General features: G+C 47.2%; 4 protein-coding genes across 12 annotated transcripts; 2 read left to right on the top strand and 2 right to left on the bottom strand.

Annotated features, from left to right (window-relative positions):
- The first annotated feature begins 36,027 nt into the window (after window positions 1-36,027).
- TSEN2 (tRNA splicing endonuclease subunit 2) lies at window positions 36,028-46,210 on the top strand. 4 transcript variants are annotated; one of them, XM_036404712.1, is made up of 12 exons: window positions 36,028-36,069; window positions 37,332-37,521; window positions 38,252-38,333; window positions 39,026-39,062; window positions 41,164-41,662; window positions 41,759-41,836; window positions 42,302-42,352; window positions 42,987-43,125; window positions 44,122-44,158; window positions 44,895-45,006; window positions 45,415-45,504; window positions 45,912-46,210. In XM_036404712.1, the coding sequence occupies exons 2-12, from the start codon at window positions 37,348-37,350 to the stop codon at window positions 45,969-45,971; spliced, it is 1,359 nt and encodes a 452-aa protein (XP_036260605.1). In that variant the 5' UTR covers window positions 36,028-36,069; window positions 37,332-37,347; the 3' UTR covers window positions 45,972-46,210. The 4 variants fall into 4 exon arrangements, with proteins under 4 accessions (XP_036260605.1, XP_036260607.1, XP_036260606.1 ...); XM_036404714.1 differs by having other exon boundaries at window positions 36,052-36,069; window positions 37,325-37,521; XM_036404713.2 differs by lacking the exon at window positions 36,028-36,069 and adding an exon at window positions 36,147-36,511.
- Window positions 46,211-46,531: 321 nt separating this feature from the next.
- MKRN2OS (MKRN2 opposite strand) lies at window positions 46,532-51,087 on the bottom strand. The gene is made up of 4 exons (XM_036404715.1): window positions 50,891-51,087; window positions 50,031-50,080; window positions 49,300-49,462; window positions 46,532-47,244 (listed from the first exon to the last, which is right to left on the bottom strand). The coding sequence occupies exons 1-4, from the start codon at window positions 51,085-51,087 to the stop codon at window positions 46,992-46,994; spliced, it is 663 nt and encodes a 220-aa protein (XP_036260608.1). The 3' UTR covers window positions 46,532-46,991.
- A 120-nt stretch (window positions 51,088-51,207) lies between these two features.
- MKRN2 (makorin ring finger protein 2) lies at window positions 51,208-63,672 on the top strand. Its single transcript, XM_036404729.2, has 8 exons — window positions 51,208-51,251; window positions 51,899-52,027; window positions 53,020-53,165; window positions 54,850-55,154; window positions 57,061-57,275; window positions 58,752-58,862; window positions 59,276-59,420; window positions 60,587-63,672. Exons 1-8 carry the CDS (start codon window positions 51,226-51,228, stop codon window positions 60,731-60,733), a joined length of 1,224 nt encoding a protein of 407 aa, XP_036260622.1. The 5' UTR covers window positions 51,208-51,225; the 3' UTR covers window positions 60,734-63,672.
- A 2-nt stretch (window positions 63,673-63,674) lies between these two features.
- Window positions 63,675-103,605, bottom strand: RAF1 (Raf-1 proto-oncogene, serine/threonine kinase). 6 transcript variants are annotated; one of them, XR_004982268.2, is made up of 20 exons: window positions 103,520-103,605; window positions 92,614-92,669; window positions 84,038-84,253; window positions 83,274-83,386; window positions 82,176-82,278; window positions 80,475-80,632; window positions 79,469-79,567; window positions 77,882-78,035; window positions 76,416-76,475; window positions 74,664-74,691; window positions 74,446-74,573; window positions 73,368-73,485; window positions 71,817-71,901; window positions 70,842-71,018; window positions 69,851-69,897; window positions 68,391-68,509; window positions 66,719-66,850; window positions 66,040-66,174; window positions 64,955-65,151; window positions 63,675-64,921 (listed from the first exon to the last, which is right to left on the bottom strand). XR_004982268.2 is itself a non-coding variant. In XM_036404722.2 (19 exons), exons 3-19 carry the CDS (start codon window positions 84,242-84,244, stop codon window positions 65,011-65,013), a joined length of 2,004 nt encoding a protein of 667 aa, XP_036260615.1. In that variant the 5' UTR covers window positions 84,245-84,253; window positions 92,614-92,669; window positions 103,520-103,605; the 3' UTR covers window positions 63,675-65,010. The 6 variants fall into 6 exon arrangements, 5 of the variants coding, with proteins under 5 accessions (XP_036260615.1, XP_036260617.1, XP_036260618.1 ...); XM_036404722.2 differs by having other exon boundaries at window positions 63,675-65,151; XM_036404724.2 differs by lacking the exon at window positions 76,416-76,475 and having other exon boundaries at window positions 63,675-65,151.
- Window positions 103,606-108,136: the final 4,531 nt, after the last annotated feature.

The following is a 108,136-nucleotide window of genomic DNA, read 5'->3' as shown; positions in this document are numbered from 1 at the left end:
TCCCAAAACAGGAAAGCTTTGTTCAATGCACAGGCTCTTTCTCTGCATCTCTTTATTGCTTAATGTGGTGAATATTGAAGTATTGCAAGTCTGCAGCTTGGCTGGATCCTGTAGCAGGAATTCTCTGGGCAAGTCTTGCTCTGGGCAAGCATTAGTCAAGGCAGCAACTCTCAGATTTTTGGGGTTAAATGCTTCAGGACTCCTTTGAAATGTGAAATTAATTTGCTTTGAGAGCTCTTTGCGAGTGGCTGAGATCAGCTCCCAGCTCTCAAGCAGGACAAGTTTCCAGTTGGGATTTTGCAGACTGAACGTGGCTCTCAGCCCTGCTTCAGAAAAGGGTAAAGCCAAAAAAAGAGCTTTAGCTGCCAGTGCAAATAGCCCTTCTATTGGGACACAAACTGGTTAAGGGCTTTCTTTTTAATTATTAAACTCCCTCGTTGTGCTGGAAATGGGGAGCACTTTCAGCAGAGCGTTGGCCAAGAGGAATATCCATTGCTCATCCTGTTGTGTGCTGTTACCCAAGGAAGCTTTTTCAGCTCAGTGGAGCCAGAAGGGAGAGCTGGAGTCTCCAGAGGCAGGGAGGGAAGGAGGAGCACGCAGCACCATTGGTTCTCACACTGGGAAGAGCTGGCAGTGCAGGAGAGGATCCTGTCCTGCTGCTGCAGTGGTGATTAAAGCATTCTGTTGTGTCAGCATATCCTCAGCCTGTTAGTGCTAACTCTCAGCTGGCCATATCCTGCCAGATTTGCAAGCAAAGCCTGCCAAGCCATCTCAACAAAAATGTAGCTTTAAATATTATAAATGATGCTGCATTTTGCTGTGGAAATGTTTCCTGAAAAGGCTGTTCCAAAACATCCTTTATTGTTGGGGGAGGGGAGTAAAAGGGGCCTGGGAGAGGGAGGAGGGAGGAAAAAGAGCTACTTTTAATAGACTTTTTTTTTTTCCTTTTGAGGCCACAGATTCATTTCACATCATTCTGTAAGACCAAATGGATTTTTTTTTTCCCAGTGACTATAAAACATTACAGTAATAATTTTGTATGTAAGTTTTGGCAACTAAGCTGGAGTGGGAGGAAGGACAGAGGGCATCTGATTTTCTAAAGGATTGCAGTGAGGGATTTTGCAATTGATCCATTAGCAAAACCTTCTTGGTGAACATCTGCTTGCTGGCAAGGGAGATCTGTCTTCTGCTGCAAGAAATGAAAAATCTCAGCAGAGGGGAGGAGGTGGCTCCTGTAACAAGGGCAAGCTTTGGGCTCTAGACCTTAAAAAATGGATTTGGGTCTCCATTGGTAAGAGGATAATATCAGGGACTGATCTTATCAATGATATCAATGAGATCCCCTTGAATCAGCTGCTCCTGGTGGATTTTGGCTGCTGGGTTGCCCTCCATGGCACAGAACCCAAACCTGAGCACGGAGCCACCAGCAGAACCCCGAAGGTTTGTGCAGGGACACAAATCCAAAGCTGTTCATGGTCACAGCTCCAGCTGGCTCCTTGTGCTCAGCGAGGTCTTTTTGGGAACAATGCAGACTCCCAGAATCCCCTCCCAGCTCAGCCTCAAAGCAGAGTAAACGACAGGAGAGGAATGATCAGAGTCCTGCAGTCAGAAGCAAATTAAGATGTACAATCCAAAGGAATGGCTTTGTTGCTGTGTGTTGGAATCCAGATTATGTTAAACTTGCTGTCTCTTTGCTGAACTTTAATCAAAAGGTCCAGGAGCTCTTTAGCTGAATATTTCCCCAGCTGGATATTTCTTCTTTTATGCTCCTTTTCTCTTCAGTTTTCACATTTTATTGTGGATTAATGTGATTCATTCTAGACTGGTAGGAAAGGCCCAGGGATGTGCAGGTTCCTCTGCATCTGGACTCTGCCTGAACAGCCTGAGTAAAATATTTGATATTTTCAGTCTATGGATGTTTACAGTAAAATACAAACAGGGGTAATGAAGCCAGATTCAAAGATGGGACTTCCACAGTGCTTTGACTTTGCAAGATCAATTTATGGAATAAAATTCCGTGAGTTCTCCTATTAAGCTTGGACTTGCAGTTCTGTGGGAAAAGACAATGAAAAATGACTACCAGAGACAGGTTTGTTCTAAATATTAAAAATAAAAATGATTAAATTCTTAGAAAATTAATGGCCATATTTTACTTTGCAGTTGCTATTGACAAAAAATAAAAATAAATGAAGGTGGTGGAAATTTACCTGGGAGTTCTTCACCTTCTTTTCTGGGAGGACTCTGCACTAAGGACTCTGCATTCCCATGCAATTCCAAGGTGCAGAGTCTGCTGCAAGTGTCCTTCTAGTGCTCAAATGGCCCTGGAGACAGTGGCATCACACCCAGGTGAGGTGACAGGGATGAAGTTGTGCTAAGAAATGGATTTTGCAAACATGACAGGGTTGCAAAGGTGTTTTGTAGGAGTTACCTGGGGAGCTGGGTGCTGAGGAGGGCACTGGCAGCACACAGCAGTGAAAGTTCTGTGTCACAAAGAGGGGAATTTCTGATGGCAGCTATTGCTGGTTCCCAAAGGCATCACTCTTCATTTGCTCCTTGGATTGTGAGGTGCTCATGAGAGGTACCACAAGAAATTGTCAGTAGTGGAAATGATGCAACTTAACCCAGATATTGTCACAGGAAGGGTTGGGTTGGGTGGGAAGGGACCTTTGGGAACATCTAACTGCCATGGGCAGGGATGCATTGTGAGGGAGGAACCAGTGAGCTGTAAAGCACCCAGTTATGAATTTTATCTATAATGTCTCCTCCCTGTTTGCTCTGCACTTCCTTTGGTACACAATGAAGCTGTGCTGAACCTGCACCAAGGCTGGCACGCACTTCACCCAGAGTTTCACTGGAAACTGCCCAGTGCAGGGGCAGAGCCTCAAACCTGGCATCCATCAAGAATATTGATGACAAAAAATAAATATATTTAGGGGAGCTGCTCTCATTTGGAGAAAAATCCCATTTGTGCTCCAAGTGGCACCACTCAGGGGTTTGTGGTCTGTCCACTCTCAATCCAGGAGAGGAGGTTCCCAGGAGAAGTCCTTGAGCCAGGATTTGTAGGATTGGCCCCCATGGATTGATGTACAAGGAGGGGTTTGGGTGCTAAAGGCAGCAGGATTTGATCCTGAATGGAACACTGGGGATACCTGCCCCAAAACCACAGAGGGATGTCTGAAGAACAGTAAAGGCAAAGTGATTTGAAGAATAAATCAGGCATTAAAACAGTGAAAAGGGATTGCCATGAGCACAGTGTGATCCTGCACTGATCCTGGGCTGGGCTCGAGCCTCACTCAGTTCCAGTGGCTGAGAAATTTCTTTCTGTAGAGGCAGAACCCTCAGAGCTCCCCTTGCAGGAGCACTGTCCCCAGCTGTGGGCACTGTTCAACAAGAGGGGAGAGGAGCTGCTGTGGCCCCAGGGAGTGTCTGCCTGCTTGGGGGCACAGATCACTGCCCAAGGAGCAGGGCCAGGCCCAGCCTGGGCTCCTCTGCACCCCAGACTGTCCCCAGCTCCCGTCCCTGCGTCCTGCTGTCCCTTGCTGGCTGTCACTGCCTGTGCTGCTCACAGCTCTGGTGTGCAGCCAGGGGGCTGAGGGCACAAATGAGAGCAGATTTCCTTCCCAGCCCGTGGTGCCAGGCCAGGAGCTGCTCCTGCCCTCCCCAGGCACCCTGGGCAGCTCCAGCAGGGCAGAACCTTCTCCAGAGCTCTGGGTGGGTGGGAGGGAAGGAGCTGAGAGCCCCCAGGCTCCTTCCCTGCTGAGAGTGGAACAGGAGAGCCCTCCTGCACAGGAGATCCCAACACAGCACAGGGAGGCTTCAGTCTGCACTGGGGCACAAAGGAGGCTCCAAACTCCCAAGGCTGCTCCTGGTGGAGCTCAGGCAGGCTCTGATTTTGAGCCCCAGCACTGGAGCTATTTCCTCTTCTATCCAAGAACCTCAAGAACACCCCCAACACAATCACAAACACAAAACCTCCTTCCTAATCAGCCTAATCCCAATAGCAATCTCCATCCACTCTGGAACAGAAAGCCTCACCTCCTTCTGAGAATGAAAATTCATTATAAACTTCCAAATCCCCATCAGCCTAAAAACAGGCTCCTACTCCCTCACCTCCTTCCCCATTGCACTGCTCATATCATGATCTATCCTACAATTTCCAGCATGAGATATGGCCTCAGACCCCTGCACTACAGCACTGTTCACCCTGTTGTGCTCATTGCAGGCAATTCCTGCCCCTGTCTCTCCTGAGGGAGCTCTGGCACAGAGGAGCAGCACCAGGAGGTGCCAGGGCAGGGATGGAGCCTGGCCCCGTCCCTGTCCCTTCACTCCCTGCCTCTCTGGCTGTGCCATTCCCCAGCTCTGGCCCCAGAAGGGCTCCCAAAGAGCAGCAGGGCTGGGCTGTGCAGCCTGAAATGCACATTTCAGCCCCTGCCACGGTGGGGATGCTGTTGTAACCCTTGTGCAATGGTCACAGCAGCAGTGCAGGGACAGCAGTGTCCAGGAGACACAACAAACATTCTCCTGCACATCCAGATCTGCCTTCCAGGAGCAGGGCATGGAGCTCTTACCCAATCTGTCATGCTGTTTGTTGCTTGGTTTTGGGTTTTTTTTTTTTAATTTTTTTTTAAAGACATTCCAAAGTGCCCTCCAGAATTTTGGATAAACTTCTTGTGCACTTTTTTTTTTATTCCCTTTTCATTAAAAAATGACAACAACCAAACAAACGAGTCCCATGCTGCAGATCAGACAATGTTTCTTAACAGGGTTTGAAAGCTGTTTGTTACACAAACACAATTCCTGCTGCCAGCAGCAAGCTGACACATCCTTGGCATGCCTGGGGAGCCTTAAATCAGTGGGTACATCCTGCCTGACAGCAGAGGAGAAATATCTCCTTGGATGGGTGCAGGGAAGAGCTTTTTGTGGAAAATCTCCCTTAGAAAGGTGCAGGGGAAGAGGGTTTTTTTTTAAAATCTCCATTGGACAGGTGCAGGATAAGAGCTTTTTGTTGAAAAAGATTTTTTTTTGTGGAAAATCTCCACTGGAAAGGTGCAGGGGAAGAGCTTTTTGTGGAAAAGGATTTTTTTCTTGAAAATCTCCTTTGGATAAGTGCAGGGAAGAGCTTTTTATGAAAAATTTCCCTTGGATAGGTGCAGGGGAAGATCTTTATTGAAAATCTCCCTTGGATAGGTGCAGGGGAAAAGTTTATGCAGAAATTTTCCCTTGGACAGGTGCAGGGCAAGAGTTTTTTGTTGAATTCTCCCTTGGATAGGTGCAGGGAAGAGCTTTTTGTGGAAAATCTCCCTTAAAAAGGTGGGGGGGAAGAAGTTTTGTTTTTTTAAATCTCCATTGGACAGGTACAGGGGAAGAGCTTTTTGTGGAAAAAGGGTTTTTGTTGGAAATCTCCATTGGACAGGTGCAAGGGAAGAGCTTTTTCTTGAAAAAGATTTTTTTGTTGAAAATCTCCTTGGATAGGTGCAGGGAAGAGCTTTTTGTGGAAAATCTCCCTTAGAAAGGTGCAGGGGAAGAGGTTTTGTTTTTTTAAATCTCCATTGGACAGGTACAGGGGAAGAGCTTTTTGTGGAAAAAAGATGGTTTTTTTGTGAAAAATCTGCCCTGGAAAGGTGCAGGGGAAGAGCCTTTTAGCTTTTTGTTGAAAAGCCATCTGTCCCACCCTGCTCAGGCACACAGAGCCCCTCAGGGGCTCATTTTGCACTTTTTGCAGGGCACCAGGATGGTGGGACACGATTCCATCTCCTGATTTCCTTAGAAGTTGCCCCAGCTGGGTTTTAATGCTGCTGCCGCCGTTTGAAATGAGGAATTGCTCAATGGGTTGAGGAGCCAGCAGGTTTCATTGGGAGCTTTAATCTGGCTCTCAGTTGAGGTTTGCAAGGAGAACAGCTCAGGCTGCCAGCAGCACCTCCCCAAAGGGAGCTCCCTGTCCTGCCTGGCCATCCCTGGGCTGGCAGCGCCAGGAATTTCTCACATTTCTCCAAGTGCTTCACAACAATCAGGGCCAATTTTCTTTATTTCACTGGTGGAGGAGGCAGAGCAGGTAAGGAATCACCTCAGGTCATCCAAAGATTGCAAACCAAACCCCATCCTCAGTTCCCTTACAGGATCTTCTCCAGGACACCAGAAAATTCCCCTTTTTTCCAAGGAAAAATCCATTATAAAGCACCACTAGAAATAATTTTATTTACAAACAAGACAGCAAAACTGGGATTTTTCCTTTAAAATTCTATTTCCCCAGCTGTGTGTTCACTTGGAGGTGAGCAACTCTTTGGGGTTCGAGGTTTTGGGGTTTTTTCCTCTTTTTTTTCCCCTCCTGTGGTTTTGAGTGACACTTTCTCAGGTCCTGAGTGTTATCCAGGGTGCCTAAATCAGGTACCCTAAGTCACCTCAGGTCCATGGAGCTGTTAATAATTAAAATTAATCTCTCTGTAAATTAAATTTAAGTAAATTTAAATAAATATTTCTGGTGATATGCCCTGTAAGCAATGCCATGCCCCTGTTTCTGGGCTGGGGAGCATCACTGCACTTTTGTGGGGCAGCTTTTTCCACCCTGGCTCTCAAATCGAACATTTCCCTTCTGCTTGTGCAAGCCCAGGGTGGGAAATGTCCAGTGGTGTTCCAATATTAAAGCAGAAAATGACAGCTTGGAGGAGGCCTTAAAGGAGAGGAGAGAAGATTCTGTGCTTTGAAACAAAGAAAAAGATAAAAACCCCAGCACTGCCAAGGGAAGACCAGGAAATAACAGAAGAATAAAGATTAATTGTTCAATGGTTTCTTTGCTTAAGCCTCCACAGCAGGAGGTTAACTCCCACCAGATGCTGAGAATAATTCAAATTAGCAATGAGTGCAGGGAGAGGAAGGGAAGAGGTTAAATGTGTTCAGCTGGCTTGGATTCACTCAAGTGAGGGAGCTGCAGGGAAATTCACCCCGCAGTCCTTGAGGAAATGCTGAACCAATCTGAGCCATTCCATGGTTATCTCAGGATCACGGAGAAGGGAGCCCTCAGAGGACCCAGGAAGGAAAATTTCTTCCATTTTTGTCTTTCTTAAGAAAGGACCAAGAGAGTTACAGGTTATTCCAGCTTCAAAGAGCTGATTAATCACTGATTTAACTGTGCATCTTAGGGGGTCCAGCCAATAGCAACAGAACAAGTATTTCTTGTCAGGACTGAAACTGTGCCATGTAAATTTAATTTAATTTCCTTTTTTGACAGAATAATTGACCTTGTGAGTGTAGGGGAAGCTGTGCAATGTAACATTCCTATGAACAAGCTGGGGAAGCACTGAAAGCTGAAACTCTTGCAGGTGTGAAAATGGATTTAAAATTATTTTGGAATAGATTTTTTTGAATAGTTTGCTGCCAAACTGGGAGATCATCCCAGCTGGGGTGCATGAGGGGTTTTCTGGGTGCCATTTGCTTCATGATAACAAAATACACAGTGCACCTAGAAATTCCAAATCCCATCAGAGACCTGAGCATTCTGGTTTTCAATCCCTGAGTGCTGGGATCAGTAAATGCCTGGCACCACCTGCAAGGCCCAGCAGGCAGAATGTGAATGTGAAAATGTCAATTGTGACCTGTGCAAGGCAGCCCTGCCCCAGCCATGGGTTAAAGGCAGAGACAGGAGGGGTGCAGGGAGCACATCCAGGGCTGCTGGGGCTAAAGGGGGGCGGCCTGGTGGCCAAAAGCTCTGCTTGGTGGCCAAAATATCTGCTGGGTGGCCAAAACATCTGATTGGTGGCCAAAACATCTTCTTGGTGGTCAAAAGCTCTGCTTGGTGGCCAAAACATCTGATTGGTGGCCAAAACATCTTCTTGGTGGTCAAAAGCTCTGCTTGGTGGCCAAAATATCTGATTGGTGGCCAAAACATCTGATTGGTGGCCAAGTCTCTGCTTGGTGGTCAAAAGCTCTGCTTGGTGGCCAAAAGCTCTATTTGGTGGCCAAAACATTGGTTTGGTGGCCAAAATATCTTATTGGTGGCAAAAAAAATCTGCTTGGTGGCCAAAATGTTGGCTTGGTGGCCAAAATATTGGCTTGGTGGCCAAAACACCTGCTTGGTGGTCAAAATATCTGAATGGTGGCCAAAAGCTCTGCTAGGTGGCCAAAACCTGAGCTTGGTGGCCAAAACATCTTCTTGGTGGCCATAATATCTGCTTGGTGGCTAAAGCCTGTGCTTGGTGGCCAAAAGCCCTGCTTGGTGGCCAAAAGCCCTGCTTGGTGGCCAAAACATCTTCTTGGTGGCCAAAGCCTGTGCTTGGTGGCCATAATAACTGCTGGGTGGCCAAAAGCTCTGCTTGGTGGCCAGAGCCCTGTGTGGCTGGCAGCAGCCCTGCCCATGGCTGGTTCGTGCTGGTTCAGGGCACTGCCAGCCCCAGGGCTGAGAAGGAGAATTGGGAATCCCCAAAGCCCAGCCCTGGTGCCTCACCCAGGATGGGAATTCCTGAGGGGAGCCTCCCACCCTCCCAACCCTGCCAGGAACCAGCCCCTGCCCCATCCAGCCTGGCTTTTCCTGCTGCCATTCCCAATCCCTGGCTGCCAGGGCTGCCCAAAATCCAGGCTGTTCCTTTTGGAGCCCTTTTGGAGGCCAGGGATGGCCCAAATCTGGCTGTGCCTCTCCAGGGCTGAGCCACTGTTCCCACGAATTGCTGCACAGGGAGGACTTGATGTTCCCCAGCTCAAGAAAAAGCCTCAGGAAATTGCAAAAAGTCCTAAAAAGCCACAGTTTGTTTTCATAACATTCTTTTCCTTTTAGAGAAGTCTTCTTTTATTTTTTTTTTTCCCTTAATATTGTCTCTGATATTTCAGGAGTTAATGGGCATCAGTGATCTAAACACTGCAAAAAAAAAAGGTGGGACAAGTCACTGGAAAGGGGTCCTGGCTTAATTAGCAGGGCTTCATTTATGAAGGAAAAAAGGATGTTTAAGTTACACCAAAGAGACTCAGATTTTTTTTTCTGCCATCATCCTGTTCTGAATGAATGTCTAGGCTCCCTCCAGATCCTCTCCTCTCTTTCACTATTTACAAAGCAAACATGTGCATTTGTGTCATGCCCTGAGCTCCTAATCCTTACTTTAAGTCTGTCCAAAAGCCAAGCTTCCAATCAGACTCACTCTGGGGTGGGGGAGCTCAGCCTGGCATTGATCTCCTGCAGGGATTGATGGCTCAGGCTGGGCTTTGCCTCATTCTCTGGAGGTGCTGCTCCTTCTGCAGGCTCTGGATGGAAATTTTACATGACTGAAAAAAGATGAGACAAATCCCAGCCTCCACAGCCTTGTGCCACCCCAAATCTGCTTTCCAGTCATGTGCAGAAGCTTCTTTCTCTCATTTAATGGATCTCATTTTAAAGAAACCTGCTACTATAACTAAATGATATAATTTATGCATGGAACCTAGCAAAGCTCATGTCATTATTTCATTCTTCTCTCTTTTCCTTCTCACCTTTTGTAAAATAACCTTGTGTTAGGCAAACAAAAAAAAAAAGACCCAAACCTGAGGCATGAGAAATTCTGGGTCTGGCTGAAAAAAATCTCAAATTTGGCTCTAATTTCCAAAACCTCCACTTGATGTGGCTGTATTTGCTTCTCCCCTGCTGGAATGGGGTTGCCAAGGCTGCTCCTGCGCCTTCAGGGTGCCCGAGAGCTGCAAAGACTTGGTGGCACTGCAGGCATCTGTCACTGGCTTTTCCTGTGAGCTGGACCAAGCCTTGCTGGAAAAGCTGAGATTTGCTCAGCCCCAGGCAGCAGGAGATCCTCGGGGGGGATCTTTGCCATCCCTGGCTCTGGACTCACGGGAAGATGGCAAAAGAGCTTCCAGAATTTTCAGGAAACAAAAGAAATCCTAAGATCAGGATTTAGAGCTCTGGGTGTGGATCCCTCACAGAACAGAGGATCACGGGGAGTTTGTGGCACAGGTGGGATCTGTGGCAATATTTATCATAATAATCAATAAAAACTGTTCAAATCTGCCCTCCCAAAAGCCTGAGCACGTTCCTGGCCCTGTCCCAGAGCCCTGGGTGCTGGAACTGCCTGTTCCAGGTGACAGTTCCCCTCTTGTCCCCAGCTCTTGCATTTGTTATCAGAGCACAAGCAACAATACATTAAATTCTTTCTTAATGTTTGTTTCTCTTAGGCAACAGGCAGCTGCCATGGGGATACCATGCAATCGGGGCTGGAAGGAGCAGCAGAGTTTGCAAATCAGGGGTGGCTGAGCTGGAAATCTTCCCTGGGGGCAGCCAGGAGCAGAAGGGGAAGGGTCTGCAAGGCAGAATTGGCAGCCACGTGTGGGGGAATATTCAGTGTGGGGAGCTGCTCCTTTAGCAGGACATGCACAAAGCCATTCACAGGTGGAACTGGGCAGCACATGCCACACCTTCAGCTGCTGCTGCTCCCCAGGAGTGAGCTGGAGTTTTATTGCTTTCAAAGAGAGAAATCTTTGTTTATATATGTGTATATTTATTATATGATAGGTTTCTTTATTATAGATTTATTATATATTCATATCTATTTTATATGTAAATATTTATATATTTTATATATATTTATGTAATATAATTATATTTCTTTTCTATTTATATATTTATATTTAAAATATTTTAATATATATTAATATATTATTATTTTCTATTTCTATATTTCTATATTATATTTATATTTATGTAATATATCTATATTTATTTATAATATATATTTTGTATATGTTTCTATATTTTATTTAATGTATATGTCTATAATTATTTATATTATTATATAAGAATAATATAGTAATTGTAATATTATTATACAATTATTGTATATTATATATTTATATAATATACTTTTATATTTATATTTATATGTGGGGTTTTATATGTTTATATATTATTTTTATTATTTATTATACTTAAAATTATTATGTTATAATAATATAATAATTCTGTAATTATTATTATATAATTATTATAATGATTATATTTAATAATAATTGAATTAAATATTTAATTATATTATATTGTATTTAATAATTAATAAATAATTATATTTAATCGTTGCTATTATTATACTTATAATGTATTCTAATTATTATATTTCTAATGTTATAATTCTGTAATTATGTCTAGTATTTATTTAATATATATTTCCATATTTTATTTAGTAGAATGTTGATATATTTATATGTGTTTTTATACGTATTTATGTCCATACTGGTCTCACTAGCAAAGGCCCAAGCACTGAAACAAACAGTTCCAGCATAAATCTCCTCCCTTGAAAGCAGGAGCTGCAAACCAGGGGGTTTAATCCAGATGTGCCCTTAATTTACCTTCAGTGTCTTGGGTTTTTTCCATCTCCCAGGTACCAACATGTCCAGCCCCAGAGCTGCAGAGCAATCCCCACCTGTGAGAGAGCAGACAGGTGAATTTCTGTGCAGCTGGGTGGGCAGGTGCAGCTCCCAGCGCTGCTCATGAGGAGCAGGAGAAGGTGCAGCCGCAGAGGCTCCACCTGGCCCTGCCAGGGTGGCATCACAGCTTTGTGCCTCTGCCCCCAGGGAAGGAGGAAACTGCACAAAATGCTCTTCTCCTTCAGATTCTCTGCCCCAGCTTCTGCTTTTCCCTCTCAGCCCACCAGGAACAGCTCAAGACTCTCAGCTGCTTGGGACAGGAGAATGGATCACATCTCTGGTCCCTTTCCAGCACTTTGCTCCTCATTCTCTGCTCTAAGTGTGGGATGGGGGTCCTTCACCATCCTGCTTTTCTCAAATCCCTCCTGACACCCCAAGTGTTCTCTGACACTTCTGGATTCTGCACTGGACCTGGAATAACAGTGGGCACCTTCTTAAATTCACCTTGCTTCAAATCCTGGATTTTACTGACTTTTCCACATCATTTCTCTCTTCAAGTAACAGAAAATAAAAACCCACACAGGACTGGGTCAGCAGAGGCTGAGGGCTGCAGCCCAATAATCACCACAGGTTTCCTTTGATTTAGTAATTGATTTCAACAAAAGAAAATAGAAGCATAAGAAATAAATCATTCTCCTGACTCAGTGCTCCTGGAAATCTGTTCCTGAAGTGAACCAAGGAAATCAGTGTTTATCTCCTTTTCAGCACAGCTCTTTTCCCTGGAACCAGCTGCCTGAAAAATGTGTGCAATAACCTACAGCTAAAGGGAGCCTCCAAGCCTCCCAGCAAATCAAATGTCATTTCATTATTGCTCCCACACTGCCTGGGCTCTGTTCTGGAATGCTCTGAGCCTCACACACCACTGGCCACAGTGTAAGAGAGGCAAGCAGGTGGAAAAGTAAAATATGATTTTAGTTTCCTGCCATCCACTGGCCTCTTACAACAACCAGAGAAGCAGAGAGGGATTATAAATAAGATCTTACTTTTTGTTTGTCCCTTGATTGATGAGGTGTTTAAGTAACCCTTACTGAATGTATTTAAAGCATATTTCTCCCTGCCATGGCATGCTCTGGGGTTTCTTCTCTGGGAGTTTGTGTTTACAGAGCTCTGCAAAGCCTCAAGAGCTGGAGCCGAGTGAGCAGAATCCCTTGGCTGGATGGTGCAGGACAGGGCACAGAGACAAAATAGTGGAGAGACAATCTGTGAGAGACAATCTGTGAGCAGGGTGCCCCTGTCACACTGATAGCAGCTCTCCCTGCCTGCTGATAAGGAGGGCAGAGCTCTCAGCCAGGGAATTTTGTGCCCTGCAGGCTGTGCTGGCCCTGCTGTGCCTGGGGAGCCCAGGGTGGGAATGTGTGACCACAGCAGAGAAATCCCAGCCCAGAGGGGGAGACTGATTAACTGGGGTAAGAGCCTAAATGAGGGATGTGGGACTCCAGGGGCTCTCCAAAATGCAGTTTATTGTACCCAAAATGCAGTTTATTGTATCCAAAATGCAGTTTATTGTGTACAAAATGCAGTTTATGGTATCCAAAATGCAGTTTATTGTACCCAAAATGCAGTTTATTGTACCCAAAATGCAGTTTATTGTATCCAAAATGCAGTTTATTCCATCCAAGAGGTTCCAGCAGCCCAGGCTGGTGGGTGACAGAGCTGTGCCCACAGCTGTCAGCTCCAGCTGCAGGCAGGCCTGGAGACCCTTTGGGTTTGGTTACAGTGCATTATAGACTTTTCTTTGCTGAGCATCTTCATACAGCAGAACCAATCTATACCTTAACTATTATCTATAGCCCATCATAACTACTGTAATTACCATATTCATGTTACTATTCTGCAATCACTCAAAGTTAGTACATTACAGTTTAAGCTGGAAGTTGTTTTTCAGTTTTCTTGCAGTGGAAAATTCTGAGACCTTTTTTCTACTTGCAGCATTTGCTGCCTTGTTTGCCTGTGCTCTCTTTCTGCTTGGTACAAACATCTTCTTGTTTGGGGTGGGTTTATCCTTTGCTCTAAGCCATAAAAACCCCTTCTAACTCACACACCCTTTGCCTCCTTGGTTATCCAGCGAGAGTGGCTCAGCAATTCTTTTCTTCTAGATCAAAACTTGCTTCCATCTCTATTCCTTCATCAGACTCCACATTTAAAAATCTTTCTGCCAAGCACACACATCTGTGAGACTTTCTGGCCAAACTTTCATCCTTCCCAACAAACTGGGGAGCAGAATCTCTGCTGGAGCAGGGTGAGAGGCTCAGGCTCCATGAGCAGCTCTGTGCTTGCTCAGCTCCTGCTCCTGTTCTGAGAAAGGCAGTGCAGAAAATGGGCACCATCAAAAAACAAAAGAAAATCAACAAAAAACTCCAGCAAAACCCCAAAACTCAAAAGCGCCCTTCAGTCTGGTGTTTGTTTGCAGTGTGTTGTCCCACTCCTGTGTGACATGGCACACAGCCCTGGTCCCTCAGGGTTCCTGTGGAGAGCAGGGTGAGCACCCAGCCTGCACCTTGTGTCCCCACAAGAGCTTTCCATCCCTGCCTGGCTGACAATCAGCCCCAAGGAGATGATCTCCCTACCAAACCCAGCTTGGGCGCTCCCAAACTTTAATTCCAGACAGCAAACATGTAAACTTTCCTCCTTGTTCTGGCCCTGTTTGGCAGGAGAGTCTCTGTCCCACATGCACAGAAAATCCAAATTCCTTTTTCACTCTGCTCAGAAGTGCAAGGTGCAGGCAGCTTCTCACAGGCAGGACATTCCCTCTTCCCAGGCTGAGAAAAAAACATACATTGTGTTGCTTCACTAAGCCAAAAACTCACGAGGGAGAATTGCTCTTAGGGTCGGAAAAAATGGAGTGAAACAGAAGCACTTTTAATAAAAATAAATGCTGTTTTGATTCCCCACTAGAAAATTTCCCTCTCCTTGAAGGACAGAGTATTCTGTGACAAATGTTCTCATTCCTCTTTTATTTTTAATCCAAATTCCCAGCTGTGATTGGCCTGGGGTCACATGCCATTTGTTCTGCCTGAACATCCTCAGATGGTGGCAGGAGTGTTGTGAGTCATGTTCTGGAGAGGCTCTGCCCAAACCAGAGCAGAATCCAGGGAGCTCCTGAGGGTGCACAGAGGGGATTTGGGCACATTGTGCCCCCCAGACAGCAGCCAGGGCAGGGGGATGGAGCCCTGGCCCTGCCTTCTTGCAGACACATTTTATGGAAAATCCTTTCCTTAGGATTTTTCCTCCTGAGAAGCTGAGAGGCCTCAGGAACAAAATGCAACCAATGGTTATCTGCTGCTGTGGAATGCAACAGGTGCATCTGGGATTGGGCTCATGTTGTTGTTTCTAATTCATGGCCAATCACAGTCAGCTGGCTCAGACTCTCTGTCCAAGACACAAGCCTTTGTTATCATTCTTTCTTTTGCTATTCTTAGCCAGCCTTCTGATGAAATCCTTTCTTCTATTCTTTTAGTATAGTTTTAATGTAATATATATCATAAAATAATAAATCAGCCTTCTGAACCATGGAGTCAGATCCTCATCTCTTCCTCATCCTGGGACCCCTGTGAGCACGGTCACACTGCCTGGCTGCTCACAGGGCAGAAAATCTGTCCTGGCACAGAGGGGACAGCAGAGGGGACGTGCCAGCTCTCAGGGACCCCTCCTGCCCAGGTGCTGCTCTGTAAACACAGAGTCCCCCTGGGGTGAATTACTGCCACCCTCTGAAACCTCAGCAGGACTGGGACAAACAGCTGGGGAAATGCTGAGCAGAGAGGAGCTGGGATCCCTGCCCCCAGCAGCTCCTGCTGCTCCTCTCCTGCTCCTGACTGTGCATTTCCAGCAGCTGCTGACATCTAAACATCCTCAGTGGCCTAAGCTGCTCTGATCCCTGCATTTCTCCTCTGCTTCCTCAGCCTGTGAATTTTTGGGGGCTGATCACTCCGTGTCACTTTGTTTTATGGACAGGAAAAGCCTCTCCAGACACTGAGCACCACTGAATTTATGGCTGGATGCCACTGCTCTGCTCGTGCAGATGAGAACTGCAGCATTTGCTCCATGAAATATTTGCTATTTTTTTTTCCTAATTCAACGAAAGGACAACTCATTTTAAACTTCTGGTGCCATCCCCATGGCCTCTGAGGCATTTTCTGCAATCAGGGCTCTGATGCAGGAGAGCACAGGGTGCCTCATAATAAAGGATTTCTTTGGACCATGGTGTGGCCAGCAGGGTTTCCAAAGGGTCCCAGGAGTTATGGGGAATCTTCTCAGCCTGGTCTAGGATGTGGTTCCACATGGGCCACCCCAGCAGGACACAGAGCTCTCCTGGGGGTTTTGGGGACATCCTTACAGGGCATTCTAGATATCCAGTCCTTCAGATTTAATAGCCTGGCTCTACCTCACAACCACCCAGGAGCTGGGGAGACTTGGTAGGAAGAATTTTTATTGTATTTTCCCAAGGAGCAGCTCTAAGAAATGCCATCAGTGGGGTCAGCAGATTATTTCAGCTGCTTCTGCCACATTCCTCCAAGGATTTGAGGAGAATGGCTGAGGAGTTTTGAGGAGATTCCATAAATCCTACTCAGGTTATATCTAACCCATTTGTATCCTCCTCTTTTTATACAGGTGAGATGGATTCAATCCCTGGAGAATGAAGCCTGCAGGACAGTGGGATCCAGCAGCAAGGCTGGATCAGAGAAGACAGAGAAGTCCCTCTCTGCAGAAACCAGCCTGGAAAGTCACTTTTGGGGCCCAGGTTAATCCAGAATTTGTAACCATTCCCTCCTGGCCCTGCTGAGCCTACTGACAACACTGCTCACTAAATTTCTGGTCCTTTGCTGTAAGAACAGGGCTACAACCAGGCTGTTTTCTGTAAATTTGGCTATGCCCATATTTCATCCCCTGGGCAATAATCAGTAGTTTTGCTGCTGTGGAAGATCTCTTGGTTCATATCCAATACGTGGGGTTTTTTTCAAGGAACATATGTAAGTATTTTTTTCACGTATTTTTTCCCCTTTTTTGTAGCATTTGTATGAAGCAGAACTAACAGCTGCCTCCTGAAGCAAGGCCAGCATCAGCCTATTTTCCAGGTCTGGAATCATTGTAGTTGAACTCAGTGCAGTTTCTGAAATCCTTTTGCAATGAGCACAGCCCCTGCTGCATTTCCCAGCTCAGGCTCCCGTGGCAGCCACAGACCCTTGCACTGAACTGGGACCCTGAAGTTTTGTGTACCAGAAGCTGCAGATAACAGCAGAGCTGAGCTGCTGCTGATTGGAGAGAATTACAGATTGGACTGCTGATTCCAGAGCCGTTTTTAAGCTGTCACAGAAGGAGGAATGGAATAATTGGAATCATTTCTTGTCTCAGCAAATGGCAGCTGTTTGTATGCAATGGTGTTAAGGAGAGCTTTGCATCCAAAGTGGTGACTGGAACAGAGCCAGAACTCAGAGGCAATCAGTGGGGATGGCAGGATGCTGGCTGAGGGCACAAGTGACAAATTTCTCCTCTTCCCATTTCACCCAGCAGTTTAAATACAGAGAATTGAAGCTGCCTTGCTCTTCCAAGGCCCAGAAATTGCTGTGCCCTGACTCAGCAGAGGAGGGAAATTGCCTTTTGCAACTGCCCCACGCCAAGCCCTGAGCCTGGAGAGCAAAACTAATCTTGTACAGGCAGTTCTGGAAGTGAAACCTGTTGACCAAGAGGGTGCAGGGCCTTGTCACAACAGGGGTGACTCAGCAGGGGACAGAGTGGCAGAAAGGAAGTGATGGAGCAGCAGTGACAGCACTGTCAGGTGACACTTGTGCTGGTCACACGACATTGATGGCACAAGGGGCTCCTGGGGGGCTGATTTTAGTGGCCTGGTTTATTCTGGAATTGGATACAGAGCCCTTGTTAATGAAGAATCATTATGGGAGAAGCTGAAGGGTTCACACAGAAAAATGTTAAATGATCCAATATTGCTTTAAAAGATGTTTAAATTCTAAAAGAGGCTGTGCATGAAATAATAACCAGGTTATACTTTATCTGCTTGTGCCAAAGTGGAAAATAAGTTGTGCCAGGATGGTTCATGCCTTGCTTTTGGTGCTTCTTTGGGACAAGGGAATAAACCCTTCCTGTGGGGAGGAGAGAGGTGGGCAGGGCATCCTCTGCCTCTGCTCCCTCCATTGTCAGACCTGGGAGCCTCAGTGTAGCAAGCTGAGATGTGATGGTGCTCACAGGGGTCCCAGGATGAGGGAAGAGATGAGGATCTGACTCCATCTTTCAGAAGGCTGATTTATTATTTTATGATATATATTACATTAAAACTATACTAAAAGAATAGAAGAAAGGATTTCATCAGAAGGCTGGCTAAGAATATGAAAAGAAAGATAATAAAGGCTTGTGGCTCAGAGAGTCCGAGCCAGCTGGGCTGTGATTGGCCATTAATTAGAAACAACCACATGAGACCAATCCCAGATGCACCTGTGAGAGGGTCTGCTCCTCCTTACCACCCTCCTGTGATGCCAAGGAGAAGATCTGCTCCTCCTTACCACCCTCCTGTGATGCCAAGGAGAGGATCTGCTCCTCCTTACCACCCTCCTGTGATGCCAAGGAGAGGATCTGCTCCCCTCCATCCTCCTGTGAGGCCAAGGAGAGGATCTGCTCCCCTCCATCCTCCTCTCCACCCTCCCATGAGGCCATGGAGAGGATCTGCTCCTCTCCATCCTCCTCTCCACCCTCCTGTGAGGCCAAGGAGAGGATCTGCTCCTCTCCACCCTCCTGTGAGGCCATGGAGAGGATCTGCTCTTCTCCACCCTCCTGTGAGGCCAAGGAAAGGATCTGCTCCTCTCCACCCTCCTCTCCACCCTCCTGTGATGCCATGGAGAGGATCTGCTCCTCTCCACCCTCCTCTCCATCCTCCTGTGAGGCCATGGAGGGCCTGCTCTCAGGCCTTACTCCTGGGGAAGGAGAAAGAAAGCTACAACAGCAATGAAAAATAACCAAAACAAAACCAAGCAAGAAAAAAAAAGAGTCATTGGGACCATAGGACATAAATAGAGACAGAAATAAATTCCATTATAACTTCTGGCCTTTGAATCATGGTAACCATAATACAGGCAATGCAGCAGGAAGTTCTTGTGGATATCAATGAGTTCTTCTCAACTGAACAGCACAAAATCCCAGTCCTTTTACTTTCTGTCAAATATTCAGCCTGTTGTTTAACTATTTTTGATGTTATTATTTATTTTTGTTGTTATCATTTGTTTTTTCCCCTGCTCCTTACAAAAAAATCTGATAACTGTTTTCAAAACCTACTTCAAACCTACTTAAAGTCCTTGGCTGCCCCTGGATCCCTGGCAGTGCCCAAGGCCAGGTTGGACACTGGGGCTGGGAGCACCTGGGACAGTGGGAGGTGTCCCTGCCATGGCAGGGGTGGCACTGGATGGGCTTTGAGGTCCCTTTCAACCCAAACCTGTGGGAATTCTGTGATTCCCATCGCTCTGCAGCCCTGGGAAGGCCACCAAGGGCAGTGTACCACCAGCAGGTCCTCCCAGCTTGGATTTGCACCAAAGCCCTGCTGTTGACAGAAGCAATGAGGTTTTTGTCTGCTCCTGAGGTGAAACTTTCACTGCCTGTTTCAAGCAGCCCTATTGCAAGGCCCTGTTGCATCAATGTGAGGTTTCAAAATAGAGTAAAAACCAACTTGGCTTTGGATTATTTATTTATTTATTTGGGACTAATGTCTAAAAGAGCAGCAGCATTCCTGACAGCCAGAGGACTCCAGGCATCTGTCCTTAGCTTCCCAGTGACCCTGGGGAGGCAACCCATAATCCACATATTTGAATTGCCACAGGGCTTTGTGGGCTGTGCAGGGGTGGGAATGTGGGCAGGAATATTTCTGGCTCTGTAATTAATCCTATTTGCTGTACAAGTGTGATTTATGGGGCAGCCTGGGCGCTGGGGGAAGGAAGGAGCTGCTCCATGGACATGGACAGGGCTGGGATTTGGAAGAAGGAGAATCCAGAGCAGTTTCTCTGTTTAATAAAGCAGAAGTGTTGGAAGGGCTCTCATTAAGTACAGTCCTGCCAAGAATTATCCCTTGGTTTTCTGCAGCACCAGGATTATTCCAAAAGTGTCCCCAGAGGTTTTTTTTTTTGGCTATGGAGTTCAGGATTCACCAAGAATTTCAATTCAAGACTGAAGCAGGAGCCTCAGTGTCGCAGACATCTTTTATGGAAAATCCTTTCCTTAGGATTTTTCCTCCTGAGAAGCTCAGAGGCCACAGGAACAAAATGTAACCAATGGTTATCTGCTGCTGTGGAATGCAACAGGTAGATCTGGGATTGGGCTCATGGGGTTGTTTCTAATTCATGGCCAATCACAGTCAGCTGGCTCGGACTCTCTGAGCCACAAACCTTTGTTATCATTCTTTCTTTTGCTATTCTTAGCCAGCCTTCTGATGAAATCCTTTCTCTATTCTTTTAGTGTAGTTTTAATGTAATATATATCATAAAATAATAAATCAGCCTTCTGAACCATGGAGTCAGATCCTCATCTCTTCCTCATCCTCAGACCCCTGTGAACACCACCACACCTCTCCAGCTCTCCTGGAGCCCCTTCAGGCTCTGACCTCTCCCTGGAGCCTTCTCCTCCCCAGGTGAACATTCCCAGCTCTCCCAGGCTGTGGATGAAGCTCAGTGACCAAATGTTCCCTGCTGAGAGGTCAGGGGACATTCCCATGGGGAACGACACGAGGGGCTGGGTTTGCAAACACACCTGGAAATAATGGAACACAGTGAAGACAAAAAACCTGGGTCAAAAAATCAGGGAACTCTGCAAGACCATAAATCAGAGGGTATTTTTTCCATGAAGTTCTGTTTCTTGGGATCTTAAAAGCAAATGTACCCTGGATTTTAGGGGACATTAAAGTTCCTGAGGTGCCTCTTTCTTACACAGGAGTTTCTCACAACTGGAGAAGGCCCTAAAGAGAGTCAGGGGTTTGTCCATTGCATGGAATTCCTGACATTTCTCTCCCTATTTTCTCTCCAGTCATTTCTCTTCCCTCAGATTATTCCCTCCTCCCTGGCAGCCATGTGAGGAGCACATCAATGTTTCAGAGCCAGGAAGGGTAAAGGGCCCAAGGGTGGGATTGTGCTGGCACTGCCTGTGTCACACTGCTGCAGGGAACAAGGGGACAAACTCTAGAAAGCTTCAGAAACACTGATTTTTTTTCCTTCTGGCAAGGAGCACTTCTAGGATTTATCATTCTATTTATGTTCAGGTCGAAGAAATACAGAGTGGCAGATTTTGGAGCCTTGAAAGAAGCTTAAAAACATTTCATAAAGGCAGAGCAGGAGATGATCCAGATCAGGTTTGCTTTTAAAATCCTCTGTGATTTTTTCAATTTTAGCAGAAGGGAGGAATTCACTTCAGCACCATCAGAAAATTTATTTTGAGGACATATTGATATTAATTATCAGTAGAGACCTAAAGAGACCCAGCAATTTTACTGTAGAAAACTGCCCTGTGTGGGCTAAAAATCCTTTTTATCCCTTTCACCTCTTTTCTGCTTGTAAACATTGCAGCACTAGTTCCATAAAATGAACATTCTGGACCCTTGTCTGGAAAAACATCTCCTAGAATTAATGCCATTAACGTTGTTCCTGTGTTTTAAAGCATTCATTTGCTGTGACTCTTTGGATTTTTGAGAGCAGCTGATGCACCAGCACTCCCCTGAGGACTGGCTTTACTCCAGTTTCCAGAGCTGACTGGAAATCCTGCCAGCAGGTAGGAAATCCCAGGTCCTGGCAATGCCAGCAGGGGATTTTGCTGTCCCTGTGTGTCCATGGCTCTGCCCAGGTCAGCCCTGGCTGTGTCTGAGGGAGCTCCTGCTCTGGCACCTCCTCTTTGTTTTGGCTGTGCAAGGATAAGATCCAGCACACTCCTGGTTTTCTTGGCATAACTGGGCACCCACTGCCTGCTGTCTTCACTGATAATTAGAATTTAACTGGGAAAAAATGGTGTTTCACAGAGCATCCTGCACAGCCACCCCTGAACTCCAATTTAGCAGCCTGGACTTGGCTATCCTGTGGTGCAAACAGATGCTGTTGTTGTATTTTAAGTAGGAAAGTCCATATATTGCAGTTATTTCTGTGCATTGGCAAGATTGCACATTGCAGCAACATGGCAGAGACTAAACAGTGGGGTTTGCCTTGAGCTCCTGATATGGGGAAGAGCCAGGGGTGAGATTAGGCTGAACGGTCCAAATTCCAGTGAGGGGCTGCAGATCTTCCCTGGCCCCAAATCTCCTGGCTGGAAAAGGAGAGGCAGAGCTGAGCTGAGTGCCAGGCACCTTCCAGGGCTGGATGGTGCTCCTGTACCCCTGAGAGAGCAGCTGGCCCTGCAGGGAGGCCCCAGCTCCCAAATCCAGCTGGGTTTGTGGGCACAGCTGGAAGGGAAGAGCTTCTCCTGCTGCATCCATCCAGAGCTGGCAGCCAGGGGAGGGATTGTCCTCTCTGAAATGCTCTGTAACCTGACTGTTGTTGGGTGAGAACGAGCTCAAACCCAGGCACTTCAGGTCTAATTGTCAAATTTCACTCATTGCTCCCACAGCCAAGGTTCCCATTCCAGCAGACAGAAATTTCTGCAGAAATACAACATTTGACATTCATTTTTCACACCTTCCTTTGAAGCAGGAGGAAAGCTCACACTGCAGGTTAGGTGAAGGTCAGGGAAGGTGCAGAAGCATCACCTGTGCCTGCACCTAAAAAGGCACAAAACACTCAAAAACCACCTTTAAACTGCACATCTCAGACACTCAAACCAGTGCTACAAGGTTACAACTACCTGGGCTCTGGTACAGTTTAATAATTCCTAAAATTAGGAATTAGCAGGTTAGAACTACCTGGGCTCTGGTACAGTTTAGTAATTCCTAAAATTCCTAACTTTTTTTTTTACTTTTCTTTTTTTTTTTTTGGGACATTTAGATACTTCAATTTGTCATCCATAAAAATCTGGATTTCCAAGGGAAGACTTTGGTTAAGAATACTTTAGAGAGCCTTTTCAAATTCCTGCTGCTCACCTAGGAGAGAAGAGCATTCCTTATGGAGCAGGGAGGTTTATGGGGATTTTAAATGTGTATGATAGATTTTAAATGTGCCTTATAGATTTTAAATGTGCATGACAGATTTTAAATGTGCGTTATTAGATACTTAACACGTTGAAGGAGTAAATTTGCATTTAGTTAGATGCTACTGTTGCTGTGAGTACATAATCACTTGGAAACTAATTTTTGGCAATGAGTTGCTTTTAAAGGAGTCTTAAAAGGAATTATAAGAAATAATAGGTCTCAAATAACACTACTGTTCTCTGTTAATACCAAACTCAGTGGAATGGGAGTGAGTTCATTCCTTTTTGCAAATAGAGGAGTGAGTAACTGAGGTGTTCCTCATCCAGTGCCTGTCAGAACAGGCAACAGGACCCACAATTCAGATTTTTCATCTGCCTAGACCCTGGTGCCTCTAAAAGCCTGCTGGAAAGGTGTCAGAAATGTGGCATTTTTGTGAAAGTCTGTGAGGAAAGTGTACAGACCTTGCACAAGAGACAGTTGCTGGTTTATTTATCCCAAGTACTGGAGTGCAGCCACGAGCCATGTTTCAATCAGACCCTGCTCTCCTGGGGGCTCAGGCACCCATTGCAGGAATTGATGCAATCCTGCTCCACTCTTGCAATGAGCTGTGGTCAGAGTTTGCAAGAGTTTCCCTAAATTCCCATTTCTGCCATCAGACTGTCACTGGGTAACCCTGCTGGTGACACAGATGGGATCCAGCACTCACTCAAATCCCAGATTTATATCCAAGGATATTTCCTTTGCATGGTTCCTGTACACATTGACACTGTGATGGAGGACAATAATCACATATTTATTTTATTGTTTATAAGAAAATACACTGATCCAGCATTCACATCCCAATTTTTTTGCCTGGATCCACAGATATTTCCTTTGTATGGTTCCTATAGTGACTGACACATCACTGTGATGGAGGACAATAATCACATATTTATGTTTATAAGAAATTACACTGATCCAGCATTCACATCCCAATTTTTTTGCCTGGATCCACAGATATTTCCTTGTATGGTTCCTGTAGTGACTGACACATCACTGTGATGGAGGACACTAATCACATATTTATGTGTATAATAAATTACACTGACCCAGCACTCACATCCCAGATTTTTACCTGGATCCACAGATATTTCCTTTGTATGGTTCCTATAGTGACTGATACATCACTGTGATGGGTGCTGGAGAACAATAATCACATATTTATGTGTAGAAGAAATTACACTGATCCAGCATTCACATCCCAATTTTTTTGCCTGAATCCAAGGATATTTCCTTTGTATGGTTCCTATAGTGACTGACACATCACTGTGATGGTGTTGGAGGACAATAATCACATATTTATGTGTATAAGAAATTACACTGACTGCAGACATTGCAGAAACTTTCTGGTTGCCAAAGGCTGGCAAGTTTAGCTTGGGTTCTAGAGCACAGGATCAAAGTTTTCCATGCTCCTTGCATGTGCCCAAAATTAAAAGGTTCCAGAGGTCAGACTGGTCCTCAGATTCCTCCATGCAGTGCCCTATGCCAGCAAAGCCTGGTGACCCACCTGCCACAGGGACTTTGTGCAGGTGTGGGTGGCTGAAACTCAGCCAGCAGCTCTGTCTGCAGGCTCAGGGGGTGAGCTGAAAGCAGCAGTTGTGTTAACTCTACACTGTGAGGAAAAAAATGGACAAAAATCCCCTTTTGAGCAGAGATGAGCAGAGGCCAGAGCTCTCCTGAGGCAGCAGCACTGAGAGCTGTCTCATTTCTGAGGGCAGCTGAACCAAGCAGCTCCAGGGTGGATCTCAGGGGGCTGGGGAGAGTTCCAGCCCTGCTGAGAGCCAGGTGACAGCAGAGAGGATGTTCTGTCCCCAGTGGTGTGACAAACACTCCAGGCTGACCACCCCAGCACCACTGGAGTGTTGATTCAAGAGGACAGGAGGGGAAAGCAGAGGCTGCAGCTGGGCAAACAGCACTGCTGGGCACAAAAACCCTCCCCAGGAGAGAAAGCCATGCAGGGAAAAGCTGCGTCCCATGGATCTCTCCTTTTAAAATAAGGGGAAATCAGCCTGCTCAGAAATACTGCACCAAGAGCCTAAAAAAATCTGTGTTTCCCACCTGGTTCCCAGGCTGCCATTGGTGGAGGTAAACTCTTGGTGACAGAGTTGTGAGCTGTTTCCTGTGTCCCAAACCCTCTGATATTGCAGCTCTGAAAGGGCAGAGTGGGGGCTGTGCCCACCCCCCAACCCCCCACTTCCACAGGGAATGAATGAATGAATGAATGAATGAATGAATAAATAAATAAATAAATAAATAAATAAATAAATAAATTTGTGCCCACCCCCCAACCCCCAACTTCCACAGGGAATGAATGAATGAATGAATGAATGAATGAATGAATGACTAAATAAATAAATACCTTTGTGCCCACCCCCCAACCCCCAACTTCCACAGAGAATGAATAAATAAATAAATAAATAAATAAATAAATAAATAAATAAATAACAGCCTGTGCCAGGCACTTCTGCTGTCAGACCCCACTTCCACAGAGAATAATTAATTAATTAATTAATTAAATAAATAAATGACAGCCTGTGCCAGGCACTTTTGCTGTCAGACCTCTACCAGGCAGGAAAATGAAATTCCTGCTCACTCTGAGTCTCACAGCAGGAAATTAAAGCCCTGGAGGCATTAAAATCCTGCTGCAGAAGTGGGAGATGCTTTCAGCAAGATGAGAGCAGCTCTGAGGAGCTTCAGATGGGACTGCAGAGCCTTTGGTGACAGAAAGGAGCTGAGCCACGGGAGATGGATGAGCTGAGAGCCAGAGTTCAAGTGTGGGGAAGTTTATTTGGCCTGCACATGTCCTGACTTCCAGCCTGCTGTCTATACCCTTCTTGGGACTAAAAATAAACCTCCAGACACAGTGAAAAAGGCATTTGCTGGCACCTGGGCCTGACTTAAGAGTTAAAAAAGAGGAAACATTAGTTGCATTTCTAGAAAAAGCACTTAATCAGCAAACCAGAGTTCCTTTAAAACCTCACTATGGTTAATTCTCCTTCCTTTTACGAAGCAGTCTTCCCCTTCAAGCTTCAATAATCATTTCTTTTCCCAACAAAAGACAGAAATAGTTTCAGAACAACTTTTGCTCATGTTTACTGTGGCATATCGTGCTTATAAAATCTTTTTAATCTGTAACCATTTAACTTTCCTTGGCAAGATAAATCCAGAGCCATAGAGATATTTTGTAAATACCACTCCAGCTCAGCATCTGAGTCAGAGCAGATGATAAAAGAAAGTGGCATTTCAGACAAACTGGGGCTTGCAGGGCAGCAGGACACGTTGAGAAAGAATTTGGGGATGAGGCAGAGTTGAGAGTTCAGGATGTTGTGCCCTTGCTGCCATGGGGGCACCTCTGAGCTCAGCAGCCCTCCCTGGGGAAGTGAGTCAGCAGCAGCCTCAGGGATTTCAACACCTTTGGTATAAATTCCATGGATCTGTAATAGGAACTTTACAAAACTCCTGCTGATTCGGGGCCTGGGAGGCTTTCCAGTGAGTAACTGTGAAAATGCCAAGCCCTGCCCCAAAATCTGCATGGCAGCAGCACTGGGGGCTCCTGCAGCACCAGGGGTTTGCTCTGCTGGGTTTGAAACAGCAAAGGGGAGGCAAGAACAAAGTCTGGCTCTCTGAGCCTGATCCTCACCTCTGAAATTTTGCTGTGCCAGGAAATTGCTGTGTGGCTCAGGGAAGGTGCAGCAGCATCACCTGGGCCTGCACCTAAAAGGCACAAAACACTCAAAAATCACCTTTAAACTGCACATCTCAGACCCTCCAACCAGTCCTGTAAGGGCTGGCAGAATTTTCAGATCTTGATTATTGCCTCTCTTGCTTTATCTAATGTTTTTTCAAATTATTACATGTTTTGTATTGACTTGTAGGAGCAAACAGGAAAAGCTTTCCAGATTTTTAGTGGGTTTTTTTAATCTTTTAAAATCATCCCCAGCTCACAATCAGGGATGTGAGATGCTCCCAAAACCCACAAAAAGCCCCACAGCACTGCCCATTCTTTCCAGCCTGCCTGTCCTTTACACAGCTTGATAGATGGAAATGAGATTTTCCTGCTATTTGCACTTCTTTTATGAGTTATTTACTTTTTTTTTTTTTTTTTGAACCTGGAGCCTGGGTTTGAGACACTCCTGTGCCCACAGTTGTGCTCCTGAGGAATCCAGTCAGTGACTGTTTGTGGTTTAGTCATTGTTTAAACAGCCCCACAGCACACAGAGCTGTGTGAAGAGAGCTGGCCTGCTCTATTCAGTTTATAGGTCTGTCCTACAGAAATAAAATTGCCCTTTTTTGACATGATTAGGCCCAAATTTGCCACAGTTACTGCATTTGCCACAATAAAACAGGCAGGGCCAAAATAAGTTCAAACACTTCTGTGAGAAGCTTTGAAAGCTCTCTGTCATTATTTCTTCCAGAGTCCAGTCTCAGAATCGGGGAATTAAAAATCAGCCCTTCAGTTCCAGGTTTGTGACAATATTCAGAATATTGTCAGAATATTCTGAGCTGGAAAGGGCCCACAGGAATCACCAAATGTGGATCCAGCAGCAGATGGGTGATAAACCCTCAACCCAACATTCCCACACCAAGAGCAGCAGAGCCCAGCAGGTGATGAGGAAATGGGAAAAGGGATTTAAGGGAAAAAGGGATTTAAGGGAAAAAGGGATTTACCCTGCCCTGGAATTCAGAAGGTGCAGAGCACAGGAAGGGCAGAGCCAAAGAGTGCAAATGAGACAGCCAAGGCATCAGGAGCTGCTCCCTGGGTTTATGGCAGCAATTGTTTGACTTTGTGTGCTCATAAAGGCATTTCAAATAAACAGAACATTTCCTACTATAGGCCATGGCACTGTTTTCTTCCTGGTAAAAGTTTCAAGAATACCAGAGGAATATTAAGATGCTGACACATGAAACTCAACAAAAGAAGCAACAAGCCTTTTCCTGTTATTAAACAAACGGAAAGTAAATATTCCAGATTGGGATAGATTCCATAAGAGGATGTTCTGAGTGGGTTTTTTTTGTATTTAAAAACATATATATGTTGGCAACAAGTTGGTTTATTTATTGCATTTCTTAGAATGTGATGATTTGGGGGTTTTCCTTGATTTGTTTGTTGTTTTGTCCTTCTGTCAGCCGTGACAGATGAACCTGGAGAGCGTTTGGGACAAGCTCTGAGACACGTTTCAGGTAAAATCTGAGCTCCACAGGATTGTTCTGGGCAGAGAAATCTTAAAGCACATTCCTGCATCAGGCACAGTCCAAATCACATGGAGTGACACCACATTTTGGTTTCATTCTCTAATAAAAGAACCTATTCTGCTTCCTTAGCATTGTAAATGAGGTAAAAGTTTTGGAGTCAAACTCAGTTTCAGATGTTGAACTCACAGCTGTGGGAATTAGAAATCACCAGAGCCTTGTCTGCATGTGGTCCTGGAAGCTGCCTCAAAATGCTCTGGCACATAGCATTCCCTAAAATTCTAAAATATTAAATATTATATCCCTTACATTTAACAAACTGAAAATGCCTGGGAAACCAGAAGAAAAACCGCAAAGGAAAAAGAAAAAGAAAAAGAAAAAGAAAAAGAAAAAGAAAAAGAAGAAAAAAAGAAGAAAAAGAAGAAGAAAAAGAGAAAAAGAAAAATATAAAAGAAAAATGAAAAAAGAAAAAGAAAAAGAAAAAGAAAAAGAAAAAGAAAAAGAAAAAGAAAAAGAAAAAGAAAAAGAAAAAGAAAAAGAAGAAAAAAAGAAGAAAAAGAAGAAGAAGAAAAAGAGAAAAAGAAAAATATAAAAGAAAAATGAAAAAAGAAGAAGAAAAAGAAAAAGAAAAAGAAAAAGAAAAAGAAAAAGAAAAAGAAAAAGAAAAAGAAAAAGAAAAAGAAAAAGAAAAAGAAAAAGAAAAAGAAAAAAAAAGAAAAAGAAAAAGAAAAAGAAAAATATGAAAAAGGAAAAGAAAATGAAAAAGAAAAAGAAGAAAAAAAGAAGAAAAAGAAGAAGAAGAAAAAGAGAAAAAGAAAAATATAAAAGAAAAATGAAAAAAGAAAAAGAAAAAGAAAAAGAAAAAGAAAAAGAAAAAGAAAAAGAAAAAGAAAAAGAAAAAGAAAAAGAAAAAGAAAAAGAAAAAAAAAGAAAAAGAAAAAGAAAAAGAAAAAGAAAAAGAAAAAGAAAAAAAAAGAAAAAGAAAAAGAAAAAGAAAAATATGAAAAAGGAAAAGAAAATGAAAAAGAAAAAGAAAAAGAAAAAGAAAAAGAAAAAGAAAAAGAAAAAAGAAAAAGAAAAAGAAAAAGAAAAAGAAAAAGAAAAAGAAAAAAAAGATAAAAAGAGGAAAAAAATTTAAAAAAAGAAAAATGAAAATATGAAAGAAAGAAAAAAAGAAGAAGAAAATCTGCTGGGTTATTCCTAGAAGGGAATCCAGTAATGTTAAATAAATCCCTCTTTTCAGCTCCTTGGAATTTCCTGGTATCTGAATGAAATCCCTGCTCTCTGGCCTCTTATTAATGAATGGGGTTGCAAATGACAAAAACAAGCAGTGAAAAACACCTTCAATAAATGAGCACTAAAGGCTGCTGCCTACAGTTTGTTTGAAATTGGGAGCATGAAAAAGTCCCTGTGCTCACAAAACTCTGCCTTCCAGCATCCATTAGACAGCCAGGAAAAGTAGGTAAATATTAGGCATCAATATTTGAAGAGAAATGTAATGAGCAAAGCAGTTATTTGACAATTAAGCAGGTGTTTCTAAAATTCTGAGTCACTGCTTTAGGGCTCTCTGCTCAGCTAAATGCAAAAAAGGCTGTGCAGAGAAAAACTGGAAGTCGAATAAGAAGAGACTTTACAAACCCACTAGAAATCTGGAAAGCTTTTTCTGTTTGTTCCTACAAGTTAATACAAAGCACGTAATAATTTGGAAAACATGAGAAAAAGCAAGGGAGGCAATAATCAAGATCTGAAAAGTCTGCCAGCCCTTACAGGTCTGGTTTGAGGGGCTGAGATGTGCAAGTTAAAGGTGCTTTTTGAGGGTTTTGTGCCTTTTTAGGTGCAGGCCCAGGTGCACCCTTGACTGATATAAAATCTATCTCCCATTTCCATCTGGCAGTGGAGCAGAACAATCGCTGTGCATTCTGCAGGGGCTGAGTGAGCCCGTAATGAAAATTGCTGAAACATGGACACCTAGTGGAGACACCCAGCCCTTACTGTGCCCTTCCCAACTGGATACACAACAACAAAATGAACTTTTGCTGCTCATCTTGCTGGAACCTGGAGGGTTTTGTGCCCAGCATGGTGCTGAGCCACACGAGGTGAAGGTGAGGGAGTCAGGATTTGGGCAAAGAGAGGCTGTGCCTCATTGAGCAGCTCACCCAGGGACTGATGGAGCAGAAAAACTAATGAGGCACGCAGAAACAAATGGTTCTGCAGCAAAAGGTAAATAAATCTGGCACTGGAGCTCCAGGGCTGGGTGAAAACCAGCGGGTTTAAGTGCCCTTAATTCCCCTGGAGTGGCCAGCTCAGAGCTTTGGCTTTTGTTTCCAGGGGGAGAAGGGAAGCAGGGGCTTTGGGGAGGCTGGGGCTGAGAAAATGAATGTTCACGTCATTTCAGTTAATTAATGTTGACATCATTTTCAATTAATGTTGACATCATTTTCAATTAATGTTCACACATTTTATAACACACCTGGAACAAAAATTGAGGGCAGGGATTGACTGAGATGCCCTCAGAGAGATGGGATGGGATGGGATGGGATGGGATAATGGGATGGGATAATGGGATGGGATAATGGGATGGGATGGGATAATGGGATGGGATGGGATGGGATAATGGGATGGGATGGGATGGGATGGGATGGATGGATGGATGGATGGATGGATGGATGGATGGATGGGATGGGATAATGGGATGGGATGGGATGGGATGGGATGGGATAATGGGATGGGATAGGATGGGATGGATGGATGGATGGATGGATGGATGGATGGATGGATGGATGGATGGATGGATGGATGGGATGGGATAATGGGATGGGATGGGATAATGGGATGGGATGGGATGGGATGGGATGGGATCCATAGGATCCATGGGATGGGATTGGATAATGGCATGGGATAATGGGGTGGGATGGATCCTGCAAGAATTCCACATCCAAGTGTGTTTAATCTCCAAGAACACACACAATCAGTGTCCATGTCTGAAGCAAACACACCCATGCCATTCTCATCTCTAAAATCCTCTTTTCTCATGCTGCTCCCTTCACTGCCATCCTCCTCGGGATTGCTGCTATTATGGGATTCCTCACTGGGCTGATGCTTGGCCAATATTTGGCTTCTCTTTTTTTGTCTCCTGTGAAAACCATCTGAAACTAAGCAGAAACTAACCTTGATTTATTTCTTTAATAAACAAAATTAAGATGCTGCATGTTAATAAAAATGAAAAGTATTCCCTAGTTGTTGGGGGTTTTTTTAAGTTTCCAAAAACAGTCCCATATCTCTGTCAAAGTTAATGTAACCAGAATTTCCATGGGAATTTCTGTCAGTCTGGGGAAACTGGAGCTGGCTAATGTAAATAACTACAGCCCATCCTCCCTCTGCTGTCTGCATCACCTTGTGAGAAAGAAAATCCAGAAAGGAGAGTGTCATCATGGGGGCTTTGTGGATTACAACACGGATGGGATAACAAAATTTTACAGGAACATTCTGTCAAAGCCAGAATTATTACAATGACAAATCACGACTTGAATTTCATGGACTCCATGCAAAACCCTTTTATTTCTTGGCACGGGTTCCAAAATTACCTAAAGACACTGTAAGAACAGATCATTCTTTTATGATTTTATGAGTGGCTTTCTACATGGGCAAATAGTTTTACAGGCTGACATTTCTGTTTCTTTTAATAAGCCTAAGCATGTAAAATATGTATTTAAGGAGTACCTGGCCTGTATGTTTTGGCTGAGGTAGGACTGAGAATTAACTCCCAACTGCCTCTAAAACCCCCAAACACTCAAAAAACCACCCTGGATAACAAAACCGCCCTGTACCTTCCTGCACATGGCAACTCCATTTTACTGGGGTAGAAACTTCACAGCACAGCAACTCGTCAATATTAGCTGTTAAATATTAGTTCATATAATATAAAATGAGCTCCTATTTTATAAGGGGAATATTTCTTCCAAATGATTCCAGATGGGCTTCTCAATGAAACAGTGCCTGTGGAAGGACACAAACCACAGGCAGGCTGAGAGCACAGCACTGCAAATGTTGTGCAGATTTTAGAGGAAATCACCACGTGTGTGGTCACAGGAGGAGTTCAGTGAGCCTAGCAGGGACATCTTGTCCTGCCACTGGAACTGGTTTGCAGCTCTGTGCCTCCACCAGGACCTGAGAAATCCTGGGACAGCACAGAGCAGGAGCATCCTCCCCCTGGAAAGGCTCTGTGCGTTCAGAGAGGCTCCTGTGGATCTGACATGGATGCCATAACACATCCATATTTATATCCATATTTCTGGGATTTATATCTGAATTTCTGGGGCTGGCAGGGCAGACAATGGGGCATTGAGAGTCAGGCAGCAAAGGCAACTGTGCCAGGGTTGAAGGGTTACAGCCACGGTGATTTAGGGGAGAGTCCTATCAGCCTTGGCAAGAAGCTGACATTGCCTTGGACCTTAATTTAATAATGCAATAAATCAGCCCAGTATCAAGAAATGCTGTGTGCAGTTCTGGGCCCTCAGTTTGGGAAGGATGTTGAGATGCTGGAGAACATCCAGAGGAGGCAACGAGGCTGGAGAGGGGCTGGGAACACAAACCCTGTGAGGAACGTTTGGAGGAGCTGGGGGTGCCTAGCCTGGAGAAAAGGAGGCTCAGGGGTGCCCTTCTTGCTCTCCACACCTTCCTGAAGGGAGGCTGCAGACAGGTGGGGTTGGTCTCTGACAGAACCAGAGGACACAGTCTCCAGCTATGTCAGGGATGGTACAGGTTGGATATTAGGAAAAAAGATTTCACCAAAAGAATAATAAAGTACTGGAATGCTCTTCCCATGGAGGTGGCAGAATCACCATCTCTGGATGTGTTTAAAAAAGACTGGACATGGCCCTTGGTGCCACAGTATAGCTGAGGTGTCAGGGCACAGGCTGGACTCGATGATCTTGAAGGTCTCTTCCAACCTCGTTATTCTGGGATTCTGGGATTCTGTGCAATAGTGAGCAAGTGGATGCTGTGATTTCGAGCCTGAACCAGCCGTGCAGCAGGGAATTCCCTGTTCCCGGTGCCATTCCCAGCCAGGGAGGGCAGAGCGGGGATAGCTGGGCAGGAGCTGCGCCCGGCGGGGCACAGGGAGCTCGGCTCTGCCGCCCTCAGGCACGGCCGCAGCGCTCCGGGGAGCGAAAATCCCCCCTGGAAACTGCCCGCAAAGCGATCTGCAGGGCTTTGAGCGCAGCCCCGTGTCTGCAGGAGGGATTGGCTTTATTTGTACTGCTCCTGAGTGTGTGTTCAGCCTGTGAAAAGCCCCGGTGATGGACACGGTGCAATCCTCGGTGCTGTCCTCACTCACAGGTACAACATTGTTTTGTTCCTCCCATATCTCAGTGGTCCTGCAGGACAATGCAGGTCTGTTCACATATTTACTAGGAACTAATATTTGAATCCCATTTTACGCATTCATTTTTTTTATCTTGACATAGTTTTTTTATTAAATAATGAAACCATATATCCCTACATTATCCAAATCATTTATCATCAATTGTGACGGCATTCACAGGAGTTCTTGGATGAGGGAAGAGATGAGGATCTGACTCCGTGTTTCAGAAGGCTTGATTTATTATTTTATGATATATATTGTATTAAAACTATACTAAAAGAATAGAAGAAAGGATTTCATCAGAAGGCTGGCTAAGAACAGAATAGCAAAGAAAGATAACAAAGGTTTGTGGCTCGGCTCTCTGTCCGAGCCAGCTGACTGTGATTGGCCATTAATTCCAAACATCTAAGATGGGCTAATTAAAGATCCACCTGTTGCATTCCACAGCAGCAGATAACCATTGGTTACAGTTCTGTTCCTGAGGCCTCTCAGCTTCTCAGGAGGAAAAATCCTAAGGAAAGGATTTTTCATAAAAGATGTCTGCAACAATCAATACACTTTCAATTAACCTTCCTCTATATTTCCTAGTGTCAAAAACCATAACCAACTGTCATCATCACTCCATAACCACCCCAAAACAAACATAGAATTAACACCCCCCAAAAAAATCAAACAAAAATACAAACAATGATCATAAATCATCAACCAATCACCCACCAAATTTTCCATTCTTGTGGCTTATAAAAAGCATGACACTGAAGGTGTCAAGATGGCTGCCACACACACCCAAGGACAAAAGACTAAGTCCTAACCTTACTGTTAGTTTTTGATGGGTATATCCATGCAAGTATCTGTGCTCCTGTGTAGATGCCCTGGACACCTTAATTTCTGTGCCCTGTACAATTTCTAGACTGGGTGATTTCAGCCTTGTGCTGCTGTGTTGAGACACGGATTCTCACACTGTGCCTCTCCCCGTGGCTCCTGACAGCAGGGTGACATTCCTGACTCCCTGGTGACCCCGAGGGCCCCAGCTCAGAGCCTGTCACCAGGGAGCTGCCTGCTCTGAGCTGCCTCAGCAGCAGCAGGGACATGCAGACACTGCCGAGAGTGTCTGCACAATTACTGATAGAAGAAATTGATAGATAAAAGAAACGAGGTGTGACTCATCCAAAGCTTGTCCTTCAGACAGCAAGTTCTGGCTGCAGCTCGATCTGGGCTTATCAGGGACGGGAGCAGATTATGGGTTGAAGAAACAGGAGTGTGAGTGAGTTAATTGAGGGCTGGCTGTGGGTTCTCTCCAAGGCTGCAGGCTGATAATGAAATGTGAGTGGCCTGTAGCTCGTCGTGTTTTGTCTGCTTCTCCCTGCAGGGAATGTCTCATAGTAAATGTGTCTGCACAAAGAGAAAATCCAGATACAGCTAGCAGAGATAAACTTGCTTTCATTCAAGTGAGACTTGGTTTGAGAGTGGCATCTTTGATGCTGGGCCACTTTCATTTTGTTGCCTGGAATATTTTAATTTGGGTATTTCTATGGCAGAGCTCTGAGAATGAACCTGAAGTTATCAGAGCATCTCTGTACTTTGGTGACAGGATCACATCAGGCCCCTCTGAGGTTTGGCTTCAACACTTTTTATGCAAACCAACATCAAAAAGTCCTGAGCTGGTGTATCAAGCACACCTCTGCAGGCAATAACTGTAAGAACACAAGCTGAGTGTTCTCATGTTTTGTGCAATAATTCCTGTCTGGCCTTGTAATCACTATTGCCTGCCCTTTGGCTCACCATAAAAAAACAGGAATGAGATAAAATACCTCCTAAGAAGGACATATTATTACAGCTTTTCATCAGGGAATTCCCTGATCTCTGCTGAGAATCAGAATTCTCTGCTGAGTCTGCATCCCTGCAGCCAAATTGTCTCTCTCCTCTTTGTGTGACAGTGGCACCTCCCAGGTGCCTCAAACAGGAGCAGGTGAAGGTGTGACCATGGGTTGGACAAGCAGGGCTCAAGCTGTAGAAAAAGAGACACCAGGTCCTAATAGTGAAAATGCTTTGTATTTTATTCAGGTGCTTTTATTTTATAGCTGCACAAACCTGTCGTGCCCAGCTGGCTCTGAGCTGCGGGATCAGCCTCACCTGGCGGGACAGCGGTGCCTTGTCCCGGGTGCCACCGAGCCACGGGCTTTGTCCCGGAGCCAAATGAGCAGAACATTGTCCCTGCGCTGTCCCCAAATGAGCAGAACATTGTCCCTGTCTCTAATTAACCATCTCCGCGTGTGGCTCTGCCGCTGCTCATGGAGGAGCTCATCGCTCACTCCAAGAGCTTCTCTCACTTCGGTCGCGCTAAAGCCGCCAGTGCCGTGTGATTTGTCCCCGGGAGGGACACCAGCACATCCCGGCGGGGACAGCCCCGTATCCCGGTGGAGACAGCCCCGCAGCCCGGCGGGGACATCACCGCAGCCCGGCAGCAGAGCCGGGAGCACATTCCCGGTCCTTCCCTGCCGGGAGCATCCCTCGCTCGGGGCCGGCAGCCGGGGCCGGGACACCGCGGCCTCACCTCTGCCGGGGCGGGACACCCAAGCGGGACCGGGCCCGCACGGCGGGGATGGAACGGGACCGAAACCTCCCCTGGACCGGGGATGGAGCGGGACCGGGGTGAAGCAGGACCGGAACCCCCGGCACGGACCGGATCTCCCTCTGGGCTTGGGACGAAGCGGGACCGAACCCGCTGGCGGGAACGGAGCGGGACCGATGCACGGGGATGGAGCGGGACGGGGACGGAGCGGGACGGGGGATAGACCGTGACTGGGGACGGAGCGGGACCGGTACCAGGAGCGGAGCGGGGCGGAGCGGGGCGGAGCGGGGCGGGACGCTCAGGGCGGGGCCGGGGCGGGACCCAGGGCGGGGCCGGGGTGGCCTCGGGGCGGGCTCGGGGCGGGGCCGTTCCCGCGCGGGCTCAGTGCGCAGGCGCGGTGGCGGCGCGGCGGTGACGGTGACAGTGACGGTGCGTGGTGCGCGCGGGCGGCGGGAGCGGCCCGGCTGGTCTGCCCGAACCCCCCGGGACCGGGCACTGCCCCTCAAACCCACCGAGATACCCCGGGACCGGACACTGCCCCTCAAACCCACCGGGACCGGACACTGCCCCCGAGCCTACCGGGACACCCCGGGACTGGACACTGCCCCTCAAACCCACCGGGATACCCTGGGATCGGACACTGCCCCCGAGCCTACCGGGACACCCCGGGACTGGACACTGCCCCTCAAACCCACCGGGATACGCCGGGACCAGGCACTGCCCCGGAGCCCCCCGGGACACCCCGGGCCGAGTGCGGGTCTTTCAGCAGGGCCCGGCTATCCCGGGGAGCTCCCGGAGCAGCCCTGAGGTGATCCCGGGGCAGCCGTGAGGGATCCAGGACAGCTCTGAGGGGATCCGGTGCAGCCGTGAGGTGATCCTGGGGCAGCCCTGAGGCGATCCCGGGGCAGCCCTCAGGGATCCGGGACAGCCCTCAGGGATCCGGGACAGTCCTGAGGTGCTCGCGGGGCAGCCCTGAGGTGCTCCCGGGGCAGCCCTGAGGGGATGCGGGGCAGTCCTGAGGGGATCCTGGACAGTCCTGAGGTGCTCCCGGGGCAGCCCTGAGGTGCTCCCGGGGCAGCCGTGAATGGATCCCGGGGCAGCCCTGAAGGATCCCTGAGGGGATCGCTGCTCGCCGTCCATCGGCCCAGCGGATCCCGGTCCCTCGGCCCAGCGGATCCCGGTGTCAGGCGGAGAATCCTGCCGGGCCGCGGCTCTCCTGCAGTGCCAGAGCCCCAGGGTGTCGGAGCTGGAGGGAGCCCCGGGATGCCCGAGGGAGCCCCGGGATGCCCCTGTGTGAGCCCCGGTCCCGCACACACGGCCCCGCAGTACCGCCCTGCTCTGCGAGCGCTGCCCCAGCGCTGCTGGAGCTCACGCTCTTCACATCGCTTCATATTTAAGCACTTGTATGGTTTCTGCTTTTGTGCTCGTTGCTCTGCTTTGTTCCTGGATGTGTTTTACTCCTTTATTGCTGGAGTTTCCTTCATGAGCTCTGGCTGCTGTGCTGGGGATGCCCCAGAGGCAGATCCGAGATCTCCAGCACATCCCTGCCTGTTTGAGTTGCAGAATTAAACCTGTGTTACCCTGCAGGATCCACGGAGAATGTGCTGCTGTAGGAGGGGTCTTGCTGAAATACAGAAAAAATGGGTGAACCTTAATTCCTGGGTGTTAAATCTTTTCTTTCCAGTTCTTAGGAGGATAAATTAAGACATGGCAGAAGCAGTTTTTCACCCCCCAAAAAGGAAAAGAAGAGTTTTCGAGACCTACAAGGCTCCCTTTCCTGTGGATGTGGGAGGGAAGGATTTCAGACTCTGCCAGGCTGAGATCATCAACAACAATGTGATTGTGAGGAACCCCGAGGATATTGAACAGCTCTACAACAAGGTGCTGCACCCTGTTTGCACAATGTTTGTAGTGTTGTAAATGCAGGTAAAACAATACTGGTTCAAATCTGCTGCCTTTATCTTTCCTGCCCCTTCAGCCTCCTGTGATTCTCCATATTTCCCTTCTCTCCTGAAATCAGTACAAAAAAAAAATATATTCTGTATGAAATGTGAAAAATCTTTCTTATCCAAGCAAATAAATGTTGGAATGAAGTGACATTGTGAGCTAAGAAACAGCTGCAAAGCCTTCATGTTTATGTCTCCTTTCAGCATTTTGTGCAACTTTTCAAAGCATTTTCTTGTTTTTAAAGCTCAAGTGGTTGAAATTGTAATGTTTTACAAGTGCTTGTATAATTCTTTGAACTTCAGAGTGATTTATTCCTCTGTAAAACAAGCTGTGTTCATTTTTTTTTGTCTGAGTACCATTCTAATGCAGTGGTATCTCCTTGGTTTCAGGTGTTGTTTTCAAACATTTGCTGGGAGCTTTTGGCTGACAAATATTTAGCGTTCAGGGAAAAGACCCAACACTCTCCAGGCTAAATGGGATTTAAACACTTGGTTAAATCAGGTGTTGAATACTGAACCAGCAGCTACACAAGCTTTAGGCAGGGCTGAAATGCTGCAGGAGTTGAGCTGTTTGTTCCAGCTGGTGTCACCATTGCACATTTTATAAGGGGGTAGAAGTTAATTTGTGTGCCATGAGATGATTTGGGGGTTTCTGTCCTTTGCAGGGCTATTTTGGCAAAGGGATCCTCTCCAGGAGCCGCCCAGTGTTCAGCATTTCAGATCCTCAGCTGCTGGCCAAGTGGAGAGGTAAATGGGGGCTCCTGGGAGCTCAGCACTGCTCTGGGAGTTCTTCTCACCTTTCCTCACCCCCTGAAGGTATATTTCTAAAAATTACATGCAGAATAATCTGCTGGATTGGATCAGGTGAAGGATATCTGTCTCTCCCCTTCTCTCGTGCCTAGGAACAATCCAAGAGTTGAAATCCATGTGGATTATTCCTTAGTGCATTCACCCAAACCTTCACTGAGTTGTTGCTTGGGAAGACTGAAGTAAAGGGATCATCCTGGGGCTTTGTTCCCCCTTACTTTCCTTGGGTTTAATCTGCAGATTCTGGTGTCCCTGCAATGATGAGGGAAGGATTGGTGAAGGTTTCAGTCTGCCTGGAGCCAGTCACACCCATTCTGCTCTTGGCCATTTATGTAAAACCTCATTTTGTACTCACCTCTGCCATGACAGTGAAGTCCCAGTGGCCATCACTGGAGTTTATCCTGTCCCTCCATAATTGTCCGGAGAAAAAAGTGTATTTAATTCTCCTCTGTGCAGCCTGTTACATTTGTACCTTTCCTGGTTCTGCTGTGTCCCTGCTTGAAAAGTGGCACCAAAATGGCTTTGAGGACTGAAAATGGGGACAATTCCCAGGCTGCAGATCACCCAGTGACCAAAATCACACAAAACCATCCTTATATTGCTAAAACAATGGATCCTTTTTCTTTACACAGGTGTCAACACCAGCATGCCCATAATTACAGCTCAAAAGTAAGTGAATAATTTGCTTTTTTCTTGGTGTTTTTAGGAAACAGATTGTCCTGGTTTCTATTTCTCACACTGGGTTTCAGGTTGCTGGCTGTATAAATACTGAGGGTGACTTGCTTCCATTTATTTTCTCATTACTTCATTTCTAAATCACTTTAGGAGCAGAAATAGGGTAGGGGATGATCCTCAGGGTGGTTTTTCATGCAGGTGTTGATTGCTGAATAGAAGCCAAGGCTGAGTGCATGCATAGAATGGGTAATTAATTCATAACAATTACAAGCATAATAAACATTCTTCAAGTGAGGAGCAGGAAAAGAAGTTTCTGGGGCAGGCTATTTAAAATATCTCTTCCATTTCCATAGTGGGTTTTTATGGTGTAGCTGAAGCGGCTCTTGAACTTTTACAATACTTTGATATTTTACCTTTTTTTTAAGTCTCAGTTAACATTGGTGGTTTGTACATTTGGCAAAAGTGTTGGGCTACTTTTTGTTTTTCTGTTTAAATAGTGTATAAACTATTAAGCACGTGCAGGTGAGTTACTCAATTCTATGATAACTTTAAAAATTCACTTGAATTTGAAAACACTGCTCCTGCAGCCCTCAATTTTAGGTAAGGAAAACAGTAACCATATTATTACTAATGCTGCTACAGTTACTGCTGCTTGCAGATGCTGAGCATCAATGAAAGTGTGATTTTATTTAAAATGCTCTGCCTCTGTAGAAACCTGCAAGTGCAAATTAAATGGTAATTAAATAATAGGACAGAGAGGAGTGTCCTTTATATAACAAAGAGCAGAGCCCTGAATTATCCAGCTTTATCAGGAGCCTGCAGGGGCACTTGTGTTTGTGTTGACACCTGGAATTTGCATTTAATGTCCTTGTTACCTGGGCTGAAGTTGCTGCCTGAGGATTTTGTTCAGGGAAATAAAAAATGCTGTGCAAGATTTTCACCTTCCCAGAGTGAAGAGTCATCTTTCAACTGACTTCATGTTATTTTAATAACATTAAATGTTATTAATAATGAATTAATGTTATATTCCAAGAGAAAAGGCTCTAAAAACTCTGTCATGATTGAAGACTATTAGAAATAGTAGCTGAAAGTTGTAAATATCTCAGTGATGGGATTATTGTCATTTCTCAAGGATATAACTTAGGGGGTTGGTTCCAAAGGGTGATTCCCACTGGAGGATTTTCCACTGCTGTTCCTGCTGTGCCATTGCTGTTTCCAGGGCAGTTACAGCAGAGTTTTGCAGCTCCTGCTCTCAGTCCTTGGCTGTATAAAAGCTGAAGCTCTTGTTCCATGTTTCAATCCCACAATTCCAATTCCAAATTTGTAGGGAACTCAGGCTTAAGATTTCATGGGAGAAGGGACCTTGTGCCTGGTGAAGCTGCCCAGCCCTTGGCAGGGCTCAGCAATGCTGTTTGCTGCCAGGGAACTGGAAAGGCCAAGCAAAGGCACAGCAGGCAGCAGAATCCTGGTGTCCATGAGGCTCCCTAAAACCTGGAGCCCCCAGCACTGATCCCATTTGTGCCCACAGCTGCTGGGGCTGTTTGTGCTGCACCCTCTGGGGTTTGCAGTTGAATTAAAGGATCAATCCCTGCAGTTCCTCCTTTCTGTGTTCAAACTTAGGTTCCAAAGGGTGATTCCCACTGGAGAATTTTCCACTGCTGTTCCTGCTGTGCCATTGCTGTTTCCAGGGCAGTTACAGCAGAGTTTTGCAGCTCCTGCTCTCAGTCCTTGGCTGTGTAAAAGCTGAAGTGGGAGGGCTCTTGTTCCATGTTTCTATCCCACAATTCCAATTCCAAATTTGTAGGGAACTCAGGCTTGAGGCTTTCATGGGAGAAGGGACCTTGTGCCTGGTGAAGCTGCCCAGCCCTTGGCAGGGCTCAGCAATGCTGTTTGCTGCCAGGGAACTGGAAAGGCCAAGCAAAGGCACAGCAGGCAGCAGAATCCTGGTGTTCATGAGGCTCCCTAAAACCTGGAGCCCCCAGCACTGATCCCATTTGTGCCCACAGCTGCTGGGGCTGTTTGTGCTGCACCCTCTGGGGTTTGCAGTTGAATTAAAGGATCAATCCCTGCAGTTCCTCCTTTCTGTGTTCCCCAGGTACCAGCGCCGTGTGCAGTGGGCTCAGAGCGTGCTGCAGGAGCAGGGCCTGGACAGCTGCTCCATCAGCAGAATCCTGGAGAGTTACACCCAGCCCCTGGGGCTGCCCTTCTGCACAGGGGATGGGGATGGACAGACTGAGCACAGCTGCCCCACAGGGAGCCCAGGAAATGCAGAAGTGTGCAGGAAATCTGCTGGCAGGGAGGGAGCCCAAAGCCCTGAGGGTCAGAAGCAGCACTCCAAGGAGGGAGGAGATGCAGCCCTGGATCCTGGGAGTGCCTCCAGGGACCAGGAACAGGGGGATCCCAGGGAAATGGCTGAAGGGTCCTGCCACAGGCACCCTCCTGTGCTCTGGGGCCTCGAGGGGAAGCAGAGCCCTGAGCAGAGGGCTTGGGAGGGGATGGACTCCAGGGAATGTGCTCCAGAATATGTGCTGGTGCAAGAGGAGGAAGAAGGAAGCTCCTGTCCTGAGGATGACTCCACTCATGCACATGAGAATGTAAGAAAAATGATCTAATCTTTTAGACAAAACTACTTTCAGAATTCATTATTTTTTCCAGTTCAACATTTTAATAATAGTCAATTTTTCTTGTAGCTTGTCAAGAAGGAAGTATTAGTATGCAGAAAAAACCCATTTAGGATTTTTGAGTACTTACAACTCAGCTTGGAAGAGGTATGTGTCAAGCACAGTGCAAGTTAGTTTGCTTTTCATCTGGAAAAGTAAACCTTAATCTATGTTACACTGTCATTGAAAATATGGTTCTAAAATACTGGGTCCTGTGTCTCTAAGGACCTGGATTGTCTTAGTCATCAACTTAGCTTTAATATGCTGTGATAATTGCCTGAGATGGTTAAAAACAGAGTCCAATCCTGTTTGCTTTAAGTGAGTAATCCCACTGACACAGAGACCTGTGACAGCACTTAAATACAGAAACACCAGGAATACAACATTGATATGAATCCTGTTTCAACTCTGGTGCTTCTCATTGTATTTACATGTCAGTTTTAACAGTATGCCTCCAGCAGGGATGACATTGTAGGAAATTAATGAATGGAGTCTTTGTTCTTGCCAGGCTTTGTGTATAAACTACAGGAGGAATGTAGCTGTCAGTTAAAGTGCCTCTGTTTGTTTTTTCAGGCTTTTTTCCTGGTGTATGCTCTGGGATGTTTAAGCATTTATTATGGTGAGGTAAGAGATTGGATTAATTTTGGCTTACTGGGGATGCTTTTTCTCTGGATATGGTTTGGTCTGAATGTTCACCTGTATGGCAGAGATTTGTGCTGTTAATTCTGGAGGAGGAAATATCAAACACAGGAACTGGGAAGGTTTTCTTACAAATACTGGTATTTCTGTTTAGGAAATGCAGCTCTGAAAGCTTTAAGTTTACCAAGACCAATATAATTAAGCACTGTCTGTCTGCAGAGAAAGGATTTTTGTTTTAACTTAGGCAGGAATTATAGGAGAAATAATATGGTAAATAATCACACCTGAGATGGCAAAACTCCTTGGAGTTTTAAGCATTAATTCATGTAATGCCATAATAATTCAAACCTGTGCTTTTAGTTGAAGATTTATCAGCCTTTCCTTTATTATGGGTCTGGTTGTGAACTGCCTAAAAGAGCCACTAAGTGGAGCAGCAGGTTCCTGCCTTGAATCCAGGGTTCTGCTTTGCTGGCTGCAGTTCCTGCTCTGTGCAGCAGCCTGTGCTATTTATTTGGGATTTGCTGCTGTGGTGTTTGGGATTTGCTGCTGTGGTGTTTGGGATTTTTCATGCTGTGCAGCAGAGCATGGCTGGTTTATCTCAGTGCTGTGTGCTTTGCAGGAGCCCCTGAGCATCGTGAAGCTGTGGCAAGTGTTCAGTGAGGTGAAGCCTGATTTCAAAACCACCTACATGGCCTACCACTACTTCAGGGGCAAGGGCTGGGTGCCCAAGGTGGGGCTGAAGTATGGCACGGATCTCTGTGAGTACCCCCCCAAAAATGGGGTCATTTCCTGCCCAGCCCTCCTCCAGGCAAGGCAGAACTCCAGAGGGGAACTCAGTGAGGAGCTGCTGGACTGGAGCAGCCTTTGCTGCTTGCAGTTGGCAGAGGATGTTTGGGGTTAGCAGTGAAGTTGGGATGGGAGAGGAAAGGAACATCCCATATCCAGGAGGTGAAGAGACAGCTTGGAAGGTCTGGTTTGCTTCATGAGGTTCATAATTCCTACAGGATTGCACTGAAATTCCCTTCCCAACTTTCTCTGTCCTCTCCTAAACTCATCTCCTGCAGTGTTAACAGTCTCTAGAATAACAGGTTTGATTTCAGATCCCAATCCTCAATAAAGTTCATGCACCTCATCCATCCCAGTTAAGAGAAGGTGGACTTCTGCTGAGCTCACTGCCAGCACTGTTTCTTTGTGTGGGTTTTGGGGGAGCTACAGAATGGACTTGGCTCTTTTGTTTTCTTGGTTGGAGGTTTAATATTACAGAATTAATGAGTGGTGTCCTTGCTAAGGAGCTCAAGAGCTCAGTTTGGCTCATGTCAACACAAGCAGTGCAGTTATTACAGAATGTGCACTGAGTCAGGTGCTTTTGGATGTGTGCAGCCCAGCAGGTGTTTTAATGCTGCTGAAGTGGTGGCACATTTTGGGGGGTGTGCTGAGCAAGTCCTTTAGGTCAGGGTGTAGCTCTGGCTGAATTCATCATCCCTGCCAAAAAATCCCATCCTAAACTCTTTCCTACAATTGCTAATTCCTAAAGTTCTTCTGCCTTGCCTTTGACCTGCCCTGCCCTGAGTCACTCTGCTGCTCTTCCCTCTCTCCACTTGCTGGGACAGCCTAATTCTGAGCAGAATTCAGAAGAGTTGAGGTTTTTTTTTCTTGTGTAATTAAAATTTACAGAACATTTGACAATATTGACGAGCCCTGCTATTAAACCCTTTTAACTCTGATCTGACTGAGGTGTTTCTCTTTTGTTTCAGTGCTGTATAGGAAAGGGCCCCCGTTCTACCATGCCAGGTTTGACACTCCTGTTTCTGCTCATTTCTTTCAGTTCAATTGCACTCACACCAGTTTAGCATCTTCACTGGTTCAGCACATACTCATCACTCAAAATACATTGTGTTCACACTGGGAATGTGAAAATCCCTTCAGCAGAGGAGCTGAATGACACCATTCTTTAAATATAAATAACAGGCATTCCAAATCACAAGCTGCAGTGGATTTATACTCAGGTGATGATGGACTCAGGAAAATAATTGGATTTTGTAGTACTAATTTAGAAAATGACACCATTTCTTTGAATATACATAACAGGCATTCAAAATCACAAGCTGCAGTGGATTTATACTCAGATGATGATGGACTCAGGAAAATAATTGGATTTTGTAATACTAATTGAGAAAAATAGGTGATCTGGGTAATTTATGTAATTTGGGAGAACTTTGAAGGGATGATAATTGTCTTTATTTGTTGGCTAGACAGGTTAAACTCCTAGATAATAAATTGGTTATAAATGTCAGCTTGGCATTAACAAAGAGAATGCTACAAACATCAGAAGGGTGGGGAGGGAAGGCACCACTGGGCACATGCACAACTTCAGTATTTCTCCTCTTTTCCTCATAGAAAGACTCAATGTCACAGTTTGCAAGCTGGCAGATTGTTTAATGCCAGTTTTTAGCCCCTGGTTCTTGAGTTGTCCTCAGAAAATGCCAATTTCCTTTCTGTGACCTGTCCTGCCTGCTGTGTTTCCCAGTTACTCTGTCATTGCTGAGTTGGTGGATGATAATTTTGAAGGTTCCCTTCGCAGACCCCTCAGCTGGATGTCCCTGTCTGGGCTGAACAGAACAAATGCAAATGCTTCTAAGGTACAAGCTCTGGGGAAAAAGCAGCTTTGGGATGATAAAGTTTGGCTCCAAAGGGCAGGGACTTGGACTGAGGCTGGGAAGAGAATCCTCCTGCTGAACAATATGTTGATCTGCCAGTGGCAGAGAAGTTTCCTTTATCAATATCCAGGTGAATCCTGGGAGAATTATTGTTAAATAATAATAATTATGAAAGTTCTGCCACTTGTAGAAATGTTAGAAAGTTGTGTGAGGAACAGCAAGACCTGAGGGACCCTTGTTTCCTGATTGCCACTGCTGTTTTTAAAGCCCTTTCCATGTCCCAGGGTTTTCCTTTGAGCAGTGAGACTGGAATTTCCCTGAGGCTGTCAGTGTGAGCTCCACGGTGCTTCCCTAACCCACTGAGATTCCTGTGTTTGCTGCTGCCCACAGGAGCTCATGCTGTGCTACCTGATCAGACCTTCTGACATGACTGCAGAGGAGATGGCAACCCCAGAGTGCATGAAGAGAATCAAGGTTCAGGTGAGTTCCTGCTTTTTCACACTCCCTGGGACAACTGTGCCTTCTTTGCCTTGATTTGGGTTTTGCACACGTGGCTGCAATACAATCCAATTCCTTCATGCAAAGTGCATTGTGGGATCTTTGGAAGCTTTACACCTCCTGTGGGAATGGGAATGTTGCTGATAATGGGCCTGGCAGCATTTAGGGCTTCCTAAAACCCTGTGGAGATGGCAGGGCTGAGGTAAGGTCAGAAATAAAAGGGGGGAAAGTGTGAGAGCTCAGCTCTCTTCAGGAGCAAACAGAGTCACCTGCTAAAACACCTCAGTGGCCACATCATACACATAACCAGTTGTACAGACCTAGGCCCCATCCCTCACTGACTTCCTGTGCCTTTTGGGATTTTCCTTCCTCCTTGGGTTTTATTCCAGGAGCTGATCGTGTCCCGTTGGGTTTCCTCCCGTGAGCGCAGCGAGCCCGATGAACTTTAACTGACTGCACAGGAAAACCTCACTTGTTAAAAACCACTCCTTGTTGGTTTTCACCTGATCTCATGATGAACTGCTGCCTCAGAACATTTCCTAGCAACATAAAATGCTGTGTATAAATGCTGTTTAAAATGAGCTGTATCATGTTTACTGGAGAGAATGTTTTACTGAAAAATGTACGTGAGCAGATGAAAAGCTGTGTCCCAACTCAAAATATAAAAGATAAAAAGGTGCATGTTTGAGTGGTGGTTACACTGCAGTCATTAGGAACAGTATTTCTGATATTATGGCAGCACAAACCTGACTTCACAGTCTTGGTGAATTCGAATTTAGATTTGGGGAGAGGTTTGGTTGTTGCAGTTGGGACCCTGGAACTTCTACAATCACAGCTCAGAATTGAGGAGCTCTTCCCAGAATTTAAATTTATTCTGGGGCCTGGGCACCTCTCCCACTCTGGGTGAGAAGTGTTTCTTCCCTTGGGATTTGCAGCTTCACATTCAGGTATCTGAACTCCACCTCAGCTTCTTTCCTTTACCCTGCAGTTCAGAATGGAAAAAGAAATCTGACAGGCAAGAGGCTGGATTTATTTGTTGGTACATTTCTTAGTAATTAACAGACAGGAAAGGAAATCATCAGACAAGGATGGGATTTAGCAGCACACAAGCATATGTTCTTTTTCGCTCATCAAACAAATATGACAGAAAAGGCCACTTTGGTCTGCTACAGCTGAAGTTCCCACAGTTCATCTGTAAATCCCTGAATTCCACAGCAGTTCTCATTTCTGGTGTGAAGTGTCTTTGCACAACAGAGCACACAGTGAATGTTAAATCACAAATCATTTTTCCACAGGAATAGTTCCCATGGAAATTCTCTGTCGTGTGTACATTGTGTGTGTGTAACTTCCCTGAAATGCACAAAAGCTCAGTATCCTGATCCTCCCTGAGCTGCAGGGTTTACTTAATGGTGTTTTAACCACACTGAACCTTAACCCCTGAGGTGGAGCCATCCCCTCGTTTCCCATCGCTACGCCAGCGGGCTGTGGATCCCAGGCAGGCTCTCCTGCTCCTGCTCGTGCTCAGCCAAGGGCACGACGTAGACATCGCTGTGAGCCAGCTGCTGCTGCAGCCGCAGGTAGCGGGCGGCCTCCCGGCTGCGGGCCAGCAGGAAGCGCTCCGTGAACTCCGCCTTGCTCAGGGCGGGCCCGCCCCGGCCCTGCCGCACGCGGTTGATGAACGCCAAGGCGAAGGTGAAACAGTTGTGCTGCTGCTCCTCGTACCTGGGGAAACACCCCCTCACTCAGCGGGGCGGTGTCACTGACCAAACACCCCTCACTGAGCGGGGCGGTGTCACTGACCAAACACCCCTCACTGAGCGGGGCGGTGCCACTGACCAAACACCCCCTCACTCAGCAGGGCACTGCCAGTGTCAAACCCCCTCAGCAGGGCACTGCCATCACAAACCCCCCTCAGCAGGGCACTGCCAGTGTCAAACCCCCCTCAGCAGGGCCCTGCCATCACCAAACGCCCCTCAGCAGGGCACTGCCAGTGTCAAACCCCCCTCAGCAGGGCACTGCCAGTGTCAAACACCCCTCAGCAGGGCACTGCCAGTGTCAAACCCCCCTCAGCAGGGCACTGCCATCACCAGCCACCCCTCAGCAGGGCACTGCCAGTGTCAAATCCCCCTCAGCAGGGCACTGCCAGTGTCAAACCCCCCTCAGCAGGGCACTGCCATCACCAGCCACCCCTCAGCAGGGCACTGCCAGTGTCAAATCCCCCTCAGCAGGGCACTGCCAGTGTCAAACCCCCCTCAGCAGGGCACTGCCATCAGCAGACACCCCTCAGCAGGGCACTGCCAGTGTCAAACCCCCCTCAGCAGGGCACTGCCATCACCAAACCCCCCTCAGCAGGGCACTGCCAGTGTCAAATCCCCCTCAGCAGGGCACTGCCATCACCAAACCCCCCTCAGCAGGGCACTGCCAGTGTCAAACCCCCCTCAGCAGGGCACTGCCAGTGTCAAACCCCCCTCAGCAGGGCACTGCCATCACCAGACACCCCTCAGCAGGGCACTGCCAGTGTCAAACCCCCCTCAGCAGGGCACTGGCACCCACCACCACTCCTGGGCAGTGTTTACTCCAGGAATACTCTCCAGTTACTCGCCCTCCCTGCCAGTGCTTCCATATATTCCTCACAAGTGGCACCTCCCAGCCTGAACTCTGTAAAAATGAGAGCTGCAAGGCTTGACAAAAAGCAGTTCTTATTTTTTACACTTCTTTGTCTTTTACCTTGTTAAGCTTTGCTCTTCCAGCTCTTGTGAGCAGCCCTTTCCTGCAGCCCCAGAGTTAATTGTGTGTGTGCCACCACGGGGGAGTGGGAGCTCGTTTCAAATCCTATCTGTGATTTCTCTACCACCCTGCAGTAAGTGAAAAGCTCTCAAGAAAACCAGATTAGGTTTGGCCTGAACCCAAAGGAGTTACAGGATTAGCTCAGTGCAGTTCCTGTCCACTGAAAAAATAAGCAGAGGATTTCATTAAAGTTGTTTTCAGTTCAGTGGTCACTGGTGTGGCTGTGGAAAAAGGTCACTGTGTCAGAAAAACCAGGGAAAGCCAGGAGAAGGGATGCACACATCTCTGCCCTTCTGCCAGTGATCTTTGGATGTCAAGGCACTTTTAATATTACTGGGAACTGTAAAAGTGACACAAGTTCTGTTGGTTTTACCAGCTCTGTAAATATTAGAAAATTTGATTTCAAATAGAAATTTTATCTTCTTTAGGGGGGTAATGTTTGATCCCCAAAATTTTATAGTCAGCACATGGAAAATTGCTAAAAAATGCTTTTGATTTGATGGGGTTTTTTTTCTTTTATGGTTGCATTTTCAGTGGCACCCAGACAGGCTGTGAGTGTCACAGCTGCTGTCACTGAGGGACAGTTCCAGGAGTGCTGCTTTCCTGGAGAGCTGCTCTGTCACCAGCAGAGCAGGAATCAGCCTGCTTTCCATTTCTCACCACTTACATCAAAAACAGCAACAGGGCAAGAATCCCATCGCTGTGCTCAGCCTTTAAATGCAAATACACCTCAAACTGCTAGAAAAAGAATTATGGACTTGTGCCTGGACTTTTGTACTCAGCAGCGTGCAGGTAATGGTTCATTGAACTGCGGCTTTAATGCAAAATTCCCTAAAGCCACCTCTTGCTTTAGGGCTTTTATGTTCCAGCAGCTGAGTTTTACTTAAAATTCTGAACGTTCTGTGCAGCCAGGCCAGGCCAGGCTGCCAGGAATGGTGTCCTGAGTGACCCCAGAGCCCATCCCAAACTCACCCCAGCTGTTACACACACCTGTGAGGGAGCCAGGCCTGTTCCAGGGAGAATTCCTCCAGGAGGCTGTCCCAGTGCTGCAGGAGCTCCCACATGTCTGGCTGCACCAGGGGGATGCTGATGCACTGCTCCCAGCCCCTGCCATCCCTGTGCACGCCCTCCTGGTCGTAGTTGTACACCACACCTGCAAACACACACACACAGAGCCCTTCTGGGCCTTTCTTCTGACCCAGCTTCCCACCAGCTGAGCAGGAAATGCAGTCCTGGCTTCCAGCAAAAACCTGGTCTCATTCTCACAGCCTGGTTTGAAAAAAGGCTTGGCCCTTTAATAATCAGAGCAGCAACCAGGCTTCATTTTTGACCCCCAAAGGAGACTGGCTTTGTATGAAATACACATCTGAAATGATGTTTTGCAGGGTGGGCCTACTCTAGGTAGAATCCAATAGGATTTGTAATGGGGCTTTTAAAAATGATTTTTAATTTTTAGAATTAGCAAAAACTGTGTTTAACTCAATTGAACTGTAATTCCTTTAAAGCAAGCCCAGCCTTTCATCCCAGGGGTGGAAGGCACCTGTCTATTCCATTCAGTGCCTGTTTCATCCATTCGGGGGAATGGCTCTGCTCTGGAGCTGTGCTGCAAGGTGAGGCCATTCCCAGTGAGCGCATCCCGGGACATTCCGAGCAGGAACGCCCAGAACAGCAGGGGTGGCAGCTGGGGTGGCTCCTGAGGGGGCACGGCGGGCGCTGCTCACCCTGGGAGCTGCTGATGCCCACGTGCAGGTCGCAGTGCCCGTCGTAGCCGCTGCGGGAGGAGCAGAGCGGCTCTGAGGGACAGCGGGGGCCGCTACAGCCCGGCAGAGCTGCCCGACACCTGCCGGGGGACAGCCGGCCTTCCCCGGGGCCTGAGCCCCGGCCCGTCTGCTCCCTTCCCTTCCCTTCCCCTTCCTTACCCCTTCCCTTCCCATTTCATTTCCTTCCCCCTTCGTTTTCCTTTCCCTTCCCTTTCCCCACCCATTCCCTTTCCCAGCCCTTTTCCCTCCCCGTTCCCTCAGTGCCCGCCCCTTTCCATCCCTATTCCCGCCCCTTTCCCCTCCCATTCCCCCTTCCCCTCCCTCTTCCCCTTCCATTCCATTCCCCGTTCCCTCAGTGCCCGCCCCTTTCCCATCCCCTTTCCTTCCCCATTTCCCTCTCAGTGCCCGCCCTATTCCCATTCCCCGTTCCCACTCCCACGTCCTGCCCCATTCCCTCCCCATTCCCACTCCCCTGTCCCGCCCCGTTCCCTCTCCATTCCCATTCCCCATGTCCCTCCCCGTTCCTTCCCCATTCCCTATTCCCATTCCCCATCCCTATTCCCATTCCCCTGCCCCGCCCCGTTCTCTCCCCATTTCCCTCTCTCCCACTCCCCCGTCCCGCCCCATTCCCTCCCCATTCCCATTCCCTGTCCCGCCCCGTTGCCATTCCCACTCCCCAGTCCCGCCCCGTTGCCTTTCCCCGTTCCCATCCCCTGTCCATTCCCGTTCCCCGTTCCCCATTCCCATTCCCGGTCCCGCCCCGTTCCCGCCCTTTCCCCTCCCCGTCCCGCCGCGCTCCCGCAGCGCCCCCTGGCGGTTACTCCAGGAAGGTGCCGCGGGTGGGCCTGACGAGGAAGGCGCGGTGCTGCCGGTGGCCGTGCCGGAAGGGGCAGTCCAGGCGCACAGGCGCGGCGGCCAGCCCGGCTCCGCGCAGGTCCCCTCCGCACGCGGGGCAGCGCGGCGGCGCGCGCCGGCAGTACAGGAGCGCGCGGCAGTGGCGCACGCGCAGCACCGCCATGGCTCGGCGCGCCGGCCAAAACTGTCCGGCCGGAAACGCGGCCGCGGGGCGGGGCGGGGCCGCGGCCACGCCTCCCGTGCCGCGGAACCTCCGTGCGCGGCGTGAGGAGCCGGGCGGGCCGGACAGTGCGGCGGCACGATGAGCACGAAGCAGGTGACGTGCAGGTGAGCGCGGCCCGGCCGGGCCAGAGCCCCCAGAGCTCTCACGGCCCTCAGAGCTCTCACAGCCCGCACGGCCCCCACAGCCCTCAGGGCCGGCACAGCTCTGACGGCCCTCAGAGCCCGCACAGCCCTCGGGCTCCCCGCCTCCGCCCCTGCCCCGCGCCTTCCCAGCGCCTCGTTCCGCTCTCACGCCCCCCACGCTCCGTCCGGGCTCGGAGCCCTCACACCCCTCAAACACCGCTCCGGCCCCTGCCCCGCTCCTCACAGCCCTTCGCTCCGCTCTCCCCCGTTGAGGCCGGCCCGTGCCGAGCTGGGGGTCGTGGCTGCCCCCTTGTCCCCAGCCCTGCGCTGCCCCTGAGGCTGCCCGGGGAACAGGCGGGGTCAGCAGGGAAGGCTCCTCCAGGGCTCGTCGGGGAGTTTTGTTCATGAAGCGGCTCTGGGGTCCCGAGGGGCCGCCGGGCAGTGCCCATCCGTGGCGGTGGCCGTGGGGCGCTCTGCTCGGGGGCACGCTGGGCACAGACCGGACACAGCTCGGGCTCGAGGGCTGGGAGGGCTTTGCCAGCCCCGCTGCTTCTGTACAAACAAACCACAGCAAAGCCAAGCGTGGCGGCAGCGCCCGCCCTGAGTGAGCCGCGTCTCTCTGTCCGCAGGTATTTCTTGCAGGGCGTGTGTCGGGAGGGCAGCAAGTGCCTGTTCTCCCATGACCTGGCCACCAGCAAATCCTCCACCATCTGCAAGTACTACCAGAAGGGGCAGTGTGCCTACGGCTCCCGCTGCAGGTGAGCACCGTGCCTGGGCACCGCGGGGGCTCCTGGGCAGGTACAGAGAACGTGGGCAAGGAAATAATTTCTTAAATGTGAGTTTTGCCCGAGCCTAAAGCAGCTTTCACCTGCAGCGGTGCAGTTCTGCTCTGGCTCAGTGTCAGGGGTTGTTTTGCTCTGTAGGAATGGAGCTTTGGGTTTCAGGTGTGTTTCCCACCCCGTTCTTCAGTCAGAGCTGCAGGTGGAAGCTCCTGGTACAGCCCCCTCCTGCTTATCCCAGAGCTCAGTTTTAGTTCTGGGGACTTTCAGCTCTGCCTTGGGGCAGTGCCCTGCTCGTGTCCCCTGGGCTGGGGCAGGGCTGAGCAGTTCCACAGCTCTCCCTGCAGTCTGCAGGTTAAACCTCCCAGGGGAATGGCCTGGGGAGAACCAGGCATGGATTGATTCTCTGCCAGCTGAGGCTCCTGCAGCTCCCCTCAGTTCCCTTGCCTTGCCTGGTCCATGTGCCAGGCCCTGGCATCAGAGCTGCCCTGGAGCTGCTGTGGCTGCCTGGGCTCCTGCAGGGCTCAGGGAGGGCCTGGCTGTGCTTCTCCTGCCACTGGGATGTGTGTCCAGCTCCAGACACAGCTGGGGAATGTTTCTGTTCCCTGAAAATATTGGAGATTTGGCTGTGTCCATGGAGCAGCCCCTTCAGTCCCCTGGCTGCTGCTGCAGTGTCCCCCCGGTTTCCCCCGGGCTGTGTCCCCCCGGTTTCCCCCGGGCTGTGTCCCCCCGGTTTCCCCCGGGCTGTGTCCCCCCGGTTTCCCCCGGGCTGTGTCCCCCCGGTTTCCCCCGGGCTGTGTCCCCCCGGTTTCCCCCGGGCTGTGTCCCCCCGGTTCCCCCGGGCTGTGTCCCCTCGGTCTGTCCGGGATCCCGTCCCCCCGGGTCGGCTGTGGGTTGGGTGTCTCGGTGCCGGTTCCCGGTGCCGGTTCCGGTTCCCGGTGCCGGTTCCCGATGCCGTTTCCGTGCCGCAGGTATGACCACGTGAGGCTCCCTCCGGGCGGAGCCGCGGCCCCGCCGCCCCCCGCGGCCCCGGGCAGCCCCCGGGCACCCCCCGAGCCCGGCCCCGGCGCCCCGCGCAGCAGGAGGGAGAAGAGGACGCTGGTGCTGCGGGACAGGAGTGAGTGGGAGCTGCTCTGCCAGCCCAGGGAGGGAGGGAGGGAGGTGCTGTCCCCGGTGCTTATCGGAGTTCCAAGGCCAGTCTGAGCTGTCCCTGGAGCCTCCCTCCGTGAGGTGACAGCTCCCCGGGGCGGGGAGGGCAGTGTTCTGTGTGGGGCATGTCAGGCTCTGCTCCGGGAGCTCTGTGAGCCCTCTCCCCAAGCCTGGGGAGAGCTCCAGGCTGGACGTTGGAAAGAGTTTTTTCATGGAGGGGTTGGTCAGGGATTGGGAGGGAGTTCTCATCCCTGGAGGTGTCCAGGTATCCACTTCAGTCAGGAGGCTTCAGTAAGAACTGATGTATCCTTTCTCTAGAGTTTAGTATAGTTTACTATAGCATTTCTTTTAATATAATATCATAAAATAACAAATCAACCTTCTGAGAACATGGAGTCACATTCTCGTCTCCCATCTCATCCTGGGGGACCTCAAACACGCCCAGGGCTGGGCTGGGAGAGCTGCCTGCAGGAGCAGCAGGGTGCCCTGGGTGCCCCTTGCTGCACTTCCCTTCATCCCACAGCCCTGCATGGCAGCTCTGGCCACTCAGCCCTCTCTGCTCCTGTGCTCAGTGGGCACAGTGGGCTCTGGAGCAGCTGGCACCTGGCAGAGCTCTGCCCCTTGTGGAAATGATTCATTTCCTGCTGACACTGGAGTGCTCCATGTGCCAGTGTCCTGGTGTCCCCAGTGTCCTGGTGTCCCAGTGCTGAGCAGCAGACACACAATCTTTACAGCAGCCCGTGGCATGAGCTGATGGAGCAGCTGTTATCCCTGCAGTGCCCACTGCAGTGAGGGGCTTCTGCAAGAACTGCCATGTTTTCCTATGGATGTGCTCAATGATGGGATTTCTCCCTCAGTTCCAGCTTGCTCCAGGTCATTGTCCCACTAACCACACTTCACCTGCCTCAGTAAGTGCCTTTATCTTCTAGCTCCACAAAAAATGGGTTCCACACATGTTCCCCCTCAGAGAGAATTTAAAACATCCAATCAGGGAAGTTTCCTTCTTTGAGCATCTCTCGAGTTACAAACAGGCTCAAGGAAAGGTGGGGAATATTTTCAGTCTTCTACCAAAACAGACTTTTCTGCACAACTTTCACTGCAAATGTCATTGAAGGGACCATCAGCTCCTTGCATTTCAAAAGGCTGAGACATCTTAATTTGTGGTTTTGGCTTCCTGCTGCACTCCCAGGACAGAGTTTGTCTCTGCCCATGGGAGGAATGTGCAAACTTTTGCTCAAGTGCAGAAACCAACACAAGCCCTGGGTGTCCTGAACTGAGTAATTGCAAGTGGAGCTGCCCCAGAGTTCAGTGAGGTGTCTGTGGGTGCCTGAGGTGACAGATGCCCTTGTCTGGGGAGGATCCTCACTGCTGGGGCAGGCCTGAGGAGGCTCCCAGTGTGGGGAGGGCTGTGTCCAGGGCTGTCCCGGGCTGCTTGGTCACACCTGATGCTCCCGGAGGTTTTGTCCAGCGCTGGTGTTGCTGTGGTTTCCAGCGGGTTTGTGCAGAGCACAGCTGCACAGACCCTGCCCTGCTCAGCAGGCAGCCTGGGAGCCCCACCTTGCACGAGCAGCGGGGGCTCGGGGATGGGCCCGCCCGGGGAGGGAGCGCTGACCCCGCGGGTTAACCCTGCGCTCGCTGTGCTTGTCCCGCAGAGCTGTGCGGCTCCAGCCGGGAGCAGGCGGCGCCCGGGGCCGTGCCGGGCTGCCCCGAGCCCGGCGATGCCGATGCCGAGGAGGCCAAGCCGCACTCGTACCTCGAGGCCATCTGCAGCGGCCTGGAGGAGGCGGCGCCCGCCGGCTCCCCCTGCAGCCCGGCCCAGCAGCTGTGTCCCTACGCCGCCGCCGGCGCCTGCCACTTCGGGGAGCGCTGCCTCTACCTGCACGGGCAGCTCTGCGAGATCTGCGGCCTCCAGGTGCTGCACCCCTTCGACCAGGAGCAGAGGAAAGCCCACGAGATGGTAAAGGGGGAGCTGGGGCAGCTCAGGGCAGGGCTGGGGCTGGCTGCTCTCAACCTTGGAGTGGGATGACTACAGCATTAGGAAGAACAGCAGGGAGGTGGAAAGTGTTGTAATGTAGGGGTCTAGGCCATATCTCATGTTGGAAATTGTAGGATTGTCTTGGTTTGGAAAGACAGGAGTCTGCTAAGGAAGGCAGGAGCCTCCCCTGAAATGGAGAATGTGAACCCTCCCCACCCCTCCAAATTGCTATAAATTTTAAATTAAGGGGCTGTCAGGCAAAAATATGGGAGCAGGAAATAACAGTTCTTTAATAGGGAAGAAAAAAAAAATAAAAGGATAAAATAAACAATGCAGCACACTAGAACAACACTGCCAGAGTCAGAACCCAGCCTGACACCCTGTGGGTCAGGGTGTTGGTGGCAGTCCCATTGGAAATGTGGCTGCAGCCCTCCTGAAGTGTCAGGGCTGGTTCTGCTGGAGCAAGGGGGTCCTGTAGAGAAGGATGGATTCTGCCTCTGAAGATCCAGGGGAAGGAGAGGCAGCTGCTGTTCCTCTGGGGAATCCCATGCAGAAACCGTGCTGGTGTCTCAAAACCCTCAGGATTCTATCTGGGTAGCAATGCTTGGCTCCTCCCTCTGGGCTCACATCTCCCAATGGATGTTACAGTTCTTATCAGCCATGCAGGGACATTCAGTAGCTGTTATCAGCAATGTCCCCTCCCAGGCAGGTGTGAATGTGGTCACTCAGAGAGAGAGATAAGGCAAACTGCCCACTTGGCAAAGGTAACCAGCCACAGAGATGGTAATGGAAAACATCCTGCATTGCAATCTTCAGCAGGGATAGATCATGATATGAGCAGTGCAATGGGGAAGGAGGTGAGGGAGTAGGAGTCTGTTTTTAGGCTGATGGGGATTTGGAAGTTTATAATGAATTTTCATTCTCAGAAGGAGGTGAGGCTTTCTGTTCCAGAGTGGATGGAGATTGCTATTGGGATTAGGCTGATTAGGAAGGAGGTTTTGTGTTTGTGATTGTGTTGGGGGTGTTCTTGAGGTTCTTGGATAGAAGTGGAAATGGGATGGGGGTGGAGAGGGCTGCTGGGGTTAAGAGTATGAATGTGTTTAGGACTAGTGAGAGGTCCAGCTCAACGTGGGGCTTCTCCCACAGAGCTCCTCCTGTACTGCTGGTCTGGAGAATGGTGCTGGGCCAGCTCAAGCCTCTGGAGCTGAGCTGGCTGCAGGCAGCAGCTTGTGGGTTTTGCCTGGGACTGCCCTGCTGCCTTCTCCCACTGCAGCTCTCCCAAGGGAAGGGCTGTGGGAGGCTCTGCCTGAGGCACCAGCTCACCCTGCAGTGCTGTGGCTGTGGGAATGGCTTCTGGACTGTCACTGCTGGGCTGAGAAGTGCTGGAGGAAAGCTGAAATAAGAGACTAATTCCTCACCAGGGTAAAAATTAGCATCTGCTGAATGAATGTGGCCTTAATTATAGTCAGAGCAGCACCTTGAGTGTGGCACCTATTCTGTGAGATGCTTCTGGGGGGTGTTTGAAGCACCAAATAATTCAGTACCTGTTCTCTGACAGAGATGCAGAAAGGGGTGAGTGAAGCACCCTGGCATCTTTATCTGTGACAGCTGGGAGAGCACTGAGGGCTGAAATACATGATTGAATTTAATGTTCTTTAAATTAAACTGTGCCTGTGCCAGGTAGGAGTGGTGCCCTCAGTGAGTGCCCCATGCTCTCCAGAGGGGCTGGGTGTGCCAGGCTGGCAGTGGTGCCCTCAGTGAGTGCCCCATGCTCTCCAGAGGGGCTGGGTGTGCCAGGCTGGCACTTGGTGCCCTCAGTGAGTGCCCCATGCTCTCCAGAGGAGCTGGGTGTGCCCTCTGTCCCTCACAGTGCCCTGTCCCCTGGCAGATGTGCATGGCAACCTTTGAGCACGACATGGAGAGGGCCTTTGCCATCCAGGCCAGCCAGGACAAGGTGTGCAGCATCTGCATGGAGGTGGTCTATGAGAAGGCCTCAGCCTCGGAGAGGAGGTTTGGGATCCTGTCCAACTGCACCCACACCTACTGCCTGTCCTGCATCCGCCAGTGGAGGTGTGCCAAGCAGTTTGAGAACCCCATCATCAAGTGAGTGCTGCACCTGCCTGGGGGCTGAGCTGCTCACACACGGGGGCTGGAGCTGCAGAGCTCAGCAGAGCCTGCCCCAGCTCTGCCAGGCCCAGGGCTGTCACCGTGGTGCTGGCTGCAAAGTCCCTTCACCAGGGATTCTTCTCCTGGCAAGCTGAGAGGCCTCAGAAAAGAATGCAAGCAATAATTATCTGATTGTTTGGGAATGTGGGCTGGAGATCATTTCCCAACAGGTGCATCTTTGATTGGTTCCATGTCGATTGTTTTTATTAATGACCAATCACAGCCAGCTGTGTGGGTCTCCCTGAGGCAGTCAGGAGCTTTCATTATCATTCTTTTCCAGCCTTCTGAGGTATCCTTTCTCTAGAGTTTAGTATGGTTTTATAATATAATGTAATACCAGCCTTCTGAGAGCATGGAGTCACATTCTCACCTCAGACACCCCCAGGGCTGGGCTGGGAGAGCTGCCTGCAGGAGCAGCAGGGTGCCCTGGGTGCCCCTTGCTGCACTTCCCTTCATCCCACAGCCCTGCATGGCAGCTCTGGCCACTCAGCCCTCTCTGCTCCTGTGCTCAGTGGGCACAGTGGCTCTGGAGCAGCTGGCACCTGGCAGAGCTCTGCCCCTTGTGGAAATGCTTCATTTCCTGCTGACACTGGAGTGCTCCCATGTGCCAGTGTCCTGGTGTCCCCAGTGTCCTGGTGTCCCCAGTGTCCTGGTGTCCCCAGTGTCCTGGTGTCCCAGTGCTGAGCAGCAGACACACAATCTTTACAGCAGCCCGTGGCATGAGCTGATGGAGCAGCTGTTATCCCTGCAGTGCCCACTGCAGTGAGGGGCTTCTGCAAGAGCTGCCATGTTTTCCTATGGATGTGCTCAATGATGGGATTTCTCCCTCAGTTCCAGCTTGCTCCAGGTCATTGTCCCACTAACCACACTTTACCTGCCTCAGTAAGTGCCTTTATCTTCTAGCTCCACAAAAAATGGGTTCCACACATGTTCCCCCTGAGAGAGAATTTAAAACATCCAATCAGGGAAGTTTCCTTCTTTGAGCATCTCTCGAGTTACAAACAGGCTCAAGGAAAGGTGGGGAATATTTTCAGTCTTCTACCAAAACAGACTTTTCTGCACAACTTTCACTGCAAATGTCATTGAAGGGACCATCAGCTCCTTGCATTTCAAAAGGCTGAGACATCTTAATTTGTGGTTTTGGCTTCCTGCTGCACTCCCAGGACAGAGTTTGTCTCTGCCCATGGGAGGAATGTGCAAACTTTTGCTCAAGTGCAGAAACCAACACAAGCCCTGGGTGTCCTGAACTGAGTAATTGCAAGTGGAGCTGCCCCAGAGTTCAGTGAGGTGTCTGTGGGTGCCTGAGGTGACAGATGCCCTTGTCTGGGGAGGATCCTCACTGCTGGGGCAGGCCTGAGGAGGCTCCCAGTGTGGGGAGGCAGCAGAGCATCTCTGTTTGTCCTGTTCCTCCAGGTCCTGCCCCGAGTGCCGCGTCATCTCCGAGTTTGTCATCCCCAGCGTGTACTGGGTGGAAGAGCAGGAGAAGAAGAATGAGCTGATTGAAGCTTTCAAGCAGGGAGTGGGGTAAGTTCAGCAGCCACCCACACCCCTCACGTTGTTTTTTAGCTGCTCTAAGACTCAGTCAATTGCTGAGCCTTTCTTTTTAAACTTAATGGAATTACAGACCCCTCTGCAGAGAGCTCCTCATCTCTGCTCACACTTTGCTTCACTCTGTGCCTGTGCAATTGTAGGTCAGACACTCAGAATGTCGAAAATGCTCAGAAATGTTGAAGCTCCTTCAGCTCCCTTGCCAAAACTGCCTTTGTGTGGATCCCTCAGCCACCACTGCTGGTGCCTGAGGGAGGGAAAATGGAAGAACATTGCTGCTCTCAGCTCAGTGGCTGTGTTAGCAGAGCATCACTGGGGCTGTGGGCACTGAGCTGCACCTCCTGCCCTTCCAGCTGAAGGCAATAACCTCTCTCTTGTGATTCCCTCAGGAAAAAGCCCTGCAAGTACTTTGAGCAAGGCAAAGGGACGTGTCCCTTTGGGGGGAAGTGTCTGTACCTGCACGCCTACCCCGACGGCACCCGCGCCGAGCCCGAGAAACCCAGGAAGCAGCTGAGCTCCGAGGGCACTGTCAGGGTAAGGAGAGCCCTGCAGCCCCTCCTGCAGCCCCAGCTGTGCTGCTGCCAGTGCTTCCTGCCATGCAGGACAGGTACAAAAAGCCCCTCAGTGTTCCTTGGGCAAGGGTTTGTCCTTGGAGACAGGGAGTGTCTCTCATTATGCCTGGATTTTACCAAATTTCTCCAGTTATGAGCCAAATGGGTATTTCTGACCAGTATAAACTGGCTCACAGACTGACTGATGTGGAGACATGGTACTGTGTGAACTTTGGAGCAGAGTTTGTTAGTTGTGCATGATTCTTGCCTCAGGCAGAAGGGAGCTCACCCCTTAGGCTGTCTGAGGGGCTTTGTGCCATGCTGTCCAGTACTCTGGGGCTTGGCCAGAGTTACTGTCTTAAGCACAGCTGAAGTTGGGGAAGCTTTGGTTCATTTTCTTCTTAGTGTGCTGAAGACAGATAATAATCCTACTAAACTTGGGCTGCATCTGTAAAGAGCAAAAGAAGCGCTTCTGATTATGTTTTTGTGACCAGTCCAAACCTTTCCTCACAGGGATTCTGCCCCTAAAGCTTTCACCCACAGTTCTGACAGCTCCTCCTGTGCTGGCACTCAGGGCAGCTGAAAGGACAAAACCTCAGGAGGTGGTGCTGGCTGTGCCCCAGCTGTGTCCCCTCCCCTGGCACACTGAGCCTGGCTGTCACCAGAGCTCACAGCCACCTCTGGGGCTGGTTTGAATGGGGAGGTGCCAGCCCAGGCCAGGGCTGTGGGGGTGTTCACAGGGGTCTTAGGATGAGAGATGAGAATCTTGACTCCGTCTTTCAGAAGGCTGATTTATTATTTTATGATATATTTTATATTAAAAGAAAATTAAATACTAAAACTATACTAAAAGAAGAAAGGATTTTATCAGAAGGCTAGCAAGGAAAGGAATGGAATGATAATAAAATCTTGTGACTGCTCACAGCCTCGACACAGGTGGGGCTGTCACTGGTCATCAAGTAAAAACAATTTCACGTGCTGGGTAAACAATTCTCCAGATCACATTCCAAAGCAGCAAAACATGGAGAAGCTGAAGCTTCCCAATGTCTCAGGAGGAAAGATCCTGAAGGATCTTCTGGATCCAGAAGGATTTTTCCTCAAATGTGTCCGTGCCCCAGGGGTGCTCAGGCTGCTCTGTCTCTCCTGCAGTTCTTCAACTCCGTGCGCCTGTGGGATTTCATCGAGGACAGGGAGAGCCGCAGCGCGCCCGACGCCGAGGTGACGGAGCTGGGGGAGCTCTTCATGCACCTCTCTGGGGCTGAGGAGGAGCCCAGCGAGCACCCAGAGCTCCTCTGAGCCCCCAGTGCTGCTGCCTCCCAGCCATGCTTTTATCTCTGCAGCACAGGTAGAACAAAACGTGCCCTGCTGGTTACTTGTGCAGTCCTGGTCAAGTTTTCAGATAGTTTTTATATGGCAACAACAACAACAAAAACTAAAATATATTTAAAAGAAAAAAAGAATTGGCTGCATGGAAAAAAATCCCTTAATCCCAGGAGGGTTTTCTCCCTCTCTGGCCTGACATCTGCTGTCTTGTGAGCTGAGTGGTAGTGTAAATACAGGTCCAGTGAAAGCTTCAGCTGGTAAAAACTGTTGCTAATTAGAGTTTGGGTGCTTTGGGGTTTTTTTCTCCACTAAATCAGCTAAATGTAAAACTACAAAACCCACTGGGAATAATGGGCAGTGTAGGGTTTTCTCCTTAAGAAGGAGCTGGTAATGATGCCTGAGGTAGTAGCTGGAGTTCACAGAGGCTGGTGGATTCTCTGGGCAGGCCTGGCTCTCCAGGTGCTCCCAGCCCTGTTTTGCACTAATTACAGTGTAATGAGCCTGTTTCACAGCAATCCCAGTGTAATCAGCCTGTTTCACCCTAATCCCAGTGTAATCAGCCTGTTTCACAGCAATCCCAGTGCTCAGAGGCAGCAGTGGCTCCTGCTGCCCAGGCAATGCAGCTGCACAGATTCCTGCACTCCCTGGAGCTGCAGCAGAGAGGAGTGAGGTGTTCTCAGAGCCTCCACTCCCCTTTGCCCCAGCAAGGCCCAGGAGGGCTGAGGGATTCATGCACATCTCTGCTGAGGTAACAGAACTGGTACTGAATTCTGACTTTGTTACAAATGTGATTTCTGTTGGTGTGGCAAAGGCAGTTTGATTGTGAAATCTGGGAGCAGAAGTTAATTCTGCCAAGTCAACTGTTCTAACTTGGAATTCAAACCAACAATTCAGTGAGCACTGCAGTGGCTGCTGAGTAACAACAGCATGGACACAGCTGAGCAGGAGCTGTCACTGACTCAGCCCCTGGAACATCACTGGGCACTGTTTGCAAACACCAACAGAGATGTGGGGTTTGTTTTACAGCACCTGGGTTGCAATGGAAGGCAGGTGTGTAACTGGTTTGGTTGTTATCTATAGCAACATAAAAGCATAAAAATAATACTTAAAATGTGTAAGAAAGAAAGGCCAAGGGCAGGAAGGTTTGTAATCAGTGATTGATCACAGCCTTGAGCCACCAGGGGTGGGAAATGATGAAGCCCAAATGTGTTCAGAGAGACCTGGGCACCCAGGGCCAGCCTGGGGGTGGCAGCAGGCTCTGGGTCCCTGCTGGGAGGGAGCAGCAGGAACCTCAGCCTGGGATTCTTGGCACCAGAGCAGTGATCCAGGATGATCCATTCAGCTGCTGTTGGCATTGCTGCCTCAGCAGCTCCTCCCCTCTGCTCCCAGCTGGAATTGAAGCCCCCATCATTTCCCCCCTGCAGGTGATTCTGGGCAGTGCTCACTGCACAGCCAGCTCTGCCCTTGCAGTGGCTGTAACATCATCAATTCCCTCCCTTGGGAAAACTGGCCCAGCAAGGGGCTGAAGTCCCATCAGTGCAATTGGGCAGCACTAATTACAAAGCAGAAGATGAATTATCCCTGAGAGGGGATGTCACACACCCACAGCAATGGGTCAAGGACATCCAAACACCCCTTGTACCCCAGAATACATCCCCAGCCCTCACCCTCCCACTCAAGCTCATCTCCATCTGCTCCTGCACATGTATTTTTCCCCCCCCCAGAAAGAAATAGTCAGGAACACACTAAAAAAAAAAAAAAAATCAATGGAGAGGATGTTCTTTACCCTAAACAGGACATTCCTGATTTACTTTGCACCAAGAAGCCAGGAGGGATAGTCTGAAATTAAAACCATGACTTGTTTTTCCAAGCTACCAGGGACTTGCCATGTCTGAGTTTCTAAGTTCTTCACTCAGCACCTTTCATTGAACTGGACATCAGTGCTGGTTAAAATAAACCTATTTATCCAAAATCCTTCATTTTTTCCCGAGACACATGATCTGGTTTAAAAATCACAGCTTAATGGTTTCTTTTGGGAAATCAGAGTTAAAGTAAAAGCAGCTTACCTCTTGTGGGTGCTTTCCTTCCATGTTTTAAGCTTGTTATAATGAAGTGACAATTAGAGAGAAATAATGTTTAGAGAGAGTTGCAGTCCAAATCCAATCATATTGTTAAAAACCATGCAGAACTATCTGGAGACTTCAAGTCTCAGTTTGCTGTTCAGGAAGCAAAGCTCACAGGCACTCTCAGTTATCATCAGCCAGGCACTCACATCCTGCCCTTGGCCTGTTCCAGAACATTCTGAGGATGAGCTGGAGCTGGTGCCTGGCTCTGGCTCTCCCTTTCACAGGAGCTCTGTGGGTGCTGCTGCTGCAGAGCAGAGGCTGCAGGGGCTCCTGGGGCATTCCAGGGACTGTCCCAGTTCCCAGCAAAGGCAGCAGCTCTGCCCAGAGCTTTGGGGTGCAGAGGGCACAGCCAGCCCTGGCCCCACTCCCTGACCCTCAGTAAGGCAAAATCCCAAATGGGCTCCCATTTGTGCCCTAGTAACCACATTTCACCAACTGCTCTTGAAAAAATCCATTTTTAGATTCACCCACCTGTTGCTGTCCTCCATGGAGTTCAGCCCACACAAAAACCTCCCTTGCACCTCAGTAAAGAGAAAATGGAGCCCAAGTGGGGCAGGGCAGGGGGCGTCCAAAGCTGCTGCTGCTCAAAGATCACTACAGTACAGAAACTGCCTTGGCATGTGACTGGAAATGGAGAGGGGGTTTTATCAAGTGTGTTTTTACTTGCACTGCTGTTATTTATCAGTTACTTTTTAAAAACTATTCAGAATGTCATTTCTTGAGTTTCCAAATGTCCCACTCAGAACTGTGGCTGACTATATTAAAATGATGACATTGAATCTTAAACCTAAAATTTAATTTATTTTATTAAAATAAGATAATCAGAGGAACCTTGGCTTACAATAAATGCATTTTCTCAGGAGCAATAAAAACAAAATTAAAACCCAAATCAACAAGAAAAACTGTATATGCTCAGTTTCCTCTTGCTAGTGCATCTCTTGGACAACAGCTCCTGCTGGATGCAGCCTCTGCAGGAGGGGGAACATCCTCAATCCTCTGCAGGAGGGGGGACACCCCCAATCCTCTGCAGGAGGGGGAGCATCCTCAATCCTCTGCAGGAGGGGGAACATCCTCAATCCTCTGCAGGAGGGGGAACACCCTCAATCCTCTGCAGGAGGGGGAACATCCTCAATCCTCTGCAGGAGGGGGAACATCCTCAATCCTCTGCAGGAGGGGGAACACCCCCAATCCTCAGCCTCTGCAGGAGGGGGGACACCCCCAATCCTCAGCCTCTGCAGGAGGGGGGACATCCCCAATCCTCTGCAGGAGGGGGGACACCCCCAATCCTCATTCTCTGCAGGAGGGGGACACCCCCAGCCTCTGGCAGCCCAGCCCTCCTCACCCACCCTGCCTGGGCTGCAGCACAGCAGGTCCATAGTACCAAAGGCAGCTGGGAGGCTTCTCAAGATGACCAAAGCAGGACTGGCTCACCTCCTTCTCTGAGCAGGACAATTCACGACAGATTCCATCCTTTTGCAAGAGTTTTTCTTCTATGTGCAAAACTATTGCAAAACTATTTTGTGTTGAATTAGCATTTGAACTTATTTCATTGGCTTGGTGAAGCTCTTAGGCAGGAGCTGATTTCCAGAGTTATTTCCTCTTCCCACTCCAGGCACAACTCCCCAGGGTGAGGTGACACTTGGCACGGGGCAGTCAGAGCACCAGAACATCAGCTGTCCTCAGAGCCCCCTCACTCACTGAGCCCAGAGCAAACCCAGCCAGAGCCACTGCCAAACTAACAGCCATCGCTTCTGGGAAGGGGAAAATAAGGCTCAAGTGCATCTATTAAAAAAATAGTAATAGATCTCTTGATTTGTAGTCTGTTACCTCTCCCAGAACAAGAGATGGTAGCAAAGGCAATGAGGAGCTGTGTCCCTGCAGGCTGAGAACTGCACGAATCCAGAGCAGCTTCGTGGTGGGATGGGACACAGAGGGTCCTGCTGGAGGAGCCTGGACACCAGGCAGGGAGGCAGAGCTCGAGTTCCCCCTGCAGCTCCAGCCAGGAGCAGGGCAGAGCACTCAGAGCACGGGCAGCCTGCTGGAGCCAGGGCAGAGTGCTCAGAAGAGCCTGCTGGAGCCAGGGCAGAGCACTCAGAAGAGCCTGCTGGAGCCAGGGCAGGGTGCTCAGAACACGGGCAGCCTGCTGGAGGTCAGCGTGCACGAGTTGATGTCCTCGGTGTGGGCGGCGCGGTGCAGGGACGGCTCCGAGGCGCTGCGGTTGATCTTGGGCAGAGAGTGCTGCAGCAGCTCGATGGAGGACAGGATCTGGGGGAAAGAGCAGCTCTGAGAGGCTGTGGGGCCTGCAGCCCCCTCTGCTTCCATTCAAACCTTCATTCATTCATTTATCCATTTATCCATTCGTTCACTCAGTCCTTATCCAGTTTTATGTTAAGTTTCATGTTAATGCTCCGTGGGGCACTGAGATCAGAGCTGGAGGAAGCCAACTCTGCCCACTGTGCACTGTCAGTGCTGTGAGGGCCTCAGGGGGTGCCAGAGGCTGGAGGGTGCTTTTCATCAGTTCACAGATAATTAGGAGCAATTAATGAGCGTCTAAACCACCCTCCAGCAGAGTAACAGGGAAGGAACTGCATCTTCTGCCTGACAGTTAAAAAGAACTTCCTAAACAATGCTTGACTGCAACAGCAAGAAGTTGTTTTTCCAAAATTGCTGATGTTTAATTAATTAATTACTCATAATTAATGAGTATAAGAAAGTACCTTCTCCATCCCCATAGTGACAGGAAAAGGCAAAGCATCCCTTGTAGAAATACCAAAAATTGCTCCACGAGTTTACATCCCCCAGTGGATTTTGTTTCCTTGTTCAGAGTGGTGAGGAAGGAAAGGAGCAGTGGCCCCTCATTTCCCTCAACTCTGAAATGAAATGGATACCCAGAGATAGATTTCCCTTTTCTGGAGTGAGAGGGGTTTGGTTTGTCTCAGGTGCTGACAGCCCAGCACAGCCTCAGGTTGTGTTCCATGGACTCCAGGAACTGTCAGTCCAACCACAGCACTGCCCAGAGCTGCATTACCAACAAACACAGGACCAGGGCAAGGCTGCACTGGCTGTTAGCCAGAATTTCCATCTGAGCAGGTCCTGTGTGCCCCAATGGCTGCTCACAAAGCCCTCAGGGCCCTGGCAGCACACCCCACTCACCTGTGGGAACAGAGGTCGTTCTTCCCTGACTTTCTTCAGACAATCTGCTACCAGCCTCTTCATGGCCTTGGGGCAGTTCTTGTACAGCTTGCTGAGGTCTGGGGAAGCATAGCCCCTGCCAACCATGAAAATGATCTGCAAAACAGCCACCCACACAAGCAGGTTACACAGGGGGCTCACTGCTGGGCAGCTGTGGTGCCCCCAAGGTGAGGAACCCCAGTCCCACAGGGCACCAACACTGCCCTGCAGGCTGGGCTGCCCAACAGCACACACCAAACACGAGTATTCAATACTCCAAGGCTGGACAATGGTTACTGGGGTTTTCCCTTGGTAAAAAGCACCAAATCCAATCTTCCTGATGTAGCAGCAGCATATTGCACACCAAAATGGGAATTTCCCATAACTGCAAATGTATAAACCAGTATTTTACTGGGCAGCAGAAGCTGTAAGCTGGGAATAAATTAACAGGGCACTTCACATGTTAATAAACAAGGAATTTTTTCCTTTGAGTACCTGCACTGTCAATATTGAGGGATCTCTCAGCTCCACATTCACTGCTGACACCAGGCAGGCTGGCAGCACCACCTCAGCTGGGCTGCATTTGTATTTACCCTGCATTCCCCAGGCCAGGGGATGTGCCATGGGCAGAATGAGCTGGGCTGCCCCCGAGGGCTCCTACCTGGTCTCTGTTGTTGATGTGGGAGTAGGGCAGCTCCCCTGTCATCAGCTCATACAGCACTATTCCATAGGAGTAGACATCTGACTGGAAGCTGAAGGGGTTGCTGTCCTGCATCCGGATCACCTCGGGGGCCTGCAGGGAACAAAGCAGCCACAACAGCACCAAGCCAAGAGAGAGGATTTGGGAGCACACACAGCGAGCTCAGCTGGGAATCAGTCAGCAAAGGGCACCCCAAAGCTTGCATGAGTTTGCCTAAAGCTCTGGAGGAGTTCAGGCTACTCCTATCTTATTAAAAATATCAATACAGCACACCAAAAAAATCAATCCTTTACTTGAACAAGCATGTTGCCATTGGAAAAAATATTAATATTTGGATTTGCAACATTTACTGACTCCTGTTACACCTTACACAGAACTGAGCCTGAGTTTCACCAGCAGTTCTTAAGCTGCTATCAAGGTTAAAAGGGAAAATACAAAATTCTTAATTTATTGTAAACTGATACCAAAACATGGTCAGGAAATGTGAAAGCCAAACACAAACCAGCACATATTGAACAGATCAGGGAAGAAATGCAGGAACATTTGAGCATTTTTCATATTTCCTGGTTTAACATACCCCCAAAGCTTGATGAGTTTACCTAAGGCTCTGGAGAAGTTCAGGCTACTCCTATCTTATTAAAAATATCAGTACAGTTCAGAGCACACAAAAAAATCAATGCTTTACTTGGACAAGCATGTTGCCATTGGAAAAAATATTAATATTTGGATATTTGCAACATTTGGATATTTGCAACCTTGGCAGCAAGGTTAAAAGGGAAAATACATAACTCTCATCTCTTGTAAATTGATACCAAAATTTGGTCAGGAAATGTGAAAGCCAAACACAAACCAGCACATATTGAACAGATCAGGGAAGAAATGCAGGAACATTTGAACATATTTGCAAATTATGAAGCTTCTTAAAACAAACACTGTCAGATGGCTGAGCAAAACAAGGTGTGAACCACCAGAACTTCCCCATTGGCTGAGATCTTTTCTCCCTCCTGAAGAATTCCCTCAGAATTATTAAGCAAAGCACTAAAGTACAACAGCAGAAAAACCTTGATAAGGGACCACAGGAGCTTCCAAGGAAACAGAACCAACCTCCCCTCCTGTGACAGCTCAGCAAGGATGGGCTACACATGACTAAAATAAATGAAATGGTTTTGAAAAGCCTGCAATGAGCAAATATGCAGGGTTTTTTTTTTCCCCAAGGTCTGTTTCATGTACACAAATACATTGCATGCCACTAGGTAAGTTAGTTTTGAACCCTTTTACGGAAAGTTTTTCAAAATGTGACTTTTTGTATCATTTTTTTACAGAAAAGAACATTTCTGCTTCTGGAACTCTGTTTCAGGTGATGTGTGTATTTTCCAGAGCACAAAGCAGCCTTAGCCAAGCATCCTGACATTTTTAACACACATTCCCAGATTTACTGGCAGCCCTAAATATTTAAAATAACTCCCAAGCCCCAGTGGAGAGTCCATGGGTGCCTGGTGCCTACTTTGCACAATTCATCCCCAATTTTAGTTGTCCTACAGCTGAACAAAAGCCCCAGAGGCCTGGCAGAAGTGAGTGAGTGCTGAGGGGGCAGTGCAGAGGGAACTCTGCAAAGCAGGGATGCTGTGCTCACCATCCACAGGATGGAGCCCGTGGGCTGCTCCACCTGCTGGGATCCACTCCACCTGGACTTGACAGTTGCCAGGCCAAAGTCTCCTATTTTCACTGTCAGGCCTTCATGAAGAAATATATCTGTAGGTTTGTTAAAGAAACTGCACAAAACTGAGTCAACAGTTCTGTATTTTCTGACCTGAGTGTCAAGTGCTGCCTGTTTTACTGAAACCTGCTGGGAGCTGTATGGGAAACAAAGGAAAAGGGGTTTGAAATTAACATTTAACACTAAACCAGAGCAGATGTTCAACAGCATTTGTAGATTTATCTTTATGGTGAGCTAGGACAGAAATCAACAGTTCATTACCACCCATGGCTGCAGCTCCTTAAATAACTGAGAAAAGGAAAGAGCCCAGAGGTCTCACAACTCAGAAAAGAAAATTCAGAAAAAAACAATTACAAGGAGAAGTAAATGTAAAAATAAAATCTATTTCCATGAAGTTCTCTGGCAGATCTCCTGAGGTTTAACTATGATTTTAACTGCAAATACATCCACACTATTTATAATTATCTCCTTCATGGATCTGTCACTGATATCAGCACCTTCTTTGCTGGGGTTATTTTAAGAAGTGATCATTTATTGATTTGACTTAGGAATGCTGCAAGTTCAAGAAGATAATTCAGAAATAGAAATGAGAAAGAGTCAGTCATGTTTGTATGTCAGGAGCAGAGCTAACTTAATTCACAAAAATGATCATCATTACTAGGAATCACAAATTTCTGACCTCCTATACAATAAAATAATTGGGTTTTTTTTGTTTAACTGGAAAGGGAATCCACTGACATTCTGGAACTACTGAACTTGGCAGATTTTTTATGATGGCATTTGCCAAAACATCCTGGTCACATGTGATGGAAGGAAGCCCCAGTTCCCATCTCCAAGGATGTTCTGGTAATTGCAAAATCAGGCATTTCAAAGGTGCAAGAAATCAGCTCCCACCATTTTCACTCCAGATGTGTTACTGAATCTATATTTTTGCACGAAATAGAATAGTAAAAGGCTGCTTTTCCTTGAGTTTAAAGTAAGGCTTTTGGCTTCCTTTCTGCCAGTTATGTGAGGAGTTCTAAATATACTAAAAATACCCAAGAGACAGAAACAAACCCACGTGTGCACACAGATGAACAGGCACACACAGCTCCCACCAAGGGGGAGAGCAGCATGTGGGTCCCAGAGCACTGAATAAACCTCATTTCAGTAAAATAACAGACTCCTGAGCACAACTGCAGCACATCTTTATCCCAAGTGTGGCAAACAAGCACAGATGTCCTGTGGAAATCCCTGCTAGCTCATCAACAGGGATTGCCCATTAGTAGTTATATATATCAATCTATTTTAAATAGGTGGTAAAAGCCCCACAGAAAGCAAGCTCCCCATGCCCAAGAAATCCCTCCCAGCAGAGGATGGAGACTCAGGAAGGATACTGTTGGATTTCATGTCTCTGTGGATGATGTTCTTGGCATGTAAATAGCTGTGAAGGGAAAAGCACAGCAGCCATTAGCAGGGCTGCTCACAATCAGCATTTTCATTCCCCCCAGACACTTTGTTCAGTTTATTACACACCCAACCCCTGCTGGCTTTCCACAAGTCTACTCTGGGAACAAAGAAATGGAGCTGTGCTCAGTGCAGGGAAGAAATGCCAGGAAGGAGTGGCACAAATTCCATTAACCCTTCACCAAAGGGAGAATGGATTCAGGGGTGCTGGGTGCTCATCCTTCACCAGAAGCACAGGGAGGATGGATTTAGGGATGCTGGGTGCTCATCCTTCACCAGAGGCACAGGGAGGATGGATTAACCCTGGAAAACTGGGGCTGTCCTCACAGCCATGAGCTCTGTGCCCTGTGCTGGGGCTGACTGCTCCAAATGGACATTTCACCCTGGCCAGCTCCTGGATTGTGGCTGTTCCAAATGGACATTTCACCCTGGCCAGCTCCTGGATCTGTTCCAAATGGACATTTCACCCTGGCCAGCTCCTGGATCTGTTCCAAATGGACATTTCACCCTGGCCAGCTCCTGGAGAGTGGCTGCAAACCTGGGCCCTGAGCTCCAAGGAATGAGCTATGGCAGCAGCAGCTGCTCCTGTGCTCCCAGCATCAGAACCAGGGCTGAGAGCAGGGAGCTGGAAATGCTTCCAGAACCATCTGGGTGAGTCCTGGGGAACAGAGCAGCCACCCCTGATCCCACAGAGCATCAATCAGTGTGTCAGACACTGCAGGGTTACATTGACACGGGGGAGGAAAAGCCCCCTCATCCTGAATTTACAACAGCATTGCATCTGCTGCACTACAGCAGAGCTCAGGCTGGAGAAGCAGATAAAATAGCTGATAAAATGGGGCAGGGAAGGGGCAGGGAAGGGGCAGGAAGAGGGGCGGGAAGAGGGGCAGGAAGAGGGGCGGGAAGAGGGAGGGCACTCACTCCATGCCCTGGGCAGTCTGGCGGGCGATGTCGATGAGCTGGAACATCTGGAACTTGGTCTCCTGCACGTGCAGGTGTTTGTAGAGGCTGCTGCCCTCACACCACTGGGTGACAATGGCCAGGTTGTCCTTGGTCATGTAGCCCATGAAGAGCAGGATGTTCACGTGCCGGGTCTTCCTGACAGAGGAGCACCAAGAGAAATCAGGGGCTGCACCAAAAGTGCTCCCCAGGGCTGCTCCAAAGGCACTCCTGGCTGAATGCATCTCAGCTCTGCAATCCCAGGCCGGTGTGGCAGTGAAATTTGGGCTCACAAATCATTAAAATACACCACAGTTGCCATTTTCTGTTTTTCAGCTGCTCTTTTGCTCTTTAGTTACAATACTCCCTTTTAGTTATTTGAAATCAACATTTAAGAATTTGACATCAACAAGCAACAGTCACACTTGCAAGTGGGGTTAGAAGTTACTGGAATGGCAGAAAACACCCTGGAAGCTGGGAAAAATCCCAGCTTTAGGTGGAAGGCTGAATGCCAAGGGAAACCAAAGATAGCTGCAAACCCTAAAGGAATTATCAGATGAGGAGATGGTTTGTTATGTATCTACTTGGTTCATTTTCAGGAGTAACATCACACACACTAAAACACCTGAGGATCTGAAAGCAGAGAACAATTACACTGATCAGTGCATGTGTTTAGGGAAAAAAATTATTATGGTGCCATTTGAAGAGGAACAGTTCAAGTGTTGTCTGGTGGCGAGAATTAGGGCAGAATTCATTAATCCCCACCTTCACTGCCCAGTGTGGGCTGAGCAATGTTAAGAGCCCACAAAAATACTCTGAACTAGGACTGTCTCTTTTATTCTTCTCTGGAAATCTGCTTTTGGTGCCTATCACACACAGAACATTGGGCCAGAAGGCTGCAGGGAGGCAAATGCAGCAGCTGGAATATCAGAATTTAGCAGTGGAACTCCAACTCACCTCAGGACAGCCACTTCATTCCTGAAAGCCTGGAACTGTTCTGGGGTTGGGTCTACAACCTTTAGGATCTTCACTGCTACATCCCCTGGAAATAAAATGACAACAAAAGTTACTGAAGATGCAGCTTTCCTCTCCTCCTCAAAGTAACAAAAATAAACAATGCAATTCAAATTCCTCATCTGAACCTCTACTGAAGGGTCAAGATTTCCCTGCAGACAAATTCCTGTGGTGTCAAGCAATTAATTGAGTTGAATTTCAGTCTAATGGAAAAAGCCATTAATTAATTATTCCCACACCTCCCTTCTATTTTTTAGGGCTATGTTGGGGTAGAATCCATTTTGCAGGACATATGTATACCAACCTTTGTGGTTTGATTAGCAAATTTAAATATTGAAGTGTTTTATATATAAACTTCATTTGAGCACATCAGAAAACCCAACAGCTCTCCTTCATGCAGAATTTCTTTACTTCTTTAATTCTTGGTACTTGAAGAGGTGTGAATGTTCTACTAAAATAAATTGTAATATGAATTTATGTTTTATTACAAGATCTGACTGAACTAATTTTCCTCTTGATTTCTGTGTCCCATTCAGTTCCATAATGAAAATCAGAAACTGTTCAAGACTTTTAGTGTAACAATAGTGCTTCCCTTGCTGCTGACAGCATCTGGGCCTTGAGACATGCAAGTATTTACTCATTAAAAACAGAGGGCAGCAGGTGAGTTTCCAGATTTATTTTGCTAGGGTTTTTTTTTTCTAACAATAATGCCATTTAAATTAGAGCATGGAAAGGTTTTTGTGTGTTTCTGTTCAAAATCACAAGCCATGAATTTGGAAACAAATTCTGCAGCTTTGCAGGGTGCCTGTTTTCAAAATATCCCCACTACCTACAGATCAAACTCTCACATTCATTATTTTTTCATTGAAAAAACTCCACAATTTATTTATGCTGATTTCCTTTCCATCCCACCTTGAAATGAAGCATGCTAATTAAACCACAAAGGTTTGAAGAGAAGCTAAATATAACTGAACAGCAGGCTGTGGAATTGCCCAGCTAACAGAAAACAAACCCTTTCAGAAAGCAAACTGGTGTGGAGCATGGGAGTGAAGAGATCAGAGCAGTGAGAATGGACAGGCACTTGTGAGACTGAGGGTTGGGGTCTGTGCTTTGCTGGAACCCCAGGGCTGCTCTCACACAGCAGATCCTGATTCTGCCTGGGCCTTGGGAGAAGGATGAGCACCCAGCACCCCTAAATCCATTGTGCCTCTGGTGAAGGATGAGCACCCAGCACCCCTAAATCCATTGTGCCTCTGGTGAAGGATGAGCACCCAGCACCCCTAAATCCATCCTCCCTGTGCCTTTGGTGCCCAGCACCCCTAAATCCATCATCCCTGTGCCTCTGGTGAAGGATGAGCACCCAGCAGGAGTAAATCCATTTTCTCTGTGCCTTTGGTGGCAGATGAGCACCCAGCACCCCTAAATCCCTTTTCCCTTTGGTGGCAGCTGGGCACCCAGCACCCCAAGCTCCATGTTGCCCAGCTCCAGACTCACCGTGCCACTTGCCCTTGTAAACTGTCCCAAAAGAGCCTGAGCCTATCCTGGTGGACAGCATCACTTCACTGGCTTCTATTTCCCAGTAATAACTGGAGTCTCTCTGGCCACGAGGCCTCTGCAACAACAATTCACAGAAAGGTCATTTTTAATCACCTGTATTATACACACACAAATCAATTCAATAATTTCCCCCTGAAACCTCGAGGGGTTGGTCCTGCAGTTTGGATTTTTGTTTTTCTCCTCAGTTTGGGAGGGTGGTGGGAGTTTTCAGCAAAAAACCCAAATAAAAAAAATCACCCCCTTTTTCTTGGATGCCTTGAACTGTTTATCATGAAGACCTGCACTAGAAAATTAAACCCTAATCTGAGATCCTAAAAGGAACATATATTTTATGATCAATTATTTAAAAACATCTGAAATATTTAAGAAAGTGCTTTCTTCAAAGGCACAATACTAAAATTCTGGAACTCTTAAATGGAATAAGCCAAACAGATGAGAGCAAAATTCCCAAATGTCTAAGTGAGGAAAAACTGTGAATCCCACTGAGCAACTCTGTTTTCCTTGTGAAAGCTTAGAAGCCTTCAAAAATTTCAAGATATTATCAATTATTATTCTAACTCTTCTTTCTTTCCCCCACCCCTAAGTTTAAATCAAACCTTTGAGGGAAAAGCTGCATTTTGTAAAATTTGTTTTTCCCTGAGATATTTGACTGTCCAAGGGAAATGAAGGCATTGGCAATATCCCCTTTCTATGGAAACAGCACAGTTCAAACAGTGCTAATGAAGCCAATTTGAAATAAATTAAAACTGGATCAAAAGGATGCAACCTCTAAAGATTGGGCCTGCACTGACAATGTCACACCACTGGCTGAAATTCATTTGCAACCCAGAACACTTTGTTCTGAGCATTTATAATCCAAGGCATCAGTGCCATCATTCCCCAATTAATGACAATCAACTGCTCCTGTACACACAGTGCAGAGCAAGCCAAGATCACCTGCACCCTTCAGTGCAGAAATTCATCCCAGCACAGTGCAAACTCATTTGTGAATTAAAGCAAACATCACCATACTCACAATTTTGTTTTTTTCTTGTGTGTTAGATGCAGGGGCTCTCTCTCTTTGGGCTGGGACTGGGGTTTTAGGCTGAGACCAGCCAGTTGGGCTCATATTGTTAGGACTTCCAGACAGAGCAGAGGGTGAGGCTTTAAGACAGAAATACAAGAAAACAGTTGATGAACAAGAGAACAACCAAATCAAACCATATCAGAAAATGTTCAATTTTGAAAGCATACCTGATTCACTATGGCTTCGAATTGCATCCTGCAACAGAGGAAATGGAGAATAAAGTTAATAAAGGAACAAGGAGCACACAAAGGAACAAGCAGGGCTGGTGTGGAAATTGCTGGGCCAGTTTTAGTGCAATAGAGCACTGGCCAGCAGCTCCAGGATTGGGGATCTGCTCATCACACCAATCCTGCAGGAAACCCATGCAACTGGTGAGTTCTGCCAACACAGGGAAGAGGCTCACAGCATACTGAAAGGACTGCTACCAAAAAGGAAAAGGGCACAAAACAAGACCCAGCAGCAGCAACACCGTCTGCGCTCCCCCTGCACTTCATGCTCGTGTTCCAGGTGTGGACAGAGCTCCTGGCATGGCCCCAGGGCACAACCCCCAAACAGCTCCTGGGGTAAAGCAGGACTTTGAACCCCCCCAAATATTCCACCTCAACACCCAGTGTGAAATAGCTGCACACAGCACCTCAACCCCCAAAACAGGCTACACAAGTGCCCCTACACAAAGCCCTCTCCTTTTCCAAGCACATTCCCACAGGGAATCTGGCATTTGAGCAGTGTTTCCCACAGGTCACCAGGACAGTGCCACAAGTGTCACCTCATGCCACGGGCACAACACAACTCTACAGCCATGCACAAGAGAGAACTAAGCTCTGACAAACAGCACTGCACAGCTTTTCTCACCTGCCTTTTGCATTATCCCAAAGTACAAACAGGAAAGGGAAAATATCCAGGGACTGTGTGAGTACAAAGCAAGAACATGCACTACAGAGAGATTAAACACTGTCAAAGTTAACAGAAGTCAATGCAAATTCTCTAACTAATTAGTAGAATAATAAATGTAAGACTTCATAGGAGGACAGAACAAGCCCACATTGCACTCCACAGTTTCAAATTAAGATTATCCTTAGCAAAGGTTCAGTTATAAAATACATTGTTTTAGCTAATTAGTTGCATTCACCCAGGCTGGATAAGTACAGCATTCTTGCAGATTGCCACTGCTCCACACCTGAGTGGATTAAAATCTGCATGAACAACCAATGAAGAACTCCTCCATTTACTAATTTTGGTTATTTTAAGGATAATAAAACCTTTCAGAACCCAAATCACAAGTGATTGGTTTTGTACATCAGCCTGAGAATGTAACTGCTTTCAAGGAAGCTGGCAAAGGATGACTAAAGAATTCAAATTGTTTCTCATACTTATCTATGTGGAGTTCTTACTTTGAAAAAGTATTTTGGAGCTTCAATCCTGATGTGAATATTTGTTTATTTGCTTCTGATTTCAACAGCAAACAAACCAAACCCCTGTTCTTACAACACAAGTAACACCATCCCCAGTGCTGTAGTCTGTCAGCTTTACTTTGATGGGAAATAAAAACAGTCCAAGTTGTTCTTCATCTCAGGGCTTTGGATGGGTACAGCCAATAAAAACCACTTCCAGAGGGAAAAGCCACACAATGGATGTGTTTTGAGAGGGTTTTGTTTAAAGGCTGTGAGACCCAATGCATTCTAATCCAAGCCCATTCCCATCCAGAGGAGGATGAATTCAGCCAGATCAACTGAACATGAAGCTCTTTATCAATTTGCCCCTTCCAATTAACAGCCCCAATATTTGAGTATAAACATGCTGGCAAGATTCTCATCAGATCAGGTCCAGATTCAACACTTCAGGTGGACACTGCCATGGCTTACAAGTTACAGCAATGCTGTTAATGACAAGAAAACAGAAGGCACCAAGGAAATACCTACTCTTCCCCTCAAACAAAAGCGTCTGCACCAGGAGCTGGGAGAAGCATTCAGGCTGTTATTCTAGGCCAACACAGTAAGAGATAAAAGAAAAGAACAGAGGAAGTATAAAAAAATATTTCTAAAAATTCAATGTTAGGCTAAATGAAAGAAAAAGTAATCTAATTTGCTTGATAAATGATAATTAAGTGCAATAAATTTTTTAAGTATTCCTGCTCAAACCCAGAGGTTCACTAGGATCTATCCTTGGGTAAAGCATTTTTTTATTATAGTTTTTCTCCTGGTTTACTAGAAAGTCTCTGCTACTTTCTTCCTGCATTGCTTTGGGGCCTTTGAAAAGCTTTTAGAATGTAACAACTATTTTTATGGTAATGTGAAGATCCAGAATAGAAAGTGTTTCTGTCTTTACTGCTCTGCATAAAGAAAAAAAATGTCTCCTTAAAGACTCATCACTCTACCCAGATCAATAATTCAGATTTTCTTGAGTGCTCCATTGTGGTTTGTGCCATCAGAGATGGTCAGCCTGGCCTCTGAACCAGCAAAAAGGGCTGGGAGCCAAAGAACCCAATGAGAAAGGGAGGACACAAAGGCAGCTGACACAGAGCCTCTGACCAAAAATGCTTCCTGGGGCTGCAGGGCACTCCTGCTCTGCTCCAAGGGCCAGAGGAACTCTCACTCCCTTCAGAGGATCTTCAGGTTTCACACAAGTCCATAAATCAGCAGCTGAAGATGCAGGTGAGCTCAGCAGTGAAAGGCTTTGGCTTGGCCTCCAGAGTTTTTAAACTATTCCAGAGGCAAAAGCAGCAAACAGTGCTTGCTCTCTCTCCCATGTCCTGCAGTTCAGCATTTCCTGCACACCAGTTTGTTAAGGTTATCACAAATCAAAATTAAAGAAACCCAACCACTTTAGGCCTGATTTCCCAGAGTTGTCCCTCACTGCCAGTCTAAGGTAGGAAAATACAAAAAAAAGGTGTTTGAAGGGAAGACCAGCAGGAATAGTCTCAGACAGACTGGCTTCAGCCCACAGGCCCAGAACTGTCATTATTTCCATTCAGGTGTAATTAACACAAAACAGATCCCCAGGAAGCTCTGACCTGAGCATTCCCAGCCCAAGAACTACACCAGACTCAGGGCACCTTTAGTCTGACTGAAAATTAACACCAGCCTCCCCCACAAACCCAGACTTTTACATTTGGAAAAACATTTTTAGACACATCTAAAAAGCATTTCTTCACAAAACTGAGCTTAACTGTTAAACCTCTTGACACACCCCTAGAATTCCCCAATTCCTGCAGCAAAGTTGATAGACTGCAAGAATTAATAATGAACTTCCTATGCAAAGGTGTCTCCTGATCTCTTCCCCAGTGAGGCAGCTGAGGCAGGCAGTGAGCAGAGGGGAGGAAGGCAGGAAGGCAAGGCCACAGAGGCTGTGGCAGGGCAGTGCAGCCCCAGGGCAGCCCTGCTGTTACCTCGATGATCCTGCTGTCCACGGGCATGGTGGTGCTGACCATGTGCACGTTGGGGGTGGATGTGGAGCGCTGCCTTTGGGACAGAGAGCCCTCAGAGGAAGGGTTGGATGGGTTGAAAGTGAAGGCATGAGGTGTAGAATACCTGTGCTGGGAGCTGAGAAGGAAACAGAGACAAAGGGAGAGTTGTGGTTATTTTTATTTCCCCCTCTGGCAAGTGAAAAACACTGTTCAATGTAACCTGTCCAAAAGCAATATACACACAATTCCAAGCAGAGAAAAAGCTGGGATTTACACATCAACTAAACTACTTGGTCAGCTGAATCAGTCCCAGTTTAATCTAAGAAATAAATTTGAAAAACTTGAAGATCTTGTCAGCTCACATATTTAATTAGTGTGTTTAGCTGAGGTCTGGTTTTGCTGTTAGGAACTTTGCCACAGTTCACCTCAATCCCCATCAAATCACATTTAATACACTGACAAAATACTGCCTCTGAGAGATGAATTCAGGACTGTGAAACTAAACAAACTGCTCATTTCAAGCCTGTTAAATGCACAGCTTAAGAGCTGAGCCCTGAATTTGTAAAGCTTTGCAAGACTGTTCAATGGTTTGCACAGAACAGCCAGCAAGGAAGTCATGAAACCCAACACCAGTTAAAAGGAGGCCAAGGCTAAAATCCAGCTCAACAAAGAGTTCTAAATCACAGCTAAGGCCACTCAGACCATTAGGATCCCAAAACACAAATGTATCTTAATTGAAATGGGCCAGCCCTCACAAAAGATCTATAAAGTTAGTAACTCACTGTTCAACAACACTGGAAATAAGAGTAAGATGGCAAAGATCAATTCCTGGTGCAGTTCCCATTAAAACAAAGAAATAAAGACATAGAACCATTTACAAGTCAGCTACGTGCTCTGTGCCTCATTCCTGCCCAGATTGTTCAAATGGGTGCAGAAAAAACAAAAGCTGGCCTGCTCTCTTCAGCCTCTAGAATTTCAAGGGAAAGAATACAGGCACGTGTTAGGGTCAGGGGACAGGCCCCTTGGAAAGGGACACAAGTTTCATTTCAGCATGAATTAAAACTACAGGCATGTTCTCTTTAGGTATGAGAATTTTCTTTAAGAGGAGCATATTTTCAGTTCCCACTGTTGTCTCCTTAAACTCCTATCTGTCATCAGAATATCAGAGCATTATTTTAGTTATGATGTGAATCATCCACCACGAGACACAAACTCTTGATGCACACTACCTGATCAGATAAAATAAAATGAATTCACAAAAATACCAAAAGGGAGCCTTGGATTTTCTTAGGCAGGAAAACAAAGGTCTCCAAAAAGCCTTTAATACTCTACCTTAACATTTTAAGGCTAAAACTTGAAACTATGAAATCTGAAATCAATGCTTTGGTGGATCTAAGAACAAGAAAGAGTTGTCTGTGATGAAGTGGTGTTGCTGCCTTGCACATTCATCCCAACCCTGGATCAGATTGCTCTGCTTTGGAGGAGCTGGGGGTCTCTGGCTGCTTTGGATGGATTGCTTTGAGAGAAGTGTATTTCCCAAAAGAGAAATGACAGGAAATACAAGCTTACCTAACAGGTATCCGGGAGACAGACTCCCGCATCCGTCTCATTGTCAAGGGAGGTAGTGCAGGGACACCACTGTCACTGATATTTGAATTTGGGAACAATCTGAAATATCAACAAAAACAATTACAACTTCAACTGCTACACTACCTCCTGTACAATGCTCTTGAAAGCTGAAATTTTAAAGGGCTGTTTCTTTGCAGCATGATTAACTTCATGAACACATTCCTATCTTTACATCGTGTTTTTCCTCTGTGTACCGCTAAAATCTCTGCCTTCAGACTCCCAAAGAAAAGTTCTACGTGTTCTCTCCAAACTTGAGAGACAAAATCTTTCTATATCAGACTTGAGATTTTCCTGAAAGGGTACTTGACCCAGTTAAGTTCTATTCAAACCAGGTAGCACCAAGTGGCACAAGTCATCCTGCACTCTCTTAGTATGGGAAAATGCAGAACCACATGACCAAGTTTAGTTATAAAAAATTACAACCACTAAGAAACATTAGAACAATTACAGGCTTTAACTCTTTTGCATAAAAGGACTTCTAACATAATCATTTTCAACTTTTTGTAACTGGTATTAGGAAAGTATTATCCTCCATCTGTTTTCTCACCATTTTCACCAGTGTCAGAAGCTGAGGTGTAGAACAGGTGAACACTAAACAGCTAAAATCCAACTGAATCATGGCCTGGCTGATTCCTAACATGTGTTGTGTGGGAGGAATTGCTGTCCCCTGCTCAAACAGAGGGCACTGGAGTAACTGCCTGGCCAATCAAGGTGTTTGTTTGCTTGTCCCAGAGCATTAAAATCCAGAGCAAGAACAAACTGCAGCTGATGTGCACGGCCTTTTCCCTGGGAACAGACACTCATTGCTGGCTGTTTCATGAGCTCAACCCACAGTTCTGCTCACAGGGACTGCCTTCCCTACAACCCAGAAGGATCTCTGTGATCAGAGACACAACACCAAGTGTCAGCCAGACTTGCTGCTGCAATAGAGAGGAGCAGTCCTTACAAGAGCTGCCTGATGTTGCTCCAGTCCACACACATGGTTGGCACCTTGGTGCTGCAGTGCTCGTGGAATTTGTAGCCGCACGTCTGACAGCGGAAGCCATTGAGCAGGAACTTCTGGCAGATGTCACAGAAGGCAAGCTTCAGAAATGTCTTCCTGGCCTGGAAAACACAGCCAGGGATTAATCCCAGCTAATTACCTCTTAATCAGCTCATCAACTGACATTTGGACAGTCAGAGCCCAAAAGAAATAAATAACCACGGTAAAATGCTGTCAGAGCCCCCAGGTTGCTACTGAGCTTAAAACCACACTCAAATATTCTAGAGTGGATTTCCAGGTTGGTTGGACACCTGGGAAGTCCAGAAGCACTGAAGGCTTTATTTATAGAACAAACAAAGAAAAAGAAAAGAATAAGTGTTCTTTTAAATGCAAAAATGATGTTTTTGCTCAGCAAGGTGACAGAGCTGTGTGAGCCAAGAGCTGAGGTTTGTGTTTGTTTCCAGTAGCACCAAAGAGGTGAAAGAGGATCAGACTGGAAGGCCCAGCTCATTTTTTTTGTTAGCCAAAACTCTTGGTGCTTACAACTAACCAATACCCCTTGCATGAGAAATACATTTCTTAGTAATCAAAATAAAAGGAATTTGTACTTATTTAAATGGCAGCCTACTTTGTTTTTTTAAAAGCTTCTGGAGTATGAAAAGATTAAAATGAACCAAGTGGTTTCTTCCTCCAGAACCTACTGGGGAGGAGGGTTCCAAATTTTAGCTTCTTCCAGACCTGGAGAAAAATATTCATTTTCTGCTGACCAACTGCAGATGACATTTTCTGTAATTTTTTTTAATGTAATGTAGCAGTAAAATGACTTTCAGGTTTTGCAAATCAATCCTAACCTTTCTACTGGATGTAAAGGACAATCCTTTAGGACTTAGGATTACCACAATGGATTTCTAGAACAAAACAAGAAGAAAGCTAAAATATGGGAACAGAGTTCCTTCCCAAGGAGAAGACAATAATGCAAGGTAAAACTGTTAGGAGTTGGGCATTATCTCTTCTTAAAAAAAAAAAAAATTAAAAATTCTTAAAAATTAAAAAACCTACAAAGCACAAAACCACCTTCTACTTATTTGTTTTGTGTGGAATAAATAATCCATTTTTGAGAAGGAACTACAAAGTAAAGCCTTTCATTCCCCCATAGAACACTCTGTCAAATTACAAAGCAGCATTAGCTCACAAAATAATGTCATTACCTGCAGAATTAACAGCACAAATAAACATTGGACCACCAGTCCAGTAAAGCTGCTGAACTTATCCAGCCTTTTTTGACTGATGAGACAGAGAAAATGCAAATTTTCTGCCTTTTCTAGACTTTAAAGACATGGGTATCTTACCACAACAGTTACAGACACAGGTATTTATGTAAAATAAAAATGGCACTCATCAGAGCTGTGAAGAACATGCACAATGTGAGCTTGGACAGGCTGTGACACCTGGGGATCCCCAGGGCAATAATCACAATTCTGGCATTTCACTGCAAATCGATATTTAGGGAATGGAATTGGTGGGGAACAGGGGTGAAGGAATCAACCCCAACTTCTGAAAATCCCTGTGTCCAGAAAGCCAAAAGCTTTCTGATGCCCAAAACATTCTTTGGCCAAATCTGTGGCTCAACTGATGAAATTCTCAGCAGAATAAAGAAAATCTTACAAAATTGTGAGTGGTGAGTGGGACATGGTCAAGGAAGTCCACTCGCAGCTCCTCTCCAATCAGGGAGGCAGCATCTGTGTTCCAATCCAAACGCACTTTCTTTCTGAAAGAGAAAATGGGGACAACAAAATCACCTTGGAGAGAGGTCTGGCCTCATCCACAATTATGTTTTGTGAGTTTTCTTGAGTAAACTGAGAACAAATAGCCAAAAGAGCATAGCTAACCTCTTACAGTGAGCTGGACAGATCTCAGTGTCTTTCACTCAAAAAATCAGAGGCAACTTGGAATATATTCCAAGTCACCTCTTTTTCTGCTCATTTTTAACATGTTATTTCTTTATAGAATATTTGACATAAAGCACCTGGAAGCTTTAATGGAGTCACAGAAATACCCTTATAAATGTAACAGAAATCATGAGTGACACAAAATCCATTCTTAGGTGCTTGGGCAGGGACTGGTGACCCCAGAATGGCCTCAGCTGCTCAGAGATGTAACCCCACAAATGCCTGAGGCTGCAGGGAGCTTTAAGGCCAAGCCTGAGAGGTGTGAAGTGCATTAACTCCATGAGATACCTTCACTCCCTCAGCTTGTAGGACAATCATTTGGTATTTAATAGTAGCATCCCCCAGTCCTACAAATAAATAAGGAGTATCTGAAGTGAGACTGAAATCCAAATATTGGGAAGTTGTAGAGGAAAGCAGAGCCTTAAAACTGAGCACAGAGAACTGTTCAGGGAAGTGGGCTAAGAATCCCTGGCACTGAATTTACCATCTATAAAGGCAGCACAGAAATGCACCTCAAACATGAAGGAAGGCATCACTTCATCTAGAGCATGGCAAAACCCTCACTAAGGGGCTGCAAGCACTTGAGGGAACCCCTCCATTTTAAATATTTTCAATATTTAGCTTTCAAACAAAAATGAAATTGCCAATACACAGAAAGGTGACAGAGTTACCCTAGAAAAAGGCAAAGAAAGCAACACAAAGTGCTCACAACCAAACTGCTTTAAAAGAAATCAGCCAGAGGGGAAGAAAACATCACTGCTGCTATTCCAAACCCAAGATTTTTACACTCCCTGGGAGGAAGTCTCCCTCTTACCCCTTCGGTTCAGCAAGAAGTCGAAACACTGCACAGCACTCTGGCTGCAGCCCCCTGACCTTCAGAGCCTTCATCAGACAGTCATGCAGGGTCATCCCATTCCTCACGTTCACCTGGCAGCAAGGGGAGAACAACAAAGCATTTACACACTGCTGCAGCTCCTTTAGGCTTTTCCAAGACCATTTTGTCATTTTAAGAAATTCCAGGAAAGCTGCACAAAGTGCACTCCTGCAAAGGACATTCTGAAGGCATTTTATGACTTCTGAGTTTCTATGAAACAGGATTTTACACAAGTAGGCAGCCTACAGAAGGAAGAGAAATGCAGGCAAATGGAGCTACCCCCCCAGTACAGAAAAAGGTTTAATTTAGATTTCAAGAAACTTTGAGTAAGACTATTATTAGGGACACTCAGCTCCAAGAAACTGAACAGAAGTGTTCCCTCAACAAGTTTCACTTCAGCTTTAACCCCCACATTTCAAGTGAGGAAAATGACAGAAGTGTCATGCAGGCATCATTGTTTAGGTCATCCAACAGTGACCTTTCCATGTGCAACATGCTCATGTGCTTTAGAAAATTCACAGCATTGAGACAGAGCAGTAGAGCTTCTCAAAATACAGATCCAAAATAAACCACATCCTCTAAAACCAACCAACTGCTGAGCATCACTCAACCCCAGTGAGACCCTTCAGGAGGGCATTTCTGGTGGCAGGAGCAGGGAGTGGGAGCAGGAGAGCAGTTCTGAGCTGCAGGCAGCCCCCACTCACCACGGTGCGCTGCTTGTTGGGCAGGAAGACGCGGATGGTGTTGCAGGTTTTGGACGTATCCGAGATTTTGCCGTCGTCGGACGCGCGGCGCTGGTACCCAAACTGCTGCACCAGGGTGGGGGAGATGCAGTTGGGGCCATCAAAGACAGAATCCTTCAGCCCAAAGCCATTGCTGATGGTCTTCCAAGCTCCCTGGATGTGCTCCATTGGTGCAGCCTAAGGAACATTGGGAGAGTCAGGGAAACGGCCACGTCCTTCCCTCTGGAGTGGGGCTGCCTCCTCCTCCTCACACAGCAAATCTCAGCCTTTTCTGGAAGCATCTGGAGCTGCCCTGCCTGGTGAGGTGATCAAGCTACACTGCAGGTCCAGCTCACCCACAGCTGCACAATCAGCCAGCTCCTGAAAGCATTTCACTTTATACACACAGACAAGCAGCAAGAGATGTGTAACACCTCAGGGACACACAGCACTTCACCAGCAGGGGAATCTACATCATCAGTGCCTGGGGGGCTTTCAGAGAGGTGCCCAGAATATGGAATCAGAATATCCTGAGCTGGAAGGGACCCACAGGATCACCCAGCCCAGCTCCTGGCCCTGCACAGCCACTCCAACAATCCCACCCTGGTATTTAATAGTATAATTAAATCCCACCCCTGGCAGCCTCGGGGCTGTGCCCATTCCCTGGGCAGTGCCCAGCACCCTCTGGGCTAGAACCTTTCCCTGATCTCCACCCTAACCCTCCCTGGTCACCAGAATAAAGAGCTCTGGAGGAGGCCAGCACAACAGTCCTGAAAACCAGATATGCCACACAGGCACTAGCCCAGACTGTTAAGAAAAGAGACTCAACAGGAATTACAATGAAAAGAATTAATTAAGGAATCTATTTTTATCACTGATTTTGAGGCTTTGGTTGTTTAGGTTTTTTTAAATACTATCACAATTTACATAGTGTGAAACAGCAAAAAAATATTTCTCAACCTTCACACCCACTATGCTCAGTTGTATTTCAGCACAAATAAACCTGGGACAACTGGGATTGTTCAGCCTGAGAAAGAAAAGGCTCCAGAGTGACCCAGCTGAAACCCTGCAGTACCTGAAGGGAGCCAACAAGAAAGATGGAGAGGGATTATTTACAATTAACAGGACACAAGGAATGGCTTCAAACTGACAGGGAGTAGGTTTAGATGGGATATTGGGAATTAGGAATTGTTCCCTGTGAGGGTGGGCAGGCCCTGGCACAGGTGCCCAGAGCAGCTGGGGCTGCCCCTGGATCCCTGGCAGTGCCCAAGGCCAGGATGGACATTGGGGCTGGGAGCACCTGGGACAGTGGGAGGTGTCCCTGCCATGGCAGGGGTGGCACTGGATGGGCTTTGAGGTCCCTTTCAACCCAAACCACTTTATGATTTTACAAACATCTCCCAGTGCAAGGACACCAACAACCCTCTCCCTCTGCACACTTCCAAGGCAGCACTGATTTCTGCACATGCAGGGACAAAGGTAAAGGCATCACTGGATTTCTGCCCCAGATATCCCAACTGCAATGCAGCTTGAACTCCAAATTATACTCAAACATCTGATTCAAAATTAGGCAAAAGCAAAGCTGAAATCAAACAACCTGATTGAGAACACCCAGCACTGACTGAGCACCTGTCAGCAGCTGCTCAAGTCTCATCTCATGTGTGGTCCTGCACCTCCTTTGCTGCAAATTGTTTGAGCCCTCCAATACATTTCCTCATGTTTATGTCAGGGAAAAGGCAGCAGCGTTTGTTTCAGTTCAAGAGTTAAAACAATGGAATTCTTGGATAAAAAAGATCTCCACTAATGTTAAAGGTCCATTCTGGGGTGCCCAGAAGGATAAGCTGAATTTCAGAGTGTTTTCCTTCACAGCACATTTGCAAGTACCTCTGGTGCAGACCTCAAGCCAGATCTGACCAGCAGCCAGAAAGGAAATGTAACAACAACAACAAAGTTCCAGAGAAAGGTTTGGTTTAGGTGAAGTCATTACCACCACAGGCAAAGCCCAGAGCAGCAGAACCTCAGCCTCAAAGGGAACTTCCAGCCAGTTCCTGAATATCTCCCTCACTGCCAGCACAGCCTCACCTCCCCTCCTGCCACCCCCTAATCCATCAGCTCTGCAGGTCCAGTTGTCCAAAAGTTCCAAATGTTTAAATGTCAGTAAGATTTAAACTCCATGCCCAGTCATCTAACAGGATTGAGATACTTGGATTTTTTTTTTCTTTTTCAATCCATGGCACATAAATGACAAGAGTTTTATATCTGATGTAAAAAAGGGAATAAGGAATAGGAAGACACGGAGACATTCTGAAAAATGAGAGATAAAACTGAGGAATACAACCAAGTTCACCACACATCTCACAATTCCTAGGCACCAGAAAGGTGAAAAACAAGTTATGTTCAGTTACAACACCCACATAATGCACATGGCAGCTGAAAGAGTAACTACTGAGATGGCAGCAATAAAAACTGAGATAAACTCTTAGATAAGAGGGGAAAGATGAAACCCAGAGAGCTTCTCTTAACTTAACCCCTATGGGAAACTCCTTTGTTTCACCCTTCCAGCTAACAGATGAAACTAAACAAAAAGAAGAGCCCAGCTTGATTTTTCTGCTGAGCTGAGCTAAGGAATTGCAGGACAGCCACCAAAATCTCCTTGTCCCTGCTGACAGAAGTTGACAACACCCCAACACTCCAGCCCTTCTATTTAATATTTTGATATGCTGCCAACAGTTCCTGAAAAAATCCAGAGAAAGCAGGAAATGACAAAGAATTTAAACTTGCAAAAAGTGACTTCCCTGCTCTCAGGGCATTGTCTCCCCCAAACCTGCACACTGAGGCACAGCTACCAGGGAAGATCCCAGCAATGTATTTTAAGGGTGTTGCACACACAGGAAAACACAGACAGCAACTGCTCTCAGCCTCTGTAGATCCAAATGTCAGTTCTATCTTTAATTAGGCATTTGCAGCCTTCTCTCCCAGGGTCTTTGCCTCACAAGTGCTGCACAGTGCCAGAACTGGCCATGCCTTGCACAGTCCCCCCTCCCCTGCTCTCTCCTGCCATCACTGGGGTTTGCCACCTCTTTTGGCTGAGGGTTCAGTGCCTGCCAGGCTGGGTTTGCTCACAAACCATCCCCTTGGAAGTGCAGCAGCTCACTGCAGGCACAGAGAGCATTCCCATGCACCAAGTGACCAGCTTGGGGCTGACAAAAGTGACATTAAATGACAGCCCAACCCTGCACATCCCCAGGCGCTGAGTTCTTTCCCTAGGAGATGGAGGTACCACACACACCATGCTCAGCTCTCCTCCTCCCCGACCTCAGGGTGCTGCTGGGGCACTCAGGAAGAGCCAGCAGCAGGATGAGAGCAGAGGTCAGAGCTGGCCTGAAGCTGGCAAAAACCTGCCAAGAGGCCTGAGGGTGGAGGGCCAGGGGAGAGGAAGGGAAGTTTAACAGATCTTCACAGTCTCCTGGGGAGAGGACAGGGAATCCCTGCTGGAGAGCTGCTAAACCTGCTCTGGCACCCACTGAACAAGGGCTGGCAGCTGGAAAGGTGGAGCTCCTTGGAGAAACCCAAACTATTCAGAGCCAGCCCCTGAGGGTGCCAGAGGTTCCAGGGCCCCCCAGACACCTCCTGAGCCAGGCCATGAACAGTCTGGTTGAGAACACTGCAATTCTGGCAGAGCATGGGCAGCCAGGTTCACTTCTCAGGCCTTGTTCCAGAGTATTCTCATGGAAGGACAGACAGACAGAAAGCTGCTGCTTAGGAGGTGACTCTGAATGACTTCCACCTTTCTGCTGCCCTCCAGTGCAAAGAAATGTATAAATATCTATACAAAACCATCCCCTTGGAAGTGCAGCAGCTCCCTGCAGGCACAGAGAGCATTCCCATGGCACCAAGTGACCAGCTTGGGGCTGACAGCAGTGACATTAAATGACAGCCCAACCCTGCACATCCACACTCATCTGCCTCCCTCAGAACCCTGGATGGGCACAGGAGCAGAACAAAGCAGGGAGAACAGCCCAGGCCACAGGTGTGAGCCCACCTGAGCAGGTAAGTGAAGCACAGCCCACCCTGCAGGGCCCTGGCAGCAGCTTTATTCCCTTTGGGTAGTTTGCTCCAAGCAGTAGATTCATTAAAGGCACTTTTACTCACCACACTCAGCTCCCCCAGCATCCACACCAATTCACTCCAGCAGATTTACCCCCTTTGGGTAGTTTGCTCCAAGCAGTAAATTCATTAAAGGCATTTTTACTCACTACACACAGCTCCCCCAGCATCCACACCAATTCTCTCCAGCAGATTTACCCCCTTTGGGTAGGTTAATCCAAGCAGTAATCCATTAAAGGCATTTTTACTCACTACACACAGCTCCCCCAGCATCCACACCAATTCACTCCAGTGAAAAGATGTTTGAAACTCTGTTCTAAAGAAGAATTTAATTTAAAATAAAGGAGGAAAGATTTTACAATGATGCCTTCATAACTATGGTTCTTCTTAGGTTTGTCTCTTCCAGAAAAAAAAATTGCTTTTCTCTCTCTTTCAATTAATTACAAGCATATTTCTGATACATAATCATTACCAGATACTGGATTTATGTTTATGCCATGCTCAAATAATCCACTGCCAGCTGGATGTTTTCATGTATATTTCTAAAAATTTTCTTTAAATCTTTTCTTCCTGCAGCTCATCACTTTCATGAAAATGACTTCAAACAGCCTTTCTCCAACTGACAAACTGCAACAGCAGCATTCAAAGAATATTTTAAGATATTAAAGAACATCAGTCTCCTTGTAGATCCAGGACTGCTGGGAAACTGATCCCGATGATTTTTCTGCTTAGGCTGAACATTTAATATGAAACCAATGTCATTTACTGCTGCAAGTCCCCCAGGACTTCTGCACACTGTGACCAAGAGTGCACTTTTCATTAGTGCTTTTTGCACACATTACAGATTCTGCTCATGAATCACTGGAACAAGTATTAACCCAAAAGCTCTGGAATGTGCACATCTGACAGCACCAAATTCCTGGAGATCAGTCACTCATACACAATCAATACATTCATGTCATTCATTCCAGCTCAAAAGGCATTGGAAGCTGCTCTGACTCTTCCCATCAGCAGGACAAATTGCTGGTGTGAGCTGTTAAAAGTTTCACCCTCCCTCCCTAGGAAAGGCCAAAACTGGCACTGGGTTAGGCTGAAAGTTCACAAGTTACCAAGCTGAACTCTCACTCCAAACTTTAGCTACTTTGTCCTTGCTTTCTTCTGGAACAAGCACCCAAGGTTGTTTTTAAAAACAAGTCAAAACAGTTCCCCCTGCCAGCACACAGGCACTGCCATTTTTATCCACACCAATTCCTGGAATTTTGTGTTTCATGGAATACACCTACAAACACAGACCAGCACAGAACAAAGTCCAGAATCCACTTCAAACTGAACACTTATCAGTAAATAGAAGCTTGAAAAGCTGCTTAGAAACAAAGTTTTCATCTCTGGCACAAAAAGATCAATGATCCATTGAACTGTGGCTTTTTCTTCTCCCATACAGTAATTAATTGATCTAATATTGCTTGGGTGACCAATTATCTGGGAGAAAACCAGAAATTCAAACCAGACAAATCTCTGTTGTGATCTATAGCAGCATTTTTTAAAAGCAGCTTTTCAGAGCAGTAGAGGATAAATATGGACCCATTCCTATATGAATAAATAAAGCTATGATCTATTGAAATATGAATGCAGGGAATGAGCTGGGATCAGTGCAACAACCCAGGCCAGATCCCTCTCACATCTACAAGGTTGGTGCTTTCCCTTCATGTGCCCTTCATTTTAAGAGATCAATGCCAAAAAACAAATTCCTCCCTTAGACAACTGACAGAAATTAAAAATTAACAGAAGGAAATGTCAGTGTTCAGGGAAAAAAACCAAGCAGAACAAAAACCAAGAGAAACACATACAATTTCTGCCTCTGCTGTTCTGATCTTGGAAGTATCTTTTCTGCTCTTTATTTATCAGAAATATTCTGGTTTAAGTCACTACTTCAGCCTTCAGGAAAAAAAATAACACTGGTTTTCCAAGTGGGCCCTAGAGTAAGGAGGACACAAGCAATACAACTCTCAACCTGCTTTCAGATTTATTCATTTATTATTCATTCGAGATCAGTATCTTTTTGGATTTAAAAGCTGCTGTCAGATAAAAACTCTGGCTAGTAAGCACAACCCCAGTGAGACTCCCTGGCTGCAGCACCTGTACTTTGGGCTCTGCTGAGCAGGAATTGGTCACCAGAACAATCTGCACCTTTGGCCACCCTCTGCCTGCTCTCTGTTGGCTCTAACAGCTCAGGGCCACTTTTCCCAGGCAGATCCCAGAAGATCTGTTTGGTTTGTCCTTTCCACACAGAGCATTCCCATGTTAGTCACCCATTTTTTTCCCACATGATTATTTCTATGAAATTCAAACGTGGAGCTCTGATTTTTCCTACAAAACCACAATTCCTACATTAGAGAAACAGGAGCACTGAAGACCCTGCATCTAAAAGAGGGATAGAGAATCCAAAGCTTTGCCTTTCCCAAAGCAAAAAAGCAATCCCAGGTAAAAAGTTAAATGCAGCAGGTGTTTCTAATCAGTCAGAGTGTTTTGAAATTGGATTTAAGTACAGCTGCAGAGTTTATATAGATTCACAAATCAGTTGATGGAATTGCTATTGAAACAGCAGGAAAGGAAAAAGCAAGCAAGCAAAGTGCTCATAGATTTTGTACAAGTTTTCCTTACAAAGCACCAGAACTCTGTCATCAAATAAAATTTCCACTTCTCTTTCTAGTATAATGTTCCATAATCTTTCATCTCATCTGCTTTATTACTATTAAAGCTGAAGTGGTATTTAAGTCGTGCTCCTTTTTGAATTCAGTAAGCTCAAACTCATTACCAGAAACAAAAAGCACTGAACACTGCTCTTTATAGCTGCTGGTACCAGAATCACATTATGTGACAGTCCTGCCACTCACATTCTTCTTTCTGTGCCATAATGTTGAATTCTGTCAAATTCTCCAAAGGGAGATCCACAGAGAGATCTCTTTAACGTGGGCCTTGCTCTGCAGACAGAAGTGGAACTCCAAGTGTTCTGCCTTTCTTTACATGGTCAAAACCCTGGAGAAGCCTTTCTTCTCCCCCAAATCTCTCAATCAAGTGCACATACCTTCCCAGCCATGTGCCCATTTGCATTCTGCACTTGCTCATGCCAATTGTTCCCAGTCTGAAAGCCCCAAACTGTGTTTGCAGTTGCCTGGAACTCATCCACTTTACAGCAAGGATGAAAAAAAGTTACTCAAATGTCAGCAATCCACCAAATGCCCTTCCCACACGAGTTCTCAAGGATTAAACAAAAAAGTGACTGAGACCCTCAGCACAAAGAATGCCTGGCTCTGTCCTCCCTCAGCCACATGGAGGAAATGCAGCAGCACTGAGAACAGCCCAGGCTGAGAGCCTGGGCAGAAGGAACAGCCTGAGGATTATTAAAGAAGCTGCAGGGAGCTCACATCTCACTGCACAGAGACCTGCAAGGTGCTGTTCACCAGCCCTGCACAGCACAGGCAAGGCTGAATTCATGAAATTAATTAAAATCTGTACATCCAGCCTGGCCAGGTGCTCCCTGCTTTCACTGCAGCCAGTAAATGGATGTGATGAAATGTGGGCTCTGTGCCAGCCCTGCAGTGCCACGTGGAGGTCAATAATGGCATTCCAAGAGCTTGGAAACATCACCCAGACGGGCACAGGGCAGGGCACAGGGACACAGCACCTGGAGAGATCCTCTGGAGATGAACAAATATTTTAGAGCAAGAGGCAACTGGGAGTAGCTGGACTTCTCCTTCTTTATTTTCATGGTTTGCATGCACCTGTACTTGCCAAAAAACCTGAATGAAATGGCAAATAACAACAGAATGTACTTAAAAATTTAAGACTCTATACAAGAAAAAATACTTAAGACTATGTCAAACATCTACTGTCCTGAGAGCCTCCAAAAGAAATTATACTCCATTTTAACATTATCTTATTAAATACACCCATGAAATTACAGTTCTGGTTTGGGTGGGTTTTTATTTACTTAACAAAGTGCCATAGCAGCCTTTTTGTTTCAGAGATAGAGTTTGAAGATAATGCCACAGACAGATTTACATTAGGTCTGGATTAGTCCCAACAGACCTGCACTTGTGTGGAAAGGCAAATGCTCTTTGGAAAAGACAGGCAAATATCAAGAGCTGAAGTTCTAAACTGAGGAAGGGCTTTTCCCCTGCAAAGTAAATATCCAGGGAGACTGACTCAAGCAAGAGCTAAGTTAAATACACACTTCTGATAAAGCAAATCCTGTAACAACTGCAGCTCCAGATGGATTCTGGGGCATTTTTCAAAAAACAAAAAGTGGATTTGAGCAGCAGTGCAAGAATCCAAGCACAGAGGGGCTGAGCTGAGTTTCCCCCCCTGAAGGGAAGGTTCAGGAATCTCCAAAGAAAGGAAGGGGCAGGAGAAGGAGGAAGGGAAAGATAACAAGAGAAAGTTATTTATACCTTCAGTTTTCCTTTCAGCAAATGAAGTCCTATGACAAAAGGATGAAGCACATCATCTGTGGAAGACAAAAAAACAGAAGATATTTCCATTTTAATAGACAAACATATACATGCACTACATACCAAATAAATAACAAAAAAATGACAGCAATGATAAATGATCATCCTTCTGCTTTCAGAGTTTTCAGGGTCTTCCAGCCTTTATTTCATGCAGCATTTCATTGTAAGGAGACACAGAGTGCACAACCACCAAATGTTACCCAGCTCAAAAGCATTTCATTCTTCTTCCAGAACATCAGAAAAAAATCTTTTAGCTAAAAAATCTTCAGCTAAAAACTCGCTGAAGTAAAAATTAAACAGGATTGAACAGTCCCTTCTCAGACGTCAGCTCCTCACTCAGACAAACACCTTGCTGACTCACAGATGTTGACAAATCTTGGAGACAAAACAAACAAACAGTAATAAGCAGCCAAGCCTCTGAAGGCTCTCTGTATCTTGCATAAAGCAGCAACTGTAAAAGGGAGAATTCCTAGGGAAGCTGAAGAAATCTTGATGGGATCATCCCCACACAAAGGTTTCTCTTCTCCAGACCAAGAAGTCACAGACTCCTCATGTCTTTCTAAAAAAATGCAATAAAAAAATCAACAAGAGATTTTATATTGGCAGCTTGCTTCTGGTTACAGGTATCCTCTCTTCTGGACAGAGCAAATGGGGAAAAAACTCAAATGGATAAATAAAAAGAAGCTGCAATGATTTTACCAAACCAGCAAACTCTCAAAGATTAACAAGAAACCAGATCAATGCTTTGGGACCTCCACCTTGAGCCATGTTCAGTCATTTTCCAAGTGGAATCTAGTGACACCCTGAACTGTGGATTGACCCTGCTTCCACCTAGCACAGCTGTCTCCAACAAACATTAAGGAATGTGGCACATAAAATACTGTAAATATGCTTTCCATCATGGAAAAAGATAAGCAGGGAGACTGGGGACAAGGAAGGAATTCAGGTTTTCTCACACCAGAGGAAAAGATGAGATCTTTAGTTATAACCAAATACAAGAGATGGCAGTGAGTCACTAAAATGGAGAATGTTACATGAAAAAAAAAGGAGAGAAAACTGATGGGGAAATTTCATTTACAGAATGAAAACCCAAAGCATTTTTACAGTAAAATCTGTAAGAAGAAAAAGAAATCTCATGCATAAATCAAGAAGAGACAGCACAGCATAAAACAAGTGTGATAGGCTGAAGAAGCAGGTGCAGTATTTCTATCTGCCACCACAGCAATAAGACAGGAAAAATTACTTTTTTTTCATGAGAGATGAAGAGACACATGACAAAACAATCAGTAAGAACATCTGCTAGCAGAACTGGCAAACACGAGGGTTTAAGGAATGAGAGGTACCAAAAAGCCCAGTTTACTGCAGATGTGAGAGTCAATGGAACCTGGCTGGAATTGCTCAATGAGACAAAGGCAGAGCAGAGGGAGAGGACAACCCCTGTGTCCTGCAGGATTTCCACCTGAGCTGCTCTGAGGAGCAAGGCCAGCACACAAATTCATCACTCAAACCATTGCCTTGGAAAGACTCTGCCCCAAACCTACTCCTAAAGGCACAAAGAGCCTCAAGCACAAAAGCTTGAGGTTTGTGTTTCAGTGGTGTCAGTCACTCCTGAACTATGGATTGATGGTTTTAGAAAACACACCTTGTATGTGGGGTAAGGAAATCCCAAATGTCAGACATTTCAGCAAGCACACATCTCCACTGGATACCTGTGCCACTGGACCCCCCTGGCTCACTGGCAGGGCATTCTTGCTGTTTGCTCCTCTTTCCACCACAATATTACAGCATTTTGTCACTGGAAGTGCTGGTAATTTACTCCCAGAAAAAAAGAAATATTAATTTCCTATAGTGTGCAAGAATACAGAATAAAATTTAGTCAACATCAGCCTGGCCTTTTAGAAATTAAGACAAAAACCTCATACTCCACTGATTCCTGGGCTACACTGTTAATCCCCATCTTTAAAACTCACACTGCCTGTTCAAAGTCTCCACATGAGAAATTGAGAAAGACAAAATAACCAATATACAAAGGAACCCAAAATTTAAAGAAAAACTCTGCCAGACATAAAATATGCAAAAAAAAAACCTGAAAGAATCTCTTGTAGTCACAGTTTTGTGCTGAGAAAAGAAAAATATTTTTCAGTGTAAGACAGCTTTTATGTCAATCTGCTCAATTTTACTGAACATTTTCTTCACTTTGTAACAGAAAATGATTCCAGGTAGTGTCCTGTAATTCAACATCACAAGGGCAGATCTTACTGGAAGAGGTAAAAATAGCAGCAGGGAGCATGCCAAAGGACAGTCTTTCCACTACAGGGGCAGTGCTTACATTGCAACATCAGCTGGCTCTCTTTTTATAACCTCACCATTGCAGTGAGCCTCTTACACAGGCAACCCAAAAGGCTGCAGAAATCCCAGAGGAAGCTGGGCCTGTTTCTGAGCTGCAATCAATGCCCTGCACCACCGGGAGCCCAAGGCTCTGCTGCAGCACTGCTCCTGCCTGTGGCAGCTTTCTAAAGCACCCAGCACACCTAGGGCTGATGTCACTCACAATTCAGTGCATTCCTTGTCAAATGTCAGCATCAAATTAGAGCCTGGCACATTTTGGTGCTCCTTTTGGCTGCAGCACACTGGAAGCTCCTTAATTTACTGCATTTTCTGGCAGCCCCAGACCCACCCCCTGCAGAACTCCTGTTATCCCATTTCTGAGCCTGGCACAAGCCCTCCCCAGCCCTGAACCCTCGGTGGGTTTTTGCCACGTTTCCACACAGAGATAACAAGCAGCCCAAGCTGAGCACTGCAGCTGTGAGGCCAGGGATCAAACAAAGGCAGAAATGCTGTTTTACCAGCACAGACTCTGCTCCACAGCCAGCAGCTTGGCTTGCAGGTGACCAAAAGTGCTTAGCTTTCTAATTAGGCACCAGGGAGAGCTGCACCCTCCCATCTCAGCACCACAAACAGGTTCCTGCCTGCTCCTCCTCCACAGCAGGATTGATTGGACACAGCTCCCCAGAGCCACTGGAGGCACAGCGAGAGGAAAGCCTGGGAAAAGCAGGGAGTCACTGAGCTGGCACAGGTGCTCTCACACTTTTCTGCCTCAATTAAAGAAAAACTGACTGATCATCAGTAAATTCACCTCTCCTGAAACCTGCAAGCCCTGGAATAATCAGAGATGTTGGTTGTTTGCACACAGTAGCCCCAGCACTGGGTCCTTGTTTTAAAAACTAAGCATCAGCCTCGTGCAAAATCAAGAGTAAATAGAGTTTAGACATTTCTGCCATACTTTGAATGCATGAATTTTATAGTGCAAGTTTCACCAAAAAAAAACCCAAACACGTCAAATTACAACACAAATACACAAGAAATGAAAAATATTTTCATGGGGTTATGCAATAGATTGGACCTGAAGGAATTCAATTGCTATCAGAAATCATCAAAATAAGGAAAATATTAACCCAACAGCAGCCTTAGAATCAACAATTACCAGGTAAGTTCTGAACTTCAAGAATTGAAAGAAAATGTCTTCTTGCCTGTGAAGGTGGAGTCACATCCTGTGCCAACTTTCAGAGAAACTTTAGAACAAAGTTTCTGAGTAAAGTTTAAACAACCCTAAGTTCCCATGTATCAAAATTCACCTTTCCAAGTGAAAGCTGCACAGGCAATTACAGGCACTCTTACCTCCACATTAAGTGGAATTAAAATCCACTTTACTTTCTCTTTTACAAGAAACTTTTAATAGTGTACTTTCTATGGTAATGATTTGGAAACAATATAAATAGCATTTTTTGGGTAGCAATAAATTAGGAATTTAAAAAAAAATTAAACTATGATTAACCAGTATTTTTTCTTCCCAGCAACACTTCCAGTCTAATGGTCTTCCCTACAACTGCTCTGCTTTGCAGGGTTCTCTCTCTGTGCTCCATTTCTGCAACAATTCCACACAAACAAAAGGGATTACACACATCTGCACCTCCCCACCACACTCCTTCAGTTTCACCAAAAAACTCTTACATAAAATCTCAAGTTTATTAGACACAAATAACATCTGAATAAAGAAAAAACAATGATCATTTAGTCATCTCTGCCACAGGTAGCAAGTGACTAAAGAGAGCAGTGCTAATGTGGTGTGCTAATAGACTGAAAAACCACTATAAAATACTGAAAGTATGAGCAGACTTTGAGCAAACACACTTAAATGGCTGAGAACAAGAAAAAGGAATATGCAAAAACCAGCAGAAATTACTGGCAGAGCTGACAGGGACATACACTGGAAGCAGTCTAAGAGACTTTAGAGAAAAAGGAAAATTGGCCATATTTAAAATATGAACTATTTCAATAAATTGTAATATTTAAAATATTAAAAGAATAATGGTTAAATTATTTCAATAGAATATCTTAAATGTTTTCCCTTATGAAAGCATTGGAGACATCTTTCTTCTAGTTCTGCACTATCCTGCACCCCCCTCTTGGTAATCTGTCAACTCAGGGTTCCAAAAATCCCCACTTTCAGAACTCCAGCTGGTTCTACGGTGACATTTATGTAACACAAAACTCTGCTGGGGGCCCAGAGCCATTTCTTAGCGCCTGAACCTCTGAGGCAGCTTTAATTAGTGCAGTTAACCCACGGCACACCCAGGGGCGAGCTGGGGAAGCAAGCTCCCGTCTCTGAACTAAAAATACCCAATGGCTCATTGGCACAGCGATCCTGGCTGCCCATGGGAACGGCCCGGGCTCCAAAACCCCTGTGGCAGCTGCTCCACAACCGAGGGAAAGCACGGCAGGTACAAACCAAGCTGAACCTGAGGGAAAACTGCAGCACCCGGTGATCCGGGCACAGCACAGAGGGAGAGGCTGAGAGCCACAACTGTGAGGGGAAACCATGGCAGGTACAAACCGAGCTGAACCTGAGGGAAAACTGCAGCACCCGCTGGTCCAGGGACAGGCACAGCACAGGGGGAGAGCCTGAGAGCCACACAGGAGGGGAAAGCACGGCAGGTACAAACCGAGGTGGACCCGGTGATTGAGCACCAGGGAAAACAGTATTAGGCTCTTTAAACATAGTAGGGCTGAGATGAGGTGGGTTTGGTGGAAGGCTAGGCCTAGGCTGCTTAGGGTGAAGGCTGAGTAGAAGCTTAGGTGGAGGTAGGACATAAAGAAAGTTACAGGGTGGGAGCTATAATTTGTTGAGTCGAAATCAACCGTCTTAGTTCGACTAACTTCCTGTTATTCTGCTCATTCTAATCCGCCTTGAATTCATTCGTATACTAGTCCTAGGGTAAGGAGGAGGATAAGTGAAGAGGTTCAGGTTACTGCAGCACCCAGTGATGCAGGCACAGGCACAACACGGGCTGAGAGCCCACAGCTGTGAGGGAAATCATGGCAGGTACAAACCGAGCTGAACCTGAGAGGGAAAACTGCACCGCCCGGTGATCCAGGCACAGCACAGAGGGAGAGGCTGAGAGCCACACGGGAGGGCAAACCACAGCAGGTACAAACTGAGCTAACCCTGAGAGGGCAAACTGCAGCAACCGGTGACCCAGGGACAGGCACAGCACAGAGGGAGAGGCTGTGAGCCCCCAGCTGTGAGGGAAAGCACGGCAGGTACAAACTGAGTTAACCCTAAAAGGGAAAACTGCAGCGCACAGGCACAACACAGGCTGAGAGCCCACAGCTGTGAGGGGAAACCACAGCAGGTACAAACTGAGCTAAACCTAAAAGGGAAAAAACTGCAGTGCCCGGTGATCCAGGCACAGAGGGAGAGGCTGAGAGCCCACAGCTGTGAGGGAAAGCACGGCAGGTACAAACCGAGCTGAACCTGAGAGGGAAAACTGCACACAGCCCGGTGACCCAGGCACAGCACAGAGGGAGAGGCTGAGAGCCACACAGGAGGGGAAACCACAGCAGGTACAAACTGAGCCGAACCTGAGATGAATCAAAAACTGCAGCGCCCGGTGATCCAGGCACAGCACAGCACAGAGGGAGAGGCTGAGAGCCCACAGCTGTGAGGGAAAGCACGGCAGGTACAAACTGAGCCGAACCCGAGATGAATCAAAAACTGCAGCGCCCGGTGATCCAGGCACAGCACAGCACAGAGGGAGAGGCTGAGAGCCACACAGAAGGGGAAAGCACGGCAGGTACAAACCGAGCTGAACCCAAGATGAATCAAAAACTGCAGCGCCCGGTGATCCAGGCACAGCACAGCACAGAGGGAGAGGCTCAGAGGGCGGAGCTGGAGACAAGGTCCCACTGCACAGCTCCTGAGGCAAACACAGCACGGGTGTCACGCTCACCACCTGCACTCGGGATTTGAAGGCGATTCTGCCTTAAGTGAAGAGCTCTGATTTAACCGTGCTCTGCTCCCTTGCTGCCTCCAGGAGCAGCACAGAGAAATGACACCTGCACCTGCACACAAACCCCGCAATGGCCACCCTGCTGTGCCACACAAACCCAGGGCTCTGCTGCTAAAATCTCTCCTTTCAATCACATGGACTACATCACTTCAAAGCCTGACAATAGGATACTTATAAACATGCTATTTATTAATGATCAGCTCTAATTCCTAGCTCTGAAAATGCCTTTCTCATTTACAAATGACTCCAGACCAGCACTTTGTTTACCCTCATCTGCTGTGTGCACTGCAGCATTTCAGTACACAAATGACCATATTCTATTAAACTGTAAAAGGTCAGTACACAGTGCTGCAATAAAATCAACTTTGTGTAAAACAGATGACATTTATAGTACAAACACAATATTCAAGTCACTAAAGGAATAAACGTGAGCCAGCTGCTTTTCAAAGCAAAAGCGTTGTTTACAAAAAAACAGCGCACGCAGCAAGAGCCAGCAGAGCTCGGAGAATTTTTCACAGAACTTGGGCCAAAAGAGACTTTCTCTTCAGAAAAAAATAAGAACATCACTAAACATGGGTTACCCATACAGAATAAATTGTATCTGCTTCATGCTGTCTCAAAAGCCATGAGCTAATGCATGCTCATGGCTAAAATACCTTGGTAATTTGTCATAAATTCAGAATTCTTAGCCAAGTCTCTACTGTTACATCAACTCCTCTTTCAATTAATTTGTAAAGCTGAACAAATGTTTCCACAACCTTATTCAATATAGTGGATATATTTCATACTAGAAAACACCAAAGGGTTTTGCAAAGCAATTACACAAAATCAATCAGAATCGGTACAATGCAGAGGTAAACATGTCTGTTTACAAATTAAACTTATGTGAAACTTACTGAAATCATGCTTCAATCACAGTGCTTGGTAAATCTCAAGTTTTCATCTTGTTTTGATGACTTTTGTTGCTTCCCCAAATAAAGATCACTAACTTATGCAATTTAATGATTTTATTATAAACAGAACTCTAAATACTATTTTTCATTGCACACTCTTTAGATATCTGTGTTTCTAATTTAGAAGATGGTCCAGGAACTTATTTCTTACAGCACAATCATCCTGCTCAACCACCCATTTGCACACAGAGGCCAAACACTCATTTGTTTCCTGAACTGCCATGAAAGTTTTGGAAATGCAGCTGCACAAATCCCATTAACTGGTGGCACCAATTGTCCTGCCTCTCCTGCAGCAATTCCTGGGTATTTCCCATTTTTAAAGTTAGGCAGAGGCACAAAGAAGGGGACATTCCTACAGGATATAGAAATAGGAAGCCGAGGCGTGGGGGAATTCCCTGATCTCCATCAGCCAGGGCATCCCAGCAGGAGCACATCCCCAGGAGGAGCCCAAAGCCACGGAAATCCCTCCCTCCGTGTGTCCGTCTGTCCCTCGGGCCAGGGGCAGCCCCGGGAGGCAGGAGCAGAGCCAGCACGGGAAGGGGAGGAGCAGAAGCTCGGGGTGTTGAAGGAGAGCAGCAGCAGAGGGGAGCTGCAGGTGTGACACAGGCGTGGCAAAGGGACCCACTCTGGCAGCACAGCAAAGCACAAATGAACGGGGCTGTGAGCAGAGACCCAAACACCAGCCTGCACTCAACTGCCCGAGTTCATTGCTCTACCAACTTAATGAGCAAAATAAAAACCATTTAAACATCAATTCAGCTCCTGCACTGAATCTTGACTGAAGGCTCTTTGATAGAAAATAATTCCACCTAACAGCTTTTGCTTCCCATCTCCTACAGGAGCTTGGAAACCAACAGCTCTGAATTTAATGTTTTCCAACAAGGAAAACGTGATTTTCTTCTCAACTCCTGCTTTTCCAACAGCACAAAGAGGCACATAAATAATCTGGAGGGAGGAGGGGAGGAGATGTCCCAGAAGAAATTACTGCTGATGTAGCGTACCAAGAAGTGCTGAGCAATGATTTCCGTGGGTCATGGTTGTGGTTCAGAAAATGAGCTCTTTTAATAAGATATAGTAAGGCCAGCCCTGAGACAGCAGTGACTTCATACGTCATTTGAACAGAATGCACTGTTGGTTAAGAATAAAAAATGGAAAAGGAATTAAACTGAAAAAAATAAGGTTTAGATCTTCTTTGGAAAAAAAAAATAGGCTTTTTTCCTGCCATTTTCAGCTTTTCCTTCAAAGCAGGTTAATCTACAATGTTGCACAATGTTGTCCTGTCCTGAAATATTAAGAATAGCAACAAACCATTTGAAAAACATATTCCAGGACTCTGAAAGCATCACTGCCCCAACCCAACAATGCTACTTCACTTCTGATTTAATAATCTAAGATTAAATTGCTTACTACATTAATCAGTCACCATATTCATTTCATGAGCACACACAGAGATCCCTACATCTTTCATGATTAATTGCAGCCTCGGGTTTGCCTGCAGAAAATTCTCATTAAGACAAACCAAACTAAAGCCACTTCCATTCTGAGTGGGTGTCCCCAGAAGAGATTTAAGAGAATTGCCTGGAATTAACTCTCACATTCATCAACTCAATCTCTGCTTCTGCACCAACACTGCAGACACATCCTGAAGAATAAGCATGCCCATTCTAGTTTGGCACAATGCAGTGATCCTTCAGGCAATAGCTGCAGCTGAGCTTTTCTGAAGGATTAAAATAAAAAACATCTTCAGGTATTTTAAGCTGGCTTCAGTTTTGGAAATACTCTGAGTTTTACACCACTGCAGATCCTTCTGCTTCTGCACACCTATAAGCTGCAGCTGGAACACAAACCATGCTGCAGCAATCCCATTGCAACTGGTTCTGCAGTCCCTGCACCTCTGCATGTCACTCCAAGGCTAAGAAGGAAAGCAATTCTGCACGAGTCATTTGGGCTGTCACAGGTGAGTGGGACAGGCAGGCTGCAGAGAAAGAGAGGCAGAAACAGGACAGGGCTGGAGCTGCTCCTGCAGAGCACCACTGCTACAGGCAGGGCTGAGCAGCTGATAAGGACTCAATCTTACCCCTGACTGCAAATGTCCAACGGATTTTAACTTGCAAAAAATAATCAAGCAAGCAATTCAGACCAAAGAGTGCCCAAGTAGAAAGAATTCAGTTGTGCTGATACACCTAAAGGCGTTTTCTACTCCCAGTTCAGCAGACTATGGATGACACTAACAGGAGGGTCAGGCAGCCTCGCTGGAAGTGCAGGAGGGACAAAGCCACAGCATCACAGCGGGGACCCGGGGAGAGCGGGACAGCACAGCCCCAGCTATGGGCAGGGCACGGCTCCAGCTGTGCGGGATGCTCATCCTCCTCATCCTCCCTGCACAGGGCACGGCTCCAGCTGTGCGGGATGCTCATCCTCCTCATCCTCCCTGCACAGGGCACGGCTCCAGCTGTGCGGGATGCTCATCCTCCTCATCCTCCCTGCACAGGGCACGGCTCCAGCTGTGCGGGATGCTCATCCTCCCTGCACAGGGCACGGCTCTAGCTGTGCGGGATGCTCATCCTCCTCATCCTCCCTGCACAGGGCACGGCTCTAGCTGTGCGGGATGCTCATCCTCCTCATCCTCCCTGCACAGGGCACGGCTCCAGCTGTGCGGGATGCTCATCCTCCCTGCACAGGGCACGGCTCTAGCTGTGCGGGATGCTCATCCTCCTCATCCTCCCTGCACAGTGCACGGCTCCAGCTGTGCGGGATGCTCATCCTCCTCATCCTCCCTGCACAGGGCACGGCTCCAGCTGTGCGAGATGCTCATCCCACTGCTCATCCTATGCGGGATGCCCACTCGCACTCTCCTGCACAGGGCACGGCCCCAGCAATGCGGGATGCCCGCTGTTCACTGTCCCCGCACAGGGCACGGCCCCAGCAATGCGGGATGCCCGCTGTTCACCCTCCTGCACAGGGCACGGCCCCAGCAATGCGGGATGCCCGCTGTTCACCCTCCTGCACAGGGCACGGCCCCAGCAATGCGGGATGCCCGCTGTTCACCCTCCTGCACAGGGCACGGCCCCAGCAATGCGGGATGCCCGCTGTTCACCCTCCTGCACAGGGCACGGCCCCAGCAATGCGGGATGCCCGCTGTTCACCCTCCTGCACAGGGCACGGCCCCAGCAATGCGGGATGCTCCTCCGGGCGCTGCGGGCCCACCCTCGCGGCTCCGCGCTGCCGCTGACAGGCGGCGGCCACGACCCAGCCCCGCTCCCCCCGACCCTCGGGCACCCTCGCCCCGCCCCGGCTCTCTCGGCACCGATCCCCTCGGCCGGGCCCGGGCAATCCGGCCGCGAAGCTCCGCGGGCCCGAAGCCGCCCGGTTCTCCTCCTCCTCCCCAGTGTCCGCCGGGGCCGAGCGGCCGAGGCGGCGGCCGGGTCAGCGCGCCCGGGGCCGAGCCCGGAGCGGCGCCAGCGCGGAACGCAGCGCCGCAAAGAGAGGAAATACGGGGAACGGTTCTCCCGCTCGCCCTTGGCGCTCCCCGGCCACCCGTACCTGTGTCCCGGGCCCCCGGCGGGTCCCCCGCGTCCCGGTGCCGCCCGGCGCCGCTCGTTCCGCGCCTCAGAGAAAATGGCGGCCCCGCGCCCAGGCAGACATTTATCCCCGCCCATCGCCCGCTCGGCGCTCGACGCCGTCCCTGCGCCCGCCTGCCCGGCCGCTCCCGCCTCCCCGCCTGGCGCGGGAGCGCCGAGCCCTGGATCGGCCGCTCCGCCCCGCCGCCATTTGGGAGCGGCTGAGGCGCCGCGGGCTCGGCGGCGGGAGGAGGGAGGGAAAGAAGGAATGAAGGAAGGAGGCGATCCCGAGGGCATCCCGCCGCCGCCGCCGCGCTCCAGCCCTGCCCGCCACCCGGCCTGGGAGAGCGGCATGAGCGCTGCCGCCGCGCCGGTGGGCGGCAGAGCCGGCTCCCCTCAGGGCAGCGCAGCGCTGCCGCCTCACAGGCACCCCCGCCCTCAGCTGCCGAGCCCGCCTGCACTAGCCCTGCCTCGGCCGAGTCCTCGGTAGTTTGACAATTAATTTGTAATTTGACAATGAATTAGTCAATGAAGCAGCCCCGGTGTGCGGGTCCGGTGCAGCAGAGCGGGGTCCCGAGCTGTGGCCGGGCAGCGCTCCCTTACCTGGGCTCAGCCAGCCCGCTCCTACCTGCGCTCAGCAGAGCCCGGCTCTGCGCGGAGCAGGCAGCGATTCCCATGGGGCGGTACGTGCTCAGGGGTGGGGTGTGAGCTGCTGGGAAAGGTATCTGGGGAGAAATAAAAAAATAAATAAAAAGAACTAGCGTGCAAGCTCTGTTCCTGGAGGAGACAGGGACCAGCTGTCAGGCAGCAGTCCCTGTGTGACTCCGCACAGCCTCCATGGAAAAGCGGGGATACCAAAGGGCTCTGCTCACTCTTAACTCACTTAGCTTTGAAAACATACAGAACGGTACATCAAAATAGTAAACAAATTACCACCCCAAAATCCAGCTTCTAAGGTAGCCGTTGCAAAGGAAAACATTTCTCCTAGAAGGGTTTTCAAAGAGCATTTCACGTTTGCATTTACAGTCATGTAAGTTACATTAATTGTTAATTAAATAAGCGTTACTCTAAAAAAGAGCCTCCAGCAAAATTCTCTTGTCTTATTTTGGATTTCTCTACGGAAGAAAGTTCTGATATAAACCAAAACCTGAGTTCAGCTAAAGTCACTTAACCTCAGAGAGGCATAGCAAGGACAAGGAAAAAGCAGCACTGTTGGGTTTGCCTCTCCTGAGCACCAAATAAGAAAAAATCCCAAAATTCAAGAGAGTTCTTAGGTCCTGGTGCCCCCTAGGAAGAGGTGTGGTTGCCAAGGAATAGGGGATTGGAATGGGGATGGCAACCAGGAGCTCTGGAGGGCTGAAACAGAAGTTTCCATGTCTCCAAAATTCTGTGATTCCCACCTGTTCTGAAAGTTACCACTGATTCCAGTGTAACAACGCCTTCAATTTAGAGGATATTGCTAAAGGAAATATTTAAGCTTTTATAGCACCTTCTACAAGACAAACCACACTGAGATTCCAGCTGTTAAGAAAAGACCTTACTCTCTAATTGTCCTCTTTCCTATTGCCATGGGCTCAAACCTACCAGAAAACCAAATCCAGACTGAGGTGGTATCCACTGAGGGCAAAATTTAAAATCTAAATCATTCTTTTCAAATTCTTACAGAGTAACTTCTCAATGTCACATTTCAACTGAAGAAGTGCCATGATGCACAGATCCAGTTTATTTATACAACTTGAACAGGAGTCATATCCATGTATCTGACTGCAAAACTTAGCCCAGGAGGAAAAAAATCCAAAAATACACTCAAAGCTGTGTGTACAATAAATATTCACATGGCTTTAGACTCAGCATGTCCATGTAATATGGTAGGGTAGTACAGATTTTAGCAGAATATGCAAAAGGATCTTTAAATACTGTAATATAAAACATAAACACCATGAGGAGCTTGAAAAAGCAGGAAAGGAGGGAAAACCACCTCATGAAGAGGAGGTTTTGCCAAAGACCTTTCAGAAAGTTTTAAACTCCTTTTAAAAGAGCAGAACAGTGAAGGAGTGTAGTCATGGAGCAAATAAACACAGATCTGGAGGAAAGCAAGGCAGATTTCAGAGTTAAACAATGCAGCACATGCAAAGGAAGACAATAACTGCAAGAAAGAAACAGAAAAGCAACCAGGGAAACTGAAACATTACAGCACTGCAGCAGAAGGGAAACAAAAACTGAGCAGACTTTCCAAACTAAACTGAAAATTATCAGCATTCTTAGCCAGGCTGATGTGGTTTGTGTTTGGGGTGAGATGTTTGAAGGGTGAATGTCCAGGTGTTGGACTCGCATTTGTCCAGGCACACAATCAGCTCTTGCACTTTCACCACCTGGAGGGTTCCTGCCTGTACAAAAAGCAGTGATCAGAGGAGAATGAAAGCCCTCAGGGCTTCAGCCCTCAGGGCTTCAGGCTGTGGCAGCACCTTGATCCTGCCTGGGGATGGGTTCATTCCCTTTCCCCCTGTGGGTCTGTCACACAGGCAAAGCCCCCTCAGCTCCCTCAGGGCAGGGATGCTCCATGCCCATCTTTGAGAAGAGTTTGCACCCTGCCTGCTGGAAAGGAGCATGGAAAACCTTTCCTTATTTGTGGTGATTCCATTTGCTGTGTGCAATATTCCTGTGCTCCCAGGCTTCACTTGGGGATTCTCCAAAAATATCAAATGTTTGAATGCCACCACATCACCTCAATCGTGTCCTTAATGCCTCTAAGCCTCAGAAGAATGAGCAGCAAGAATTAGGAGTGGAATGCCGGCTAGGAAAAAGAAGAAATGCATATACACATTTTATTATTATAGAATTTTGTGTATCAAATCTTCTTCCCTCCCTCCTCAAGCCAAGGATTGCTGTAAACAAACTTTGCCATTTTATCCAGCCACAGTCCAAGCATTGTCCTTCTGCAAGGTTTGATTATGCTACAAATTATCCTCTTACTCCTCCATAAGTTTTGTTATTGTTGTTGTTTTTGTTGTTTGTTTGTTTGTTTTAATAAGAGAACATTGCTTAGGAAAAAGTTTAAGTTAGATACTAAAGCAGTCCAGCATACAGAGCCCATGAAGAAAGTGCCTTAACAAATCAAGCATGAGCAACCTAAAAGAGAAGCCAAATAAGGCATCTCTTATGTGTATGATGATGCATAAACTATTTATATTTTATCATCCAGCTGAAAGGCTTTATTATTTCCCTGTGCCACTAAAGTGTTCAGAGGAGTGGAAATATAATGTTTAGTTTGGGTTTTTCATGCATTGAGAATTTAAATTGCATAAATTACCTTACAACAACAGGACACCTTATATATGAAGCTCTTAACAGTGCAGTTAACTTGTTTTGCTGAAATGAAAACTATAATTTTTGTTGCTTTGTCCTGAACAAATCATCAATTTTCTACTTTATTCATATCCAGCCAAAGGTGGTTGCTGTTGGGCTGGTTACAGTGCTGCCTTTTCTCACCCTTTCTCCAGCAGCTTTTCAGCCAAATCTTGGGAGCCAAATCTCTCTCTTCCATATGAAAATAGAAAAACACCCAAGAACCATATAAGTAGGAACATCTAATAGATTATAGTAAGGAGATTATAGTTCTATAATCTATTAGATGTTCCTACTTATATGGTTCTTGGGTGTCTTTCTATAAAATTAACAATAAATATGTTGGATGAAAATATCAATTATTTTCAATACCAGTTTGTGTGGGAGCACTTCAGAGTATAAATTGAAACAGCTTTTCATTAAGCCTTGCAGTAATTAAATTATTCTGAGAGTGCAGCTCTACAAACAGTAAACAACAATCTCCTACTGAAAAAACAAAGTGGAGCCAGCCCTTTGTCACTGATGATTTCACACGAAGAGCCAGGATTCTCAGGGAAGTGTGCAGCAGTGGATTTGCTGCACGCAGAGTGAGAATTGCCAGGCAGTTGGTGGCCCCAGCTCTGCAGTGCCTGGCTCAGGGCAGCCGGGCTCTGCTGCCTCTCCCATTGCATGCAGTGCGATTTGCTCCTAGGAAGATGCAGGCTCTGCACTGCCCCAGGCCCTTCTCTCGCTCTCCTCCAGACAGACCGAGCTCACTGCCTTCCCTGGGCTTTGGATGCTCATTTGCAGCACTTCTGCCCAAGATTTCACTTTCTCCTGGTGTGACTTTGAAACCCGAGCTGCCCAGTGCAGGTGCTGCTCCCAGACAATTCTGCCACCACCCAGCCAATCCTCTGGGTCCTCTGCTGTTCCACACCTCCGTGCCCATTTGTTTGCACAGATAACTGAGAAAAAGCAAATAGAAAATATCCCTAAAGGCACGTGGCTCCAAAGTGCTCCCTCCCTGTTGTGTCTGACAGGTACAAATTCATTTTATCAGGTAACTATAACTGTTTTTTTCCCCGTAGCTGGAAATGTGTTGGAAAGAATAGCAGTTAAATTCCAGATAATTTTGGAAAGCATTGAGAGCCTGGGTAAATCTCCTTTCAGAACATAGGAAGTTTCAAAAAGCACAAGACAAATGCACCAGGTCAGCTGGGGTAGCACTGGATACGGAGAATATCAAAGCATGACAATAATTTTAGAATAATATTTT

The sequence above is a fragment of the Molothrus ater genome, chromosome 11, assembly GCF_012460135.2.
Source record: "Molothrus ater isolate BHLD 08-10-18 breed brown headed cowbird chromosome 11, BPBGC_Mater_1.1, whole genome shotgun sequence".
Classification (NCBI taxonomy): domain Eukaryota; kingdom Metazoa; phylum Chordata; class Aves; order Passeriformes; family Icteridae; genus Molothrus; species Molothrus ater.
Note: the sequence above shows the minus strand (reverse complement) of the source record. Positions and strands in the feature narration are given on the sequence as shown.

What these genes read in the sequence shown, in the direction of transcription:
- RAF1 (XM_036404722.2), bottom strand. Translation starts at nt 84,244, where the DNA reads ATGGAGCACATCCAGGGAGCTTGGAAGACCATCAGCAATGGCTTTGGG. An exon ending in CACTCACCACTCACAATTTT is followed by an intron (nt 80,633 to 82,175) that starts GTAAGATTTTCT and finishes TGTGTTTTCCAG; the next exon opens with GCCAGGAAGACATTTCTGAA. An exon ending in ACATCAACAACAGAGACCAG is followed by an intron (nt 66,175 to 66,718) that starts GTAGGAGCCCTC and finishes GCTGTTTTGCAG; the next exon opens with ATCATTTTCATGGTTGGCAG.
- MKRN2 (XM_036404729.2), top strand. Translation starts at nt 51,226, where the DNA reads ATGAGCACGAAGCAGGTGACGTGCAG. An exon ending in ACGAAGCAGGTGACGTGCAG is followed by an intron (nt 51,252 to 51,898) that starts GTGAGCGCGGCC and finishes CTCTGTCCGCAG; the next exon opens with GTATTTCTTGCAGGGCGTGT. An exon ending in AGAGGAAAGCCCACGAGATG is followed by an intron (nt 55,155 to 57,060) that starts GTAAAGGGGGAG and finishes GTCCCCTGGCAG; the next exon opens with ATGTGCATGGCAACCTTTGA.
- TSEN2 (XM_036404712.1), top strand. Translation starts at nt 37,348, where the DNA reads ATGGCAGAAGCAGTTTTTCACCCCCCAAAAAGGAAAAGAAGAGTTTTC. An exon ending in TACAACTCAGCTTGGAAGAG is followed by an intron (nt 41,837 to 42,301) that starts GTATGTGTCAAG and finishes TTGTTTTTTCAG; the next exon opens with GCTTTTTTCCTGGTGTATGC. An exon ending in CAAATGCAAATGCTTCTAAG is followed by an intron (nt 45,007 to 45,414) that starts GTACAAGCTCTG and finishes TGCTGCCCACAG; the next exon opens with GAGCTCATGCTGTGCTACCT.
- MKRN2OS (XM_036404715.1), bottom strand. Translation starts at nt 51,087, where the DNA reads ATGGCGGTGCTGCGCGTGCGCCACTGCCGCGCGCTCCTGTACTGCCGG. An exon ending in GGGCATCAGCAGCTCCCAGG is followed by an intron (nt 49,463 to 50,030) that starts GTGAGCAGCGCC and finishes GTGTGTTTGCAG; the next exon opens with GTGTGGTGTACAACTACGAC. An exon ending in CAGGCCTGGCTCCCTCACAG is followed by an intron (nt 47,245 to 49,299) that starts GTGTGTGTAACA and finishes GTGTTTCCCCAG; the next exon opens with GTACGAGGAGCAGCAGCACA.